This window comes from Chiloscyllium plagiosum, unplaced genomic scaffold (assembly GCF_037043375.1).
Source record: "Chiloscyllium plagiosum isolate Xiang-an unplaced genomic scaffold, Cpla_swu_hap1 HiC_scaffold_14, whole genome shotgun sequence".
Taxonomy (NCBI): domain Eukaryota; kingdom Metazoa; phylum Chordata; class Chondrichthyes; order Orectolobiformes; family Hemiscylliidae; genus Chiloscyllium; species Chiloscyllium plagiosum.
The window spans coordinates 12346633-12447670 of NW_028270152.1; the positions used below are offsets into that span (position 1 = coordinate 12346633).

The 101038-nt window shown below is 50.4% G+C and overlaps 32 non-coding genes across 32 annotated transcripts; all 32 read left to right on the plus strand.

Annotated features, from left to right (window-relative positions):
* Positions 1-5957: 5957 nt before the first annotated feature.
* Positions 5958-6030, plus strand: trnaf-gaa (transfer RNA phenylalanine (anticodon GAA)). The gene has a single exon. It is a non-coding gene; the product is annotated as a tRNA-Phe (tRNA).
* An 8277-nt stretch (positions 6031-14307) lies between these two features.
* trnaf-gaa (transfer RNA phenylalanine (anticodon GAA)) lies at positions 14308-14380 on the plus strand. Its single transcript has one exon. It is a non-coding gene; the product is annotated as a tRNA-Phe (tRNA).
* Positions 14381-21866: 7486 nt separating this feature from the next.
* Positions 21867-21939, plus strand: trnaf-gaa (transfer RNA phenylalanine (anticodon GAA)). The gene has a single exon. It is a non-coding gene; the product is annotated as a tRNA-Phe (tRNA).
* A 3700-nt stretch (positions 21940-25639) lies between these two features.
* Positions 25640-25712, plus strand: trnaf-gaa (transfer RNA phenylalanine (anticodon GAA)). Its single transcript has one exon. It is a non-coding gene; the product is annotated as a tRNA-Phe (tRNA).
* Positions 25713-31925: 6213 nt separating this feature from the next.
* On the plus strand, positions 31926-31998 carry trnaf-gaa (transfer RNA phenylalanine (anticodon GAA)). Its single transcript has one exon. It is a non-coding gene; the product is annotated as a tRNA-Phe (tRNA).
* A 6213-nt stretch (positions 31999-38211) lies between these two features.
* trnaf-gaa (transfer RNA phenylalanine (anticodon GAA)) lies at positions 38212-38284 on the plus strand. Its single transcript has one exon. It is a non-coding gene; the product is annotated as a tRNA-Phe (tRNA).
* A 1188-nt stretch (positions 38285-39472) lies between these two features.
* trnaf-gaa (transfer RNA phenylalanine (anticodon GAA)) lies at positions 39473-39545 on the plus strand. The gene has a single exon. It is a non-coding gene; the product is annotated as a tRNA-Phe (tRNA).
* Positions 39546-40733: 1188 nt separating this feature from the next.
* Positions 40734-40806, plus strand: trnaf-gaa (transfer RNA phenylalanine (anticodon GAA)). The gene has a single exon. It is a non-coding gene; the product is annotated as a tRNA-Phe (tRNA).
* A 1188-nt stretch (positions 40807-41994) lies between these two features.
* trnaf-gaa (transfer RNA phenylalanine (anticodon GAA)) lies at positions 41995-42067 on the plus strand. Its single transcript has one exon. It is a non-coding gene; the product is annotated as a tRNA-Phe (tRNA).
* A 1188-nt stretch (positions 42068-43255) lies between these two features.
* trnaf-gaa (transfer RNA phenylalanine (anticodon GAA)) lies at positions 43256-43328 on the plus strand. The gene has a single exon. It is a non-coding gene; the product is annotated as a tRNA-Phe (tRNA).
* Positions 43329-44517: 1189 nt separating this feature from the next.
* trnaf-gaa (transfer RNA phenylalanine (anticodon GAA)) lies at positions 44518-44590 on the plus strand. The gene has a single exon. It is a non-coding gene; the product is annotated as a tRNA-Phe (tRNA).
* Positions 44591-45778: 1188 nt separating this feature from the next.
* Positions 45779-45851, plus strand: trnaf-gaa (transfer RNA phenylalanine (anticodon GAA)). Its single transcript has one exon. It is a non-coding gene; the product is annotated as a tRNA-Phe (tRNA).
* Positions 45852-47039: 1188 nt separating this feature from the next.
* Positions 47040-47112, plus strand: trnaf-gaa (transfer RNA phenylalanine (anticodon GAA)). Its single transcript has one exon. It is a non-coding gene; the product is annotated as a tRNA-Phe (tRNA).
* A 1188-nt stretch (positions 47113-48300) lies between these two features.
* Positions 48301-48373, plus strand: trnaf-gaa (transfer RNA phenylalanine (anticodon GAA)). The gene has a single exon. It is a non-coding gene; the product is annotated as a tRNA-Phe (tRNA).
* A 1188-nt stretch (positions 48374-49561) lies between these two features.
* trnaf-gaa (transfer RNA phenylalanine (anticodon GAA)) lies at positions 49562-49634 on the plus strand. The gene has a single exon. It is a non-coding gene; the product is annotated as a tRNA-Phe (tRNA).
* Positions 49635-52083: 2449 nt separating this feature from the next.
* On the plus strand, positions 52084-52156 carry trnaf-gaa (transfer RNA phenylalanine (anticodon GAA)). Its single transcript has one exon. It is a non-coding gene; the product is annotated as a tRNA-Phe (tRNA).
* A 2438-nt stretch (positions 52157-54594) lies between these two features.
* On the plus strand, positions 54595-54667 carry trnaf-gaa (transfer RNA phenylalanine (anticodon GAA)). The gene has a single exon. It is a non-coding gene; the product is annotated as a tRNA-Phe (tRNA).
* A 1188-nt stretch (positions 54668-55855) lies between these two features.
* Positions 55856-55928, plus strand: trnaf-gaa (transfer RNA phenylalanine (anticodon GAA)). The gene has a single exon. It is a non-coding gene; the product is annotated as a tRNA-Phe (tRNA).
* A 1188-nt stretch (positions 55929-57116) lies between these two features.
* Positions 57117-57189, plus strand: trnaf-gaa (transfer RNA phenylalanine (anticodon GAA)). The gene has a single exon. It is a non-coding gene; the product is annotated as a tRNA-Phe (tRNA).
* A 1188-nt stretch (positions 57190-58377) lies between these two features.
* Positions 58378-58450, plus strand: trnaf-gaa (transfer RNA phenylalanine (anticodon GAA)). Its single transcript has one exon. It is a non-coding gene; the product is annotated as a tRNA-Phe (tRNA).
* A 1188-nt stretch (positions 58451-59638) lies between these two features.
* On the plus strand, positions 59639-59711 carry trnaf-gaa (transfer RNA phenylalanine (anticodon GAA)). The gene has a single exon. It is a non-coding gene; the product is annotated as a tRNA-Phe (tRNA).
* A 1188-nt stretch (positions 59712-60899) lies between these two features.
* Positions 60900-60972, plus strand: trnaf-gaa (transfer RNA phenylalanine (anticodon GAA)). Its single transcript has one exon. It is a non-coding gene; the product is annotated as a tRNA-Phe (tRNA).
* Positions 60973-62160: 1188 nt separating this feature from the next.
* On the plus strand, positions 62161-62233 carry trnaf-gaa (transfer RNA phenylalanine (anticodon GAA)). Its single transcript has one exon. It is a non-coding gene; the product is annotated as a tRNA-Phe (tRNA).
* A 2439-nt stretch (positions 62234-64672) lies between these two features.
* On the plus strand, positions 64673-64745 carry trnaf-gaa (transfer RNA phenylalanine (anticodon GAA)). Its single transcript has one exon. It is a non-coding gene; the product is annotated as a tRNA-Phe (tRNA).
* A 1188-nt stretch (positions 64746-65933) lies between these two features.
* trnaf-gaa (transfer RNA phenylalanine (anticodon GAA)) lies at positions 65934-66006 on the plus strand. Its single transcript has one exon. It is a non-coding gene; the product is annotated as a tRNA-Phe (tRNA).
* A 3700-nt stretch (positions 66007-69706) lies between these two features.
* On the plus strand, positions 69707-69779 carry trnaf-gaa (transfer RNA phenylalanine (anticodon GAA)). Its single transcript has one exon. It is a non-coding gene; the product is annotated as a tRNA-Phe (tRNA).
* A 1188-nt stretch (positions 69780-70967) lies between these two features.
* trnaf-gaa (transfer RNA phenylalanine (anticodon GAA)) lies at positions 70968-71040 on the plus strand. Its single transcript has one exon. It is a non-coding gene; the product is annotated as a tRNA-Phe (tRNA).
* A 3700-nt stretch (positions 71041-74740) lies between these two features.
* trnaf-gaa (transfer RNA phenylalanine (anticodon GAA)) lies at positions 74741-74813 on the plus strand. Its single transcript has one exon. It is a non-coding gene; the product is annotated as a tRNA-Phe (tRNA).
* A 1189-nt stretch (positions 74814-76002) lies between these two features.
* trnaf-gaa (transfer RNA phenylalanine (anticodon GAA)) lies at positions 76003-76075 on the plus strand. The gene has a single exon. It is a non-coding gene; the product is annotated as a tRNA-Phe (tRNA).
* Positions 76076-79775: 3700 nt separating this feature from the next.
* Positions 79776-79848, plus strand: trnas-gga (transfer RNA serine (anticodon GGA)). The gene has a single exon. It is a non-coding gene; the product is annotated as a tRNA-Ser (tRNA).
* Positions 79849-81037: 1189 nt separating this feature from the next.
* Positions 81038-81110, plus strand: trnaf-gaa (transfer RNA phenylalanine (anticodon GAA)). Its single transcript has one exon. It is a non-coding gene; the product is annotated as a tRNA-Phe (tRNA).
* An 8711-nt stretch (positions 81111-89821) lies between these two features.
* On the plus strand, positions 89822-89894 carry trnaf-gaa (transfer RNA phenylalanine (anticodon GAA)). The gene has a single exon. It is a non-coding gene; the product is annotated as a tRNA-Phe (tRNA).
* Positions 89895-101038: the final 11144 nt, after the last annotated feature.

The following is a 101038-nucleotide window of genomic DNA, read 5'->3' on the forward strand; positions in this document are numbered from 1 at the left end:
ATTCAAATTCTCCTACTGTTCATTGACCAACATCTGCGAACGCACAAAACAGTCTTTGAGTCAGCAACGCGTACATGGTGGCCTTTGCACTCTCTCTATCAAACACTCCCTCGCTCATAAGCTTGCTGACGGCCAGCTGTTCCAGCTTGCAAAAACTGGTGATCCCTGATCGCAATGGAAAGGTTGCAGGAGAGATGCTGACATGCGCATGGCCGCCTGACTTTAGGTTGATTTGAGCGTTCCAGAGGTGCGCCTCAGGAAATCGCTTTGGACTGTCCTTGTTTTCGACACAAGCGGTCACTTCAGAAATGATCGTGCAGAATGACGATGGAAAAGTATTCACAAACAGACTCGGTCGGGTAAACAGTCAGTGACTTGCATGCCGCTTTGGAGATGGTTGCAGAGAACTTGGGAATCCTCAAGCCTGCAGAGTAATAACTGAAGGTTTTAACAGTGGACGGACTGAAGCCGGAGCAGAGGCGATTTGTTCAAATTGTTCCGGTGCATCGGGTTGCTTGCAAAGCAGCTTAGACTGATACTGACCATTTGCAGACGGATGGCATCACGTGCAGCATTTCGAGAGGTAGAGGAGAGATGGGGTGAAGCTGGCGAGACATGTTGACGGTGAACGGAGCACGACGTGGAACTTGTCGAGGACTGGAGGGACCAGTTCCTCGTTGTGCATTTGACGAGCGAGTTGACCAGAGCCAAGCAGTCAATTTCAGAAATGATTGTGCAGAATGAACGACAGTGTAGATATAGACGGTATAAAGAGGCAGCGGCCGAAGCGAACTGTCCGCCGAGAAAACAGGGTGGGAAATTTTGCCGGAAGAAGTTGATGTTGTGAGGAGATTTGGAACAAATACGCTGGGCAAATCCCAAGTGAATGTGGCCGCGAGCAAAGTGCCTGAGCGCACAGAGCTGGCAGCAGCTGCCGAAATAGCTCAGTTGGGAGAGCATTAGACTGAAGATCTAAAGGTCCCTGGTTCAATCCCGAGTTTCGGCAAGTGCAGGACTGCTTGCGCGCTCCCTCCTTTGTTTAGCTGTGATGGAGGCGAGTGAGTAAATGTGAAGCTCTGCACCTTTCCTTGCTGGCGCAAGGGTGGTTTGGATTGCTTCTCACCCTCCTTCTGCATGGTGCTCCTGCAGCGATGCTGTGCCTTTTGCTTCCAGTCTCATGGCACATTTCTTCTCATTGGCTCCGTAACGAGCATTCCAAAACAGTCAAATAATCAAATGGACAAACCCTCAATCCTGCACCAATTCAAATTCTCCTACTGTTCATTGACCAACATCTGCGAACGCACAAAACAGTCTTTGAGTCAGCAACGCGTACATGGTGGCCTTTGCACTCTCTCTATCAAACACTCCCTCGCTCATAAGCTTGCTGACGGCCAGCTGTTCCAGCTTGCAAAAACTGGTGATCCCTGATCGCAATGGAAAGGTTGCAGGAGAGATGCTGACATGCGCATGGCCGCCTGACTTTAGGTTGATTTGAGCGTTCCAGAGGTGCGCCTCAGGAAATCGCTTTGGACTGTCCTTGTTTTCGACACAAGCGGTCACTTCAGAAATGATCGTGCAGAATGACGATGGAAAAGTATTCACAAACAGACTCGGTCGGGTAAACAGTCAGTGACTTGCATGCCGCTTTGGAGATGGTTGCAGAGAACTTGGGAATCCTCAAGCCTGCAGAGTAATAACTGAAGGTTTTAACAGTGGACGGACTGAAGCCGGAGCAGAGGCGATTTGTTCAAATTGTTCCGGTGCATCGGGTTGCTTGCAAAGCAGCTTAGACTGATACTGACCATTTGCAGACGGATGGCATCACGTGCAGCATTTCGAGAGGTAGAGGAGAGATGGGGTGAAGCTGGCGAGACATGTTGACGGTGAACGGAGCACGACGTGGAACTTGTCGAGGACTGGAGGGACCAGTTCCTCGTTGTGCATTTGACGAGCGAGTTGACCAGAGCCAAGCAGTCAACTTCAGAAATGATTGTGCAGAATGAACGACAGTGTAGAAAAAGACGGTATAAAGAGGCAGCGGCCGAAGCGAACTGTCCGCCGAGAAAACAGGGTGGGAAATTTTGCCGGAAGAAGTTGATGTTGTGAGGAGATTTGGAACAAATACGCTGGGCAAATCCCAAGTGAATGTGGCCGCGAGCAAAGTGCCTGAGCTCGCTGAGCTGGCAGCAGCTGCCGAAATAGCTCAGTTGGGAGAGCGTTAGACTGAAGATCTAAAGGTCCCGGGTTTCGGCAAGTGCAGGACTGCTTGCGCGCTCCCTCCTTTGTTTAGCTGTGATGGAGGCGAGTGAATAAATGTGAAGCTCTGCACCTTTCCTTGCTGGCGAAAGGGTGGTTTGGATTGCTTCTCACCCTCCTTCTGCATGGTGCTCCTGCAGCGATGCTGTGCCTTTTGCTTCCAGTCTCATGGCACATTTCTTCTCATTGGCTCCGTAACGAGCATTCCAAAACAGTCAAATAATCAAATGGACAAACCCTCAATCCTGCACCAATTCAAATTCTCCTACTGTTCATTGACCAACATCTGCGAACGCACAAAACAGTCTTTGAGTCAGCAACGCGTACATGGTGGCCTTTGCACTCTCTCTATCAAACACTCCCTCGCTCATCAGCTTGCTGACGGCCAGCTGTTCCAGCTTGCAAAAACTGGTGATCCCTGATCGCAATGGAAAGGTTGCAGGAGAGATGCTGACATGCGCATGGCCGCCTGACTTTAGGTTGATTTGAGCGTTCCAGAGGTGCGCCTCAGGAAATCGCTTTGGACTGTCCTTGTTTTCGACACAAGCGGTCACTTCAGAAATGATCGTGCAGAATGACGATGGAAAAGTATTCACAAACAGACTCGGTCGCGTAAACAGTCAGTGACTTGCATGCCGCTTTGGAGATGGTTGCAGAGAACTTGGGAATCCTCAAGCCTGCAGAGTAATAACTGAAGGTTTTAACAGTGGACGGACTGAAGCCGGAGCAGAGGCGATTTGTTCAAATTGTTCCGGTGCATCGGGTTGCTTGCAAAGCAGCTTAGACTGATACTGACCATTTGCAGACGGATGGCATCACGTGCAGCATTTCGAGAGGTAGAGGAGAGATGGGGTGAAGCTGGCGAGACATGTTGACGGTGAACGGAGCACGACGTGGAACTTGTCGAGGACTGGAGGGACCAGTTCCTCGTTGTGCATTTGACGAGCGAGTTGACCAGAGCCAAGCAGTCAATTTCAGAAATGATTGTGCAGAATGAACGACAGTGTAGATATAGACGGTATAAAGAGGCAGCGGCCGAAGCGAACTGTCCGCCGAGAAAACAGGGTGGGAAATTTTGCCGGAAGAAGTTGATGTTGTGAGGAGATTTGGAACAAATACGCTGGGCAAATCCCAAGTGAATGTGGCCGCGAGCAAAGTGCCTGAGCGCACAGAGCTGGCAGCAGCTGCCGAAATAGCTCAGTTGGGAGAGCGTTAGACTGAAGATCTAAAGGTCCCTGGTTCAATCCCGAGTTTCGGCAAGTGCAGGACTGCTTGCGCGCTCCCTCCTTTGTTTAGCTGTGATGGAGGCGAGTGAGTAAATGTGAAGCTCTGCACCTTTCCTTGCTGGCGCAAGGGTGGTTTGGATTGCTTCTCACCCTCCTTCTGCATGGTGCTCCTGCAGCGATGCTGTGCCTTTTGCTTCCAGTCTCATGGCACATTTCTTCTCATTGGCTCCGTAACGAGCATTCCAAAACAGTCAAATAATCAAATGGACAAACCCTCAATCCTGCACCAATTCAAATTCTCCTACTGTTCATTGACCAACATCTGCGAACGCACAAAACAGTCTTTGAGTCAGCAACGCGTACATGGTGGCCTTTGCACTCTCTCTATCAAACACTCCCTCGCTCATAAGCTTGCTGACGGCCAGCTGTTCCAGCTTGCAAAAACTGGTGATCCCTGATCGCAATGGAAACGTTGCAGGAGAGATGCTGACATGCGCATGGCCGCCTGACTTTAGGTTGATTTGAGCGTTCCAGAGGTGCGCCTCAGGAAATCGCTTTGGACTGTCCTTGTTTTCGACACAAGCGGTCACTTCAGAAATGATCGTGCAGAATGACGATGGAAAAGTATTCACAAACAGACTCGGTCGGGTAAACAGTCAGTGACTTGCATGCCGCTTTGGAGATGGTTGCAGAGAACTTGGGAATCCTCAAGCCTGCAGAGTAATAACTGAAGGTTTTAACAGTGGACGGACTGAAGCCGGAGCAGAGGCGATTTGTTCAAATTGTTCCGGTGCATCGGGTTGCTTGCAAAGCAGCTTAGACTGATACTGACCATTTGCAGACGGATGGCATCACGTGCAGCATTTCGAGAGGTAGAGGAGAGATGGGGTGAAGCTGGCGAGACATGTTGACGGTGAACGGAGCACGACGTGGAACTTGTCGAGGACTGGAGGGACCAGTTCCTCGTTGTGCATTTGACGAGCGAGTTGACCAGAGCCAAGCAGTCAACTTCTGAAATGATTGTGCAGAATGAACGACAGTGTAGATATAGACGGTATAAAGAGGCAGCGGCCGAAGCGAACTGTCCGCCGAGAAAACAGGGTGGGAAATTTTGCCGGAAGAAGTTGATGTTGTGAGGAGATTTGGAACAAATACGCTGGGCAAATCCCAAGTGAATGTGGTCGCGAGCAAAGTGCCTGAGCGCGCTGAGCTGGCAGCAGCTGCCAAAATAGCTCAGTTGGGAGAGCGTTAGACTGAAGATCTAAAGGTCCCGGGTTTCGGCAAGTGCAGGACTGCTTGCGCGCTCCCTCCTTTGTTTAGCTGTGATGGAGGCGAGTGAGTAAATGTGAAGCTCTGCACCTTTTCTTGCTGGCGCAAGGGTGGTTTGGATTGCTTCTCACCCTCCTTCTGCATGGTGCTCCTGCAGCGATGCTGTGCCTTTTGCTTCCAGTCTCATGGCACATTTCTTCTCATTGGCTCCGTAACGAGCATTCCAAAACAGTCAAATAATCAAATGGACAAACCCTCAATCCTGCACCAATTCAAATTCTCCTACTGTTCATTGACCAACATCTGCGAACGCACAAAACAGTCTTTGAGTCAGCAACGCGTACATGGTGGCCTTTGCACTCTCTCTATCAAACACTCCCTCGCTCATAAGCTTGCTGACGGCCAGCTGTTCCAGCTTGCAAAAACTGGTGATCCCTGATCGCAATGGAAAGGTTGCAGGAGAGATGCTGACATGCGCATGGCCGCCTGACTTTAGGTTGATTTGAGCGTTCCAGAGGTGCGCCTCAGGAAATCGCTTTGGACTGTCCTTGTTTTCGACACAAGCGGTCACTTCAGAAATGATCGTGCAGAATGACGATGGAAAAGTATTCACAAACAGACTCGGTCGGGTAAACAGTCAGTGACTTGCATGCCGCTTTGGAGATGGTTGCAGAGAACTTGAGAATCCTCAAGCCTGCAGAGTAATAACTGAAGGTTTTAACAGTGGACGGACTGAAGCCGGAGCAGAGGCGATTTGTTCAAATTGTTCCGGTGCATCGGGTTGCTTGCAAAGCAGCTTAGACTGATACTGACCATTTGCAGACGGATGGCATCACGTGCAGCATTTCGAGAGGTCGAGGAGAGATGGGGTGAAGCTGGCGAGACATGTTGACGGTGAACGGAGCACGACGTGGAACTTGTCGAGGACAGGAGGGACCAGTTCCTCGTTGTGCATTTGACGAGCGAGTTGACCAGAGCCAAGCAGTCAACTTCAGAAATGATTGTGCAGAATGCACGACAGTGTAGATATAGACGGTATAAAGAGGCAGCGGCCGAAGCGAACTGTCCGCCGAGAAAACAGGGTGGGAAATTTTGCCGGAAGAAGTTGATGTTGTGAGGAGATTTGGAACAAATACGCTGGGCAAATCCCAAGTGAATGTGGTCGCGAGCAAAGTGCCTGAGCGCGCTGACCTGGCAGCAGCTGCCGAAATAGCTCAGTTGGGAGAGCGTTAGACTGAAGATCTAAAGGTCCCTGGTTCAATCCCGGGTTTCGGCAAGTGCAGGACTGCTTGCGCGCTCCCTCCTTTGTTTAGCTGTGATGGAGGCGAGTGAGTAAATGTGAAGCTCTGCACCTTTTCTTGCTGGCGCAAGGGTGGTTTGGATTGCTTCTCACCCTCCTTCTGCATGGTGCTCCTGCAGCGATGCTGTTCCTTTTGCTTCCAGTCTCATGGCACATTTCTTCTCATTGGCTCCGTAACGAGCATTCCAAAACAGTCAAATAATCAAATGGACAAACCCTCAATCCTGCACCAATTCAAATTCTCCTACTGTTCATTGACCAACATCTGCGAACGCACAAAACAGTCTTTGAGTCAGCAACGCGTACATGGTGGCCTTTGCACTCTCTCTATCAAACACTCCCTCGCTCATAAGCTTGCTGACGGCCAGCTGTTCCAGCTTGCAAAAACTGGTGATCCCTGATCGCAATGGAAAGGTTGCAGGAGAGATGCTGACATGCGCATGGCCGCCTGACTTTAGGTTGATTTGAGCGTTCCAGAGGTGCGCCTCAGGAAATCGCTTTGGACTGTCCTTGTTTTCGACACAAGCGGTCACTTCAGAAATGATCGTGCAGAATGACGATGGAAAAGTATTCACAAACAGACTCGGTCGGGTAAACAGTCAGTGACTTGCATGCCGCTTTGGAGATGGTTGCAGAGAACTTGGGAATCCTCAAGCCTGCAGAGTAATAACTGAAGGTTTTAACAGTGGACGGACTGAAGCCGGAGCAGAGGCGATTTGTTCAAATTGTTCCGGTGCATCGGGTTGCTTGCAAAGCAGCTTAGACTGATACTGACCATTTGCAGACGGATGGCATCACGTGCAGCATTTCGAGAGGTCGAGGAGAGATGGGGTGAAGCTGGCGAGACATGTTGACGGTGAACGGAGCACGACGTGGAACTTGTCGAGGACAGGAGGGACCAGTTCCTCGTTGTGCATTTGACGAGCGAGTTGACCAGAGCCAAGCAGTCAACTTCAGAAATGATTGTGCAGAATGAACGACAGTGTAGATATAGACGGTATAAAGAGGCAGCGGCCGAAGCGAACTGTCCGCCGAGAAAACAGGGTGGGAAATTTTGCCGGAAGAAGTTGATGTTGTGAGGAGATTTGGAACAAATACGCTGGGCAAATCCCAAGTGAATGTGGTCGCGAGCAAAGTGCCTGAGCGCACAGAGCTGGCAGCAGCTGCCGAAATAGCTCAGTTGGGAGAGCGTTAGACTGAAGATCTAAAGGTCCCTGCTTCAATCCCGGGTTTCGGCAAGTGCAGGACTGCTTGCGCGCTCCCTCCTTTGTTTAGCTGTGATGGAGGCGAGTGAGTAAATGTGAAGCTCTGCACCTTTTCTTGCTGGCGCAAGGGTGGTTTGGATTGCTTCTCACCCTCCTTCTGCATGGTGCTCCTGCAGCGATGCTGTTCCTTTTGCTTCCAGTCTCATGGCACATTTCTTCTCATTGGCTCCGTAACGAGCATTCCAAAACAGTCAAATAATCAAATGGACAAACCCTCAATCCTGCACCAATTCAAATTCTCCTACTGTTCATTGACCAACATCTGCGAACGCACAAAACAGTCTTTGAGTCAGCAACGCGTACATGGTGGCCTTTGCACTCTCTCTATCAAACACTCCCTCGCTCATAAGCTTGCTGACGGCCAGCTGTTCCAGCTTGCAAAAACTGGTGATCCCTGATCGCAATGGAAAGGTTGCAGGAGAGATGCTGACATGCGCATGGCCGCCTGACTTTAGGTTGATTTGAGCGTTCCAGAGGTGCGCCTCAGGAAATCGCTTTGGACTGTCCTTGTTTTCGACACAAGCGGTCACTTCAGAAATGATCGTGCAGAATGACGATGGAAAAGTATTCACAAACAGACTCGGTCGGGTAAACAGTCAGTGACTTGCATGCCGCTTTGGAGATGGTTGCAGAGAACTTGGGAATCCTCAAGCCTGCAGAGTAATAACTGAAGGTTTTAACAGTGGACGGACTGAAGCCGGAGCAGAGGCGATTTGTTCAAATTGTTCCGGTGCATCGGGTTGCTTGCAAAGCAGCTTAGACTGATACTGACCATTTGCAGACGGATGGCATCACGTGCAGCATTTCGAGAGGTAGAGGAGAGATGGGGTGAAGCTGGCGAGACATGTTGACGGTGAACGGAGCACGACGTGGAACTTGTCGAGGACTGGAGGGACCAGTTCCTCGTTGTGCATTTGACGAGCGAGTTGACCAGAGCCAAGCAGTCAATTTCAGAAATGATTGTGCAGAATGAACGACAGTGTAGATATAGACGGTATAAAGAGGCAGCGGCCGAAGCGAACTGTCCGCCGAGAAAACAGGGTGGGAAATTTTGCCGGAAGAAGTTGATGTTGTGAGGAGATTTGGAACAAATACGCTGGGCAAATCCCAAGTGAATGTGGCCGCGAGCAAAGTGCCTGAGCGCACAGAGCTGGCAGCAGCTGGCGAAATAGCTCAGTTGGGAGAGCTTTAGGCTGAAGATCGAAAGGTCCCTGGTTCAATCCCGGGTTTCGGCAAGTGCAGGACTGCTTGCGCGCTCCCTCCTTTGTTTAGCTGTGATGGAGGCGAGTGAGTAAATGTGAAGCTCTGCACCTTTTCTTGCTGGCGCAAGGGTGGTTTGGATTGCTTCTCACCCTCCTTCTGCATGGTGCTCCTGCAGCGATGCTGTGCCTTTTGCTTCCAGTCTCATGGCACATTTCTTCTCATTGGCTCCGTAACGAGCATTCCAAAACATTCAAATAATCAAATGGACAAACCCTCAATCCTGCACCAATTCAAATTCAAATTGTTCAAATTGTTCCGGTGCATCGGGTTGCTTGCAAAGCAGCTTAGACTGATACTGACCATTTGCAGACGGATGGCATCACGTGCAGCATTTCGAGAGGTAGAGGAGAGATGGGGTGAAGCTGGCGAGACATGTTGACGGTGAACGGAGCACGACGTGGAACTTGTCGAGGACTGGAGGGACCAGTTCCTCGTTGTGCATTTGACGAGCGAGTTGACCAGAGCCAAGCAGTCAATTTCAGAAATGATTGTGCAGAATGAACGACAGTGTAGATATAGACGGTATAAAGAGGCAGCGGCCGAAGCGAACTGTCCGCCGAGAAAACAGGGTGGGAAATTTTGCCGGAAGAAGTTGATGTTGTGAGGAGATTTGGAACAAATACGCTGGGCAAATCCCAAGTGAATGTGGCCGCGAGCAAAGTGCCTGAGCGCACAGAGCTGCCAGCAGCTGCCGAAATAGCTCAGTTGGGAGAGCGTTAGACTGAAGATCTAAAGGTCCCGGGTTTCGGCAAGTGCAGGACTGCTTGCGCGCTCCCTCCTTTGTTTAGCTGTGATGGAGGCGAGTGAGTAAATGTGAAGCTCTGCACCTTTCCTTGCTGGCGCAAGGGTGGTTTGGATTGCTTCTCACCCTCCTTCTGCATGGTGCTCCTGCAGCGATGCTGTGCCTTTTGCTTCCAGTCTCATGGCACATTTCTTCTCATTGGCTCCGTAACGAGCATTCCAAAACAGTCAAATAATCAAATGGACAAACCCTCAATCCTGCACCAATTCAAATTCTCCTACTGTTCATTGACCGACATCTGCGAACGCACAAAACAGTCTTTGAGTCAGCAACGCGTACATGGTGGCCTTTGCACTCTCTCTATCAAACACTCCCTCGCTCATAAGCTTGCTGACGGCCAGCTGTTCCAGCTTGCAAAAACTGGTGATCCCTGATCGCAATGGAAAGGTTGCAGGAGAGATGCTGACATGCGCATGGCCGCCTGACTTTAGGTTGATTTGAGCGTTCCAGAGGTGCGCCTCAGGAAATCGCTTTGGACTGTCCTTGTTTTCGACACAAGCGGTCACTTCAGAAATGATCGTGCAGAATGACGATGGAAAAGTATTCACAAACAGACTCGGTCGGGTAAACAGTCAGTGACTTGCATGCCGCTTTGGAGATGGTTGCAGAGAACTTGGGAATCCTCAAGCCTGCAGAGTAATAACTGAAGGTTTTAACAGTGGACGGACTGAAGCCGGAGCAGAGGCGATTTGTTCAAATTGTTCCGGTGCATCGGGTTGCTTGCAAAGCAGCTTAGACTGATACTGACCATTTGCAGACGGATGGCATCACGTGCAGCATTTCGAGAGGTAGAGGAGAGATGGGGTGAAGCTGGCGAGACATGTTGACGGTGAACGGAGCACGACGTGGAACTTGTCGAGGACTGGAGGGACCAGTTCCTCGTTGTGCATTTGACGAGCGAGTTGACCAGAGCCAAGCAGTCAACTTCAGAAATGATTGTGCAGAATGAACGACAGTGTAGATATAGACGGTATAAAGAGGCAGCGGCCGAAGCGAACTGTCCGCCGAGAAAACAGGGTGGGAAATTTTGCCGGAAGAAGTTGATGTTGTGAGGAGATTTGGAACAAATACGCTGGGCAAATCCCAAGTGAATGTGGCCGCGAGCAAAGTGCCTGAGCGCACAGAGCTGGCAGCAGCTGCCGAAATAGCTCAGTTGGGAGAGCGTTAGACTGAAGATCTAAAGGTCCCTGGTTCAATCCTGGGTTTCGGCAAGTGCAGGACTGCTTGCGCGCTCCCTCCTTTGTTTAGCTGTGATGGAGGCGAGTGAGTAAATGTGAAGCTCTGCACCTTTCCTTGCTGGCGCAAGGGTGGTTTGGATTGCTTCTCACCCTCCTTCTGCATGGTGCTCCTGCAGCGATGCTGTGCCTTTTGCTTCCAGTCTCATGGCACATTTCTTCTCATTGGCTCCGTAACGAGCATTCCAAAACAGTCAAATAATCAAATGGACAAACCCTCAATCCTGCACCAATTCAAATTCTCCTACTGTTCATTGACCAACATCTGCGAACGCACAAAACAGTCTTTGAGTCAGCAACGCGTACATGGTGGCCTTTGCACTCTCTCTATCAAACACTCCCTCGCTCATAAGCTTGCTGACGGCCAGCTGTTCCAGCTTGCAAAAACTGGTGATCCCTGATCGCAATGGAAAGGTTGCAGGAGAGATGCTGACATGCGCATGGCCGCCTGACTTTAGGTTGATTTGAGCGTTCCAGAGGTGCGCCTCAGGAAATCGCTTTGGACTGTCCTTGTTTTCGACACAAGCGGTCACTTCAGAAATGATCGTGCAGAATGACGATGGAAAAGTATTCACAAACAGACTCGGTCGGGTAAACAGTCAGTGACTTGCATGCCGCTTTGGAGATGGTTGCAGAGAACTTGGGAATCCTCAAGCCTGCAGAGTAATAACTGAAGGTTTTAACAGTGGACGGACTGAAGCCGGAGCAGAGGCGATTTGTTCAAATTGTTCCGGTGCATCGGGTTGCTTGCAAAGCAGCTTAGACTGATACTGACCATTTGCAGACGGATGGCATCACGTGCAGCATTTCGAGAGGTAGAGGAGAGATGGGGTGAAGCTGGCGAGACATGTTGACGGTGAACGGAGCACGACGTGGAACTTGTCGAGGACTGGAGGGACCAGTTCCTCGTTGTGCATTTGACGAGCGAGTTGACCAGAGCCAAGCAGTCAACTTCAGAAATGATTGTGCAGAATGAACGACAGTGTAGATATAGACGGTATAAAGAGGCAGCGGCCGAAGCGAACTGTCCGCCGAGAAAACAGGGTGGGAAATTTTGCCGGAAGAAGTTGATGTTGTGAGGAGATTTGGAACAAATACGCTGGGCAAATCCCAAGTGAATGTGGCCGCGAGCAAAGTGCCTGAGCGCACAGAGCTGGCAGCAGCTGCCGAAATAGCTCAGTTGGGAGAGCGTTAGACTGAAGATCTAAAGGTCCCTGGTTCAATCCTGGGTTTCGGCAAGTGCAGGACTGCTTGCGCGCTCCCTCCTTTGTTTAGCTGTGATGGAGGCGAGTGAGTAAATGTGAAGCTCTGCACCTTTCCTTGCTGGCGCAAGGGTGGTTTGGATTGCTTCTCACCCTCCTTCTGCATGGTGCTCCTGCAGCGATGCTGTGCCTTTTGCTTCCAGTCTCATGGCACATTTCTTCTCATTGGCTCCGTAACGAGCATTCCAAAACAGTCAAATAATCAAATGGACAAACCCTCAATCCTGCACCAATTCAAATTCTCCTACTGTTCATTGACCAACATCTGCGAACGCACAAAACAGTCTTTGAGTCAGCAACGCGTACATGGTGGCCTTTGCACTCTCTCTATCAAACACTCCCTCGCTCATAAGCTTGCTGACGGCCAGCTGTTCCAGCTTGCAAAAACTGGTGATCCCTGATCGCAATGGAAAGGTTGCAGGAGAGATGCTGACATGCGCATGGCCGCCTGACTTTAGGTTGATTTGAGCGTTCCAGAGGTGCGCCTCAGGAAATCGCTTTGGACTGTCCTTGTTTTCAACACAAGCGGTCACTTCAGAAATGATCGTGCAGAATGACGATGGAAAAGTATTCACAAACAGACTCGGTCGGGTAAACAGTCAGTGACTTGCATGCCGCTTTGGAGATGGTTGCAGAGAACTTGGGAATCCTCAAGCCTGCAGAGTAATAACTGAAGGTTTTAACAGTGGACGGACTGAAGCCGGAGCAGAGGCGATTTGTTCAAATTGTTCCGGTGCATCGGGTTGCTTGCAAAGCAGCTTAGACTGATACTGACCATTTGCAGACGGATGGCATCACGTGCAGCATTTCGAGAGGTAGAGGAGAGATGGGGTGAAGCTGGCGAGACATGTTGACGGTGAACGGAGCACGACGTGGAACTTGTCGAGGACTGGAGGGACCAGTTCCTCGTTGTGCATTTGACGAGCGAGTTGACCAGAGCCAAGCAGTCAACTTCAGAAATGATTGTGCAGAATGAACGACAGTGTAGATATAGACGGTATAAAGAGGCAGCGGCCGAAGCGAACTGTCCGCCAAGAAAACAGGGTGGGAAATTTTGCCGGAAGAAGTTGATGTTGTGAGGAGATTTGGAACAAATACGCTGGGCAAATCCCAAGTGAATGTGGCCGCGAGCAAAGTGCCTGAGCGCACCGAGCTGGCAGCAGCTGCAGAAATAGCTCAGTTGGGAGAGCGTTAGACTGAAGATCTAAAGGTCCCTGGTTCAATCCCGGGTTTCGGCAAGTGCAGGACTGCTTGCGCGCTCCCTCCTTTGTTTAGCTGTGATGGAGGCGAGTGAGTCAATGTGAAGCTCTGCACCTTTCCTTGCTGGCGCAAGGGTGGTTTGGATTGCTTCTCACCCTCCTTCTGCATGGTGCTCCTGCAGCGATGCTGTGCCTTTTGCTTCCAGTCTCGTGGCACATTTCTTCTCGTTGGCTCCGTAACGAGCATTCCAAAACAGTCAAATAATCAAATGGACAAACCCTCAATCCTGCACCAATTCAAATTCTCCTACTGTTCATTGACCAACATCTGCGAACGCACAAAACAGTCTTTGAGTCAGCAACGTGTACATGGTGGCCTTTGCACTCTCTCTATCAAACACTCCCTCGCTCATAAGCTTGCTGACGGCCAGCTGTTCCAGCTTGCAAAAACTGGTGATCCCTGATCGCAATGGAAAGGTTGCAGGAGAGATGCTGACATGCGCATGGCCGCCTGACTTTAGGTTGATTTGAGCGTTCCAGAGGTGTGCCTCAGGAAATCGCTTTGGACTGTCCTTGTTTTCGACACAAGCGGTCACTTCAGAAATGATCGTGCAGAATGACGATGGAAAAGTATTCACAAACAGACTCGGTCGGGTAAACAGTCAGTGACTTGCATGCCGCTTTGGAGATGGTTGCAGAGAACTTGGGAATCCTCAAGCCTGCAGAGTAATAACTGAAGGTTTTAACAGTGGACGGACTGAAGCCGGAGCAGAGGCGATTTGTTCAAATTGTTCCGGTGCATCATGTTGCTTGCAAAGCAGCTTAGACTGATACTGACCATTTGCAGACGGATGGCATCACGTGCAGCATTTCGAGAGGTAGAGGAGAGATGGGGTGAAGCTGGCGAGACATGTTGACGGTGAACGGAGCACGACGTGGAACTTGTCGAGGACTGGAGGGACCAGTTCCTCGTTGTGCATTTGACGAGCGGGTTGACCAGAGCCAAGCAGTCAACTTCAGAAATGATTGTGCAGAATGAACGACAGTGTAGATATAGACGGTATAAAGAGGCAGCGGCCGAAGCGAACTGTCCGCCGAGAAAACAGGGTGGGAAATTTTGCCGGAAGAAGTTGATGTTGTGAGGAGATTTGGAACAAATACGCTGGGCAAATCCCAAGTGAATGTGGCCGCGAGCAAAGTGCCTGAGCGCACAGAGCGGCAGCTGCTGCCGAAATAGCTCAGTTGGGAGAGCGTTAGACTGAAGATCTAAAAGTCCCTGGTTCAATCCCGGGTTTCGGCAAGTGCAGGACTGCTTGCGCGCTCCCTCCTTTGTTTAGCTGCGATGGAGGCGAGTGAGTAAATGTGAAGCTCTGCACCTTTCCTTGCTGGCGAAAGGGTGGTTTGGATTGCTTCTCACCCTCCTTCTGCATGGTGCTCCTGCAGCGATGCTGTGCCTTTTGCTTCCAGTCTCATGGCACATTTCTTCTCATTGGCTCCGTAACGAGCATTCCAAAACAGTCAAATAATCAAATGGACAAACCCTCAATCCTGCACCAATTCAAATTCTCCTACTGTTCATTGACCGACATCTGCGAACGCACAAAACAGTCTTTGAGTCAGCAACGCGTACATGGTGGCCTTTGCACTCTCTCTATCAAACACTCCCTCGCTCATAAGCTTGCTGACGGCCAGCTGTTCCAGCTTGCAAAAACTGGTGATCCCTGATCGCAATGGAAAGGTTGCAGGAGAGATGCTGACATGCGCATGGCCGCCTGACTTTAGGTTGATTTGAGCGTTCCAGAGGTGCGCCTCAGGAAATCGCTTTGGACTGTCCTTGTTTTCGACACAAGCGGTCACTTCAGAAATTATCGTGCAGAATGACGATGGAAAAGTATTCACAAACAGACTCGGTCGGGTAGACAGTCAGTGACTTGCATGCCGCTTTGGAGATGGTTGCAGAGAACTTGGGAATCCTCAAGCCTGCAGAGTAATAACTGAAGGTTTTAACAGTGGACGGACTGAAGCCAGAGCAGAGGCGATTTGTTCAAATTGTTCCGGTGCATCATGTTGCTTGCAAAGCAGCTTAGACTGATACTGACCATTTGCAGACGGATGGCATCACGTGCAGCATTTCGAGAGGTAGAGGAGAGATGGGGTGAAGCTGGCGAGACATGTTGACGGTGAACGGAGCACGACGTGGAACTTGTCGAGGACTGGAGGGACCAGTTCCTCGTTGTGCATTTGACGAGCGGGTTGACCAGAGCCAAGCAGTCAACTTCAGAAATGATTGTGCAGAATGAACGACAGTGTAGATATAGACGGTATAAAGAGGCAGCGGCCGAAGCGAACTGTCCGCCGAGAAAACAGGGTGGGAAATTTTGCCGGAAGAAGTTGATGTTGTGAGGAGATTTGGAACAAATACGCTGGGCAAATCCCAAGTGAATGTGGTCGCGAGCAAAGTGCCTGAGCGCGCTGAGCTGGCAGCAGCTGCCGAAATAGCTCAGTTGGGAGAGCGTTAGACTGAAGATCTAAAGGTCCCGGGTTTCGGCAAGTGCAGGACTGCTTGCGCGCTCCCTCCTTTGTTTAGCTGTGATGGAGGCGAGTGAGTAAATGTGAAGCTCTGCACCTTTTCTTGCTGGCGCAAGGGTGGTTTGGATTGCTTCTCACCCTCCTTCTGCATGGTGCTCCTGCAGCGATGCTGTGCCTTTTGCTTCCAGTCTCATGGCACATTTCTTCTCATTGGCTCCGTAACGAGCATTCCAAAACAGTCAAATAATCAAATGGACAAACCCTCAATCCTGCACCAATTCAAATTCTCCTACTGTTCATTGACCAACATCTGCGAACGCACAAAACAGTCTTTGAGTCAGCAACGCGTACATGGTGGCCTTTGCACTCTCTCTATCAAACACTCCCTCGCTCATAAGCTTGCTGACGGCCAGCTGTTCCAGCTTGCAAAAACTGGTGATCCCTGATCGCAATGGAAAGGTTGCAGGAGAGATGCTGACATGCGCATGGCCGCCTGACTTTAGGTTGATTTGAGCGTTCCAGAGGTGCGCCTCAGGAAATCGCTTTGGACTGTCCTTGTTTTCGACACAAGCGGTCACTTCAGAAATGATCGTGCAGAATGACGATGGAAAAGTATTCACAAACAGACTCGGTCGGGTAAACAGTCAGTGACTTGCATGCCGCTTTGGAGATGGTTGCAGAGAACTTGGGAATCCTCAAGCCTGCAGAGTAATAACTGAAGGTTTTAACAGTGGACGGACTGAAGCCGGAGCAGAGGCGATTTGTTCAAATTGTTCCGGTGCATCGGGTTGCTTGCAAAGCAGCTTAGACTGATACTGACCATTTGCAGACGGATGGCATCACGTGCAGCATTTCGAGAGGTAGAGGAGAGATGGGGTGAAGCTGGCGAGACATGTTGACGGTGAACGGAGCACGACGTGGAACTTGTCGAGGACTGGAGGGACCAGTTCCTCGTTGTGCATTTGACGAGCGAGTTGACCAGAGCCAAGCAGTCAACTTCAGAAATGATTGTGCAGAATGAACGACAGTGTAGATATAGACGGTATAAAGAGGCAGCGGCCGAAGCGAACTGTCCGCCGAGAAAACAGGGTGGGAAATTTTGCCGGAAGAAGTTGATGTTGTGAGGAGATTTGGAACAAATACGCTGGGCAAATCCCAAGTGAATGTGGCCGCGAGCAAAGTGCCTGAGCGCACTGAGCTGGCAGCAGCTGCCGAAATAGCTCAGTTGGGAGAGCGTTAGACTGAAGATCTAAAGGTCCCTGGTTCAATCCTGGGTTTCGGCAAGTGCAGGACTGCTTGCGCGCTCCCTCCTTTGTTTAGCTGTGATGGAGGCGAGTGAGTAAATGTGAAGCTCTGCACCTTTCCTTGCTGGCGCAAGGGTGGTTTGGATTGCTTCTCACCCTCCTTCTGCATGGTGCTCCTGCAGCGATGCTGTGCCTTTTGCTTCCAGTCTCATGGCACATTTCTTCTCATTGGCTCCGTAACGAGCATTCCAAAACAGTCAAATAATCAAATGGACAAACCCTCAATCCTGCACCAATTCAAATTCTCCTACTGTTCATTGACCAACATCTGCGAACGCACAAAACAGTCTTTGAGTCAGCAACGCGTACATGGTGGCCTTTGCACTCTCTCTATCAAACACTCCCTCGCTCATAAGCTTGCTGACGGCCAGCTGTTCCAGCTTGCAAAAACTGGTGATCCCTGATCGCAATGGAAAGGTTGCAGGAGAGATGCTGACATGCGCATGGCCGCCTGACTTTAGGTTGATTTGAGCGTTCCAGAGGTGCGCCTCAGGAAATCGCTTTGGACTGTCCTTGTTTTCGACACAAGCGGTCACTTCAGAAATGATCGTGCAGAATGACGATGGAAAAGTATTCACAAACAGACTCGGTCGGGTAAACAGTCAGTGACTTGCATGCCGCTTTGGAGATGGTTGCAGAGAACTTGGGAATCCTCAAGCCTGCAGAGTAATAACTGAAGGTTTTAACAGTGGACGGACTGAAGCCGGAGCAGAGGCGATTTGTTCAAATTGTTCCGGTGCATCGGGTTGCTTGCAAAGCAGCTTAGACTGATACTGACCATTTGCAGACGGATGGCATCACGTGCAGCATTTCGAGAGGTAGAGGAGAGATGGGGTGAAGCTGGCGAGACATGTTGACGGTGAACGGAGCACGACGTGGAACTTGTCGAGGACTGGAGGGACCAGTTCCTCGTTGTGCATTTGACGAGCGAGTTGACCAGAGCCAAGCAGTCAACTTCAGAAATGATTGTGCAGAATGAACGACAGTGTAGATATAGACGGTATAAAGAGGCAGCGGCCGAAGCGAACTGTCCGCCAAGAAAACAGGGTGGGAAATTTTGCCGGAAGAAGTTGATGTTGTGAGGAGATTTGGAACAAATACGCTGGGCAAATCCCAAGTGAATGTGGCCGCGAGCAAAGTGCCTGAGCGCACAGAGCTGGCAGCAGCTGCAGAAATAGCTCAGTTGGGAGAGCGTTAGACTGAAGATCTAAAGGTCCCTGGTTCAATCCCGGGTTTCGGCAAGTGCAGGATTGCTTGCGCGCTCCCTCCTTTGTTTAGCTGTGATGGAGGCGAGTGAGTCAATGTGAAGCTCTGCACCTTTCCTTGCTGGCGCAAGGGTGGTTTGGATTGCTTCTCACCCTCCTTCTGCATGGTGCTCCTGCAGCGATGCTGTGCCTTTTGCTTCCAGTCTCGTGGCACATTTCTTCTCGTTGGCTCCGTAACGAGCATTCCAAAACAGTCAAATAATCAAATGGACAAACCCTCAATCCTGCACCAATTCAAATTCTCCTACTGTTCATTGACCAACATCTGCGAACGCACAAAACAGTCTTTGAGTCAGCAACGTGTACATGGTGGCCTTTGCACTCTCTCTATCAAACACTCCCTCGCTCATAAGCTTGCTGACGGCCAGCTGTTCCAGCTTGCAAAAACTGGTGATCCCTGATCGCAATGGAAAGGTTGCAGGAGAGATGCTGACATGCGCATGGCCGCCTGACTTTAGGTTGATTTGAGCGTTCCAGAGGTGTGCCTCAGGAAATCGCTTTGGACTGTCCTTGTTTTCGACACAAGCGGTCACTTCAGAAATGATCGTGCAGAATGACGATGGAAAAGTATTCACAAACAGACTCGGTCGGGTAAACAGTCAGTGACTTGCATGCCGCTTTGGAGATGGTTGCAGAGAACTTGGGAATCCTCAAGCCTGCAGAGTAATAACTGAAGGTTTTAACAGTGGACGGACTGAAGCCGGAGCAGAGGCGATTTGTTCAAATTGTTCCGGTGCATCATGTTGCTTGCAAAGCAGCTTAGACTGATACTGACCATTTGCAGACGGATGGCATCACGTGCAGCATTTCGAGAGGTAGAGGAGAGATGGGGTGAAGCTGGCGAGACATGTTGACGGTGAACGGAGCACGACGTGGAACTTGTCGAGGACTGGAGGGACCAGTTCCTCGTTGTGCATTTGACGAGCGGGTTGACCAGAGCCAAGCAGTCAACTTCAGAAATGATTGTGCAGAATGAACGACAGTGTAGATATAGACGGTATAAAGAGGCAGCGGCCGAAGCGAACTGTCCGCCGAGAAAACAGGGTGGGAAATTTTGCCGGAAGAAGTTGATGTTGTGAGGAGATTTGGAACAAATACGCTGGGCAAATCCCAAGTGAATGTGGCCGCGAGCAAAGTGCCTGAGCGCACAGAGCTGGCAGCAGCTGCCGAAATAGCTCAGTTGGGAGAGCGTTAGACTGAAGATCTAAAGGTCCCTGGTTCAATCCTGGGTTTCGGCAAGTGCAGGACTGCTTGCGCGCTCCCTCCTTTGTTTAGCTGTGATGGAGGCGAGTGAGTAAATGTGAAGCTCTGCACCTTTCCTTGCTGGCGCAAGGGTGGTTTGGATTGCTTCTCACCCTCCTTCTGCATGGTGCTCCTGCAGCGATGCTGTGCCTTTTGCTTCCAGTCTCATGGCACATTTCTTCTCATTGGCTCCGTAACGAGCATTCCAAAACAGTCAAATAATCAAATGGACAAACCCTCAATCCTGCACCAATTCAAATTCTCCTACTGTTCATTGACCAACATCTGCGAACGCACAAAACAGTCTTTGAGTCAGCAACGCGTACATGGTGGCCTTTGCACTCTCTCTATCAAACACTCCCTCGCTCATAAGCTTGCTGACGGCCAGCTGTTCCAGCTTGCAAAAACTGGTGATCCCTGATCGCAATGGAAAGGTTGCAGGAGAGATGCTGACATGCGCATGGCCGCCTGACTTTAGGTTGATTTGAGCGTTCCAGAGGTGCGCCTCAGGAAATCGCTTTGGACTGTCCTTGTTTTCGACACAAGCGGTCACTTCAGAAATGATCGTGCAGAATGACGATGGAAAAGTATTCACAAACAGACTCGGTCGGGTAAACAGTCAGTGACTTGCATGCCGCTTTGGAGATGGTTGCAGAGAACTTGGGAATCCTCAAGCCTGCAGAGTAATAACTGAAGGTTTTAACAGTGGACGGACTGAAGCCGGAGCAGAGGCGATTTGTTCAAATTGTTCCGGTGCATCGGGTTGCTTGCAAAGCAGCTTAGACTGATACTGACCATTTGCAGACGGATGGCATCACGTGCAGCATTTCGAGAGGTAGAGGAGAGATGGGGTGAAGCTGGCGAGACATGTTGACGGTGAACGGAGCACGACGTGGAACTTGTCGAGGACTGGAGGGACCAGTTCCTCGTTGTGCATTTGACGAGCGAGTTGACCAGAGCCAAGCAGTCAACTTCAGAAATGATTGTGCAGAATGAACGACAGTGTAGATATAGACGGTATAAAGAGGCAGCGGCCGAAGCGAACTGTCCGCCAAGAAAACAGGGTGGGAAATTTTGCCGGAAGAAGTTGATGTTGTGAGGAGATTTGGAACAAATACGCTGGGCAAATCCCAAGTGAATGTGGCCGCGAGCAAAGTGCCTGAGCGCACCGAGCTGGCAGCAGCTGCAGAAATAGCTCAGTTGGGAGAGCGTTAGACTGAAGATCTAAAGGTCCCTGGTTCAATCCCGGGTTTCGGCAAGTGCAGGACTGCTTGCGCGCTCCCTCCTTTGTTTAGCTGTGATGGAGGCGAGTGAGTCAATGTGAAGCTCTGCACCTTTCCTTGCTGGCGCAAGGGTGGTTTGGATTGCTTCTCACCCTCCTTCTGCATGGTGCTCCTGCAGCGATGCTGTGCCTTTTGCTTCCAGTCTCGTGGCACATTTCTTCTCGTTGGCTCCGTAACGAGCATTCCAAAACAGTCAAATAATCAAATGGACAAACCCTCAATCCTGCACCAATTCAAATTCTCCTACTGTTCATTGACCAACATCTGCGAACGCACAAAACAGTCTTTGAGTCAGCAACGTGTACATGGTGGCCTTTGCACTCTCTCTATCAAACACTCCCTCGCTCATAAGCTTGCTGACGGCCAGCTGTTCCAGCTTGCAAAAACTGGTGATCCCTGATCGCAATGGAAAGGTTGCAGGAGAGATGCTGACATGCGCATGGCCGCCTGACTTTAGGTTGATTTGAGCGTTCCAGAGGTGTGCCTCAGGAAATCGCTTTGGACTGTCCTTGTTTTCGACACAAGCGGTCACTTCAGAAATGATCGTGCAGAATGACGATGGAAAAGTATTCACAAACAGACTCGGTCGGGTAAACAGTCAGTGACTTGCATGCCGCTTTGGAGATGGTTGCAGAGAACTTGGGAATCCTCAAGCCTGCAGAGTAATAACTGAAGGTTTTAACAGTGGACGGACTGAAGCCGGAGCAGAGGCGATTTGTTCAAATTGTTCCGGTGCATCATGTTGCTTGCAAAGCAGCTTAGACTGATACTGACCATTTGCAGACGGATGGCATCACGTGCAGCATTTCGAGAGGTAGAGGAGAGATGGGGTGAAGCTGGCGAGACATGTTGACGGTGAACGGAGCACGACGTGGAACTTGTCGAGGACTGGAGGGACCAGTTCCTCGTTGTGCATTTGACGAGCGGGTTGACCAGAGCCAAGCAGTCAACTTCAGAAATGATTGTGCAGAATGAACGACAGTGTAGATATAGACGGTATAAAGAGGCAGCGGCCGAAGCGAACTGTCCGCCGAGAAAACAGGGTGGGAAATTTTGCCGGAAGAAGTTGATGTTGTGAGGAGATTTGGAACAAATACGCTGGGCAAATCCCAAGTGAATGTGGCCGCGAGCAAAGTGCCTGAGCGCACAGAGCGGCAGCTGCTGCCGAAATAGCTCAGTTGGGAGAGCGTTAGACTGAAGATCTAAAGGTCCCTGGTTCAATCCCGGGTTTCGGCAAGTGCAGGACTGCTTGCGCGCTCCCTCCTTTGTTTAGCTGCGATGGAGGCGAGTGAGTAAATGTGAAGCTCTGCACCTTTCCTTGCTGGCGAAAGGGTGGTTTGGATTGCTTCTCACCCTCCTTCTGCATGGTGCTCCTGCAGCGATGCTGTGCCTTTTGCTTCCAGTCTCATGGCACATTTCTTCTCATTGGCTCCGTAACGAGCATTCCAAAACAGTCAAATAATCAAATGGACAAACCCTCAATCCTGCACCAATTCAAATTCTCCTACTGTTCATTGACCGACATCTGCGAACGCACAAAACAGTCTTTGAGTCAGCAACGCGTACATGGTGGCCTTTGCACTCTCTCTATCAAACACTCCCTCGCTCATAAGCTTGCTGACGGCCAGCTGTTCCAGCTTGCAAAAACTGGTGATCCCTGATCGCAATGGAAAGGTTGCAGGAGAGATGCTGACATGCGCATGGCCGCCTGACTTTAGGTTGATTTGAGCGTTCCAGAGGTGCGCCTCAGGAAATCGCTTTGGACTGTCCTTGTTTTCGACACAAGCGGTCACTTCAGAAATGATCGTGCAGAATGACGATGGAAAAGTATTCACAAACAGACTCGGTCGGGTAAACAGTCAGTGACTTGCATGCCGCTTTGGAGATGGTTGCAGAGAACTTGGGAATCCTCAAGCCTGCAGAGTAATAACTGAAGGTTTTAACAGTGGACGGACTGAAGCCGGAGCAGAGGCGATTTGTTCAAATTGTTCCGGTGCATCATGTTGCTTGCAAAGCAGCTTAGACTGATACTGACCATTTGCAGACGGATGGCATCACGTGCAGCATTTCGAGAGGTAGAGGAGAGATGGGGTGAAGCTGGCGAGACATGTTGACGGTGAACGGAGCACGACGTGGAACTTGTCGAGGACTGGAGGGACCAGTTCCTCGTTGTGCATTTGACGAGCGGGTTGACCAGAGCCAAGCAGTCAACTTCAGAAATGATTGTGCAGAATGAACGACAGTGTAGATATAGACGGTATAAAGAGGCAGCGGCCGAAGCGAACTGTCCGCCGAGAAAACAGGGTGGGAAATTTTGCCGGAAGAAGTTGATGTTGTGAGGAGATTTGGAACAAATACGCTGGGCAAATCCCAAGTGAATGTGGTCGCGAGCAAAGTGCCTGAGCGCGCTGAGCTGGCAGCAGCTGCCGAAATAGCTCAGTTGGGAGAGCGTTAGACTGAAGATCTAAAGGTCCCGGGTTTCGGCAAGTGCAGGACTGCTTGCGCGCTCCCTCCTTTGTTTAGCTGTGATGGAGGCGAGTGAGTAAATGTGAAGCTCTGCACCTTTTCTTGCTGGCGCAAGGGTGGTTTGGATTGCTTCTCACCCTCCTTCTGCATGGTGCTCCTGCAGCGATGCTGTGCCTTTTGCTTCCAGTCTCATGGCACATTTCTTCTCATTGGCTCCGTAACGAGCATTCCAAAACAGTCAAATAATCAAATGGACAAACCCTCAATCCTGCACCAATTCAAATTCTCCTACTGTTCATTGACCAACATCTGCGAACGCACAAAACAGTCTTTGAGTCAGCAACGCGTACATGGTGGCCTTTGCACTCTCTCTATCAAACACTCCCTCGCTCATAAGCTTGCTGACGGCCAGCTGTTCCAGCTTGCAAAAACTGGTGATCCCTGATCGCAATGGAAAGGTTGCAGGAGAGATGCTGACATGCGCATGGCCGCCTGACTTTAGGTTGATTTGAGCGTTCCAGAGGTGCGCCTCAGGAAATCGCTTTGGACTGTCCTTGTTTTCGACACAAGCGGTCACTTCAGAAATGATCGTGCAGAATGACGATGGAAAAGTATTCACAAACAGACTCGGTCGGGTAAACAGTCAGTGACTTGCATGCCGCTTTGGAGATGGTTGCAGAGAACTTGGGAATCCTCAAGCCTGCAGAGTAATAACTGAAGGTTTTAACAGTGGACGGACTGAAGCCGGAGCAGAGGCGATTTGTTCAAATTGTTCCGGTGCATCGGGTTGCTTGCAAAGCAGCTTAGACTGATACTGACCATTTGCAGACGGATGGCATCACGTGCAGCATTTCGAGAGGTAGAGGAGAGATGGGGTGAAGCTGGCGAGACATGTTGACGGTGAACGGAGCACGACGTGGAACTTGTCGAGGACTGGAGGGACCAGTTCCTCGTTGTGCATTTGACGAGCGAGTTGACCAGAGCCAAGCAGTCAACTTCAGAAATGATTGTGCAGAATGAACGACAGTGTAGATATAGACGGTATAAAGAGGCAGCGGCCGAAGCGAACTGTCCGCCGAGAAAACAGGGTGGGAAATTTTGCCGGAAGAAGTTGATGTTGTGAGGAGATTTGGAACAAATACGCTGGGCAAATCCCAAGTGAATGTGGCCGCGAGCAAAGTGCCTGAGCGCACTGAGCTGGCAGCAGCTGCCGAAATAGCTCAGTTGGGAGAGCGTTAGACTGAAGATCTAAAGGTCCCTGGTTCAATCCTGGGTTTCGGCAAGTGCAGGACTGCTTGCGCGCTCCCTCCTTTGTTTAGCTGTGATGGAGGCGAGTGAGTAAATGTGAAGCTCTGCACCTTTCCTTGCTGGCGCAAGGGTGGTTTGGATTGCTTCTCACCCTCCTTCTGCATGGTGCTCCTGCAGCGATGCTGTGCCTTTTGCTTCCAGTCTCGTGGCACATTTCTTCTCGTTGGCTCCGTAACGAGCATTCCAAAACAGTCAAATAATCAAATGGACAAACCCTCAATCCTGCACCAATTCAAATTCTCCTACTGTTCATTGACCAACATCTGCGAACGCACAAAACAGTCTTTGAGTCAGCAACGTGTACATGGTGGCCTTTGCACTCTCTCTATCAAACACTCCCTCGCTCATAAGCTTGCTGACGGCCAGCTGTTCCAGCTTGCAAAAACTGGTGATCCCTGATCGCAATGGAAAGGTTGCAGGAGAGATGCTGACATGCGCATGGCCGCCTGACTTTAGGTTGATTTGAGCGTTCCAGAGGTGTGCCTCAGGAAATCGCTTTGGACTGTCCTTGTTTTCGACACAAGCGGTCACTTCAGAAATGATCGTGCAGAATGACGATGGAAAAGTATTCACAAACAGACTCGGTCGGGTAAACAGTCAGTGACTTGCATGCCGCTTTGGAGATGGTTGCAGAGAACTTGGGAATCCTCAAGCCTGCAGAGTAATAACTGAAGGTTTTAACAGTGGACGGACTGAAGCCGGAGCAGAGGCGATTTGTTCAAATTGTTCCGGTGCATCATGTTGCTTGCAAAGCAGCTTAGACTGATACTGACCATTTGCAGACGGATGGCATCACGTGCAGCATTTCGAGAGGTAGAGGAGAGATGGGGTGAAGCTGGCGAGACATGTTGACGGTGAACGGAGCACGACGTGGAACTTGTCGAGGACTGGAGGGACCAGTTCCTCGTTGTGCATTTGACGAGCGGGTTGACCAGAGCCAAGCAGTCAACTTCAGAAATGATTGTGCAGAATGAACGACAGTGTAGATATAGACGGTATAAAGAGGCAGCGGCCGAAGCGAACTGTCCGCCGAGAAAACAGGGTGGGAAATTTTGCCGGAAGAAGTTGATGTTGTGAGGAGATTTGGAACAAATACGCTGGGCAAATCCCAAGTGAATGTGGCCGCGAGCAAAGTGCCTGAGCGCACAGAGCGGCAGCTGCTGCCGAAATAGCTCAGTTGGGAGAGCGTTAGACTGAAGATCTAAAGGTCCCTGGTTCAATCCCGGGTTTCGGCAAGTGCAGGACTGCTTGCGCGCTCCCTCCTTTGTTTAGCTGCGATGGAGGCGAGTGAGTAAATGTGAAGCTCTGCACCTTTCCTTGCTGGCGAAAGGGTGGTTTGGATTGCTTCTCACCCTCCTTCTGCATGGTGCTCCTGCAGCGATGCTGTGCCTTTTGCTTCCAGTCTCATGGCACATTTCTTCTCATTGGCTCCGTAACGAGCATTCCAAAACAGTCAAATAATCAAATGGACAAACCCTCAATCCTGCACCAATTCAAATTCTCCTACTGTTCATTGACCGACATCTGCGAACGCACAAAACAGTCTTTGAGTCAGCAACGCGTACATGGTGGCCTTTGCACTCTCTCTATCAAACACTCCCTCGCTCATAAGCTTGCTGACGGCCAGCTGTTCCAGCTTGCAAAAACTGGTGATCCCTGATCGCAATGGAAAGGTTGCAGGAGAGATGCTGACATGCGCATGGCCGCCTGACTTTAGGTTGATTTGAGCGTTCCAGAGGTGCGCCTCAGGAAATCGCTTTGGACTGTCCTTGTTTTCGACACAAGCGGTCACTTCAGAAATGATCGTGCAGAATGACGATGGAAAAGTATTCACAAACAGACTCGGTCGGGTAAACAGTCAGTGACTTGCATGCCGCTTTGGAGATGGTTGCAGAGAACTTGGGAATCCTCAAGCCTGCAGAGTAATAACTGAAGGTTTTAACAGTGGACGGACTGAAGCCGGAGCAGAGGCGATTTGTTCAAATTGTTCCGGTGCATCATGTTGCTTGCAAAGCAGCTTAGACTGATACTGACCATTTGCAGACGGATGGCATCACGTGCAGCATTTCGAGAGGTAGAGGAGAGATGGGGTGAAGCTGGCGAGACATGTTGACGGTGAACGGAGCACGACGTGGAACTTGTCGAGGACTGGAGGGACCAGTTCCTCGTTGTGCATTTGACGAGCGGGTTGACCAGAGCCAAGCAGTCAACTTCAGAAATGATTGTGCAGAATGAACGACAGTGTAGATATAGACGGTATAAAGAGGCAGCGGCCGAAGCGAACTGTCCGCCGAGAAAACAGGGTGGGAAATTTTGCCGGAAGAAGTTGATGTTGTGAGGAGATTTGGAACAAATACGCTGGGCAAATCCCAAGTGAATGTGGTCGCGAGCAAAGTGCCTGAGCGCGCTGAGCTGGCAGCAGCTGCCGAAATAGCTCAGTTGGGAGAGCGTTAGACTGAAGATCTAAAGGTCCCGGGTTTCGGCAAGTGCAGGACTGCTTGCGCGCTCCCTCCTTTGTTTAGCTGTGATGGAGGCGAGTGAGTAAATGTGAAGCTCTGCACCTTTTCTTGCTGGCGCAAGGGTGGTTTGGATTGCTTCTCACCCTCCTTCTGCATGGTGCTCCTGCAGCGATGCTGTGCCTTTTGCTTCCAGTCTCATGGCACATTTCTTCTCATTGGCTCCGTAACGAGCATTCCAAAACAGTCAAATAATCAAATGGACAAACCCTCAATCCTGCACCAATTCAAATTCTCCTACTGTTCATTGACCAACATCTGCGAACGCACAAAACAGTCTTTGAGTCAGCAACGCGTACATGGTGGCCTTTGCACTCTCTCTATCAAACACTCCCTCGCTCATAAGCTTGCTGACGGCCAGCTGTTCCAGCTTGCAAAAACTGGTGATCCCTGATCGCAATGGAAAGGTTGCAGGAGAGATGCTGACATGCGCATGGCCGCCTGACTTTAGGTTGATTTGAGCGTTCCAGAGGTGCGCCTCAGGAAATCGCTTTGGACTGTCCTTGTTTTCGACACAAGCGGTCACTTCAGAAATGATCGTGCAGAATGACGATGGAAAAGTATTCACAAACAGACTCGGTCGGGTAAACAGTCAGTGACTTGCATGCCGCTTTGGAGATGGTTGCAGAGAACTTGGGAATCCTCAAGCCTGCAGAGTAATAACTGAAGGTTTTAACAGTGGACGGACTGAAGCCGGAGCAGAGGCGATTTGTTCAAATTGTTCCGGTGCATCGGGTTGCTTGCAAAGCAGCTTAGACTGATACTGACCATTTGCAGACGGATGGCATCACGTGCAGCATTTCGAGAGGTAGAGGAGAGATGGGGTGAAGCTGGCGAGACATGTTGACGGTGAACGGAGCACGACGTGGAACTTGTCGAGGACTGGAGGGACCAGTTCCTCGTTGTGCATTTGACGAGCGAGTTGACCAGAGCCAAGCAGTCAACTTCAGAAATGATTGTGCAGAATGAACGACAGTGTAGATATAGACGGTATAAAGAGGCAGCGGCCGAAGCGAACTGTCCGCCGAGAAAACAGGGTGGGAAATTTTGCCGGAAGAAGTTGATGTTGTGAGGAGATTTGGAACAAATACGCTGGGCAAATCCCAAGTGAATGTGGCCGCGAGCAAAGTGCCTGAGCGCACTGAGCTGGCAGCAGCTGCCGAAATAGCTCAGTTGGGAGAGCGTTAGACTGAAGATCTAAAGGTCCCTGGTTCAATCCTGGGTTTCGGCAAGTGCAGGACTGCTTGCGCGCTCCCTCCTTTGTTTAGCTGTGATGGAGGCGAGTGAGTAAATGTGAAGCTCTGCACCTTTCCTTGCTGGCGCAAGGGTGGTTTGGATTGCTTCTCACCCTCCTTCTGCATGGTGCTCCTGCAGCGATGCTGTGCCTTTTGCTTCCAGTCTCATGGCACATTTCTTCTCATTGGCTCCGTAACGAGCATTCCAAAACAGTCAAATAATCAAATGGACAAACCCTCAATCCTGCACCAATTCAAATTCTCCTACTGTTCATTGACCAACATCTGCGAACGCACAAAACAGTCTTTGAGTCAGCAACGCGTACATGGTGGCCTTTGCACTCTCTCTATCAAACACTCCCTCGCTCATAAGCTTGCTGACGGCCAGCTGTTCCAGCTTGCAAAAACTGGTGATCCCTGATCGCAATGGAAAGGTTGCAGGAGAGATGCTGACATGCGCATGGCCGCCTGACTTTAGGTTGATTTGAGCGTTCCAGAGGTGCGCCTCAGGAAATCGCTTTGGACTGTCCTTGTTTTCGACACAAGCGGTCACTTCAGAAATGATCGTGCAGAATGACGATGGAAAAGTATTCACAAACAGACTCGGTCGGGTAAACAGTCAGTGACTTGCATGCCGCTTTGGAGATGGTTGCAGAGAACTTGGGAATCCTCAAGCCTGCAGAGTAATAACTGAAGGTTTTAACAGTGGACGGACTGAAGCCGGAGCAGAGGCGATTTGTTCAAATTGTTCCGGTGCATCGGGTTGCTTGCAAAGCAGCTTAGACTGATACTGACCATTTGCAGACGGATGGCATCACGTGCAGCATTTCGAGAGGTAGAGGAGAGATGGGGTGAAGCTGGCGAGACATGTTGACGGTGAACGGAGCACGACGTGGAACTTGTCGAGGACTGGAGGGACCAGTTCCTCGTTGTGCATTTGACGAGCGAGTTGACCAGAGCCAAGCAGTCAACTTCAGAAATGATTGTGCAGAATGAACGACAGTGTAGATATAGACGGTATAAAGAGGCAGCGGCCGAAGCGAACTGTCCGCCAAGAAAACAGGGTGGGAAATTTTGCCGGAAGAAGTTGATGTTGTGAGGAGATTTGGAACAAATACGCTGGGCAAATCCCAAGTGAATGTGGCCGCGAGCAAAGTGCCTGAGCGCACAGAGCTGGCAGCAGCTGCAGAAATAGCTCAGTTGGGAGAGCGTTAGACTGAAGATCTAAAGGTCCCTGGTTCAATCCCGGGTTTCGGCAAGTGCAGGATTGCTTGCGCGCTCCCTCCTTTGTTTAGCTGTGATGGAGGCGAGTGAGTCAATGTGAAGCTCTGCACCTTTCCTTGCTGGCGCAAGGGTGGTTTGGATTGCTTCTCACCCTCCTTCTGCATGGTGCTCCTGCAGCGATGCTGTGCCTTTTGCTTCCAGTCTCGTGGCACATTTCTTCTCGTTGGCTCCGTAACGAGCATTCCAAAACAGTCAAATAATCAAATGGACAAACCCTCAATCCTGCACCAATTCAAATTCTCCTACTGTTCATTGACCAACATCTGCGAACGCACAAAACAGTCTTTGAGTCAGCAACGTGTACATGGTGGCCTTTGCACTCTCTCTATCAAACACTCCCTCGCTCATAAGCTTGCTGACGGCCAGCTGTTCCAGCTTGCAAAAACTGGTGATCCCTGATCGCAATGGAAAGGTTGCAGGAGAGATGCTGACATGCGCATGGCCGCCTGACTTTAGGTTGATTTGAGCGTTCCAGAGGTGTGCCTCAGGAAATCGCTTTGGACTGTCCTTGTTTTCGACACAAGCGGTCACTTCAGAAATGATCGTGCAGAATGACGATGGAAAAGTATTCACAAACAGACTCGGTCGGGTAAACAGTCAGTGACTTGCATGCCGCTTTGGAGATGGTTGCAGAGAACTTGGGAATCCTCAAGCCTGCAGAGTAATAACTGAAGGTTTTAACAGTGGACGGACTGAAGCCGGAGCAGAGGCGATTTGTTCAAATTGTTCCGGTGCATCATGTTGCTTGCAAAGCAGCTTAGACTGATACTGACCATTTGCAGACGGATGGCATCACGTGCAGCATTTCGAGAGGTAGAGGAGAGATGGGGTGAAGCTGGCGAGACATGTTGACGGTGAACGGAGCACGACGTGGAACTTGTCGAGGACTGGAGGGACCAGTTCCTCGTTGTGCATTTGACGAGCGGGTTGACCAGAGCCAAGCAGTCAACTTCAGAAATGATTGTGCAGAATGAACGACAGTGTAGATATAGACGGTATAAAGAGGCAGCGGCCGAAGCGAACTGTCCGCCGAGAAAACAGGGTGGGAAATTTTGCCGGAAGAAGTTGATGTTGTGAGGAGATTTGGAACAAATACGCTGGGCAAATCCCAAGTGAATGTGGCCGCGAGCAAAGTGCCTGAGCGCGCTGAGCTGGCAGCAGCTGCCGAAATAGCTCAGTTGGGAGAGCGTTAGACTGAAGATCTAAAGGTCCCGGGTTTCGGCAAGTGCAGGACTGCTTGCGCGCTCCCTCCTTTGTTTAGCTGTGATGGAGGCGAGTGAGTAAATGTGAAGCTCTGCACCTTTTCTTGCTGGCGCAAGGGTGGTTTGGATTGCTTCTCACCCTCCTTCTGCATGGTGCTCCTGCAGCGATGCTGTGCCTTTTGCTTCCAGTCTCATGGCACATTTCTTCTCATTGGCTCCGTAACGAGCATTCCAAAACAGTCAAATAATCAAATGGACAAACCCTCAATCCTGCACCAATTCAAATTCTCCTACTGTTCATTGACCAACATCTGCGAACGCACAAAACAGTCTTTGAGTCAGCAACGCGTACATGGTGGCCTTTGCACTCTCTCTATCAAACACTCCCTCGCTCATAAGCTTGCTGACGGCCAGCTGTTCCAGCTTGCAAAAACTGGTGATCCCTGATCGCAATGGAAAGGTTGCAGGAGAGATGCTGACATGCGCATGGCCGCCTGACTTTAGGTTGATTTGAGCGTTCCAGAGGTGCGCCTCAGGAAATCGCTTTGGACTGTCCTTGTTTTCGACACAAGCGGTCACTTCAGAAATGATCGTGCAGAATGACGATGGAAAAGTATTCACAAACAGACTCGGTCGGGTAAACAGTCAGTGACTTGCATGCCGCTTTGGAGATGGTTGCAGAGAACTTGGGAATCCTCAAGCCTGCAGAGTAATAACTGAAGGTTTTAACAGTGGACGGACTGAAGCCGGAGCAGAGGCGATTTGTTCAAATTGTTCCGGTGCATCGGGTTGCTTGCAAAGCAGCTTAGACTGATACTGACCATTTGCAGACGGATGGCATCACGTGCAGCATTTCGAGAGGTAGAGGAGAGATGGGGTGAAGCTGGCGAGACATGTTGACGGTGAACGGAGCACGACGTGGAACTTGTCGAGGACTGGAGGGACCAGTTCCTCGTTGTGCATTTGACGAGCGAGTTGACCAGAGCCAAGCAGTCAACTTCAGAAATGATTGTGCAGAATGAACGACAGTGTAGATATAGACGGTATAAAGAGGCAGCGGCCGAAGCGAACTGTCCGCCGAGAAAACAGGGTGGGAAATTTTGCCGGAAGAAGTTGATGTTGTGAGGAGATTTGGAACAAATACGCTGGGCAAATCCCAAGTGAATGTGGTCGCGAGCAAAGTGCCTGAGCGCGCTGAGCTGGCAGCAGCTGCCGAAATAGCTCAGTTGGGAGAGCGTTAGACTGAAGATCTAAAGGTCCCTGGTTCAATCCCGGGTTTCGGCAAGTGCAGGACTGCTTGCGCGCTCCCTCCTTTGTTTAGCTGTGATGGAGGCGAGTGAGTCAATGTGAAGCTCTGCACCTTTCCTTGCTGGCGCAAGGGTGGTTTGGATTGCTTCTCACCCTCCTTCTGCATGGTGCTCCTGCAGCGATGCTGTGCCTTTTGCTTCCAGTCTCGTGGCACATTTCTTCTCATTGGCTCCGTAACGAGCATTCCAAAACAGTCAAATAATCAAATGGACAAACCCTCAATCCTGCACCAATTCAAATTCTCCTACTGTTCATTGACCGACATCTGCGAACGCACAAAACAGTCTTTGAGTCAGCAACGCGTACATGGTGGCCTTTGCACTCTCTCTATCAAACACTCCCTCGCTCATAAGCTTGCTGACGGCCAGCTGTTCCAGCTTGCAAAAACTGGTGATCCCTGATCGCAATGGAAAGGTTGCAGGAGAGATGCTGACATGCGCATGGCCGCCTGACTTTAGGTTGATTTGAGCGTTCCAGAGGTGCGCCTCAGGAAATCGCTTTGGACTGTCCTTGTTTTCGACACAAGCGGTCACTTCAGAAATGATCGTGCAGAATGACGATGGAAAAGTATTCACAAACAGACTCGGTCGGGTAAACAGTCAGTGACTTGCATGCCGCTTTGGAGATGGTTGCAGAGAACTTGGGAATCCTCAAGCCTGCAGAGTAATAACTGAAGGTTTTAACAGTGGACGGACTGAAGCCGGAGCAGAGGCGATTTGTTCAAATTGTTCCGGTGCATCATGTTGCTTGCAAAGCAGCTTAGACTGATACTGACCATTTGCAGACGGATGGCATCACGTGCAGCATTTCGAGAGGTAGAGGAGAGATGGGGTGAAGCTGGCGAGACATGTTGACGGTGAACGGAGCACGACGTGGAACTTGTCGAGGACTGGAGGGACCAGTTCCTCGTTGTGCATTTGACGAGCGGGTTGACCAGAGCCAAGCAGTCAACTTCAGAAATGATTGTGCAGAATGAACGACAGTGTAGATATAGACGGTATAAAGAGGCAGCGGCCGAAGCGAACTGTCCGCCGAGAAAACAGGGTGGGAAATTTTGCCGGAAGAAGTTGATGTTGTGAGGAGATTTGGAACAAATACGCTGGGCAAATCCCAAGTGAATGTGGTCGCGAGCAAAGTGCCTGAGCGCGCTGAGCTGGCAGCAGCTGCCGAAATAGCTCAGTTGGGAGAGCGTTAGACTGAAGATCTAAAGGTCCCGGGTTTCGGCAAGTGCAGGACTGCTTGCGCGCTCCCTCCTTTGTTTAGCTGTGATGGAGGCGAGTGAGTAAATGTGAAGCTCTGCACCTTTTCTTGCTGGCGCAAGGGTGGTTTGGATTGCTTCTCACCCTCCTTCTGCATGGTGCTCCTGCAGCGATGCTGTGCCTTTTGCTTCCAGTCTCATGGCACATTTCTTCTCATTGGCTCCGTAACGAGCATTCCAAAACAGTCAAATAATCAAATGGACAAACCCTCAATCCTGCACCAATTCAAATTCTCCTACTGTTCATTGACCAACATCTGCGAACGCACAAAACAGTCTTTGAGTCAGCAACGCGTACATGGTGGCCTTTGCACTCTCTCTATCAAACACTCCCTCGCTCATAAGCTTGCTGACGGCCAGCTGTTCCAGCTTGCAAAAACTGGTGATCCCTGATCGCAATGGAAAGGTTGCAGGAGAGATGCTGACATGCGCATGGCCGCCTGACTTTAGGTTGATTTGAGCGTTCCAGAGGTGCGCCTCAGGAAATCGCTTTGGACTGTCCTTGTTTTCGACACAAGCGGTCACTTCAGAAATGATCGTGCAGAATGACGATGGAAAAGTATTCACAAACAGACTCGGTCGGGTAAACAGTCAGTGACTTGCATGCCGCTTTGGAGATGGTTGCAGAGAACTTGGGAATCCTCAAGCCTGCAGAGTAATAACTGAAGGTTTTAACAGTGGACGGACTGAAGCCGGAGCAGAGGCGATTTGTTCAAATTGTTCCGGTGCATCGGGTTGCTTGCAAAGCAGCTTAGACTGATACTGACCATTTGCAGACGGATGGCATCACGTGCAGCATTTCGAGAGGTAGAGGAGAGATGGGGTGAAGCTGGCGAGACATGTTGACGGTGAACGGAGCACGACGTGGAACTTGTCGAGGACTGGAGGGACCAGTTCCTCGTTGTGCATTTGACGAGCGAGTTGACCAGAGCCAAGCAGTCAACTTCAGAAATGATTGTGCAGAATGAACGACAGTGTAGATATAGACGGTATAAAGAGGCAGCGGCCGAAGCGAACTGTCCGCCGAGAAAACAGGGTGGGAAATTTTGCCGGAAGAAGTTGATGTTGTGAGGAGATTTGGAACAAATACGCTGGGCAAATCCCAAGTGAATGTGGCCGCGAGCAAAGTGCCTGAGCGCACTGAGCTGGCAGCAGCTGCCGAAATAGCTCAGTTGGGAGAGCGTTAGACTGAAGATCTAAAGGTCCCTGGTTCAATCCTGGGTTTCGGCAAGTGCAGGACTGCTTGCGCGCTCCCTCCTTTGTTTAGCTGTGATGGAGGCGAGTGAGTAAATGTGAAGCTCTGCACCTTTCCTTGCTGGCGCAAGGGTGGTTTGGATTGCTTCTCACCCTCCTTCTGCATGGTGCTCCTGCAGCGATGCTGTGCCTTTTGCTTCCAGTCTCATGGCACATTTCTTCTCATTGGCTCCGTAACGAGCATTCCAAAACAGTCAAATAATCAAATGGACAAACCCTCAATCCTGCACCAATTCAAATTCTCCTACTGTTCATTGACCAACATCTGCGAACGCACAAAACAGTCTTTGAGTCAGCAACGCGTACATGGTGGCCTTTGCACTCTCTCTATCAAACACTCCCTCGCTCATAAGCTTGCTGACGGCCAGCTGTTCCAGCTTGCAAAAACTGGTGATCCCTGATCGCAATGGAAAGGTTGCAGGAGAGATGCTGACATGCGCATGGCCGCCTGACTTTAGGTTGATTTGAGCGTTCCAGAGGTGCGCCTCAGGAAATCGCTTTGGACTGTCCTTGTTTTCGACACAAGCGGTCACTTCAGAAATGATCGTGCAGAATGACGATGGAAAAGTATTCACAAACAGACTCGGTCGGGTAAACAGTCAGTGACTTGCATGCCGCTTTGGAGATGGTTGCAGAGAACTTGGGAATCCTCAAGCCTGCAGAGTAATAACTGAAGGTTTTAACAGTGGACGGACTGAAGCCGGAGCAGAGGCGATTTGTTCAAATTGTTCCGGTGCATCGGGTTGCTTGCAAAGCAGCTTAGACTGATACTGACCATTTGCAGACGGATGGCATCACGTGCAGCATTTCGAGAGGTAGAGGAGAGATGGGGTGAAGCTGGCGAGACATGTTGACGGTGAACGGAGCACGACGTGGAACTTGTCGAGGACTGGAGGGACCAGTTCCTCGTTGTGCATTTGACGAGCGAGTTGACCAGAGCCAAGCAGTCAACTTCAGAAATGATTGTGCAGAATGAACGACAGTGTAGATATAGACGGTATAAAGAGGCAGCGGCCGAAGCGAACTGTCCGCCAAGAAAACAGGGTGGGAAATTTTGCCGGAAGAAGTTGATGTTGTGAGGAGATTTGGAACAAATACGCTGGGCAAATCCCAAGTGAATGTGGCCGCGAGCAAAGTGCCTGAGCGCACAGAGCTGGCAGCAGCTGCAGAAATAGCTCAGTTGGGAGAGCGTTAGACTGAAGATCTAAAGGTCCCTGGTTCAATCCCGGGTTTCGGCAAGTGCAGGATTGCTTGCGCGCTCCCTCCTTTGTTTAGCTGTGATGGAGGCGAGTGAGTCAATGTGAAGCTCTGCACCTTTCCTTGCTGGCGCAAGGGTGGTTTGGATTGCTTCTCACCCTCCTTCTGCATGGTGCTCCTGCAGCGATGCTGTGCCTTTTGCTTCCAGTCTCGTGGCACATTTCTTCTCGTTGGCTCCGTAACGAGCATTCCAAAACAGTCAAATAATCAAATGGACAAACCCTCAATCCTGCACCAATTCAAATTCTCCTACTGTTCATTGACCAACATCTGCGAACGCACAAAACAGTCTTTGAGTCAGCAACGTGTACATGGTGGCCTTTGCACTCTCTCTATCAAACACTCCCTCGCTCATAAGCTTGCTGACGGCCAGCTGTTCCAGCTTGCAAAAACTGGTGATCCCTGATCGCAATGGAAAGGTTGCAGGAGAGATGCTGACATGCGCATGGCCGCCTGACTTTAGGTTGATTTGAGCGTTCCAGAGGTGTGCCTCAGGAAATCGCTTTGGACTGTCCTTGTTTTCGACACAAGCGGTCACTTCAGAAATGATCGTGCAGAATGACGATGGAAAAGTATTCACAAACAGACTCGGTCGGGTAAACAGTCAGTGACTTGCATGCCGCTTTGGAGATGGTTGCAGAGAACTTGGGAATCCTCAAGCCTGCAGAGTAATAACTGAAGGTTTTAACAGTGGACGGACTGAAGCCGGAGCAGAGGCGATTTGTTCAAATTGTTCCGGTGCATCATGTTGCTTGCAAAGCAGCTTAGACTGATACTGACCATTTGCAGACGGATGGCATCACGTGCAGCATTTCGAGAGGTAGAGGAGAGATGGGGTGAAGCTGGCGAGACATGTTGACGGTGAACGGAGCACGACGTGGAACTTGTCGAGGACTGGAGGGACCAGTTCCTCGTTGTGCATTTGACGAGCGGGTTGACCAGAGCCAAGCAGTCAACTTCAGAAATGATTGTGCAGAATGAACGACAGTGTAGATATAGACGGTATAAAGAGGCAGCGGCCGAAGCGAACTGTCCGCCGAGAAAACAGGGTGGGAAATTTTGCCGGAAGAAGTTGATGTTGTGAGGAGATTTGGAACAAATACGCTGGGCAAATCCCAAGTGAATGTGGCCGCGAGCAAAGTGCCTGAGCGCGCTGAGCTGGCAGCAGCTGCCGAAATAGCTCAGTTGGGAGAGCGTTAGACTGAAGATCTAAAGGTCCCGGGTTTCGGCAAGTGCAGGACTGCTTGCGCGCTCCCTCCTTTGTTTAGCTGTGATGGAGGCGAGTGAGTAAATGTGAAGCTCTGCACCTTTTCTTGCTGGCGCAAGGGTGGTTTGGATTGCTTCTCACCCTCCTTCTGCATGGTGCTCCTGCAGCGATGCTGTGCCTTTTGCTTCCAGTCTCATGGCACATTTCTTCTCATTGGCTCCGTAACGAGCATTCCAAAACAGTCAAATAATCAAATGGACAAACCCTCAATCCTGCACCAATTCAAATTCTCCTACTGTTCATTGACCAACATCTGCGAACGCACAAAACAGTCTTTGAGTCAGCAACGCGTACATGGTGGCCTTTGCACTCTCTCTATCAAACACTCCCTCGCTCATAAGCTTGCTGACGGCCAGCTGTTCCAGCTTGCAAAAACTGGTGATCCCTGATCGCAATGGAAAGGTTGCAGGAGAGATGCTGACATGCGCATGGCCGCCTGACTTTAGGTTGATTTGAGCGTTCCAGAGGTGCGCCTCAGGAAATCGCTTTGGACTGTCCTTGTTTTCGACACAAGCGGTCACTTCAGAAATGATCGTGCAGAATGACGATGGAAAAGTATTCACAAACAGACTCGGTCGGGTAAACAGTCAGTGACTTGCATGCCGCTTTGGAGATGGTTGCAGAGAACTTGGGAATCCTCAAGCCTGCAGAGTAATAACTGAAGGTTTTAACAGTGGACGGACTGAAGCCGGAGCAGAGGCGATTTGTTCAAATTGTTCCGGTGCATCGGGTTGCTTGCAAAGCAGCTTAGACTGATACTGACCATTTGCAGACGGATGGCATCACGTGCAGCATTTCGAGAGGTAGAGGAGAGATGGGGTGAAGCTGGCGAGACATGTTGACGGTGAACGGAGCACGACGTGGAACTTGTCGAGGACTGGAGGGACCAGTTCCTCGTTGTGCATTTGACGAGCGAGTTGACCAGAGCCAAGCAGTCAACTTCAGAAATGATTGTGCAGAATGAACGACAGTGTAGATATAGACGGTATAAAGAGGCAGCGGCCGAAGCGAACTGTCCGCCGAGAAAACAGGGTGGGAAATTTTGCCGGAAGAAGTTGATGTTGTGAGGAGATTTGGAACAAATACGCTGGGCAAATCCCAAGTGAATGTGGTCGCGAGCAAAGTGCCTGAGCGCGCTGAGCTGGCAGCAGCTGCCGAAATAGCTCAGTTGGGAGAGCGTTAGACTGAAGATCTAAAGGTCCCTGGTTCAATCCCGGGTTTCGGCAAGTGCAGGACTGCTTGCGCGCTCCCTCCTTTGTTTAGCTGTGATGGAGGCGAGTGAGTCAATGTGAAGCTCTGCACCTTTCCTTGCTGGCGCAAGGGTGGTTTGGATTGCTTCTCACCCTCCTTCTGCATGGTGCTCCTGCAGCGATGCTGTGCCTTTTGCTTCCAGTCTCGTGGCACATTTCTTCTCATTGGCTCCGTAACGAGCATTCCAAAACAGTCAAATAATCAAATGGACAAACCCTCAATCCTGCACCAATTCAAATTCTCCTCCTGTTCATTGACCAACATCTGCGAACGCACAAAACAGTCTTTGAGTCAGCAACGCGTACATGGTGGCCTTTGCACTCTCTCTATCAAACACTCCCTCGCTCATAAGCTTGCTGACGGCCAGCTGTTCCAGCTTGCAAAAACTGGTGATCCCTGATCGCAATGGAAAGGTTGCAGGAGAGATGCTGACATGCGCATGGCCGCCTGACTTTAGGTTGATTTGAGCGTTCCAGAGGTGTGCCTCAGGAAATCGCTTTGGACTGTCCTTGTTTTCGACACAAGCGGTCACTTCAGAAATGATCGTGCAGAATGACGATGGAAAAGTATTCACAAACAGACTCGGTCGGGTAAACAGTCAGTGACTTGCATGCCGCTTTGGAGATGGTTGCAGAGAACTTGGGAATCCTCAAGCCTGCAGAGTAATAACTGAAGGTTTTAACAGTGGACGGACTGAAGCCGGAGCAGAGGCGATTTGTTCAAATTGTTCCGGTGCATCATGTTGCTTGCAAAGCAGCTTAGACTGATACTGACCATTTGCAGACGGATGGCATCACGTGCAGCATTTCGAGAGGTAGAGGAGAGATGGGGTGAAGCTGGCGAGACATGTTGACGGTGAACGGAGCACGACGTGGAACTTGTCGAGGACTGGAGGGACCAGTTCCTCGTTGTGCATTTGACGAGCGGGTTGACCAGAGCCAAGCAGTCAACTTCAGAAATGATTGTGCAGAATGAACGACAGTGTAGATATAGACGGTATAAAGAGGCAGCGGCCGAAGCGAACTGTCCGCCGAGAAAACAGGGTGGGAAATTTTGCCGGAAGAAGTTGATGTTGTGAGGAGATTTGGAACAAATACGCTGGGCAAATCCCAAGTGAATGTGGCCGCGAGCAAAGTGCCTGAGCGCACAGAGCGGCAGCAGCTGCCGAAATAGCTCAGTTGGGAGAGCGTTAGACTGAAGATCTAAAGGTCCCTGGTTCAATCCCGGGTTTCGGCAAGTGCAGGACTGCTTGCGCGCTCCCTCCTTTGTTTAGCTGTGATGGAGGCGAGTGAGTAAATGTGAAGCTCTGCACCTTTCCTTGCTGGCGAAAGGGTGGTTTGGATTGCTTCTCACCCTCCTTCTGCATGGTGCTCCTGCAGCGATGCTGTGCCTTTTGCTTCCAGTCTCATGGCACATTTCTTCTCATTGGCTCCGTAACGAGCATTCCAAAACAGTCAAATAATCAAATGGACAAACCCTCAATCCTGCACCAATTCAAATTCTCCTACTGTTCATTGACCGACATCTGCGAACGCACAAAACAGTCTTTGAGTCAGCAACGCGTACATGGTGGCCTTTGCACTCTCTCTATCAAACACTCCCTCGCTCATAAGCTTGCTGACGGCCAGCTGTTCCAGCTTGCAAAAACTGGTGATCCCTGATCGCAATGGAAAGGTTGCAGGAGAGATGCTGACATGCGCATGGCCGCCTGACTTTAGGTTGATTTGAGCGTTCCAGAGGTGCGCCTCAGGAAATCGCTTTGGACTGTCCTTGTTTTCGACACAAGCGGTCACTTCAGAAATGATCGTGCAGAATGACGATGGAAAAGTATTCACAAACAGACTCGGTCGGGTAAACAGTCAGTGACTTGCATGCCGCTTTGGAGATGGTTGCAGAGAACTTGGGAATCCTCAAGCCTGCAGAGTAATAACTGAAGGTTTTAACAGTGGACGGACTGAAGCCGGAGCAGAGGCGATTTGTTCAAATTGTTCCGGTGCATCATGTTGCTTGCAAAGCAGCTTAGACTGATACTGACCATTTGCAGACAGATGGCATCACGTGCAGCATTTCGAGAGGTAGAGGAGAGATGGGGTGAAGCTGGCGAGACATGTTGACGGTGAACGGAGCACGACGTGGAACTTGTCGAGGACTGGAGGGACCAGTTCCTCGTTGTGCATTTGACGAGCGGGTTGACCAGAGCCAAGCAGTCAACTTCAGAAATGATTGTGCAGAATGAACGACAGTGTAGATATAGACGGTATAAAGAGGCAGCGGCCGAAGCGAACTGTCCGCCGAGAAAACAGGGTGGGAAATTTTGCCGGAAGAAGTTGATGTTGTGAGGAGATTTGGAACAAATACGCTGGGCAAATCCCAAGTGAATGTGGCCGCGAGCAAAGTGCCTGAGCGCACAGAGCGGCAGCAGCTGCCGAAATAGCTCAGTTGGGAGAGCGTTAGACTGAAGATCTAAAGGTCCCTGGTTCAATCCCGGGTTTCGGCAAGTGCAGGACTGCTTGCGCGCTCCCTCCTTTGTTTAGCTGTGATGGAGGCGAGTGAGTAAATGTGAAGCTCTGCACCTTTCCTTGCTGGCGAAAGGGTGGTTTGGATTGCTTCTCACCCTCCTTCTGCATGGTGCTCCTGCAGCGATGCTGTGCCTTTTGCTTCCAGTCTCATGGCACATTTCTTCTCATTGGCTCCGTAACGAGCATTCCAAAACAGTCAAATAATCAAATGGACAAACCCTCAATCCTGCACCAATTCAAATTCTCCTACTGTTCATTGACCGACATCTGCGAACGCACAAAACAGTCTTTGAGTCAGCAACGCATACATGGTGGCCTTTGCACTCTCTCTATCAAACACTCCCTCGCTCATAAGCTTGCTGACGGCCAGCTGTTCCAGCTTGCAAAAACTGGTGATCCCTGATCGCAATGGAAAGGTTGCAGGAGAGATGCTGACATGCGCATGGCCGCCTGACTTTAGGTTGATTTGAGCGTTCCAGAGGTGCGCCTCAGGAAATCGCTTTGGACTGTCCTTGTTTTCGACACAAGCGGTCACTTCAGAAATGATCGTGCAGAATGACGATGGAAAAGTATTCACAAACAGACTCGGTCGGGTAAACAGTCAGTGACTTGCATGCCGCTTTGGAGATGGTTGCAGAGAACTTGGGAATCCTCAAGCCTGCAGAGTAATAACTGAAGGTTTTAACAGTGGACGGACTGAAGCCGGAGCAGAGGCGATTTGTTCAAATTGTTCCGGTGCATCATGTTGCTTGCAAAGCAGCTTAGACTGATACTGACCATTTGCAGACGGATGGCATCACGTGCAGCATTTCGAGAGGTAGAGGAGAGATGGGGTGAAGCTGGCGAGACATGTTGACGGTGAACGGAGCACGACGTGGAACTTGTCGAGGACTGGAGGGACCAGTTCCTCGTTGTGCATTTGACGAGCGGGTTGACCAGAGCCAAGCAGTCAACTTCAGAAATGATTGTGCAGAATGAACGACAGTGTAGATATAGACGGTATAAAGAGGCAGCGGCCGAAGCGAACTGTCCGCCGAGAAAACAGGGTGGGAAATTTTGCCGGAAGAAGTTGATGTTGTGAGGAGATTTGGAACAAATACGCTGGGCAAATCCCAAGTGAATGTGGCCGCGAGCAAAGTGCCTGAGCGCACAGAGCGGCAGCAGCTGCCGAAATAGCTCAGTTGGGAGAGCGTTAGACTGAAGATCTAAAGGTCCCTGGTTCAATCCCGGGTTTCGGCAAGTGCAGGACTGCTTGCGCGCTCCCTCCTTTGTTTAGCTGTGATGGAGGCGAGTGAGTAAATGTGAAGCTCTGCACCTTTCCTTGCTGGCGAAAGGGTGGTTTGGATTGCTTCTCACCCTCCTTCTGCATGGTGCTCCTGCAGCGATGCTGTGCCTTTTGCTTCCAGTCTCATGGCACATTTCTTCTCATTGGCTCCGTAACGAGCATTCCAAAACAGTCAAATAATCAAATGGACAAACCCTCAATCCTGCACCAATTCAAATTCTCCTACTGTTCATTGACCGACATCTGCGAACGCACAAAACAGTCTTTGAGTCAGCAACGCGTACATGGTGGCCTTTGCACTCTCTCTATCAAACACTCCCTCGCTCATAAGCTTGCTGACGGCCAGCTGTTCCAGCTTGCAAAAACTGGTGATCCCTGATCGCAATGGAAAGGTTGCAGGAGAGATGCTGACATGCGCATGGCCGCCTGACTTTAGGTTGATTTGAGCGTTCCAGAGGTGTGCCTCAGGAAATCGCTTTGGACTGTCCTTGTTTTCGACACAAGCGGTCACTTCAGAAATGATCGTGCAGAATGACGATGGAAAAGTATTCACAAACAGACTCGGTCGGGTAAACAGTCAGTGACTTGCATGCCGCTTTGGAGATGGTTGCAGAGAACTTGGGAATCCTCAAGCCTGCAGAGTAATAACTGAAGGTTTTAACAGTGGACGGACTGAAGCCGGAGCAGAGGCGATTTGTTCAAATTGTTCCGGTGCATCATGTTGCTTGCAAAGCAGCTTAGACTGATACTGACCATTTGCAGACGGATGGCATCACGTGCAGCATTTCGAGAGGTAGAGGAGAGATGGGGTGAAGCTGGCGAGACATGTTGACGGTGAACGGAGCACGACGTGGAACTTGTCGAGGACTGGAGGGACCAGTTCCTCGTTGTGCATTTGACGAGCGGGTTGACCAGAGCCAAGCAGTCAACTTCAGAAATGATTGTGCAGAATGAACGACAGTGTAGATATAGACGGTATAAAGAGGCAGCGGCCGAAGCGAACTGTCCGCCGAGAAAACAGGGTGGGAAATTTTGCCGGAAGAAGTTGATGTTGTGAGGAGATTTGGAACAAATACGCTGGGCAAATCCCAAGTGAATGTGGCCGCGAGCAAAGTGCCTGAGCGCACAGAGCGGCAGCAGCTGCCGAAATAGCTCAGTTGGGAGAGCGTTAGACTGAAGATCTAAAGGTCCCTGGTTCAATCCCGGGTTTCGGCAAGTGCAGGACTGCTTGCGCGCTCCCTCCTTTGTTTAGCTGTGATGGAGGCGAGTGAGTAAATGTGAAGCTCTGCACCTTTCCTTGCTGGCGAAAGGGTGGTTTGGATTGCTTCTCACCCTCCTTCTGCATGGTGCTCCTGCAGCGATGCTGTGCCTTTTGCTTCCAGTCTCATGGCACATTTCTTCTCATTGGCTCCGTAACGAGCATTCCAAAACAGTCAAATAATCAAATGGACAAACCCTCAATCCTGCACCAATTCAAATTCTCCTACTGTTCATTGACCGACATCTGCGAACGCACAAAACAGTCTTTGAGTCAGCAACGCATACATGGTGGCCTTTGCACTCTCTCTATCAAACACTCCCTCGCTCATAAGCTTGCTGACGGCCAGCTGTTCCAGCTTGCAAAAACTGGTGATCCCTGATCGCAATGGAAAGGTTGCAGGAGAGATGCTGACATGCGCATGGCCGCCTGACTTTAGGTTGATTTGAGCGTTCCAGAGGTGCGCCTCAGGAAATCGCTTTGGACTGTCCTTGTTTTCGACACAAGCGGTCACTTCAGAAATGATCGTGCAGAATGACGATGGAAAAGTATTCACAAACAGACTCGGTCGGGTAAACAGTCAGTGACTTGCATGCCGCTTTGGAGATGGTTGCAGAGAACTTGGGAATCCTCAAGCCTGCAGAGTAATAACTGAAGGTTTTAACAGTGGACGGACTGAAGCCGGAGCAGAGGCGATTTGTTCAAATTGTTCCGGTGCATCGGGTTGCTTGCAAAGCAGCTTAGACTGATACTGACCATTTGCAGACGGATGGCATCACGTGCAGCATTTCGAGAGGTAGAGGAGAGATGGGGTGAAGCTGGCGAGACATGTTGACGGTGAACGGAGCACGACGTGGAACTTGTCGAGGACTGGAGGGACCAGTTCCTCGTTGTGCATTTGACGAGCGAGTTGACCAGAGCCAAGCAGTCAACTTCAGAAATGATTGTGCAGAATGAACGACAGTGTAGATATAGACGGTATAAAGAGGCAGCGGCCGAAGCGAACTGTCCGCCGAGAAAACAGGGTGGGAAATTTTGCCGGAAGAAGTTGATGTTGTGAGGAGATTTGGAACAAATACGCTGGGCAAATCCCAAGTGAATGTGGTCGCGAGCAAAGTGCCTGAGCGCGCTGAGCTGGCAGCAGCTGCCGAAATAGCTCAGTTGGGAGAGCGTTAGACTGAAGATCTAAAGGTCCCTGGTTCAATCCCGGGTTTCGGCAAGTGCAGGACTGCTTGCGCGCTCCCTCCTTTGTTTAGCTGTGATGGAGGCGAGTGAGTCAATGTGAAGCTCTGCACCTTTCCTTGCTGGCGCAAGGGTGGTTTGGATTGCTTCTCACCCTCCTTCTGCATGGTGCTCCTGCAGCGATGCTGTGCCTTTTGCTTCCAGTCTCGTGGCACATTTCTTCTCATTGGCTCCGTAACGAGCATTCCAAAACAGTCAAATAATCAAATGGACAAACCCTCAATCCTGCACCAATTCAAATTCTCCTCCTGTTCATTGACCAACATCTGCGAACGCACAAAACAGTCTTTGAGTCAGCAACGCGTACATGGTGGCCTTTGCACTCTCTCTATCAAACACTCCCTCGCTCATAAGCTTGCTGACGGCCAGCTGTTCCAGCTTGCAAAAACTGGTGATCCCTGATCGCAATGGAAAGGTTGCAGGAGAGATGCTGACATGCGCATGGCCGCCTGACTTTAGGTTGATTTGAGCGTTCCAGAGGTGTGCCTCAGGAAATCGCTTTGGACTGTCCTTGTTTTCGACACAAGCGGTCACTTCAGAAATGATCGTGCAGAATGACGATGGAAAAGTATTCACAAACAGACTCGGTCGGGTAAACAGTCAGTGACTTGCATGCCGCTTTGGAGATGGTTGCAGAGAACTTGGGAATCCTCAAGCCTGCAGAGTAATAACTGAAGGTTTTAACAGTGGACGGACTGAAGCCGGAGCAGAGGCGATTTGTTCAAATTGTTCCGGTGCATCATGTTGCTTGCAAAGCAGCTTAGACTGATACTGACCATTTGCAGACGGATGGCATCACGTGCAGCATTTCGAGAGGTAGAGGAGAGATGGGGTGAAGCTGGCGAGACATGTTGACGGTGAACGGAGCACGACGTGGAACTTGTCGAGGACTGGAGGGACCAGTTCCTCGTTGTGCATTTGACGAGCGGGTTGACCAGAGCCAAGCAGTCAACTTCAGAAATGATTGTGCAGAATGAACGACAGTGTAGATATAGACGGTATAAAGAGGCAGCGGCCGAAGCGAACTGTCCGCCGAGAAAACAGGGTGGGAAATTTTGCCGGAAGAAGTTGATGTTGTGAGGAGATTTGGAACAAATACGCTGGGCAAATCCCAAGTGAATGTGGCCGCGAGCAAAGTGCCTGAGCGCACAGAGCGGCAGCAGCTGCCGAAATAGCTCAGTTGGGAGAGCGTTAGACTGAAGATCTAAAGGTCCCTGGTTCAATCCCGGGTTTCGGCAAGTGCAGGACTGCTTGCGCGCTCCCTCCTTTGTTTAGCTGTGATGGAGGCGAGTGAGTAAATGTGAAGCTCTGCACCTTTCCTTGCTGGCGAAAGGGTGGTTTGGATTGCTTCTCACCCTCCTTCTGCATGGTGCTCCTGCAGCGATGCTGTGCCTTTTGCTTCCAGTCTCATGGCACATTTCTTCTCATTGGCTCCGTAACGAGCATTCCAAAACAGTCAAATAATCAAATGGACAAACCCTCAATCCTGCACCAATTCAAATTCTCCTACTGTTCATTGACCGACATCTGCGAACGCACAAAACAGTCTTTGAGTCAGCAACGCGTACATGGTGGCCTTTGCACTCTCTCTATCAAACACTCCCTCGCTCATAAGCTTGCTGACGGCCAGCTGTTCCAGCTTGCAAAAACTGGTGATCCCTGATCGCAATGGAAAGGTTGCAGGAGAGATGCTGACATGCGCATGGCCGCCTGACTTTAGGTTGATTTGAGCGTTCCAGAGGTGTGCCTCAGGAAATCGCTTTGGACTGTCCTTGTTTTCGACACAAGCGGTCACTTCAGAAATGATCGTGCAGAATGACGATGGAAAAGTATTCACAAACAGACTCGGTCGGGTAAACAGTCAGTGACTTGCATGCCGCTTTGGAGATGGTTGCAGAGAACTTGGGAATCCTCAAGCCTGCAGAGTAATAACTGAAGGTTTTAACAGTGGACGGACTGAAGCCGGAGCAGAGGCGATTTGTTCAAATTGTTCCGGTGCATCATGTTGCTTGCAAAGCAGCTTAGACTGATACTGACCATTTGCAGACAGATGGCATCACGTGCAGCATTTCGAGAGGTAGAGGAGAGATGGGGTGAAGCTGGCGAGACATGTTGACGGTGAACGGAGCACGACGTGGAACTTGTCGAGGACTGGAGGGACCAGTTCCTCGTTGTGCATTTGACGAGCGGGTTGACCAGAGCCAAGCAGTCAACTTCAGAAATGATTGTGCAGAATGAACGACAGTGTAGATATAGACGGTATAAAGAGGCAGCGGCCGAAGCGAACTGTCCGCCGAGAAAACAGGGTGGGAAATTTTGCCGGAAGAAGTTGATGTTGTGAGGAGATTTGGAACAAATACGCTGGGCAAATCCCAAGTGAATGTGGCCGCGAGCAAAGTGCCTGAGCGCACAGAGCGGCAGCAGCTGCCGAAATAGCTCAGTTGGGAGAGCGTTAGACTGAAGATCTAAAGGTCCCTGGTTCAATCCCGGGTTTCGGCAAGTGCAGGACTGCTTGCGCGCTCCCTCCTTTGTTTAGCTGTGATGGAGGCGAGTGAGTAAATGTGAAGCTCTGCACCTTTCCTTGCTGGCGAAAGGGTGGTTTGGATTGCTTCTCACCCTCCTTCTGCATGGTGCTCCTGCAGCGATGCTGTGCCTTTTGCTTCCAGTCTCATGGCACATTTCTTCTCATTGGCTCCGTAACGAGCATTCCAAAACAGTCAAATAATCAAATGGACAAACCCTCAATCCTGCACCAATTCAAATTCTCCTACTGTTCATTGACCGACATCTGCGAACGCACAAAACAGTCTTTGAGTCAGCAACGCATACATGGTGGCCTTTGCACTCTCTCTATCAAACACTCCCTCGCTCATAAGCTTGCTGACGGCCAGCTGTTCCAGCTTGCAAAAACTGGTGATCCCTGATCGCAATGGAAAGGTTGCAGGAGAGATGCTGACATGCGCATGGCCGCCTGACTTTAGGTTGATTTGAGCGTTCCAGAGGTGCGCCTCAGGAAATCGCTTTGGACTGTCCTTGTTTTCGACACAAGCGGTCACTTCAGAAATGATCGTGCAGAATGACGATGGAAAAGTATTCACAAACAGACTCGGTCGGGTAAACAGTCAGTGACTTGCATGCCGCTTTGGAGATGGTTGCAGAGAACTTGGGAATCCTCAAGCCTGCAGAGTAATAACTGAAGGTTTTAACAGTGGACGGACTGAAGCCGGAGCAGAGGCGATTTGTTCAAATTGTTCCGGTGCATCATGTTGCTTGCAAAGCAGCTTAGACTGATACTGACCATTTGCAGACGGATGGCATCACGTGCAGCATTTCGAGAGGTAGAGGAGAGATGGGGTGAAGCTGGCGAGACATGTTGACGGTGAACGGAGCACGACGTGGAACTTGTCGAGGACTGGAGGGACCAGTTCCTCGTTGTGCATTTGACGAGCGGGTTGACCAGAGCCAAGCAGTCAACTTCAGAAATGATTGTGCAGAATGAACGACAGTGTAGATATAGACGGTATAAAGAGGCAGCGGCCGAAGCGAACTGTCCGCCGAGAAAACAGGGTGGGAAATTTTGCCGGAAGAAGTTGATGTTGTGAGGAGATTTGGAACAAATACGCTGGGCAAATCCCAAGTGAATGTGGCCGCGAGCAAAGTGCCTGAGCGCACAGAGCGGCAGCAGCTGCCGAAATAGCTCAGTTGGGAGAGCGTTAGACTGAAGATCTAAAGGTCCCTGGTTCAATCCCGGGTTTCGGCAAGTGCAGGACTGCTTGCGCGCTCCCTCCTTTGTTTAGCTGTGATGGAGGCGAGTGAGTAAATGTGAAGCTCTGCACCTTTCCTTGCTGGCGAAAGGGTGGTTTGGATTGCTTCTCACCCTCCTTCTGCATGGTGCTCCTGCAGCGATGCTGTGCCTTTTGCTTCCAGTCTCATGGCACATTTCTTCTCATTGGCTCCGTAACGAGCATTCCAAAACAGTCAAATAATCAAATGGACAAACCCTCAATCCTGCACCAATTCAAATTCTCCTACTGTTCATTGACCGACATCTGCGAACGCACAAAACAGTCTTTGAGTCAGCAACGCGTACATGGTGGCCTTTGCACTCTCTCTATCAAACACTCCCTCGCTCATAAGCTTGCTGACGGCCAGCTGTTCCAGCTTGCAAAAACTGGTGATCCCTGATCGCAATGGAAAGGTTGCAGGAGAGATGCTGACATGCGCATGGCCGCCTGACTTTAGGTTGATTTGAGCGTTCCAGAGGTGTGCCTCAGGAAATCGCTTTGGACTGTCCTTGTTTTCGACACAAGCGGTCACTTCAGAAATGATCGTGCAGAATGACGATGGAAAAGTATTCACAAACAGACTCGGTCGGGTAAACAGTCAGTGACTTGCATGCCGCTTTGGAGATGGTTGCAGAGAACTTGGGAATCCTCAAGCCTGCAGAGTAATAACTGAAGGTTTTAACAGTGGACGGACTGAAGCCGGAGCAGAGGCGATTTGTTCAAATTGTTCCGGTGCATCATGTTGCTTGCAAAGCAGCTTAGACTGATACTGACCATTTGCAGACGGATGGCATCACGTGCAGCATTTCGAGAGGTAGAGGAGAGATGGGGTGAAGCTGGCGAGACATGTTGACGGTGAACGGAGCACGACGTGGAACTTGTCGAGGACTGGAGGGACCAGTTCCTCGTTGTGCATTTGACGAGCGGGTTGACCAGAGCCAAGCAGTCAACTTCAGAAATGATTGTGCAGAATGAACGACAGTGTAGATATAGACGGTATAAAGAGGCAGCGGCCGAAGCGAACTGTCCGCCGAGAAAACAGGGTGGGAAATTTTGCCGGAAGAAGTTGATGTTGTGAGGAGATTTGGAACAAATACGCTGGGCAAATCCCAAGTGAATGTGGCCGCGAGCAAAGTGCCTGAGCGCACAGAGCGGCAGCAGCTGCCGAAATAGCTCAGTTGGGAGAGCGTTAGACTGAAGATCTAAAGGTCCCTGGTTCAATCCCGGGTTTCGGCAAGTGCAGGACTGCTTGCGCGCTCCCTCCTTTGTTTAGCTGTGATGGAGGCGAGTGAGTAAATGTGAAGCTCTGCACCTTTCCTTGCTGGCGAAAGGGTGGTTTGGATTGCTTCTCACCCTCCTTCTGCATGGTGCTCCTGCAGCGATGCTGTGCCTTTTGCTTCCAGTCTCATGGCACATTTCTTCTCATTGGCTCCGTAACGAGCATTCCAAAACAGTCAAATAATCAAATGGACAAACCCTCAATCCTGCACCAATTCAAATTCTCCTACTGTTCATTGACCGACATCTGCGAACGCACAAAACAGTCTTTGAGTCAGCAACGCATACATGGTGGCCTTTGCACTCTCTCTATCAAACACTCCCTCGCTCATAAGCTTGCTGACGGCCAGCTGTTCCAGCTTGCAAAAACTGGTGATCCCTGATCGCAATGGAAAGGTTGCAGGAGAGATGCTGACATGCGCATGGCCGCCTGACTTTAGGTTGATTTGAGCGTTCCAGAGGTGCGCCTCAGGAAATCGCTTTGGACTGTCCTTGTTTTCGACACAAGCGGTCACTTCAGAAATGATCGTGCAGAATGACGATGGAAAAGTATTCACAAACAGACTCGGTCGGGTAAACAGTCAGTGACTTGCATGCCGCTTTGGAGATGGTTGCAGAGAACTTGGGAATCCTCAAGCCTGCAGAGTAATAACTGAAGGTTTTAACAGTGGACGGACTGAAGCCGGAGCAGAGGCGATTTGTTCAAATTGTTCCGGTGCATCATGTTGCTTGCAAAGCAGCTTAGACTGATACTGACCATTTGCAGACGGATGGCATCACGTGCAGCATTTCGAGAGGTAGAGGAGAGATGGGGTGAAGCTGGCGAGACATGTTGACGGTGAACGGAGCACGACGTGGAACTTGTCGAGGACTGGAGGGACCAGTTCCTCGTTGTGCATTTGACGAGCGGGTTGACCAGAGCCAAGCAGTCAACTTCAGAAATGATTGTGCAGAATGAACGACAGTGTAGATATAGACGGTATAAAGAGGCAGCGGCCGAAGCGAACTGTCCGCCGAGAAAACAGGGTGGGAAATTTTGCCGGAAGAAGTTGATGTTGTGAGGAGATTTGGAACAAATACGCTGGGCAAATCCCAAGTGAATGTGGCCGCGAGCAAAGTGCCTGAGCGCACAGAGCGGCAGCAGCTGCCGAAATAGCTCAGTTGGGAGAGCGTTAGACTGAAGATCTAAAGGTCCCTGGTTCAATCCTGGGTTTCGGCAAGTGCAGGACTGCTTGCGCGCTCCCTCCTTTGTTTAGCTGTGATGGAGGCGAGTGAGTAAATGTGAAGCTCTGCACCTTTCCTTGCTGGCGAAAGGGTGGTTTGGATTGCTTCTCACCCTCCTTCTGCATGGTGCTCCTGCAGCGATGCTGTGCCTTTTGCTTCCAGTCTCATGGCACATTTCTTCTCATTGGCTCCGTAACGAGCATTCCAAAACAGTCAAATAATCAAATGGACAAACCCTCAATCCTGCACCAATTCAAATTCTCCTACTGTTCATTGACCGACATCTGCGAACGCACAAAACAGTCTTTGAGTCAGCAACGCGTACATGGTGGCCTTTGCACTCTCTCTATCAAACACTCCCTCGCTCATAAGCTTGCTGACGGCCAGCTGTTCCAGCTTGCAAAAACTGGTGATCCCTGATCGCAATGGAAAGGTTGCAGGAGAGATGCTGACATGCGCATGGCCGCCTGACTTTAGGTTGATTTGAGCGTTCCAGAGGTGTGCCTCAGGAAATCGCTTTGGACTGTCCTTGTTTTCGACACAAGCGGTCACTTCAGAAATGATCGTGCAGAATGACGATGGAAAAGTATTCACAAACAGACTCGGTCGGGTAAACAGTCAGTGACTTGCATGCCGCTTTGGAGATGGTTGCAGAGAACTTGGGAATCCTCAAGCCTGCAGAGTAATAACTGAAGGTTTTAACAGTGGACGGACTGAAGCCGGAGCAGAGGCGATTTGTTCAAATTGTTCCGGTGCATCATGTTGCTTGCAAAGCAGCTTAGACTGATACTGACCATTTGCAGACGGATGGCATCACGTGCAGCATTTCGAGAGGTAGAGGAGAGATGGGGTGAAGCTGGCGAGACATGTTGACGGTGAACGGAGCACGACGTGGAACTTGTCGAGGACTGGAGGGACCAGTTCCTCGTTGTGCATTTGACGAGCGGGTTGACCAGAGCCAAGCAGTCAACTTCAGAAATGATTGTGCAGAATGAACGACAGTGTAGATATAGACGGTATAAAGAGGCAGCGGCCGAAGCGAACTGTCCGCCGAGAAAACAGGGTGGGAAATTTTGCCGGAAGAAGTTGATGTTGTGAGGAGATTTGGAACAAATACGCTGGGCAAATCCCAAGTGAATGTGGCCGCGAGCAAAGTGCCTGAGCGCACAGAGCGGCAGCAGCTGCCGAAATAGCTCAGTTGGGAGAGCGTTAGACTGAAGATCTAAAGGTCCCTGGTTCAATCCCGGGTTTCGGCAAGTGCAGGACTGCTTGCGCGCTCCCTCCTTTGTTTAGCTGTGATGGAGGCGAGTGAGTAAATGTGAAGCTCTGCACCTTTCCTTGCTGGCGAAAGGGTGGTTTGGATTGCTTCTCACCCTCCTTCTGCATGGTGCTCCTGCAGCGATGCTGTGCCTTTTGCTTCCAGTCTCATGGCACATTTCTTCTCATTGGCTCCGTAACGAGCATTCCAAAACAGTCAAATAATCAAATGGACAAACCCTCAATCCTGCACCAATTCAAATTCTCCTACTGTTCATTGACCGACATCTGCGAACGCACAAAACAGTCTTTGAGTCAGCAACGCATACATGGTGGCCTTTGCACTCTCTCTATCAAACACTCCCTCGCTCATAAGCTTGCTGACGGCCAGCTGTTCCAGCTTGCAAAAACTGGTGATCCCTGATCGCAATGGAAAGGTTGCAGGAGAGATGCTGACATGCGCATGGCCGCCTGACTTTAGGTTGATTTGAGCGTTCCAGAGGTGCGCCTCAGGAAATCGCTTTGGACTGTCCTTGTTTTCGACACAAGCGGTCACTTCAGAAATGATCGTGCAGAATGACGATGGAAAAGTATTCACAAACAGACTCGGTCGGGTAAACAGTCAGTGACTTGCATGCCGCTTTGGAGATGGTTGCAGAGAACTTGGGAATCCTCAAGCCTGCAGAGTAATAACTGAAGGTTTTAACAGTGGACGGACTGAAGCCGGAGCAGAGGCGATTTGTTCAAATTGTTCCGGTGCATCATGTTGCTTGCAAAGCAGCTTAGACTGATACTGACCATTTGCAGACGGATGGCATCACGTGCAGCATTTCGAGAGGTAGAGGAGAGATGGGGTGAAGCTGGCGAGACATGTTGACGGTGAACGGAGCACGACGTGGAACTTGTCGAGGACTGGAGGGACCAGTTCCTCGTTGTGCATTTGACGAGCGGGTTGACCAGAGCCAAGCAGTCAACTTCAGAAATGATTGTGCAGAATGAACGACAGTGTAGATATAGACGGTATAAAGAGGCAGCGGCCGAAGCGAACTGTCCGCCGAGAAAACAGGGTGGGAAATTTTGCCGGAAGAAGTTGATGTTGTGAGGAGATTTGGAACAAATACGCTGGGCAAATCCCAAGTGAATGTGGTCGCGAGCAAAGTGCCTGAGCGCGCTGAGCTGGCAGCAGCTGCCGAAATAGCTCAGTTGGGAGAGCGTTAGACTGAAGATCTAAAGGTCCCGGGTTTCGGCAAGTGCAGGACTGCTTGCGCGCTCCCTCCTTTGTTTAGCTGTGATGGAGGCGAGTGAGTAAATGTGAAGCTCTGCACCTTTCCTTGCTGGCGAAAGGGTGGTTTGGATTGCTTCTCACCCTCCTTCTGCATGGTGCTCCTGCAGCGATGCTGTGCCTTTTGCTTCCAGTCTCATGGCACATTTCTTCTCATTGGCTCCGTAACGAGCATTCCAAAACAGTCAAATAATCAAATGGACAAACCCTCAATCCTGCACCAATTCAAATTCTCCTACTGTTCATTGACCGACATCTGCGAACGCACAAAACAGTCTTTGAGTCAGCAACGCATACATGGTGGCCTTTGCACTCTCTCTATCAAACACTCCCTCGCTCATAAGCTTGCTGACGGCCAGCTGTTCCAGCTTGCAAAAACTGGTGATCCCTGATCGCAATGGAAAGGTTGCAGGAGAGATGCTGACATGCGCATGGCCGCCTGACTTTAGGTTGATTTGAGCGTTCCAGAGGTGCGCCTCAGGAAATCGCTTTGGACTGTCCTTGTTTTCGACACAAGCGGTCACTTCAGAAATGATCGTGCAGAATGACGATGGAAAAGTATTCACAAACAGACTCGGTCGGGTAAACAGTCAGTGACTTGCATGCCGCTTTGGAGATGGTTGCAGAGAACTTGGGAATCCTCAAGCCTGCAGAGTAATAACTGAAGGTTTTAACAGTGGACGGACTGAAGCCGGAGCAGAGGCGATTTGTTCAAATTGTTCCGGTGCATCATGTTGCTTGCAAAGCAGCTTAGACTGATACTGACCATTTGCAGACGGATGGCATCACGTGCAGCATTTCGAGAGGTAGAGGAGAGATGGGGTGAAGCTGGCGAGACATGTTGACGGTGAACGGAGCACGACGTGGAACTTGTCGAGGACTGGAGGGACCAGTTCCTCGTTGTGCATTTGACGAGCGGGTTGACCAGAGCCAAGCAGTCAACTTCAGAAATGATTGTGCAGAATGAACGACAGTGTAGATATAGACGGTATAAAGAGGCAGCGGCCGAAGCGAACTGTCCGCCGAGAAAACAGGGTGGGAAATTTTGCCGGAAGAAGTTGATGTTGTGAGGAGATTTGGAACAAATACGCTGGGCAAATCCCAAGTGAATGTGGCCGCGAGCAAAGTGCCTGAGCGCACAGAGCGGCAGCAGCTGCCGAAATAGCTCAGTTGGGAGAGCGTTAGACTGAAGATCTAAAGGTCCCTGGTTCAATCCCGGGTTTCGGCAAGTGCAGGACTGCTTGCGCGCTCCCTCCTTTGTTTAGCTGTGATGGAGGCGAGTGAGTAAATGTGAAGCTCTGCACCTTTCCTTGCTGGCGAAAGGGTGGTTTGGATTGCTTCTCACCCTCCTTCTGCATGGTGCTCCTGCAGCGATGCTGTGCCTTTTGCTTCCAGTCTCATGGCACATTTCTTCTCATTGGCTCCGTAACGAGCATTCCAAAACAGTCAAATAATCAAATGGACAAACCCTCAATCCTGCACCAATTCAAATTCTCCTACTGTTCATTGACCGACATCTGCGAACGCACAAAACAGTCTTTGAGTCAGCAACGCATACATGGTGGCCTTTGCACTCTCTCTATCAAACACTCCCTCGCTCATAAGCTTGCTGACGGCCAGCTGTTCCAGCTTGCAAAAACTGGTGATCCCTGATCGCAATGGAAAGGTTGCAGGAGAGATGCTGACATGCGCATGGCCGCCTGACTTTAGGTTGATTTGAGCGTTCCAGAGGTGCGCCTCAGGAAATCGCTTTGGACTGTCCTTGTTTTCGACACAAGCGGTCACTTCAGAAATGATCGTGCAGAATGACGATGGAAAAGTATTCACAAACAGACTCGGTCGGGTAAACAGTCAGTGACTTGCATGCCGCTTTGGAGATGGTTGCAGAGAACTTGGGAATCCTCAAGCCTGCAGAGTAATAACTGAAGGTTTTAACAGTGGACGGACTGAAGCCGGAGCAGAGGCGATTTGTTCAAATTGTTCCGGTGCATCATGTTGCTTGCAAAGCAGCTTAGACTGATACTGACCATTTGCAGACGGATGGCATCACGTGCAGCATTTCGAGAGGTAGAGGAGAGATGGGGTGAAGCTGGCGAGACATGTTGACGGTGAACGGAGCACGACGTGGAACTTGTCGAGGACTGGAGGGACCAGTTCCTCGTTGTGCATTTGACGAGCGGGTTGACCAGAGCCAAGCAGTCAACTTCAGAAATGATTGTGCAGAATGAACGACAGTGTAGATATAGACGGTATAAAGAGGCAGCGGCCGAAGCGAACTGTCCGCCGAGAAAACAGGGTGGGAAATTTTGCCGGAAGAAGTTGATGTTGTGAGGAGATTTGGAACAAATACGCTGGGCAAATCCCAAGTGAATGTGGCCGCGAGCAAAGTGCCTGAGCGCACAGAGCGGCAGCAGCTGCCGAAATAGCTCAGTTGGGAGAGCGTTAGACTGAAGATCTAAAGGTCCCTGGTTCAATCCCGGGTTTCGGCAAGTGCAGGACTGCTTGCGCGCTCCCTCCTTTGTTTAGCTGTGATGGAGGCGAGTGAGTAAATGTGAAGCTCTGCACCTTTCCTTGCTGGCGAAAGGGTGGTTTGGATTGCTTCTCACCCTCCTTCTGCATGGTGCTCCTGCAGCGATGCTGTGCCTTTTGCTTCCAGTCTCATGGCACATTTCTTCTCATTGGCTCCGTAACGAGCATTCCAAAACAGTCAAATAATCAAATGGACAAACCCTCAATCCTGCACCAATTCAAATTCTCCTACTGTTCATTGACCGACATCTGCGAACGCACAAAACAGTCTTTGAGTCAGCAACGCGTACATGGTGGCCTTTGCACTCTCTCTATCAAACACTCCCTCGCTCATAAGCTTGCTGACGGCCAGCTGTTCCAGCTTGCAAAAACTGGTGATCCCTGATCGCAATGGAAAGGTTGCAGGAGAGATGCTGACATGCGCATGGCCGCCTGACTTTAGGTTGATTTGAGCGTTCCAGAGGTGTGCCTCAGGAAATCGCTTTGGACTGTCCTTGTTTTCGACACAAGCGGTCACTTCAGAAATGATCGTGCAGAATGACGATGGAAAAGTATTCACAAACAGACTCGGTCGGGTAAACAGTCAGTGACTTGCATGCCGCTTTGGAGATGGTTGCAGAGAACTTGGGAATCCTCAAGCCTGCAGAGTAATAACTGAAGGTTTTAACAGTGGACGGACTGAAGCCGGAGCAGAGGCGATTTGTTCAAATTGTTCCGGTGCATCATGTTGCTTGCAAAGCAGCTTAGACTGATACTGACCATTTGCAGACGGATGGCATCACGTGCAGCATTTCGAGAGGTAGAGGAGAGATGGGGTGAAGCTGGCGAGACATGTTGACGGTGAACGGAGCACGACGTGGAACTTGTCGAGGACTGGAGGGACCAGTTCCTCGTTGTGCATTTGACGAGCGGGTTGACCAGAGCCAAGCAGTCAACTTCAGAAATGATTGTGCAGAATGAACGACAGTGTAGATATAGACGGTATAAAGAGGCAGCGGCCGAAGCGAACTGTCCGCCGAGAAAACAGGGTGGGAAATTTTGCCGGAAGAAGTTGATGTTGTGAGGAGATTTGGAACAAATACGCTGGGCAAATCCCAAGTGAATGTGGCCGCGAGCAAAGTGCCTGAGCGCACAGAGCGGCAGCAGCTGCCGAAATAGCTCAGTTGGGAGAGCGTTAGACTGAAGATCTAAAGGTCCCTGGTTCAATCCCGGGTTTCGGCAAGTGCAGGACTGCTTGCGCGCTCCCTCCTTTGTTTAGCTGTGATGGAGGCGAGTGAGTAAATGTGAAGCTCTGCACCTTTCCTTGCTGGCGAAAGGGTGGTTTGGATTGCTTCTCACCCTCCTTCTGCATGGTGCTCCTGCAGCGATGCTGTGCCTTTTGCTTCCAGTCTCATGGCACATTTCTTCTCATTGGCTCCGTAACGAGCATTCCAAAACAGTCAAATAATCAAATGGACAAACCCTCAATCCTGCACCAATTCAAATTCTCCTACTGTTCATTGACCGACATCTGCGAACGCACAAAACAGTCTTTGAGTCAGCAACGCATACATGGTGGCCTTTGCACTCTCTCTATCAAACACTCCCTCGCTCATAAGCTTGCTGACGGCCAGCTGTTCCAGCTTGCAAAAACTGGTGATCCCTGATCGCAATGGAAAGGTTGCAGGAGAGATGCTGACATGCGCATGGCCGCCTGACTTTAGGTTGATTTGAGCGTTCCAGAGGTGCGCCTCAGGAAATCGCTTTGGACTGTCCTTGTTTTCGACACAAGCGGTCACTTCAGAAATGATCGTGCAGAATGACGATGGAAAAGTATTCACAAACAGACTCGGTCGGGTAAACAGTCAGTGACTTGCATGCCGCTTTGGAGATGGTTGCAGAGAACTTGGGAATCCTCAAGCCTGCAGAGTAATAACTGAAGGTTTTAACAGTGGACGGACTGAAGCCGGAGCAGAGGCGATTTGTTCAAATTGTTCCGGTGCATCATGTTGCTTGCAAAGCAGCTTAGACTGATACTGACCATTTGCAGACGGATGGCATCACGTGCAGCATTTCGAGAGGTAGAGGAGAGATGGGGTGAAGCTGGCGAGACATGTTGACGGTGAACGGAGCACGACGTGGAACTTGTCGAGGACTGGAGGGACCAGTTCCTCGTTGTGCATTTGACGAGCGGGTTGACCAGAGCCAAGCAGTCAACTTCAGAAATGATTGTGCAGAATGAACGACAGTGTAGATATAGACGGTATAAAGAGGCAGCGGCCGAAGCGAACTGTCCGCCGAGAAAACAGGGTGGGAAATTTTGCCGGAAGAAGTTGATGTTGTGAGGAGATTTGGAACAAATACGCTGGGCAAATCCCAAGTGAATGTGGCCGCGAGCAAAGTGCCTGAGCGCACAGAGCGGCAGCAGCTGCCGAAATAGCTCAGTTGGGAGAGCGTTAGACTGAAGATCTAAAGGTCCCTGGTTCAATCCCGGGTTTCGGCAAGTGCAGGACTGCTTGCGCGCTCCCTCCTTTGTTTAGCTGTGATGGAGGCGAGTGAGTAAATGTGAAGCTCTGCACCTTTCCTTGCTGGCGAAAGGGTGGTTTGGATTGCTTCTCACCCTCCTTCTGCATGGTGCTCCTGCAGCGATGCTGTGCCTTTTGCTTCCAGTCTCATGGCACATTTCTTCTCATTGGCTCCGTAACGAGCATTCCAAAACAGTCAAATAATCAAATGGACAAACCCTCAATCCTGCACCAATTCAAATTCTCCTACTGTTCATTGACCGACATCTGCGAACGCACAAAACAGTCTTTGAGTCAGCAACGCGTACATGGTGGCCTTTGCACTCTCTCTATCAAACACTCCCTCGCTCATAAGCTTGCTGACGGCCAGCTGTTCCAGCTTGCAAAAACTGGTGATCCCTGATCGCAATGGAAAGGTTGCAGGAGAGATGCTGACATGCGCATGGCCGCCTGACTTTAGGTTGATTTGAGCGTTCCAGAGGTGTGCCTCAGGAAATCGCTTTGGACTGTCCTTGTTTTCGACACAAGCGGTCACTTCAGAAATGATCGTGCAGAATGACGATGGAAAAGTATTCACAAACAGACTCGGTCGGGTAAACAGTCAGTGACTTGCATGCCGCTTTGGAGATGGTTGCAGAGAACTTGGGAATCCTCAAGCCTGCAGAGTAATAACTGAAGGTTTTAACAGTGGACGGACTGAAGCCGGAGCAGAGGCGATTTGTTCAAATTGTTCCGGTGCATCATGTTGCTTGCAAAGCAGCTTAGACTGATACTGACCATTTGCAGACGGATGGCATCACGTGCAGCATTTCGAGAGGTAGAGGAGAGATGGGGTGAAGCTGGCGAGACATGTTGACGGTGAACGGAGCACGACGTGGAACTTGTCGAGGACTGGAGGGACCAGTTCCTCGTTGTGCATTTGACGAGCGGGTTGACCAGAGCCAAGCAGTCAACTTCAGAAATGATTGTGCAGAATGAACGACAGTGTAGATATAGACGGTATAAAGAGGCAGCGGCCGAAGCGAACTGTCCGCCGAGAAAACAGGGTGGGAAATTTTGCCGGAAGAAGTTGATGTTGTGAGGAGATTTGGAACAAATACGCTGGGCAAATCCCAAGTGAATGTGGCCGCGAGCAAAGTGCCTGAGCGCACAGAGCGGCAGCAGCTGCCGAAATAGCTCAGTTGGGAGAGCGTTAGACTGAAGATCTAAAGGTCCCTGGTTCAATCCCGGGTTTCGGCAAGTGCAGGACTGCTTGCGCGCTCCCTCCTTTGTTTAGCTGTGATGGAGGCGAGTGAGTAAATGTGAAGCTCTGCACCTTTCCTTGCTGGCGAAAGGGTGGTTTGGATTGCTTCTCACCCTCCTTCTGCATGGTGCTCCTGCAGCGATGCTGTGCCTTTTGCTTCCAGTCTCATGGCACATTTCTTCTCATTGGCTCCGTAACGAGCATTCCAAAACAGTCAAATAATCAAATGGACAAACCCTCAATCCTGCACCAATTCAAATTCTCCTACTGTTCATTGACCGACATCTGCGAACGCACAAAACAGTCTTTGAGTCAGCAACGCATACATGGTGGCCTTTGCACTCTCTCTATCAAACACTCCCTCGCTCATAAGCTTGCTGACGGCCAGCTGTTCCAGCTTGCAAAAACTGGTGATCCCTGATCGCAATGGAAAGGTTGCAGGAGAGATGCTGACATGCGCATGGCCGCCTGACTTTAGGTTGATTTGAGCGTTCCAGAGGTGCGCCTCAGGAAATCGCTTTGGACTGTCCTTGTTTTCGACACAAGCGGTCACTTCAGAAATGATCGTGCAGAATGACGATGGAAAAGTATTCACAAACAGACTCGGTCGGGTAAACAGTCAGTGACTTGCATGCCGCTTTGGAGATGGTTGCAGAGAACTTGGGAATCCTCAAGCCTGCAGAGTAATAACTGAAGGTTTTAACAGTGGACGGACTGAAGCCGGAGCAGAGGCGATTTGTTCAAATTGTTCCGGTGCATCATGTTGCTTGCAAAGCAGCTTAGACTGATACTGACCATTTGCAGACGGATGGCATCACGTGCAGCATTTCGAGAGGTAGAGGAGAGATGGGGTGAAGCTGGCGAGACATGTTGACGGTGAACGGAGCACGACGTGGAACTTGTCGAGGACTGGAGGGACCAGTTCCTCGTTGTGCATTTGACGAGCGGGTTGACCAGAGCCAAGCAGTCAACTTCAGAAATGATTGTGCAGAATGAACGACAGTGTAGATATAGACGGTATAAAGAGGCAGCGGCCGAAGCGAACTGTCCGCCGAGAAAACAGGGTGGGAAATTTTGCCGGAAGAAGTTGATGTTGTGAGGAGATTTGGAACAAATACGCTGGGCAAATCCCAAGTGAATGTGGCCGCGAGCAAAGTGCCTGAGCGCACAGAGCGGCAGCAGCTGCCGAAATAGCTCAGTTGGGAGAGCGTTAGACTGAAGATCTAAAGGTCCCTGGTTCAATCCCGGGTTTCGGCAAGTGCAGGACTGCTTGCGCGCTCCCTCCTTTGTTTAGCTGTGATGGAGGCGAGTGAGTAAATGTGAAGCTCTGCACCTTTCCTTGCTGGCGAAAGGGTGGTTTGGATTGCTTCTCACCCTCCTTCTGCATGGTGCTCCTGCAGCGATGCTGTGCCTTTTGCTTCCAGTCTCATGGCACATTTCTTCTCATTGGCTCCGTAACGAGCATTCCAAAACAGTCAAATAATCAAATGGACAAACCCTCAATCCTGCACCAATTCAAATTCTCCTACTGTTCATTGACCGACATCTGCGAACGCACAAAACAGTCTTTGAGTCAGCAACGCGTACATGGTGGCCTTTGCACTCTCTCTATCAAACACTCCCTCGCTCATAAGCTTGCTGACGGCCAGCTGTTCCAGCTTGCAAAAACTGGTGATCCCTGATCGCAATGGAAAGGTTGCAGGAGAGATGCTGACATGCGCATGGCCGCCTGACTTTAGGTTGATTTGAGCGTTCCAGAGGTGTGCCTCAGGAAATCGCTTTGGACTGTCCTTGTTTTCGACACAAGCGGTCACTTCAGAAATGATCGTGCAGAATGACGATGGAAAAGTATTCACAAACAGACTCGGTCGGGTAAACAGTCAGTGACTTGCATGCCGCTTTGGAGATGGTTGCAGAGAACTTGGGAATCCTCAAGCCTGCAGAGTAATAACTGAAGGTTTTAACAGTGGACGGACTGAAGCCGGAGCAGAGGCGATTTGTTCAAATTGTTCCGGTGCATCATGTTGCTTGCAAAGCAGCTTAGACTGATACTGACCATTTGCAGACGGATGGCATCACGTGCAGCATTTCGAGAGGTAGAGGAGAGATGGGGTGAAGCTGGCGAGACATGTTGACGGTGAACGGAGCACGACGTGGAACTTGTCGAGGACTGGAGGGACCAGTTCCTCGTTGTGCATTTGACGAGCGGGTTGACCAGAGCCAAGCAGTCAACTTCAGAAATGATTGTGCAGAATGAACGACAGTGTAGATATAGACGGTATAAAGAGGCAGCGGCCGAAGCGAACTGTCCGCCGAGAAAACAGGGTGGGAAATTTTGCCGGAAGAAGTTGATGTTGTGAGGAGATTTGGAACAAATACGCTGGGCAAATCCCAAGTGAATGTGGCCGCGAGCAAAGTGCCTGAGCGCACAGAGCGGCAGCAGCTGCCGAAATAGCTCAGTTGGGAGAGCGTTAGACTGAAGATCTAAAGGTCCCTGGTTCAATCCCGGGTTTCGGCAAGTGCAGGACTGCTTGCGCGCTCCCTCCTTTGTTTAGCTGTGATGGAGGCGAGTGAGTAAATGTGAAGCTCTGCACCTTTCCTTGCTGGCGAAAGGGTGGTTTGGATTGCTTCTCACCCTCCTTCTGCATGGTGCTCCTGCAGCGATGCTGTGCCTTTTGCTTCCAGTCTCATGGCACATTTCTTCTCATTGGCTCCGTAACGAGCATTCCAAAACAGTCAAATAATCAAATGGACAAACCCTCAATCCTGCACCAATTCAAATTCTCCTACTGTTCATTGACCGACATCTGCGAACGCACAAAACAGTCTTTGAGTCAGCAACGCATACATGGTGGCCTTTGCACTCTCTCTATCAAACACTCCCTCGCTCATAAGCTTGCTGACGGCCAGCTGTTCCAGCTTGCAAAAACTGGTGATCCCTGATCGCAATGGAAAGGTTGCAGGAGAGATGCTGACATGCGCATGGCCGCCTGACTTTAGGTTGATTTGAGCGTTCCAGAGGTGCGCCTCAGGAAATCGCTTTGGACTGTCCTTGTTTTCGACACAAGCGGTCACTTCAGAAATGATCGTGCAGAATGACGATGGAAAAGTATTCACAAACAGACTCGGTCGGGTAAACAGTCAGTGACTTGCATGCCGCTTTGGAGATGGTTGCAGAGAACTTGGGAATCCTCAAGCCTGCAGAGTAATAACTGAAGGTTTTAACAGTGGACGGACTGAAGCCGGAGCAGAGGCGATTTGTTCAAATTGTTCCGGTGCATCATGTTGCTTGCAAAGCAGCTTAGACTGATACTGACCATTTGCAGACGGATGGCATCACGTGCAGCATTTCGAGAGGTAGAGGAGAGATGGGGTGAAGCTGGCGAGACATGTTGACGGTGAACGGAGCACGACGTGGAACTTGTCGAGGACTGGAGGGACCAGTTCCTCGTTGTGCATTTGACGAGCGGGTTGACCAGAGCCAAGCAGTCAACTTCAGAAATGATTGTGCAGAATGAACGACAGTGTAGATATAGACGGTATAAAGAGGCAGCGGCCGAAGCGAACTGTCCGCCGAGAAAACAGGGTGGGAAATTTTGCCGGAAGAAGTTGATGTTGTGAGGAGATTTGGAACAAATACGCTGGGCAAATCCCAAGTGAATGTGGTCGCGAGCAAAGTGCCTGAGCGCGCTGAGCTGGCAGCAGCTGCCGAAATAGCTCAGTTGGGAGAGCGTTAGACTGAAGATCTAAAGGTCCCGGGTTTCGGCAAGTGCAGGACTGCTTGCGCGCTCCCTCCTTTGTTTAGCTGTGATGGAGGCGAGTGAGTAAATGTGAAGCTCTGCACCTTTCCTTGCTGGCGCAAGGGTGGTTTGGATTGCTTCTCACCCTCCTTCTGCATGGTGCTCCTGCAGCGATGCTGTGCCTTTTGCTTCCAGTCTCATGGCACATTTCTTCTCATTGGCTCCGTAACGAGCATTCCAAAACAGTCAAATAATCAAATGGACAAACCCTCAATCCTGCACCAATTCAAATTCTCCTACTGTTCATTGACCAACATCTGCGAACGCACAAAACAGTCTTTGAGTCAGCAACGCGTACATGGTGGCCTTTGCACTCTCTCTATCAAACACTCCCTCGCTCATAAGCTTGCTGACGGCCAGCTGTTCCAGCTTGCAAAAACTGGTGATCCCTGATCGCAATGGAAAGGTTGCAGGAGAGATGCTGACATGCGCATGGCCGCCTGACTTTAGGTTGATTTGAGCGTTCCAGAGGTGCGCCTCAGGAAATCGCTTTGGACTGTCCTTGTTTTCGACACAAGCGGTCACTTCAGAAATGATCGTGCAGAATGACGATGGAAAAGTATTCACAAACAGACTCGGTCGGGTAAACAGTCAGTGACTTGCATGCCGCTTTGGAGATGGTTGCAGAGAACTTGGGAATCCTCAAGCCTGCAGAGTAATAACTGAAGGTTTTAACAGTGGACGGACTGAAGCCGGAGCAGAGGCGATTTGTTCAAATTGTTCCGGTGCATCGGGTTGCTTGCAAAGCAGCTTAGACTGATACTGACCATTTGCAGACGGATGGCATCACGTGCAGCATTTCGAGAGGTAGAGGAGAGATGGGGTGAAGCTGGCGAGACATGTTGACGGTGAACGGAGCACGACGTGGAACTTGTCGAGGACTGGAGGGACCAGTTCCTCGTTGTGCATTTGACGAGCGAGTTGACCAGAGCCAAGCAGTCAATTTCAGAAATGATTGTGCAGAATGAACGACAGTGTAGATATAGACGGTATAAAGAGGCAGCGGCCGAAGCGAACTGTCCGCCGAGAAAACAGGGTGGGAAATTTTGCCGGAAGAAGTTGATGTTGTGAGGAGATTTGGAACAAATACGCTGGGCAAATCCCAAGTGAATGTGGCCGCGAGCAAAGTGCCTGAGCGCACAGAGCTGCCAGCAGCTGCCGAAATAGCTCAGTTGGGAGAGCGTTAGACTGAAGATCTAAAGGTCCCTGGTTCAATCCCGGGTTTCGGCAAGTGCAGGACTGCTTGCGCGCTCCCTCCTTTGTTTAGCTGTGATGGAGGCGAGTGAGTAAATGTGAAGCTCTGCACCTTTCCTTGCTGGCGCAAGGGTGGTTTGGATTGCTTCTCATCCTCCTTCTGCATGGTGCTCCTGCAGCGATGCTGTGCCTTTTGCTTCCAGTCTCATGGCACATTTCTTCTCATTGGCTCCGTAACGAGCATTCCAAAACAGTCAAATAATCAAATGGACAAACCCTCAATCCTGCACCAATTCAAATTCTCCTACTGTTCATTGACCAACATCTGCGAACGCACAAAACAGTCTTTGAGTCAGCAACGCGTACATGGTGGCCTTTGCACTCTCTCTATCAAACACTCCCTCGCTCATAAGCTTGCTGACGGCCAGCTGTTCCAGCTTGCAAAAACTGGTGATCCCTGATCGCAATGGAAAGGTTGCAGGAGAGATGCTGACATGCGCATGGCCGCCTGACTTTAGGTTGATTTGAGCGTTCCAGAGGTGCGCCTCAGGAAATCGCTTTGGACTGTCCTTGTTTTCGACACAAGCGGTCACTTCAGAAATGATCGTGCAGAATGACGATGGAAAAGTATTCACAAACAGACTCGGTCGGGTAAACAGTCAGTGACTTGCATGCCACTTTGGAGATGGTTGCAGAGAACTTGGGAATCCTCAAGCCTGCAGAGTAATAACTGAAGGTTTTAACAGTGGACGGACTGAAGCCGGAGCAGAGGCGATTTGTTCAAATTGTTCCGGTGCATCATGTTGCTTGCAAAGCAGCTTAGACTGATACTGACCATTTGCAGACGGATGGCATCACGTGCAGCATTTCGAGAGGTAGAGGAGAGATGGGGTGAAGCTGGCGAGACATGTTGACGGTGAACGGAGCACGACGTGGAACTTGTCGAGGACTGGAGGGACCAGTTCCTCGTTGTGCATTTGACGAGCGAGTTGACCAGAGCCAAGCAGTCAACTTCAGAAATGATTGTGCAGAATGAACGACAGTGTAGATATAGACGGTATAAAGAGGCAGCGGCCGAAGCGAACTGTCCGCCGAGAAAACAGGGTGGGAAATTTTGCCGGAAGAAGTTGATGTTGTGAGGAGATTTGGAACAAATACGCTGGGCAAATCCCAAGTGAATGTGGCCGCGAGCAAAGTGCCTGAGCGCACAGAGCGGCAGCAGCTGCCGAAATAGCTCAGTTGGGAGAGCGTTAGACTGAAGATCTAAAGGTCCCTGGTTCAATCCCGGGTTTCGGCAAGTGCAGGACTGCTTGCGCGCTCCCTCCTTTGTTTAGCTGTGATGGAGGCGAGTGAGTAAATGTGAAGCTCTGCACCTTTCCTTGCTTGCGCAAGGGTGGTTTGGATTGCTTCTCACCCTCCTTCTGCATGGTGCTCCTGCAGCGATGCTGTGCCTTTTGCTTCCAGTCTCATGGCACATTTCTTCTCATTGGCTCCGTAACGAGCATTCCAAAACAGTCAAATAATCAAATGGACAAACCCTCAATCCTGCACCAATTCAAATTCTCCTACTGTTCATTGACCGACATCTGCGAACGCACAAAACAGTCTTTGAGTCAGCAACGCGTACATGGTGGCCTTTGCACTCTCTCTATCAAACACTCCCTCGCTCATAAGCTTGCTGACGGCCAGCTGTTCCAGCTTGCAAAAACTGGTGATCCCTGATCGCAATGGAAAGGTTGCAGGAGAGATGCTGACATGCGCATGGCCGCCTGACTTTAGGTTGATTTGAGCGTTCCAGAGGTGCGCCTCAGGAAATCGCTTTGGACTGTCCTTGTTTTCGACACAAGCGGTCACTTCAGAAATGATCGTGCAGAATGACGATGGAAAAGTATTCACAAACAGACTCGGTCGGGTAAACAGTCAGTGACTTGCATGCCGCTTTGGAGATGGTTGCAGAGAACTTGGGAATCCTCAAGCCTGCAGAGTAATAACTGAAGGTTTTAACAGTGGACGGACTGAAGCCGGAGCAGAGGCGATTTGTTCAAATTGTTCCGGTGCATCATGTTGCTTGCAAAGCAGCTTAGACTGATACTGACCATTTGCAGACGGATGGCATCACGTGCAGCATTTCGAGAGGTAGAGGAGAGATGGGGTGAAGCTGGCGAGACATGTTGACGGTGAACGGAGCACGACGTGGAACTTGTCGAGGACTGGAGGGACCAGTTCCTCGTTGTGCATTTGACGAGCGGGTTGACCAGAGCCAAGCAGTCAACTTCAGAAATGATTGTGCAGAATGAACGACAGTGTAGATATAGACGGTATAAAGAGGCAGCGGCCGAAGCGAACTGTCCGCCGAGAAAACAGGGTGGGAAATTTTGCCGGAAGAAGTTGATGTTGTGAGGAGATTTGGAACAAATACGCTGGGCAAATCCCAAGTGAATGTGGTCGCGAGCAAAGTGCCTGAGCGCGCTGAGCTGGCAGCAGCTGCCGAAATAGCTCAGTTGGGAGAGCGTTAGACTGAAGATCTAAAGGTCCCGGGTTTCGGCAAGTGCAGGACTGCTTGCGCGCTCCCTCCTTTGTTTAGCTGTGATGGAGGCGAGTGAATAAATGTGAAGCTCTGCACCTTTCCTTGCTGGCGAAAGGGTGGTTTGGATTGCTTCTCACCCTCCTTCTGCATGGTGCTCCTGCAGCGATGCTGTGCCTTTTGCTTCCAGTCTCATGGCACATTTCTTCTCATTGGCTCCGTAACGAGCATTCCAAAACAGTCAAATAATCAAATGGACAAACCCTCAATCCTGCACCAATTCAAATTCTCCTACTGTTCATTGACCAACATCTGCGAACGCACAAAACAGTCTTTGAGTCAGCAACGCGTACATGGTGGCCTTTGCACTCTCTCTATCAAACACTCCCTCGCTCATAAGCTTGCTGACGGCCAGCTGTTCCAGCTTGCAAAAACTGGTGATCCCTGATCCCAATGGAAAGGTTGCAGGAGAGATGCTGACATGCGCATGGCCGCCTGACTTTAGGTTGATTTGAGCGTTCCAGAGGTGCGCCTCAGGAAATCGCTTTGGACTGTCCTTGTTTTCGACACAAGCGGTCACTTCAGAAATGATCGTGCAGAATGACGATGGAAAAGTATTCACAAACAGACTCGGTCGGGTAAACAGTCAGTGACTTGCATGCCGCTTTGGAGATGGTTGCAGAGAACTTGGGAATCCTCAAGCCTGCAGAGTAATAACTGAAGGTTTTAACAGTGGACGGACTGAAGCCGGAGCAGAGGCGATTTGTTCAAATTGTTCCGGTGCATCGGGTTGCTTGCAAAGCAGCTTAGACTGATACTGACCATTTGCAGACGGATGACATCACGTGCAGCATTTCGAGAGGTAGAGGAGAGATGGGGTGAAGCTGGCGAGACATGTTGACGGTGAACGGAGCACGACGTGGAACTTGTCGAGGACTGGAGGGACCAGTTCCTCGTTGTGCATTTGACGAGCGAGTTGACCAGAGCCAAGCAGTCAATTTCAGAAATGATTGTGCAGAATGAACGACAGTGTAGATATAGACGGTATAAAGAGGCAGCGGCCGAAGCGAACTGTCCGCCGAGAAAACAGGGTGGGAAATTTTGCCGGAAGAAGTTGATGTTGTGAGGAGATTTGGAACAAATACGCTGGGCAAATCCCAAGTGAATGTGGCCGCGAGCAAAGTGCCTGAGCGCACAGAGCTGGCAGCACCTGCCGAAATAGCTCAGTTGGGAGAGCGTTAGACTGAAGATCTAAAGGTCCCTTGTTCAATCCCGGGTTTCGGCAAGTGCAGGACTGCTTGCGCGCTCCCTCCTTTGTTTAGCTGTGATGGAGGCGAGTGAGTAAATGTGAAGCTCTGCACCTTTCCTTGCTGGCGCAAGGGTGGTTTGGATTGCTTCTCACCCTCCTTCTGCATGGTGCTCCTGCAGCGATGCTGTGCCTTTTGCTTCCAGTCTCATGGCACATTTCTTCTCATTGGCTCCGTAACGAGCATTCCAAAACAGTCAAATAATCAAATGGACAAACCCTCAATCCTGCACCAATTCAAATTCTCCTACTGTTCATTGACCAACATCTGCGAACGCACAAAACAGTCTTTGAGTCAGCAACGCGTACATGGTGGCCTTTGCACTCTCTCTATCAAACACTCCCTCGCTCATAAGCTTGCTGACGGCCAGCTGTTCCAGCTTGCAAAAACTGGTGATCCCTGATCGCAATGGAAAGGTTGCAGGAGAGATGCTGACATGCGCATGGCCGCCTGACTTTAGGTTGATTTGAGCGTTCCAGAGGTGCGCCTCAGGAAATCGCTTTGGACTGTCCTTGTTTTCGACACAAGCGGTCACTTCAGAAATGATCGTGCAGAATGACGATGGAAAAGTATTCACAAACAGACTCGGTCGGGTAAACAGTCAGTGACTTGCATGCCACTTTGGAGATGGTTGCAGAGAACTTGGGAATCCTCAAGCCTGCAGAGTAATAACTGAAGGTTTTAACAGTGGACGGACTGAAGCCGGAGCAGAGGCGATTTGTTCAAATTGTTCCGGTGCATCATGTTGCTTGCAAAGCAGCTTAGACTGATACTGACCATTTGCAGACGGATGGCATCACGTGCAGCATTTCGAGAGGTAGAGGAGAGATGGGGTGAAGCTGGCGAGACATGTTGACGGTGAACGGAGCACGACGTGGAACTTGTCGAGGACTGGAGGGACCAGTTCCTCGTTGTGCATTTGACGAGCGAGTTGACCAGAGCCAAGCAGTCAACTTCAGAAATGATTGTGCAGAATGAACGACAGTGTAGATATAGACGGTATAAAGAGGCAGCGGCCGAAGCGAACTGTCCGCCGAGAAAACAGGGTGGGAAATTTTGCCGGAAGAAGTTGATGTTGTGAGGAGATTTGGAACAAATACGCTGGGCAAATCCCAAGTGAATGTGGCCGCGAGCAAAGTGCCTGAGCGCACAGAGCGGCAGCAGCTGCCGAAATAGCTCAGTTGGGAGAGCGTTAGACTGAAGATCTAAAGGTCCCTGGTTCAATCCCGGGTTTCGGCAAGTGCAGGACTGCTTGCGCGCTCCCTCCTTTGTTTAGCTGTGATGGAGGCGAGTGAGTAAATGTGAAGCTCTGCACCTTTCCTTGCTTGCGCAAGGGTGGTTTGGATTGCTTCTCACCCTCCTTCTGCATGGTGCTCCTGCAGCGATGCTGTGCCTTTTGCTTCCAGTCTCATGGCACATTTCTTCTCATTGGCTCCGTAACGAGCATTCCAAAACAGTCAAATAATCAAATGGACAAACCCTCAATCCTGCACCAATTCAAATTCTCCTACTGTTCATTGACCGACATCTGCGAACGCACAAAACAGTCTTTGAGTCAGCAACGCGTACATGGTGGCCTTTGCACTCTCTCTATCAAACACTCCCTCGCTCATAAGCTTGCTGACGGCCAGCTGTTCCAGCTTGCAAAAACTGGTGATCCCTGATCGCAATGGAAAGGTTGCAGGAGAGATGCTGACATGCGCATGGCCGCCTGACTTTAGGTTGATTTGAGCGTTCCAGAGGTGCGCCTCAGGAAATCGCTTTGGACTGTCCTTGTTTTCGACACAAGCGGTCACTTCAGAAATGATCGTGCAGAATGACGATGGAAAGGTATTCACAAACAGACTCGGTCGGGTAAACAGTCAGTGACTTGCATGCCGCTTTGGAGATGGTTGCAGAGAACTTGGGAATCCTCAAGCCTGCAGAGTAATAACTGAAGGTTTTAACAGTGGACGGACTGAAGCCGGAGCAGAGGCGATTTGTTCAAATTGTTCCGGTGCATCATGTTGCTTGCAAAGCAGCTTAGACTGATACTGACCATTTGCAGACGGATGGCATCACGTGCAGCATTTCGAGAGGTAGAGGAGAGGTGGGGTGAAGCTGGCGAGACATGTTGACGGTGAACGGAGCACGACGTGGAACTTGTCGAGGACTGGAGGGACCAGTTCCTCGTTGTGCATTTGACGAGCGAGTTGACCAGAGCCAAGCAGTCAACTTCAGAAATGATTGTGCAGAATGAACGACAGTGTAGATATAGACGGTATAAAGAGGCAGCGGCCGAAGCGAACTGTCCGCCGAGAAAACAGGGTGGGAAATTTTGCCGGAAGAAGTTGATGTTGTGAGGAGATTTGGAACAAATACGCTGGGCAAATCCCAAGTGAATGTGGCCGCGAGCAAAGTGCCTGAGCGCACAGAGCAGCAGCAGCTGCCGAAATAGCTCAGTTGGGAGAGCGTTAGACTGAAGATCTAAAGGTCCCTGGTTCAATCCCGGGTTTCGGCAAGTGCAGGACTGCTTGCGCGCTCCCTCCTTTGTTTAGCTGTGATGGAGGCGAGTGAGTAAATGTGAAGCTCTGCACCTTTCCTTGCTGGCGCAAGGGTGGTTTGGATTGCTTCTCACCCTCCTTCTGCATGGTGCTCCTGCAGCGATGCTGTGCCTTTTGCTTCCAGTCTCATGGCACATTTCTTCTCATTGGCTCCGTAACGAGCATTCCAAAACAGTCAAATAATCAAATGGACAAACCCTCAATCCTGCACCAATTCAAATTCTCCTACTGTTCATTGACCGACATCTGCGAACGCACAAAACAGTCTTTGAGTCAGCAACGCGTACATGGTGGCCTTTGCACTCTCTCTATCAAACACTCCCTCGCTCATAAGCTTGCTGACGGCCAGCTGTTCCAGCTTGCAAAAACTGGTGATCCCTGATCGCAATGGAAAGGTTGCAGGAGAGATGCTGACATGCGCATGGCCGCCTGACTTTAGGTTGATTTGAGCGTTCCAGAGGTGCGCCTCAGGAAATCGCTTTGGACTGTCCTTGTTTTCGACACAAGCGGTCACTTCAGAAATGATCGTGCAGAATGACGATGGAAAAGTATTCACAAACAGACTCGGTCGGGTAAACAGTCAGTGACTTGCATGCCGCTTTGGAGATGGTTGCAGAGAACTTGGGAATCCTCAAGCCTGCAGAGTAATAACTGAAGGTTTTAACAGTGGACGGACTGAAGCCGGAGCAGAGGCGATTTGTTCAAATTGTTCCGGTGCATCATGTTGCTTGCAAAGCAGCTTAGACTGATACTGACCATTTGCAGACGGATGGCATCACGTGCAGCATTTCGAGAGGTAGAGGAGAGATGGGGTGAAGCTGGCGAGACATGTTGACGGTGAACGGAGCACGACGTGGAACTTGTCGAGGACTGGAGGGACCAGTTCCTCGTTGTGCATTTGACGAGCGGGTTGACCAGAGCCAAACAGTCAACTTCAGAAATGATTGTGCAGAATGAACGACAGTGTAGATATAGACGGTATAAAGAGGCAGCGGCCGAAGCGAACTGTCCGCCGAGAAAACAGGGTGGGAAATTTTGCCGGAAGAAGTTGATGTTGTGAGGAGATTTGGAACAAATACGCTGGGCAAATCCCAAGTGAATGTGGTCGCGAGCAAAGTGCCTGAGCGCGCTGAGCTGGCAGCAGCTGCCGAAATAGCTCAGTTGGGAGAGCGTTAGACTGAAGATCTAAAGGTCCCGGGTTTCGGCAAGTGCAGGACTGCTTGCGCGCTCCCTCCTTTGTTTAGCTGTGATGGAGGCGAGTGAATAAATGTGAAGCTCTGCACCTTTCCTTGCTGGCGAAAGGGTGGTTTGGATTGCTTCTCACCCTCCTTCTGCATGGTGCTCCTGCAGCGATGCTGTGCCTTTTGCTTCCAGTCTCATGGCACATTTCTTCTCATTGGCTCCGTAACGAGCATTCCAAAACAGTCAAATAATCAAATGGACAAACCCTCAATCCTGCACCAATTCAAATTCTCCTACTGTTCATTGACCAACATCTGCGAACGCACAAAACAGTCTTTGAGTCAGCAACGCGTACATGGTGGCCTTTGCACTCTCTCTATCAAACACTCCCTCGCTCATAAGCTTGCTGACGGCCAGCTGTTCCAGCTTGCAAAAACTGGTGATCCCTGATCCCAATGGAAAGGTTGCAGGAGAGATGCTGACATGCGCATGGCCGCCTGACTTTAGGTTGATTTGAGCGTTCCAGAGGTGCGCCTCAGGAAATCGCTTTGGACTGTCCTTGTTTTCGACACAAGCGGTCACTTCAGAAATGATCGTGCAGAATGACGATGGAAAAGTATTCACAAACAGACTCGGTCGGGTAAACAGTCAGTGACTTGCATGCCGCTTTGGAGATGGTTGCAGAGAACTTGGGAATCCTCAAGCCTGCAGAGTAATAACTGAAGGTTTTAACAGTGGACGGACTGAAGCCGGAGCAGAGGCGATTTGTTCAAATTGTTCCGGTGCATCGGGTTGCTTGCAAAGCAGCTTAGACTGATACTGACCATTTGCAGACGGATGACATCACGTGCAGCATTTCGAGAGGTAGAGGAGAGATGGGGTGAAGCTGGCGAGACATGTTGACGGTGAACGGAGCACGACGTGGAACTTGTCGAGGACTGGAGGGACCAGTTCCTCGTTGTGCATTTGACGAGCGAGTTGACCAGAGCCAAGCAGTCAATTTCAGAAATGATTGTGCAGAATGAACGACAGTGTAGATATAGACGGTATAAAGAGGCAGCGGCCGAAGCGAACTGTCCGCCGAGAAAACAGGGTGGGAAATTTTGCCGGAAGAAGTTGATGTTGTGAGGAGATTTGGAACAAATACGCTGGGCAAATCCCAAGTGAATGTGGCCGCGAGCAAAGTGCCTGAGCGCACAGAGCTGGCAGCACCTGCCGAAATAGCTCAGTTGGGAGAGCGTTAGACTGAAGATCTAAAGGTCCCTTGTTCAATCCCGGGTTTCGGCAAGTGCAGGACTGCTTGCGCGCTCCCTCCTTTGTTTAGCTGTGATGGAGGCGAGTGAGTAAATGTGAAGCTCTGCACCTTTCCTTGCTGGCGCAAGGGTGGTTTGGATTGCTTCTCACCCTCCTTCTGCATGGTGCTCCTGCAGCGATGCTGTGCCTTTTGCTTCCAGTCTCATGGCACATTTCTTCTCATTGGCTCCGTAACGAGCATTCCAAAACAGTCAAATAATCAAATGGACAAACCCTCAATCCTGCACCAATTCAAATTCTCCTACTGTTCATTGACCAACATCTGCGAACGCACAAAACAGTCTTTGAGTCAGCAACGCGTACATGGTGGCCTTTGCACTCTCTCTATCAAACACTCCCTCGCTCATAAGCTTGCTGACGGCCAGCTGTTCCAGCTTGCAAAAACTGGTGATCCCTGATCGCAATGGAAAGGTTGCAGGAGAGATGCTGACATGCGCATGGCCGCCTGACCTTAGGTTGATTTGAGCGTTCCAGAGGTGTGCCTCAGGAAATCGCTTTGGACTGTCCTTGTTTTCGACACAAGCGGTCACTTCAGAAATGATCGTGCAGAATGACGATGGAAAAGTATTCACAAACAGACTCGGTCGGGTAAACAGTCAGTGACTTGCATGCCGCTTTGGAGATGGTTGCAGAGAACTTGGGAATCCTCAAGCCTGCAGAGTAATAACTGAAGGTTTTAACAGTGGACGGACTGAAGCCGGAGCAGAGGCGATTTGTTCAAATTGTTCCGGTGCATCATGTTGCTTGCAAAGCAGCTTAGACTGATACTGACCATTTGCAGACGGATGGCATCACGTGCAGCATTTCGAGAGGTAGAGGAGAGATGGGGTGAAGCTGGCGAGACATGTTGACGGTGAACGGAGCACGACGTGGAACTTGTCGAGGACTGGAGGGACCAGTTCCTCGTTGTGCATTTGACGAGCGGGTTGACCAGAGCCAAGCAGTCAACTTCAGAAATGATTATGCAGAATGAACGACAGTGTAGATATAGACGGTATAAAGAGGCAGCGGCCGAAGCGAACTGTCCGCCGAGAAAACTGGGTGGGAAATTTTGCCGGAAGAAGTTGATGTTGTGAGGAGATTTGGAACAAATACGCTGGGCAAATCCCAAGTGAATGTGGCCGCGAGCAAAGTGCCTGAGCGCACAGAGCGGCAGCAGCTGCCGAAATAGCTCAGTTGGGAGAGCGTTAGACTGAAGATCTAAAGGTCCCTGGTTCAATCCCGGGTTTCGGCAAGTGCAGGACTGCTTGCGCGCTCCCTCCTTTGTTTAGCTGTGATGGAGGCGAGTGAGTAAATGTGAAGCTCTGCACCTTTCCTTGCTTGCGCAAGGGTGGTTTGGATTGCTTCTCACCCTCCTTCTGCATGGTGCTCCTGCAGCGATGCTGTGCCTTTTGCTTCCAGTCTCATGGCACATTTCTTCTCATTGGCTCCGTAACGAGCATTCCAAAACAGTCAAATAATCAAATGGACAAACCCTCAATCCTGCACCAATTCAAATTCTCCTACTGTTCATTGACCAACATCTGCGAACGCACAAAACAGTCTTTGAGTCAGCAACGCGTACATGGTGGCCTTTGCACTCTCTCTATCAAACACTCCCTCGCTCATAAGCTTGCTGACGGCCAGCTGTTCCAGCTTGCAAAAACTGGTGATCCCTGATCGCAATGGAAAGGTTGCAGGAGAGATGCTGACATGCGCATGGCCGCCTGACTTTAGGTTGATTTGAGCGTTCCAGTGGTGCGCCTCAGGAAATCGCTTTGGACTGTCCTTGTTTTCGACACAAGCGGTCACTTCAGAAATGATCGTGCAGAATGACGATGGAAAAGTATTCACAAACAGACTCGGTCGGGTAAACAGTCAGTGACTTGCATGCCGCTTTGGAGATGGTTGCAGAGAACTTGGGTATCCTCAAGCCTGCAGAGTAATAACTGAAGGTTTTAACAGTGGACGGACTGAAGCCGGAGCAGAGGCGATTTGTTCAAATTGTTCCGGTGCATCGGGTTGCTTGCAAAGCAGCTTAGACTGATACTGACCATTTGCAGACGGATGGCATCACGTGCAGCATTTCGAGAGGTAGAGGAGAGATGGGGTGAAGCTGGCGAGACATGTTGACGGTGAACGGAGCACGACGTGGAACTTGTCGAGGACTGGAGGGACCAGTTCCTCGTTGTGCATTTGACGAGCGAGTTGACCAGAGCCAAGCAGTCAATTTCAGAAATGATTGTGCAGAATGAACGACAGTGTAGATATAGACGGTATAAAGAGGCAGCGGCCGAAGCGAACTGTCCGCCGAGAAAACAGGGTGGGAAATTTTGCCGGAAGAAGTTGATGTTGTGAGGAGATTTGGAACAAATACGCTGGGCAAATCCCAAGTGAATGTGGCCGCGAGCAAAGTGCCTGAGCGCACAGAGCTGGCAGCAGCTGCCGAAATAGCTCAGTTGGGAGAGTGTTAGACTGAAGATCTAAAGGTTCCTGGTTCAATCCCGGGTTTCGGCAAGTGCAGGACTGCTTGCGCGCTCCCTCCTTTGTTTAGCTGTGATGGAGGCGAGTGAGTAAATGTGAAGCTCTGCACCTTTCCTTGCTGGTGCAAGGGTGGTTTGGATTGCTTCTCACCCTCCTTCTGCATGGTGCTCCTGCAGCGATGCTGTGCCTTTTGCTTCCAGTCTCATGGCACATTTCTTCTCATTGGCTCCGTAACGAGCATTCCAAAACAGTCAAATAATCAAATGGACAAACCCTCAATCCTGCACCAATTCAAATTCTCCTACTGTTCATTGACCAACATCTGCGAACGCACAAAACAGTCTTTGAGTCAGCAACGCGTACATGGTGGCCTTTGCACTCTCTCTATCAAACACTCCCTCGCTCATAAGCTTGCTGACGGCCAGCTGTTCCAGCTTGCAAAAACTGGTGATCCCTGATCGCAATGGAAAGGTTGCAGGAGAGATGCTGACATGCGCATGGCCTCCTGACTTTAGGTTGATTTGAGCGTTCCAGAGGTGCGCCTCAGGAAATCGCTTTGGACTGTCCTTGTTTTCGACACAAGCGGTCACTTCAGAAATGATCGTGCAGAATGACGATGGAAAAGTATTCACAAACAGACTCGGTCGGGTAAACAGTCAGTGACTTGCATGCCGCTTTGGAGATGGTTGCAGAGAACTTGGGAATCCTCAAGCCTGCAGAGTAATAACTGAAGGTTTTAACAGTGGACGGACTGAAGCCGGAGCAGAGGCGATTTGTTCAAATTGTTCCGGTGCATCATGTTGCTTGCAAAGCAGCTTAGACTGATACTGACCATTTGCAGACGGATGGCATCACGTGCAGCATTTCGAGAGGTAGAGGAGAGATGGGGTGAAGCTGGCGAGACATGTTGACGGTGAACGGAGCACGACGTGGAACTTGTCGAGGACTGGAGGGACCAGTTCCTCGTTGTGCATTTGACGAGCGGGTTGACCAGAGCCAAACAGTCAACTTCAGAAATGATTGTGCAGAATGAACGACAGTGTAGATATAGACGGTATAAAGAGGCAGCGGCCGAAGCGAACTGTCCGCCGAGAAAACAGGGTGGGAAATTTTGCCGGAAGAAGTTGATGTTGTGAGGAGATTTGGAACAAATACGCTGGGCAAATCCCAAGTGAATGTGGTCGCGAGCAAAGTGCCTGAGCGCGCTGAGCTGGCAGCAGCTGCCGAAATAGCTCAGTTGGGAGAGCGTTAGACTGAAGATCTAAAGGTCCCGGGTTTCGGCAAGTGCAGGACTGCTTGCGCGCTCCCTCCTTTGTTTAGCTGTGATGGAGGCGAGTGAATAAATGTGAAGCTCTGCACCTTTCCTTGCTGGCGAAAGGGTGGTTTGGATTGCTTCTCACCCTCCTTCTGCATGGTGCTCCTGCAGCGATGCTGTGCCTTTTGCTTCCAGTCTCATGGCACATTTCTTCTCATTGGCTCCGTAACGAGCATTCCAAAACAGTCAAATAATCAAATGGACAAACCCTCAATCCTGCACCAATTCAAATTCTCCTACTGTTCATTGACCAACATCTGCGAACGCACAAAACAGTCTTTGAGTCAGCAACGCGTACATGGTGGCCTTTGCACTCTCTCTATCAAACACTCCCTCGCTCATAAGCTTGCTGACGGCCAGCTGTTCCAGCTTGCAAAAACTGGTGATCCCTGATCCCAATGGAAAGGTTGCAGGAGAGATGCTGACATGCGCATGGCCGCCTGACTTTAGGTTGATTTGAGCGTTCCAGAGGTGCGCCTCAGGAAATCGCTTTGGACTGTCCTTGTTTTCGACACAAGCGGTCACTTCAGAAATGATCGTGCAGAATGACGATGGAAAAGTATTCACAAACAGACTCGGTCGGGTAAACAGTCAGTGACTTGCATGCCGCTTTGGAGATGGTTGCAGAGAACTTGGGAATCCTCAAGCCTGCAGAGTAATAACTGAAGGTTTTAACAGTGGACGGACTGAAGCCGGAGCAGAGGCGATTTGTTCAAATTGTTCCGGTGCATCGGGTTGCTTGCAAAGCAGCTTAGACTGATACTGACCATTTGCAGACGGATGACATCACGTGCAGCATTTCGAGAGGTAGAGGAGAGATGGGGTGAAGCTGGCGAGACATGTTGACGGTGAACGGAGCACGACGTGGAACTTGTCGAGGACTGGAGGGACCAGTTCCTCGTTGTGCATTTGACGAGCGAGTTGACCAGAGCCAAGCAGTCAATTTCAGAAATGATTGTGCAGAATGAACGACAGTGTAGATATAGACGGTATAAAGAGGCAGCGGCCGAAGCGAACTGTCCGCCGAGAAAACAGGGTGGGAAATTTTGCCGGAAGAAGTTGATGTTGTGAGGAGATTTGGAACAAATACGCTGGGCAAATCCCAAGTGAATGTGGCCGCGAGCAAAGTGCCTGAGCGCACAGAGCTGGCAGCACCTGCCGAAATAGCTCAGTTGGGAGAGCGTTAGACTGAAGATCTAAAGGTCCCTTGTTCAATCCCGGGTTTCGGCAAGTGCAGGACTGCTTGCGCGCTCCCTCCTTTGTTTAGCTGTGATGGAGGCGAGTGAGTAAATGTGAAGCTCTGCACCTTTCCTTGCTGGCGCAAGGGTGGTTTGGATTGCTTCTCACCCTCCTTCTGCATGGTGCTCCTGCAGCGATGCTGTGCCTTTTGCTTCCAGTCTCATGGCACATTTCTTCTCATTGGCTCCGTAACGAGCATTCCAAAACAGTCAAATAATCAAATGGACAAACCCTCAATCCTGCACCAATTCAAATTCTCCTACTGTTCATTGACCAACATCTGCGAACGCACAAAACAGTCTTTGAGTCAGCAACGCGTACATGGTGGCCTTTGCACTCTCTCTATCAAACACTCCCTCGCTCATAAGCTTGCTGACGGCCAGCTGTTCCAGCTTGCAAAAACTGGTGATCCCTGATCGCAATGGAAAGGTTGCAGGAGAGATGCTGACATGCGCATGGCCGCCTGACCTTAGGTTGATTTGAGCGTTCCAGAGGTGTGCCTCAGGAAATCGCTTTGGACTGTCCTTGTTTTCGACACAAGCGGTCACTTCAGAAATGATCGTGCAGAATGACGATGGAAAAGTATTCACAAACAGACTCGGTCGGGTAAACAGTCAGTGACTTGCATGCCGCTTTGGAGATGGTTGCAGAGAACTTGGGAATCCTCAAGCCTGCAGAGTAATAACTGAAGGTTTTAACAGTGGACGGACTGAAGCCGGAGCAGAGGCGATTTGTTCAAATTGTTCCGGTGCATCATGTTGCTTGCAAAGCAGCTTAGACTGATACTGACCATTTGCAGACGGATGGCATCACGTGCAGCATTTCGAGAGGTAGAGGAGAGATGGGGTGAAGCTGGCGAGACATGTTGACGGTGAACGGAGCACGACGTGGAACTTGTCGAGGACTGGAGGGACCAGTTCCTCGTTGTGCATTTGACGAGCGGGTTGACCAGAGCCAAGCAGTCAACTTCAGAAATGATTATGCAGAATGAACGACAGTGTAGATATAGACGGTATAAAGAGGCAGCGGCCGAAGCGAACTGTCCGCCGAGAAAACTGGGTGGGAAATTTTGCCGGAAGAAGTTGATGTTGTGAGGAGATTTGGAACAAATACGCTGGGCAAATCCCAAGTGAATGTGGCCGCGAGCAAAGTGCCTGAGCGCACAGAGCGGCAGCAGCTGCCGAAATAGCTCAGTTGGGAGAGCGTTAGACTGGAGATCTAAAGGTCCCTGGTTCAATCCCGGGTTTCGGCAAGTGCAGGACTGCTTGCGCGCTCCCTCCTTTGTTTAGCTGTGATGGAGGCGAGTGAGTAAATGTGAAGCTCTGCACCTTTCCTTGCTTGCGCAAGGGTGGTTTGGATTGCTTCTCACCCTCCTTCTGCATGGTGCTCCTGCAGCGATGCTGTGCCTTTTGCTTCCAGTCTCATGGCACATTTCTTCTCATTGGCTCCGTAACGAGCATTCCAAAACAGTCAAATAATCAAATGGACAAACCCTCAATCCTGCACCAATTCAAATTCTCCTACTGTTCATTGACCAACATCTGCGAACGCACAAAACAGTCTTTGAGTCAGCAACGCGTACATGGTGGCCTTTGCACTCTCTCTATCAAACACTCCCTCGCTCATAAGCTTGCTGACGGCCAGCTGTTCCAGCTTGCAAAAACTGGTGATCCCTGATCGCAATGGAAAGGTTGCAGGAGAGATGCTGACATGCGCATGGCCGCCTGACTTTAGGTTGATTTGAGCGTTCCAGTGGTGCGCCTCAGGAAATCGCTTTGGACTGTCCTTGTTTTCGACACAAGCGGTCACTTCAGAAATGATCGTGCAGAATGACGATGGAAAAGTATTCACAAACAGACTCGGTCGGGTAAACAGTCAGTGACTTGCATGCCGCTTTGGAGATGGTTGCAGAGAACTTGGGTATCCTCAAGCCTGCAGAGTAATAACTGAAGGTTTTAACAGTGGACGGACTGAAGCCGGAGCAGAGGCGATTTGTTCAAATTGTTCCGGTGCATCGGGTTGCTTGCAAAGCAGCTTAGACTGATACTGACCATTTGCAGACGGATGGCATCACGTGCAGCATTTCGAGAGGTAGAGGAGAGATGGGGTGAAGCTGGCGAGACATGTTGACGGTGAACGGAGCACGACGTGGAACTTGTCGAGGACTGGAGGGACCAGTTCCTCGTTGTGCATTTGACGAGCGAGTTGACCAGAGCCAAGCAGTCAATTTCAGAAATGATTGTGCAGAATGAACGACAGTGTAGATATAGACGGTATAAAGAGGCAGCGGCCGAAGCGAACTGTCCGCCGAGAAAACAGGGTGGGAAATTTTGCCGGAAGAAGTTGATGTTGTGAGGAGATTTGGAACAAATACGCTGGGCAAATCCCAAGTGAATGTGGCCGCGAGCAAAGTGCCTGAGCGCACAGAGCTGGCAGCAGCTGCCGAAATAGCTCAGTTGGGAGAGTGTTAGACTGAAGATCTAAAGGTTCCTGGTTCAATCCCGGGTTTCGGCAAGTGCAGGACTGCTTGCGCGCTCCCTCCTTTGTTTAGCTGTGATGGAGGCGAGTGAGTAAATGTGAAGCTCTGCACCTTTCCTTGCTGGTGCAAGGGTGGTTTGGATTGCTTCTCACCCTCCTTCTGCATGGTGCTCCTGCAGCGATGCTGTGCCTTTTGCTTCCAGTCTCATGGCACATTTCTTCTCATTGGCTCCGTAACGAGCATTCCAAAACAGTCAAATAATCAAATGGACAAACCCTCAATCCTGCACCAATTCAAATTCTCCTACTGTTCATTGACCAACATCTGCGAACGCACAAAACAGTCTTTGAGTCAGCAACGCGTACATGGTGGCCTTTGCACTCTCTCTATCAAACACTCCCTCGCTCATAAGCTTGCTGACGGCCAGCTGTTCCAGCTTGCAAAAACTGGTGATCCCTGATCGCAATGGAAAGGTTGCAGGAGAGATGCTGACATGCGCATGGCCGCCTGACTTTAGGTTGATTTGAGCGTTCCAGAGGTGCGCCTCAGGAAATCGCTTTGGACTGTCCTTGTTTTCGACACAAGCGGTCACTTCAGAAATGATCGTGCAGAATGACGATGGAAAAGTATTCACAAACAGACTCGGTCGGGTAAACAGTCAGTGACTTGCATGCCGCTTTGGAGATGGTTGCAGAGAACTTGGGAATCCTCAAGCCTGCAGAGTAATAACTGAAGGTTTTAACAGTGGACGGACTGAAGCCGGAGCAGAGGCGATTTGTTCAAATTGTTCCGGTGCATCGGGTTGCTTGCAAAGCAGCTTAGACTGATACTGACCATTTGCAGACGGATGGCATCACGTGCAGCATTTCGAGAGGTAGAGGAGAGATGGGGTGAAGCTGGCGAGACATGTTGACGGTGAACGGAGCACGACGTGGAACTTGTCGAGGACTGGAGGGACCAGTTCCTCGTTGTGCATTTGACGAGCGGGTTGACCAGAGCCAAGCAGTCAACTTCAGAAATGATTGTGCAGAATGAACGACAGTGTAGATATAGACGGTATAAAGAGGCAGCGGCCGAAGCGAACTGTCCGCCGAGAAAACAGGGTGGGAAATTTTGCCGGAAGAAGTTGATGTTGTGAGGAGATTTGGAACAAATACGCTGGGCAAATCCCAAGTGAATGTGGTCGCGAGCAAAGTGCCTGAGCGCGCTGAGCTGGCAGCAGCTGCCGAAATAGCTCAGTTGGGAGAGCGTTAGACTGAAGATCTAAAGGTCCCGGGTTTCGGCAAGTGCAGGACTGCTTGCGCGCTCCCTCCTTTGTTTAGCTGTGATGGAGGCGAGTGAATAAATGTGAAGCTCTGCACCTTTCCTTGCTGGCGAAAGGGTGGTTTGGATTGCTTCTCACCCTCCTTCTGCATGGTGCTCCTGCAACGATGCTGTGCCTTTTGCTTCCAGTCTCATGGCACATTTCTTCTCATTGGCTCCGTAACGAGCATTCCAAAACAGTCAAATAATCAAATGGACAAACCCTCAATCCTGCACCAATTCAAATTCTCCTACTGTTCATTGACCAACATCTGCGAATGCACAAAACAGTCTTTGAGTCAGCAACGCGTACATGGTGGCCTTTGCACTCTCTCTATCAAACACTCCCTCGCTCATAAGCTTGCTGACGGCCAGCTGTTCCAGCTTGCAAAAACTGGTGATCCCTGATCGCAATGGAAAGGTTGCAGGAGAGATGCTGACATGCGCATGGCCGCCTGACTTTAGGTTGATTTGAGCGTTCCAGAGGTGCGCCTCAGGAAATCGCTTTGGACTGTCCTTGTTTTCGACACAAGCGGTCACTTCAGAAATGATCGTGCAGAATGACGATGGAAAAGTATTCACAAACAGACTCGGTCGGGTAAACAGTCAGTGACTTGCATGCCGCTTTGGAGATGGTTGCAGAGAACTTGGGAATCCTCAAGCCTGCAGAGTAATAACTGAAGGTTTTAACAGTGGACGGACTGAAGCCGGAGCAGAGGCGATTTGTTCAAATTGTTCCGGTGCATCGGGTTGCTTGCAAAGCAGCTTAGACTGATACTGACCATTTGCAGACGGATGACATCACGTGCAGCATTTCGAGAGGTAGAGGAGAGATGGGGTGAAGCTGGCGAGACATGTTGACGGTGAACGGAGCACGACGTGGAACTTGTCGAGGACTGGAGGGACCAGTTCCTCGTTGTGCATTTGACGAGCGAGTTGACCAGAGCCAAGCAGTCAATTTCAGAAATGATTGTGCAGAATGAACGACAGTGTAGATATAGACGGTATAAAGAGGCAGCGGCCGAAGCGAACTGTCCGCCGAGAAAACAGGGTGGGAAATTTTGCCGGAAGAAGTTGATGTTGTGAGGAGATTTGGAACAAATACGCTGGGCAAATCCCAAGTGAATGTGGCCGCGAGCAAAGTGCCTGAGCGCACAGAGCTGGCAGCAGCTGCCGAAATAGCTCAGTTGGGAGAGCGTTAGACTGAAGATCTAAAGGTCCCTTGTTCAATCCCGGGTTTCGGCAAGTGCAGGACTGCTTGCGCGCTCCCTCCTTTGTTTAGCTGTGATGGAGGCGAGTGAGTAAATGTGAAGCTCTGCACCTTTCCTTGCTGGCGCAAGGGTGGTTTGGATTGCTTCTCACCCTCCTTCTGCATGGTGCTCCTGCAGCGATGCTGTGCCTTTTGCTTCCAGTCTCATGGCACATTTCTTCTCATTGGCTCCGTAACGAGCATTCCAAAACAGTCAAATAATCAAATGGACAAACCCTCAATCCTGCACCAATTCAAATTCTCCTACTGTTCATTGACCAACATCTGCGAACGCACAAAACAGTCTTTGAGTCAGCAACGCGTACATGGTGGCCTTTGCACTCTCTCTATCAAACACTCCCTCGCTCATAAGCTTGCTGACGGCCAGCTGTTCCAGCTTGCAAAAACTGGTGATCCCTGATCGCAATGGAAAGGTTGCAGGAGAGATGCTGACATGCGCATGGCCGCCTGACTTTAGGTTGATTTGAGCGTTCCAGAGGTGCGCCTCAGGAAATCGCTTTAGACTGTCCTTGTTTTCGACACAAGCGGTCACTTCAGAAATGATCGTGCAGAATGACGATGGAAAAGTATTCACAAACAGACTCGGTCGGGTAAACAGTCAGTGACTTGCATGCCGCTTTGGAGATGGTTGCAGAGAACTTGGGAATCCTCAAGCCTGCAGAGTAATAACTGAAGGTTTTAACAGTGGACGGACTGAAGCCGGAGCAGAGGCGATTTGTTCAAATTGTTCCGGTGCATCGGGTTGCTTGCAAAGCAGCTTAGACTGATACTGACCATTTGCAGACGGATGGCATCACGTGCAGCATTTCGAGAGGTAGAGGAGAGATGGGGTGAAGCTGGCGAGACATGTTGACGGTGAACGGAGCACGACGTGGAACTTGTCGAGGACTGGAGGGACCAGTTCCTCGTTGTGCATTTGACGAGCGGGTTGACCAGAGCCAAGCAGTCAACTTCAGAAATGATTGTGCAGAATGAACGACAGTGTAGATATAGACGGTATAAAGAGGCAGCGGCCGAAGCGAACTGTCCGCCGAGAAAACAGGGTGGGAAATTTTGCCGGAAGAAGTTGATGTTGTGAGGAGATTTGGAACAAATACGCTGGGCAAATCCCAAGTGAATGTGGTCGCGAGCAAAGTGCCTGAGCGCGCTGAGCTGGCAGCAGCTGCCGAAATAGCTCAGTTGGGAGAGCGTTAGACTGAAGATCTAAAGGTCCCGGGTTTCGGCAAGTGCAGGACTGCTTGCGCGCTCCCTCCTTTGTTTAGCTGTGATGGAGGCGAGTGAATAAATGTGAAGCTCTGCACCTTTCCTTGCTGGCGAAAGGGTGGTTTGGATTGCTTCTCACCCTCCTTCTGCATGGTGCTCCTGCAGCGATGCTGTGCCTTTTGCTTCCAGTCTCATGGCACATTTCTTCTCATTGGCTCCGTAACGAGCATTCCAAAACAGTCAAATAATCAAATGGACAAACCCTCAATCCTGCACCAATTCAAATTCTCCTACTGTTCATTGACCAACATCTGCGAACGCACAAAACAGTCTTTGAGTCAGCAACGCGTACATGGTGGCCTTTGCACTCTCTCTATCAAACACTCCCTCGCTCATAAGCTTGCTGACGGCCAGCTGTTCCAGCTTGCAAAAACTGGTGATCCCTGATCGCAATGGAAAGGTTGCAGGAGAGATGCTGACATGCGCATGGCCGCCTGACTTTAGGTTGATTTGAGCGTTCCAGAGGTGCGCCTCAGGAAATCGCTTTGGACTGTCCTTGTTTTCGACACAAGCGGTCACTTCAGAAATGATCGTGCAGAATGACGATGGAAAAGTATTCACAAACAGACTCGGTCGGGTAAACAGTCAGTGACTTGCATGCCGCTTTGGAGATGGTTGCAGAGAACTTGGGAATCATCAAGCCTGCAGAGTAATAACTGAAGGTTTTAACAGTGGACGGACTGAAGCCGGAGCAGAGGCGATTTGTTCAAATTGTTCCGGTGCATCGGGTTGCTTGCAAAGCAGCTTAGACTGATACTGACCATTTGCAGACGGATGACATCACGTGCAGCATTTCGAGAGGTAGAGGAGAGATGGGGTGAAGCTGGCGAGACATGTTGACGGTGAACGGAGCACGACGTGGAACTTGTCGAGGACTGGAGGGACCAGTTCCTCGTTGTGCATTTGACGAGCGGGTTGACCAGAGCCAAGCAGTCAATTTCAGAAATGATTGTGCAGAATGAACGACAGTGTAGATATAGACGGTATAAAGAGGCAGCGGCCGAAGCGAACTGTCCGCCGAGAAAACAGGGTGGGAAATTTTGCCGGAAGAAGTTGATGTTGTGAGGAGATTTGGAACAAATACGCTGGGCAAATCCCAAGTGAATGTGGCCGCGAGCAAAGTGCCTGAGCGCACAGAGCTGGCAGCAGCTGCCGAAATAGCTCAGTTGGGAGAGCGTTAGACTGAAGATCTAAAGGTCCCTTGTTCAATCCCGGGTTTAGGCAAGTGCAGGACTGCTTGCGCGCTCCCTCCTTTGTTTAGCTGTGATGGAGGTGAGTGAGTAAATGTGAAGCTCTGCACCTTTCCTTGCTGGCGCAAGGGTGGTTTGGATTGCTTCTCACCCTCCTTCTGCATGGTGCTCCTGCAGCGATGCTGTGCCTTTTGCTTCCAGTCTCATGGCACATTTCTTCTCATTGGCTCCGTAACGAGCATTCCAAAACAGTCAAATAATCAAATGGACAAACCCTCAATCCTGCACCAATTCAAATTCTCCTACTGTTCATTGACCAACATCTGCGAACGCACAAAACAGTCTTTGAGTCAGCAACGCGTACATGGTGGCCTTTGCACTCTCTCTATCAAACACTCCCTCGCTCATAAGCTTGCTGACGGCCAGCTGTTCCAGCTTGCAAAAACTGGTGATCCCTGATCGCAATGGAAAGGTTGCAGGAGAGATGCTGACATGCGCATGGCCGCCTGACCTTAGGTTGATTTGAGCGTTCCAGAGGTGTGCCTCAGGAAATCGCTTTGGACTGTCCTTGTTTTCGACACAAGCGGTCACTTCAGAAATGATCGTGCAGAATGACGATGGAAAAGTATTCACAAACAGACTCGGTCGGGTAAACAGTCAGTGACTTGCATGCCGCTTTGGAGATGGTTGCAGAGAACTTGGGAATCCTCAAGCCTGCAGAGTAATAACTGAAGGTTTTAACAGTGGACGGACTGAAGCCGGAGCAGAGGCGATTTGTTCAAATTGTTCCGGTGCATCGGGTTGCTTGCAAAGCAGCTTAGACTGATACTGACCATTTGCAGACGGATGGCATCACGTGCAGCATTTCGAGAGGTAGAGGAGAGATGGGGTGAAGCTGGCGAGACATGTTGACGGTGAACGGAGCACGACGTGGAACTTGTCGAGGACTGGAGGGACCAGTTCCTCGTTGTGCATTTGACGAGCGAGTTGACCAGAGCCAAGCAGTCAATTTCAGAAATGATTGTGCAGAATGAACGACAGTGTAGATATAGACGGTATAAAGAGGCAGCGGCCGAAGCGAACTGTCCGCCGAGAAAACAGGGTGGGAAATTTTGCCGGAAGAAGTTGATGTTGTGAGGAGATTTGGAACAAATACGCTGGGCAAATCCCAAGTGAATGTGGCCGCGAGCAAAGTGCCTGAGCGCACAGAGCTGGCAGCAGCTGCCGAAATAGCTCAGTTGGGAGAGCGTTAGACTGAAGATCTAAAGGTCCCTTGTTCAATCCCGGGTTTCGGCAAGTGCAGGACTGCTTGCGCGCTCCCTCCTTTGTTTAGCTGTGATGGAGGCGAGTGAGTAAATGTGAAGCTCTGCACCTTTCCTTGCTGGCGCAAGGGTGGTTTGGATTGCTTCTCACCCTCCTTCTGCATGGTGCTCCTGCAGCGATGCTGTGCCTTTTGCTTCCAGTCTCATGGCACATTTCTTCTCATTGGCTCCGTAACGAGCATTCCAAAACAGTCAAATAATCAAATGGACAAACCCTCAATCCTGCACCAATTCAAATTCTCCTACTGTTCATTGACCAACATCTGCGAACGCACAAAACAGTCTTTGAGTCAGCAACGCGTACATGGTGGCCTTTGCACTCTCTCTATCAAACACTCCCTCGCTCATAAGCTTGCTGACGGCCAGCTGTTCCAGCTTGCAAAAACTGGTGATCCCTGATCGCAATGGAAAGGTTGCAGGAGAGATGCTGACATGCGCATGGCCGCCTGACTTTAGGTTGATTTGAGCGTTCCAGAGGTGTGCCTCAGGAAATCGCTTTGGACTGTCCTTGTTTTCGACACAAGCGGTCACTTCAGAAATGATCGTGCAGAATGACGATGGAAAAGTATTCACAAACAGACTCGGTCGGGTAAACAGTCAGTGACTTGCATGCCGCTTTGGAGATGGTTGCAGAGAACTTGGGAATCCTCAAGCCTGCAGAGTAATAACTGAAGGTTTGAACAGTGGACGGACTGAAGCCGGAGCAGAGGCGATTTGTTCAAATTGTTCCGGTGCATCATGTTGCTTGCAAAGCAGCTTAGACTGATACTGACCATTTGCAGACGGATGGCATCACGTGCAGCATTTCGAGAGGTAGAGGAGAGATGGGGTGAAGCTGGCGAGACATGTTGACGGTGAACGGAGCACGACGTGGAACTTGTCGAGGACTGGAGGGACCAGTTCCTCGTTGTGCATTTGACGAGCGAGTTGACCAGAGCCAAGCAGTCAATTTCAGAAATGATTGTGCAGAATGAACGACAGTGTAGATATAGACGGTATAAAGAGGCAGCGGCCGAAGCGAACTGTCCGCCGAGAAAACAGGGTGGGAAATTTTGCCGGAAGAAGTTGATGTTGTGAGGAGATTTGGAACAAATACGCTGGGCAAATCCCAAGTGAATGTGGCCGCGAGCAAAGTGCCTGAGCGCGCTGAGCTGGCAGCAGCTGCCGAAATAGCTCAGTTGGGAGAGCGTTAGACTGAAGATCTAAAGGTCCCTGGTTCAATCCCCGGTTTCGGCAAGTGCAGGACTGCTTGCGCGCTCCCTCCTTTGTTTAGCTGTGATGGAGGCGAGTGAATAAATGTGAAGCTCTGCACCTTTCCTTGCTGGCGAAAGGGTGGTTTGGATTGCTTCTCACCCTCCTTCTGCATGGTGCTCCTGCAGCGATGCTGTGCCTTTTGCTTCCAGTCTCATGGCACATTTCTTCTCATTGGCTCCGTAACGAGCATTCCAAAACAGTCAAATAATCAAATGGACAAACCCTCAATCCTGCACCAATTCAAATTCTCCTACTGTTCATTGACCGACATCTGCGAACGCACAAAACAGTCTTTGAGTCAGCAACGCGTACATGGTGGCCTTTGCTCATAAGCTTGCTGACGGCCAGCTGTTCCAGCTTGCAAAAACTGGTGATCCCTGATCGCAATGGAAAGGTTGCAGGAGAGATGCTGACATGCGCATGGCCGCCTGACTTTAGGTTGATTTGAGCGTTCCAGAGGTGCGCCTCAGGAAATCGCTTTGGACTGTCCTTGTTTTCGACACAAGCGGTCACTTCAGAAATGATCGTGCAGAATGACGATGGAAAAGTATTCACAAACAGACTCGGTCGGGTAAACAGTCAGTGACTTGCATGCCGCTTTGGAGATGGTTGCAGAGAACTTGGGAATCCTCAAGCCTGCAGAGTAATAACTGAAGGTTTTAACAGTGGACGGACTGAAGCCGGAGCAGAGGCGATTTGTTCAAATTGTTCCGGTGCATCGGGTTGCTTGCAAAGCAGCTTAGACTGATACTGACCATTTGCAGACGGATGGCATCACGTGCAGCATTTCGAGAGGTAGAGGAGAGATGGGGTGAAGCTGGCGAGACATGTTGACGGTGAACGGAGCACGACGTGGAACTTGTCGAGGACTGGAGGGACCAGTTCCTCGTTGTGCATTTGACGAGCGAGTTGACCAGAGCCAAGCAGTCAATTTCAGAAATGATTGTGCAGAATGAACGACAGTGTAGATATAGACGGTATAAAGAGGCAGCGGCCGAAGCGAACTGTCCGCCGAGAAAACAGGGTGGGAAATTTTGCCGGAAGAAGTTGATGTTGTGAGGAGATTTGGAACAAATACGCTGGGCAAATCCCAAGTGAATGTGGCCGCGAGCAAAGTGCCTGAGCGCGCTGAGCTGGCAGCAGCTGCCGAAATAGCTCAGTTGGGAGAGCGTTAGACTGAAGATCTAAAGGTCCCTGGTTCAATCCCGGGTTTCGGCAAGTGCAGGACTGCTTGCGCGCTCCCTCCTTTGTTTAGCTGTGATGGAGGCGAGTGAGTAAATGTGAAGCTCTGCACCTTTCCTTGCTGGCGCAAGGGTGGTTTGGATTGCTTCTCACCCTCCTTCTGCATGGTGCTCCTGCAGCGATGCTGTGCCTTTTGCTTCCAGTCTCATGGCACATTTCTTCTCATTGGCTCCGTAACGAGCATTCCAAAACAGTCAAATAATCAAATGGACAAACCCTCAATCCTGCACCAATTCAAATTCTCCTACTGTTCATTGACCAACATCTGCGAACGCACAAAACAGTCTTTGAGTCAGCAACGCGTACATGGTGGCCTTTGCACTCTCTCTATCAAACACTCCCTCGCTCATAAGCTTGCTGACGGCCAGCTGTTCCAGCTTGCAAAAACTGGTGATCCCTGATCGCAATGGAAAGGTTGCAGGAGAGATGCTGACATGCGCATGGCCGCCTGACTTTAGGTTGATTTGAGCGTTCCAGAGGTGTGCCTCAGGAAATCGCTTTGGACTGTCCTTGTTTTCGACACAAGCGGTCACTTCAGAAATGATCGTGCAGAATGACGATGGAAAAGTATTCACAAACAGACTCGGTCGGGTAAACAGTCAGTGACTTGCATGCCGCTTTGGAGATGGTTGCAGAGAACTTGGGAATCCTCAAGCCTGCAGAGTAATAACTGAAGGTTTGAACAGTGGACGGACTGAAGCCGGAGCAGAGGCGATTTGTTCAAATTGTTCCGGTGCATCATGTTGCTTGCAAAGCAGCTTAGACTGATACTGACCATTTGCAGACGGATGGCATCACGTGCAGCATTTCGAGAGGTAGAGGAGAGATGGGGTGAAGCTGGCGAGACATGTTGACGGTGAACGGAGCACGACGTGGAACTTGTCGAGGACTGGAGGGACCAGTTCCTCGTTGTGCATTTGACGAGCGAGTTGACCAGAGCCAAGCAGTCAATTTCAGAAATGATTGTGCAGAATGAACGACAGTGTAGATATAGACGGTATAAAGAGGCAGCGGCCGAAGCGAACTGTCCGCCGAGAAAACAGGGTGGGAAATTTTGCCGGAAGAAGTTGATGTTGTGAGGAGATTTGGAACAAATACGCTGGGCAAATCCCAAGTGAATGTGGCCGCGAGCAAAGTGCCTGAGCGCGCTGAGCTGGCAGCAGCTGCCGAAATAGCTCAGTTGGGAGAGCGTTAGACTGAAGATCTAAAGGTCCCTGGTTCAATCCCCGGTTTCGGCAAGTGCAGGACTGCTTGCGCGCTCCCTCCTTTGTTTAGCTGTGATGGAGGCGAGTGAATAAATGTGAAGCTCTGCACCTTTCCTTGCTGGCGAAAGGGTGGTTTGGATTGCTTCTCACCCTCCTTCTGCATGGTGCTCCTGCAGCGATGCTGTGCCTTTTGCTTCCAGTCTCATGGCACATTTCTTCTCATTGGCTCCGTAACGAGCATTCCAAAACAGTCAAATAATCAAATGGACAAACCCTCAATCCTGCACCAATTCAAATTCTCCTACTGTTCATTGACCGACATCTGCGAACGCACAAAACAGTCTTTGAGTCAGCAACGCGTACATGGTGGCCTTTGCACTCTCTCTATCAAACACTCCCTCGCTCATAAGCTTGCTGACGGCCAGCTGTTCCAGCTTGCAAAAACTGGTGATCCCTGATCGCAATGGAAAGGTTGCAGGAGAGATGCTGACATGCGCATGGCCGCCTGACTTTAGGTTGATTTGAGCGTTCCAGAGGTGCGCCTCAGGAAATCGCTTTGGACTGTCCTTGTTTTCGACACAAGCGGTCACTTCAGAAATGATCGTGCAGAATGACGATGGAAAAGTATTCACAAACAGACTCGGTCGGGTAAACAGTCAGTGACTTGCATGCCGCTTTGGAGATGGTTGCAGAGAACTTGGGAATCCTCAAGCCTGCAGAGTAATAACTGAAGGTTTTAACAGTGGACGGACTGAAGCCGGAGCAGAGGCGATTTGTTCAAATTGTTCCGGTGCATCGGGTTGCTTGCAAAGCAGCTTAGACTGATACTGACCATTTGCAGACGGATGGCATCACGTGCAGCATTTCGAGAGGTAGAGGAGAGATGGGGTGAAGCTGGCGAGACATGTTGACGGTGAACGGAGCACGACGTGGAACTTGTCGAGGACTGGAGGGACCAGTTCCTCGTTGTGCATTTGACGAGCGAGTTGACCAGAGCCAAGCAGTCAATTTCAGAAATGATTGTGCAGAATGAACGACAGTGTAGATATAGACGGTATAAAGAGGCAGCGGCCGAAGCGAACTGTCCGCCGAGAAAACAGGGTGGGAAATTTTGCCGGAAGAAGTTGATGTTGTGAGGAGATTTGGAACAAATACGCTGGGCAAATCCCAAGTGAATGTGGCCGCGAGCAAAGTGCCTGAGCGCGCTGAGCTGGCAGCAGCTGCCGAAATAGCTCAGTTGGGAGAGCGTTAGACTGAAGATCTAAAGGTCCCTGGTTCAATCCCCGGTTTCGGCAAGTGCAGGACTGCTTGCGCGCTCCCTCCTTTGTTTAGCTGTGATGGAGGCGAGTGAATAAATGTGAAGCTCTGCACCTTTCCTTGCTGGCGAAAGGGTGGTTTGGATTGCTTCTCACCCTCCTTCTGCATGGTGCTCCTGCAGCGATGCTGTGCCTTTTGCTTCCAGTCTCATGGCACATTTCTTCTCATTGGCTCCGTAACGAGCATTCCAAAACAGTCAAATAATCAAATGGACAAACCCTCAATCCTGCACCAATTCAAATTCTCCTACTGTTCATTGACCAACATCTGCGAACGCACAAAACAGTCTTTGAGTCAGCAACGCGTACATGGTGGCCTTTGCACTCTCTCTATCAAACACTCCCTCGCTCATAAGCTTGCTGACGGCCAGCTGTTCCAGCTTGCAAAAACTGGTGATCCCTGATCGCAATGGAAAGGTTGCAGGAGAGATGCTGACATGCGCATGGCCGCCTGACTTTAGGTTGATTTGAGCGTTCCAGAGGTGCGCCTCAGGAAATCGCTTTGGACTGTCCTTGTTTTCGACACAAGCGGTCACTTCAGAAATGATCGTGCAGAATGACGATGGAAAAGTATTCACAAACAGACTCGGTCGGGTAAACAGTCAGTGACTTGCATGCCGCTTTGGAGATGGTTGCAGAGAACTTGGGAATCCTCAAGCCTGCAGAGTAATAACTGAAGGTTTTAACAGTGGACGGACTGAAGCCGGAGCAGAGGCGATTTGTTCAAATTGTTCCGGTGCATCGGGTTGCTTGCAAAGCAGCTTAGACTGATACTGACCATTTGCAGACGGATGGCATCACGTGCAGCATTTCGAGAGGTAGAGGAGAGATGGGGTGAAGCTGGCGAGACATGTTGACGGTGAACGGAGCACGACGTGGAACTTGTCGAGGACTGGAGGGACCAGTTCCTCGTTGTGCATTTGACGAGCGAGTTGACCAGAGCCAAGCAGTCAATTTCAGAAATGATTGTGCAGAATGAACGACAGTGTAGATATAGACGGTATAAAGAGGCAGCGGCCGAAGCGAACTGTCCGCCGAGAAAACAGGGTGGGAAATTTTGCCGGAAGAAGTTGATGTTGTGAGGAGATTTGGAACAAATACGCTGGGCAAATCCCAAGTGAATGTGGCCGCGAGCAAAGTGCCTGAGCGCGCTGAGCTGGCAGCAGCTGCCGAAATAGCTCAGTTGGGAGAGCGTTAGACTGAAGATCTAAAGGTCCCTGGTTCAATCCCCGGTTTCGGCAAGTGCAGGACTGCTTGCGCGCTCCCTCCTTTGTTTAGCTGTGATGGAGGCGAGTGAATAAATGTGAAGCTCTGCACCTTTCCTTGCTGGCGAAAGGGTGGTTTGGATTGCTTCTCACCCTCCTTCTGCATGGTGCTCCTGCAGCGATGCTGTGCCTTTTGCTTCCAGTCTCATGGCACATTTCTTCTCATTGGCTCCGTAACGAGCATTCCAAAACAGTCAAATAATCAAATGGACAAACCCTCAATCCTGCACCAATTCAAATTCTCCTACTGTTCATTGACCGACATCTGCGAACGCACAAAACAGTCTTTGAGTCAGCAACGCGTACATGGTGGCCTTTGCACTCTCTCTATCAAACACTCCCTCGCTCATAAGCTTGCTGACGGCCAGCTGTTCCAGCTTGCAAAAACTGGTGATCCCTGATCGCAATGGAAAGGTTGCAGGAGAGATGCTGACATGCGCATGGCCGCCTGACTTTAGGTTGATTTGAGCGTTCCAGAGGTGCGCCTCAGGAAATCGCTTTGGACTGTCCTTGTTTTCGACACAAGCGGTCACTTCAGAAATGATCGTGCAGAATGACGATGGAAAAGTATTCACAAACAGACTCGGTCGGGTAAACAGTCAGTGACTTGCATGCCGCTTTGGAGATGGTTGCAGAGAACTTGGGAATCCTCAAGCCTGCAGAGTAATAACTGAAGGTTTTAACAGTGGACGGACTGAAGCCGGAGCAGAGGCGATTTGTTCAAATTGTTCCGGTGCATCGGGTTGCTTGCAAAGCAGCTTAGACTGATACTGACCATTTGCAGATGGATGGCATCACGTGCAGCATTTCGAGAGGTAGAGGAGAGATGGGGTGAAGCTGGCGAGACATGTTGACGGTGAACGGAGCACGACGTGGAACTTGTCGAGGACTGGAGGGACCAGTTCCTCGTTGTGCATTTGACGAGCGAGTTGACCAGAGCCAAGCAGTCAATTTCAGAAATGATTGTGCAGAATGAACGACAGTGTAGATATAGACGGTATAAAGAGGCAGCGGCCGAAGCGAACTGTCCGCCGAGAAAACAGGGTGGGAAATTTTGCCGGAAGAAGTTGATGTTGTGAGGAGATTTGGAACAAATACGCTGGGCAAATCCCAAGTGAATGTGGCCGCGAGCAAAGTGCCTGAGCGCGCTGAGCTGGCAGCAGCTGCCGAAATAGCTCAGTTGGGAGAGCGTTAGACTGAAGATCTAAAGGTCCCTGGTTCAATCCCCGGTTTCGGCAAGTGCAGGACTGCTTGCGCGCTCCCTCCTTTGTTTAGCTGTGATGGAGGCGAGTGAATAAATGTGAAGCTCTGCACCTTTCCTTGCTGGCGAAAGGGTGGTTTGGATTGCTTCTCACCCTCCTTCTGCATGGTGCTCCTGCAGCGATGCTGTGCCTTTTGCTTCCAGTCTCATGGCACATTTCTTCTCATTGGCTCCGTAACGAGCATTCCAAAACAGTCAAATAATCAAATGGACAAACCCTCAATCCTGCACCAATTCAAATTCTCCTACTGTTCATTGACCGACATCTGCGAACGCACAAAACAGTCTTTGAGTCAGCAACGCGTACATGGTGGCCTTTGCACTCTCTCTATCAAACACTCCCTCGCTCATAAGCTTGCTGACGGCCAGCTGTTCCAGCTTGCAAAAACTGGTGATCCCTGATCGCAATGGAAAGGTTGCAGGAGAGATGCTGACATGCGCATGGCCGCCTGACTTTAGGTTGATTTGAGCGTTCCAGAGGTGCGCCTCAGGAAATCGCTTTGGACTGTCCTTGTTTTCGACACAAGCGGTCACTTCAGAAATGATCGTGCAGAATGACGATGGAAAAGTATTCACAAACAGACTCGGTCGGGTAAACAGTCAGTGACTTGCATGCCGCTTTGGAGATGGTTGCAGAGAACTTGGGAATCCTCAAGCCTGCAGAGTAATAACTGAAGGTTTTAACAGTGGACGGACTGAAGCCGGAGCAGAGGCGATTTGTTCAAATTGTTCCGGTGCATCGGGTTGCTTGCAAAGCAGCTTAGACTGATACTGACCATTTGCAGACGGATGGCATCACGTGCAGCATTTCGAGAGGTAGAGGAGAGATGGGGTGAAGCTGGCGAGACATGTTGACGGTGAACGGAGCACGACGTGGAACTTGTCGAGGACTGGAGGGACCAGTTCCTCGTTGTGCATTTGACGAGCGAGTTGACCAGAGCCAAGCAGTCAATTTCAGAAATGATTGTGCAGAATGAACGACAGTGTAGATATAGACGGTATAAAGAGGCAGCGGCCGAAGCGAACTGTCCGCCGAGAAAACAGGGTGGGAAATTTTGCCGGAAGAAGTTGATGTTGTGAGGAGATTTGGAACAAATACGCTGGGCAAATCCCAAGTGAATGTGGCCGCGAGCAAAGTGCCTGAGCGCGCTGAGCTGGCAGCAGCTGCTGAAATAGCTCAGTTGGGAGAGCGTTAGACTGAAGATCTAAAGGTCCCTGGTTCAATCCCCGGTTTCGGCAAGTGCAGGACTGCTTGCGCGCTCCCTCCTTTGTTTAGCTGTGATGGAGGCGAGTGAATAAATGTGAAGCTCTGCACCTTTCCTTGCTGGCGAAAGGGTGGTTTGGATTGCTTCTCACCCTCCTTCTGCATGGTGCTCCTGCAGCGATGCTGTGCCTTTTGCTTCCAGTCTCATGGCACATTTCTTCTCATTGGCTCCGTAACGAGCATTCCAAAACAGTCAAATAATCAAATGGACAAACCCTCAATCCTGCACCAATTCAAATTCTCCTACTGTTCATTGACCAACATCTGCGAACGCACAAAACAGTCTTTGAGTCAGCAACGCGTACATGGTGGCCTTTGCACTCTCTCTATCAAACACTTCCTCGCTCATAAGCTTGCTGACGGCCAGCTGTTCCAGCTTGCAAAAACTGGTGATCCCTGATCGCAATGGAAAGGTTGCAGGAGAGATGCTGACATGCGCATGGCCGCCTGACTTTAGGTTGATTTGAGCGTTCCAGAGGTGCGCCTCAGGAAATCGCTTTGGACTGTCCTTGTTTTCGACACAAGCGGTCACTTCAGAAATGATCGTGCAGAATGACGATGGAAAAGTATTCACAAACAGACTCGGTCGGGTAAACAGTCAGTGACTTGCATGCCGCTTTGGAGATGGTTGCAGAGAACTTGGGAATCCTCAAGCCTGCAGAGTAATAACTGAAGGTTTTAACAGTGGACGGACTGAAGCCGGAGCAGAGGCGATTTGTTCAAATTGTTCCGGTGCATCGGGTTGCTTGCAAAGCAGCTTAGACTGATACTGACCATTTGCAGATGGATGGCATCACGTGCAGCATTTCGAGAGGTAGAGGAGAGATGGGGTGAAGCTGGCGAGACATGTTGACGGTGAACGGAGCACGACGTGGAACTTGTCGAGGACTGGAGGGACCAGTTCCTCGTTGTGCATTTGACGAGCGAGTTGACCAGAGCCAAGCAGTCAATTTCAGAAATGATTGTGCAGAATGAACGACAGTGTAGATATAGACGGTATAAAGAGGCAGCGGCCGAAGCGAACTGTCCGCCGAGAAAACAGGGTGGGAAATTTTGCCGGAAGAAGTTGATGTTGTGAGGAGATTTGGAACAAATACGCTGGGCAAATCCCAAGTGAATGTGGCCGCGAGCAAAGTGCCTGAGCGCGCTGAGCTGGCAGCAGCTGCCGAAATAGCTCAGTTGGGAGAGCGTTAGACTGAAGATCTAAAGGTCCCTGGTTCAATCCCCGGTTTCGGCAAGTGCAGGACTGCTTGCGCGCTCCCTCCTTTGTTTAGCTGTGATGGAGGCGAGTGAATAAATGTGAAGCTCTGCACCTTTCCTTGCTGGCGAAAGGGTGGTTTGGATTGCTTCTCACCCTCCTTCTGCATGGTGCTCCTGCAGCGATGCTGTGCCTTTTGCTTCCAGTCTCATGGCACATTTCTTCTCATTGGCTCCGTAACGAGCATTCCAAAACAGTCAAATAATCAAATGGACAAACCCTCAATCCTGCACCAATTCAAATTCTCCTACTGTTCATTGACCGACATCTGCGAACGCACAAAACAGTCTTTGAGTCAGCAACGCGTACATGGTGGCCTTTGCACTCTCTCTATCAAACACTCCCTCGCTCATAAGCTTGCTGACGGCCAGCTGTTCCAGCTTGCAAAAACTGGTGATCCCTGATCGCAATGGAAAGGTTGCAGGAGAGATGCTGACATGCGCATGGCCGCCTGACTTTAGGTTGATTTGAGCGTTCCAGAGGTGCGCCTCAGGAAATCGCTTTGGACTGTCCTTGTTTTCGACACAAGCGGTCACTTCAGAAATGATCGTGCAGAATGACGATGGAAAAGTATTCACAAACAGACTCGGTCGGGTAAACAGTCAGTGACTTGCATGCCGCTTTGGAGATGGTTGCAGAGAACTTGGGAATCCTCAAGCCTGCAGAGTAATAACTGAAGGTTTTAACAGTGGACGGACTGAAGCCGGAGCAGAGGCGATTTGTTCAAATTGTTCCGGTGCATCGGGTTGCTTGCAAAGCAGCTTAGACTGATACTGACCATTTGCAGACGGATGGCATCACGTGCAGCATTTCGAGAGGTAGAGGAGAGATGGGGTGAAGCTGGCGAGACATGTTGACGGTGAACGGAGCACGACGTGGAACTTGTCGAGGACTGGAGGGACCAGTTCCTCGTTGTGCATTTGACGAGCGAGTTGACCAGAGCCAAGCAGTCAATTTCAGAAATGATTGTGCAGAATGAACGACAGTGTAGATATAGACGGTATAAAGAGGCAGCGGCCGAAGCGAACTGTCCGCCGAGAAAACAGGGTGGGAAATTTTGCCGGAAGAAGTTGATGTTGTGAGGAGATTTGGAACAAATACGCTGGGCAAATCCCAAGTGAATGTGGCCGCGAGCAAAGTGCCTGAGCGCGCTGAGCTGGCAGCAGCTGCTGAAATAGCTCAGTTGGGAGAGCGTTAGACTGAAGATCTAAAGGTCCCTGGTTCAATCCCCGGTTTCGGCAAGTGCAGGACTGCTTGCGCGCTCCCTCCTTTGTTTAGCTGTGATGGAGGCGAGTGAATAAATGTGAAGCTCTGCACCTTTCCTTGCTGGCGAAAGGGTGGTTTGGATTGCTTCTCACCCTCCTTCTGCATGGTGCTCCTGCAGCGATGCTGTGCCTTTTGCTTCCAGTCTCATGGCACATTTCTTCTCATTGGCTCCGTAACGAGCATTCCAAAACAGTCAAATAATCAAATGGACAAACCCTCAATCCTGCACCAATTCAAATTCTCCTACTGTTCATTGACCAACATCTGCGAACGCACAAAACAGTCTTTGAGTCAGCAACGCGTACATGGTGGCCTTTGCACTCTCTCTATCAAACACTTCCTCGCTCATAAGCTTGCTGACGGCCAGCTGTTCCAGCTTGCAAAAACTGGTGATCCCTGATCGCAATGGAAAGGTTGCAGGAGAGATGCTGACATGCGCATGGCCGCCTGACTTTAGGTTGATTTGAGCGTTCCAGAGGTGCGCCTCAGGAAATCGCTTTGGACTGTCCTTGTTTTCGACACAAGCGGTCACTTCAGAAATGATCGTGCAGAATGACGATGGAAAAGTATTCACAAACAGACTCGGTCGGGTAAACAGTCAGTGACTTGCATGCCGCTTTGGAGATGGTTGCAGAGAACTTGGGAATCCTCAAGCCTGCAGAGTAATAACTGAAGGTTTTAACAGTGGACGGACTGAAGCCGGAGCAGAGGCGATTTGTTCAAATTGTTCCGGTGCATCGGGTTGCTTGCAAAGCAGCTTAGACTGATACTGACCATTTGCAGACGGATGGCATCACGTGCAGCATTTCGAGAGGTAGAGGAGAGATGGGGTGAAGCTGGCGAGACATGTTGACGGTGAACGGAGCACGACGTGGAACTTGTCGAGGACTGGAGGGACCAGTTCCTCGTTGTGCATTTGACGAGCGAGTTGACCAGAGCCAAGCAGTCAATTTCAGAAATGATTGTGCAGAATGAACGACAGTGTAGATATAGACGGTATAAAGAGGCAGCGGCCGAAGCGAACTGTCCGCCGAGAAAACAGGGTGGGAAATTTTGCCGGAAGAAGTTGATGTTGTGAGGAGATTTGGAACAAATACGCTGGGCAAATCCCAAGTGAATGTGGCCGCGAGCAAAGTGCCTGAGCGAGCTGAGCTGGCAGCAGCTGCCGAAATAGCTCAGTTGGGAGAGCGTTAGACTGAAGATCTAAAGGTCCCTGGTTCAATCCCCGGTTTCGGCAAGTGCAGGACTGCTTGCGCGCTCCCTCCTTTGTTTAGCTGTGATGGAGGCGAGTGAATAAATGTGAAGCTCTGCACCTTTCCTTGCTGGCGAAAGGGTGGTTTGGATTGCTTCTCACCCTCCTTCTGCATGGTGCTCCTGCAGCGATGCTGTGCCTTTTGCTTCCAGTCTCATGGCACATTTCTTCTCATTGGCTCCGTAACGAGCATTCCAAAACAGTCAAATAATCAAATGGACAAACCCTCAATCCTGCACCAATTCAAATTCTCCTACTGTTCATTGACCAACATCTGCGAACGCACAAAACAGTCTTTGAGTCAGCAACGCGTACATGGTGGCCTTTGCACTCTCTCTATCAAACACTCCCTCGCTCATAAGCTTGCTGACGGCCAGCTGTTCCAGCTTGCAAAAACTGGTGATCCCTGATCGCAATGGAAAGGTTGCAGGAGAGATGCTGACATGCGCATGGCCGCCTGACTTTAGGTTGATTTGAGCGTTCCAGAGGTGCGCCTCAGGAAATCGCTTTGGACTGTCCTTGTTTTCGACACAAGCGGTCACTTCAGAAATGATCGTGCAGAATGACGATGGAAAAGTATTCACAAACAGACTCGGTCGGGTAAACAGTCAGTGACTTGCATGCCGCTTTGGAGATGGTTGCAGAGAACTTGGGAATCCTCAAGCCTGCAGAGTAATAACTGAAGGTTTTAACAGTGGACGGACTGAAGCCGGAGCAGAGGCGATTTGTTCAAATTGTTCCGGTGCATCGGGTTGCTTGCAAAGCAGCTTAGACTGATACTGACCATTTGCAGACGGATGGCATCACGTGCAGCATTTCGAGAGGTAGAGGAGAGATGGGGTGAAGCTGGCGAGACATGTTGACGGTGAACGGAGCACGACGTGGAACTTGTCGAGGACTGGAGGGACCAGTTCCTCGTTGTGCATTTGACGAGCGAGTTGACCAGAGCCAAGCAGTCAATTTCAGAAATGATTGTGCAGAATGAACGACAGTGTAGATATAGACGGTATAAAGAGGCAGCGGCCGAAGCGAA